This window comes from Hoplias malabaricus, chromosome X1 (assembly GCF_029633855.1).
Source record: "Hoplias malabaricus isolate fHopMal1 chromosome X1, fHopMal1.hap1, whole genome shotgun sequence".
NCBI lineage: Eukaryota > Metazoa > Chordata > Actinopteri > Characiformes > Erythrinidae > Hoplias > Hoplias malabaricus.
Window position 1 is genome coordinate 20098072 of NC_089818.1, and position 144179 is coordinate 20242250.

The 144179-nt window shown below is 42.7% G+C and overlaps 5 protein-coding genes across 8 annotated transcripts; 2 read left to right on the forward strand and 3 right to left on the reverse strand.

Moving 5' to 3' along the window:
- Positions 1 to 15951: 15951 nt before the first annotated feature.
- On the reverse strand, positions 15952 to 28543 carry LOC136675366 (C2 calcium-dependent domain-containing protein 4C-like). 4 transcript variants are annotated; one of them, XM_066651870.1, is made up of 2 exons: positions 28435 to 28543; positions 15952 to 21118 (listed from the first exon to the last, which is right to left on the reverse strand). In XM_066651870.1, the coding sequence occupies exon 2, from the start codon at positions 21075 to 21077 to the stop codon at positions 19806 to 19808; it is 1272 nt and encodes a 423-aa protein (XP_066507967.1). In that variant the 5' UTR covers positions 21078 to 21118; positions 28435 to 28543; the 3' UTR covers positions 15952 to 19805. The 4 variants fall into 4 exon arrangements, with proteins under 4 accessions (XP_066507967.1, XP_066507964.1, XP_066507966.1 ...); XM_066651867.1 differs by lacking the exon at positions 28435 to 28543 and adding an exon at positions 23527 to 23776; XM_066651869.1 differs by lacking the exon at positions 28435 to 28543 and adding an exon at positions 23500 to 23776.
- A 5752-nt stretch (positions 28544 to 34295) lies between these two features.
- Positions 34296 to 46736, reverse strand: LOC136676000 (ras-related protein Rab-31-like). Its single transcript, XM_066652846.1, has 7 exons — positions 46541 to 46736; positions 45486 to 45565; positions 40380 to 40461; positions 37242 to 37313; positions 36612 to 36718; positions 34827 to 34936; positions 34296 to 34647 (listed from the first exon to the last, which is right to left on the reverse strand). Exons 1-7 carry the CDS (start codon positions 46574 to 46576, stop codon positions 34550 to 34552), a joined length of 585 nt encoding a protein of 194 aa, XP_066508943.1. The 5' UTR covers positions 46577 to 46736; the 3' UTR covers positions 34296 to 34549.
- A 5480-nt stretch (positions 46737 to 52216) lies between these two features.
- Positions 52217 to 64641, reverse strand: LOC136675930 (ralA-binding protein 1-like). The gene is made up of 11 exons (XM_066652746.1): positions 64569 to 64641; positions 63985 to 64078; positions 61986 to 62317; positions 58885 to 59322; positions 56932 to 57281; positions 56109 to 56270; positions 55337 to 55468; positions 54518 to 54628; positions 54154 to 54275; positions 52925 to 53045; positions 52217 to 52636 (listed from the first exon to the last, which is right to left on the reverse strand). The coding sequence occupies exons 3-11, from the start codon at positions 62230 to 62232 to the stop codon at positions 52301 to 52303; spliced, it is 2019 nt and encodes a 672-aa protein (XP_066508843.1). The 5' UTR covers positions 62233 to 62317; positions 63985 to 64078; positions 64569 to 64641; the 3' UTR covers positions 52217 to 52300.
- A 7982-nt stretch (positions 64642 to 72623) lies between these two features.
- Positions 72624 to 104820, forward strand: LOC136676140 (cyclic AMP-responsive element-binding protein 3-like protein 3-A). The gene is made up of 10 exons (XM_066653010.1): positions 72624 to 72644; positions 80669 to 80800; positions 81839 to 82163; positions 84861 to 84997; positions 91013 to 91123; positions 93109 to 93215; positions 94012 to 94080; positions 95023 to 95107; positions 98523 to 98619; positions 104555 to 104820. Exons 1-10 carry the CDS (start codon positions 72624 to 72626, stop codon positions 104818 to 104820), a joined length of 1350 nt encoding a protein of 449 aa, XP_066509107.1.
- Positions 104821 to 129958: 25138 nt separating this feature from the next.
- LOC136675478 (relaxin-3 receptor 1-like) lies at positions 129959 to 131456 on the forward strand. Its single transcript, XM_066652027.1, has one exon. The coding sequence runs from the start codon at positions 129959 to 129961 to the stop codon at positions 131171 to 131173; it is 1215 nt and encodes a 404-aa protein (XP_066508124.1). The 3' UTR covers positions 131174 to 131456.
- The last annotated feature ends 12723 nt before the right edge of the window (positions 131457 to 144179 follow it).

Consider the following 144179-nt stretch of genomic DNA (forward strand, 5'->3'; position numbering starts at 1 on the left):
AAAAAGGATGAGTATATAAACAAAGATCAGGATATAAACAAACAGCAGTAAATAAACAATGATTAGTATATAAACAAAGATCAGTAAATAAACAAGCATTAGTATATAAACAAAGATCAGGATATAAACAAAGAGCAGTAAATAAACAAGCATTAGTATATAAACAAAGATCAGTAAATAAACAAGAATTAGTATATAAACAAAGATCAGTAAATAAACAAGAATTAGTATATAAACAAAGATCAGTAAATAAACAAGAATTAGTATATAAACAAAGATCAGGATATAAAAAAAGAGCAGTAAATAAACAAGCATTAGTATATAAACAAAGATCAGTAAATAAACAAGAATTAGTATATAAACAAAGATCAGTAAATAAACAAGAATTAGTATATAAACAAAGATCAGTAAATAAACAAGAATTAGTATATAAACAAAGATCAGTAAATAAACAAGGATTAGTATATAAACAAAGAACAGTATATGATCAAAATGTTGATTATCAATAAGAGGTTATCAGAACTGATGACTGAGAAAGTCAATTTCCACTTTTGTTTTACTAATTTATTTTTGTGGTGTTATAATAAACACATTATAATATTAATATTTAAAAGTGCTGGACCTACTATGACCCTTCTATGAAGATGTAGTTTGCCTCCTTTTCAGATTTACCACTCCACATTAAATGGCACATTAAAGTGACGAATGACAAAATAGTGTCTATGTACATTTTGGCATCTGCATAGACCCTGAATTTCTGAAATAACCTGTGTTCTTTTAGCTATTATTCAGCTACTAGCTCTCCTTCCAGTATCATACTCAAACCCTTGTAGCTGCTCAGAAGGTGGAGGGTGGTTTGCCATAATACACTATGTTTAATTTAAATGTTGCATGGGAAAATGGGATCCAAACATGATCTATATGCAGAAGCTGCATTTCAAAATGGTCAGATATGATCATGACTGGATAAAGACCCAACCACCACGATCCAATCACAGTGATCTGATGCTAATGACATATGAAAACAGCAGCCATGTTGTATGAGTGGTCAGACTGAAATCTGATCCCAGTGCACCCAGTGCAGTGTTTACACCTGAATTCATATGTATTAGTGAATTTGGAATGTGATCTGTTTTAATGGCATGTAAATTGGCCCTTTTTTTTTTGCTAGTATTAAATTCTTTAAATGCCTTTGTGATACATACATAAGTAAGAAAGACGTAGGAGTGAGCATCAATCTCGTAGCACCCAATTAAATTCTCAGGGACCTCTGCTGAGTCTTCAGCCCTGACCCCATCTCCCCACTGACCCACACTAGATAATCAGCTTTCCAAAGCGCTTGATTCCAGCCCTTGGAACAAAAAGATGCAGATTGCATTGGAAGCCAGAGTGTGTGATGTTTTCTCACTTTCTGAGTCTGGCTCTATTAGACATGATTCCCTGACTCTGAGTTGACCCCAACAACGAGAAGCGAAGGAGCTGGCAGAAGGAGAAACATTGACGTTCGCCAACTGCCCAGCACTGCCCTCCCACACAGCAGTGTACTGTGTGTAAATCGGTGAAAAAATAATGAACTTTTGTAGCTCCTTAAAGCTAAAGCGAGAGACTGCGATGAAAAAGGGGTATAAACAGCAAGTCACCTGCTTCCACACAGCGTTCCCCAGGAATTAGAGTTGTGTCTCTGAAATATTCATGATATCTAAAGACAATAAACTGCTTGAAAAAAACAGGTTATGGCACCGTAGCATGTGGCCTGTGTCTATTTTAATTGAGATTCCAACCAATAAATAAAAGCAGGTGTCAACCATATACGGTCCATTGTGTAAACCCATATGGTTCACCCACGTAGTATCCAAGCTTTCTTTTCGTTCGTGAAATCAATGACCTAAGGCACATCCATTATCCATACAGGTATTCAATGCCATACTTTTGCTCTGTAATTGCTCTGTAATAACAGCACAGGAGCCTAAGGTCACCGTGCCTAATACCAAGCGTTAGTCGGAAGGGAGTTAAGCCCACTGGCATTTTTCTTTTGAACAGCATTCAATAATTTGGTGATTCAGAACTAAGCACCTGTCCTCACTAATGTTCCTGTGGCTGAATGCGATGTGTTAGCTTCTTGTGTAAAGTCCTGTCAAATACAAGAATTGTGATTTCAAAAGAATGTTACTAAGTAAGCAGATATCTACAGATCTACAGTACTGTGCAAAAGTCTTAGGCACCAAGATTATTATTAATATTATCATCTCAGTAAGCGCAATGCTTGTATAAATGTATACATTATTTGCAGTGCAGTGTAAATGCACTCATTCATTGTCTGTAACTCTTATCCAGTTCAGGGTCGTGGTGGGACCAGAGCCTACCTGGAATCATTGGGCGCAAGGCGGAAACACCCCGGAGGCGGCGCTAGACGTTCGCAGGGCGTCACACACACACATTCACAAACACCTAGGAACACATTTCTTCCTTCCAATGTGTGTTTTTCGACTGTGGGAGGAAACCGGAGCACCCGGAGTAAACCCACACAGACACAGGGAGAACACACCACACTCCTCACAGATAGTCACCCGGAGGAAACCCACACAGACACAGGGAGAACACACCACACTCCTCACAGACAGTCACCCGGAGGAAACCCACACAGACACAGAGAGAACACACCAAACTCCTCACAGACAGTCACCTGGAGGAAACCCACACAGACACAGGGAGAACACACCAAACTCCTCACAGACAGTCACCCAGAGGAAACCCACACAGACACAGGGAGAACACACCACACTCCTCACAGATAGTCACCCGGAGGAAACCCACACAGACACAGGGAGAACACACCACACTCCTCACAGACAGTCACCCGGAGGAAACCCACACAGACACAGAGAGAACACACCAAACTCCTCACAGACAGTCACCTGGAGGAAACCCACACAGACACAGAGAGAACACACCAAACTCCTCACAGACAGTCACCTGGAGGAAACCCACACAGACACAGGGAGAACACACCACACTCCTCACAGACAGTCACCCGGAGGAAACCCACACAGACACAGGGAGAACACACCAAACTCCTCACAGTCACCCAGAGGAAACCCACGCAGACACAGAGAGAACACCCCACACTCCTCACAGACACCTGGAGCTCCAGGTCCCTGGAGCTGTGTGACAAAGACACTATAGTGCTTTAGTATAGTATAGTATGGTGCTATAGTACACTTTATACATTTATGGCCGAAAGTATTGACACTCTCTCCCTCTCTCTCTCTCTCTCTCTCTCTCTCTCTCTCTCTCTCTCTAGTGTCAGATAACTTTTTAAATAAGGAAAGGTATAAAAGACTCATATAATTCATCAGAGGAGATGGCTACAGACATTTGAACAAGTGGTCATTTTTTTCCGAATGTCAGAAGATTTTTGAAAACATTACCCTGTGTGAGATAGAAGATGAACACTTGGATGTTTCTCACTGTTTTATTTCACACAGAGAGGATCCTGTTGCTGTTCTGCAATGTCTTCAAAAGACACCAATTCAGGGAATTTGGCACACCCAAATTGGAAGTAAAACAGCCCAACTACTTTTGCATGTTGCTATGGCAGCAACACAAAAGCAAAAGAAAAAAAAAACTTTTGAGATTGCTTACCGATTGGGTGGTATATCAAGAACAAAAAAGCGACATTTGCACTCTCATTATATTCTTCCTACCCTTTCTCTCTGTCTCCCTTACACACACACACACCCACACACACACACACACACATACATTTTATGTTACATAAACTGTGGTCAACCAGAACTCACATAGCTGATAAACACCATACTGTACACATAAGCTTTGATTAAATGATATATCCACAGGCTCCCACAAGCCTTTAAAGTGCTATTATAAATATTATATATTTTGTGTTCTCAGTCACACCTTACACTGTTGCATCCAACAGATTTGTGTAGTAGGAAACACCAAAGCCTCCATTCATCAAAATGGGGTCTGATTCCCTGAGACCTCTATTAGCTTCAGGTAATAAATACAGATGTAAGCTGCCAAATGTAATAAATGTAAATCCTGATTATTATACGAATAAAACGTAAATTAACTTTACTAAGTTAGATTTTGGATATTAATAACAAATAAATATGAATGTGAATTAGCGGCACGGTGGAGCAGCAGGTTAGTGTCGCTGTCACACAGCTCCAGAGACCTGGAGGTTGTGGGTTCAATTCCCGCTCCGGGTGACTGTCTGTGAGGAGTGTGGTGTGTTCTCCCTGTGTCTGCGTGGGTTTCCTCCGGGTGACTGTCTATGAGGAGTGTGGTGTGTTCTCCGTGTCTGCGTGGGTTTCCTCCGGGTGACTGTCTGTGAGGAGTGTGGTGTGTTCTCCCTGTGTCTGCGTGGGTTTCCTCCGGGTGACTGTCTGTGAGGAGTGTGGTGTGTTCTCCCTGTGTCTGCGTGGGTTTCCTCCGGGTGACTGTCTGTGAGGAGTGTGGTGTGTTCTCCCTGTGTCTGCGTGGGTTTCCTCCGGGTGACTGTCTGTGAGGAGTGTGGTGTGTTCTCTCTGTGTCTGTGTGGGTTTCCTCCAGGTGACTGTCTGTGAGGAGTGTGGTGTGTTCTCCGTGTCTGCGTGGGTTTCCTCCGGGTGACTGTCTGTGAGGAGTGTGGTGTGTTCTCCCTGTGTCTGCGTGGGTTTCCTCCGGGTGACTGTCTGTGAGGAGTGTGGTGTGTTCTCCCTGTGTCTGCGTGGGTTTCCTCCGGGTGACTGTCTGTGAGGAGTGTGGTGTGTTCTCTCTGTGTCTGTGTGGGTTTCCTCCAGGTGACTGTCTTCATTTTAAACCAATCAGAATGACTTTGCTCGTTGATTGTAGCTTACTTCTCAAATACTGAATTATTCAGAAACTTCAACGAATCTGAGAAATACCAGATTAAGGAGGGTGTTACCCAACGCAAGACAAGCATCAAGATTTTTCTGTGTCCTGGCTCCTAGAAGATGGAGCAAACTCCGAAGAACAGAGTCCCTCACTGTTTTAACACAAACCCCGCTGATCCAACCACTTGTGCAGTATCTAAATGACCACTAATCCTGCGTTTATGGAAATGTCTTGAATTGTACTTCTGTCTACCTTCTCCTTCCAACTAGGTATGAGCCTTGAATCCTGTATGTAGCAGAGATATAGTTGACTGTAACCTATTTCTACTGAGTAGGATGTATTCTCTGAGTAGATACTGTAGCATGTTTGCTAAACGCAGTAAATGTAAAAACAAAAGACCTTTAAAGTGATGAGACAAGTGGGGAAGAGAGTTAACCTCCACTTTTAGTAACACTGCTGCAAATGTGTTGTGATGCATTCATGCCACTGTTCAGCACTGGTACAGGAATAATACACAGCGGCTTCTCATTCACGGCACCTTGTAATCAACAAGGTTCACTGAGCAAAGGCTTTCATCTGCATTCTCAAAGGCTTCTGGTAGGCGCACACAGGCCAATCAGACTGGACATCCAAGGCCCGCCAGTTGCTGAAAAAAGGCACGTCCTTTTCCCTTTGTTCACTCCCAACGGCGGCAAATTATTACCTTCTGTCCTTTTCATATATTTTTTTCATCCTCACGTGTTTGATTTAAATTTAGCAAACAAACAGCCACAGAGTTCAATGAGGCTCCGGTGCCGAGTGTAGGTTAGTGTTTATTCATTCCTCTCTTCTTCTTCCTGGAAAAGCCTTCGGGTCTTTTATCGAGTCATTTATGCTGACATCAAACACGTCTCCCTTATTCAAGGTGATAGTCGGCTCATTTACGTGAACAATGTGGAATATCTCCCGCCAGAGACTCTATGATTCTGTCATAATGCAGATCATGAGCCCTTCAGGTGGAACATACACCGTATCATACATCATCTTCAGCAGAGCTTTTCTCACAAAACAAAGAATCGAAAATTCATCTGTAACTCTGTCAAAGCATGTTTCAGCCAATAGAATACAACATTAATAGCCGTTTAGCAAGTCATAATAACGGGAATGCTCCACAGCCTTTCTCAGTTTTGCTTTGGCGCCTCTTAATCACATCTTGGAATCTCTCAACTACGACTTGGCATTTCTTAATTACGAATTTGAATCTCATAACTGTATCTCTCTGGAGAATTAAGGTCCAATTAGAGCCTTTTCTGTCGGTCCAAGCTGTGTTTTCCAAGCATTTCCAGTCCGCTTCAGTGGCGGCACATCGGAGATAAACATTTAAAGCAGGAAAAACGTTCTGGAAGTTGAATGCAAGAATGAAAGAAAGACAATAACAGTTGACGATGGTAATGATGGACTCCTGGCCTGAAGGCAGCCATATTGGAAAGCTTCTGGGATCTCGCATCATCAATACAGATAATTTGTCATTCGGGAAAATCAATTCTCAGCTCCCAGAGCCTCGTATAATCCGAAACAATGAGCCGACTTATCTCACACCACCTCTCATTTCTCCTTTTCATCATAAGACAGTGGTCCCTGGTTGCTATAGCAACGTTTGCCATTTGGTGTAGAGGAGTCAGAGCCTTCAGATCCCTGAAGTCTGTGTGATGGCAGCCGTGATCACTGAAGAGGCGTCACATCTTCTCTATATGGTCCAAAGTTTGTAGACACATGCCAAGGGTGTTAACAGGGAGTGCCCCCCCCCCCCATTGCAGTAATAGCTCTATACTTTACTAAGAAAAAGTTTTAGCCTCAAACATTGCTGGGAGGGTTTGGTTGCATTGAGTCATGGGCATTAGTGCACTCAGGAACTTGGATGATTTGTTCGGCATTTCACACTTCCACTGCTCCACAGCCCCGTGCTTCCTCTTAGTCTAGCCAGCGCTGAGAATTATTCATGATGACCTTAAAGTGTCCATATTGGCCCTGTTTTTCTATGGAGATTATACAGCCTGGCATTTCATGCCTTAAAATGCCTGCGTGATCAATGCGTGCATCTGGGTGGGTGCAGTTCGTGCCAATACAATCTTCTATCTTAAAAAAAGGGACTAAAGGTTGTTTATTAATATCCAGAGCTCTATTAATTTACATGGTCAAGAGGAGCTTTGCATGCTGAAGTGGTTCTTCGGATTCCAGTTCTGTAACACCACACAAAGGTTTCTTCTGTAGCAAGTTGGACATTGTAAAATAGAAGAAAGGTGCTATACCCATCTACAACACATTCTCCATCTCTCTGAAGTGTCGCAGTCACACACCTCCAGGGGCCTAGAGGTTGTGGGTTTGATTCCAGCTCCGGGTGACTGTCAGTTAGCAGTTGGTGTGTTCTCTCTGTGTCTGAGTGGGTTTCCTCCGGGTGACGGTCAGTGAGGAGTTGGTGTGTTCTCTCTGTGTCTGCGTGGGTTTCCTTCGGGTGACTGTCTGTGAGGAGTGTGGTGTGTTCTCCCTGTGTCCGTGTGGGTTTCCTCCGGGTGACTGTCTGTGAGGAGTGTGGTGTGTTCTCCCTGTGTCCGTGTGGGTTTCCTCCGGGTGACTGTCTGTGAGGAGTGTGGTGTGTTCTCCCTGTGTCCGTGTGGGTTTCCTCCGGGTGACTGTCTGTGAGGAGTGTGGTGTGTTCGCCCTGTGTCCGTGTGGGTTTCCTCCGGGTGACTGTCTGTGAGGAGTATGGTGTGTTCTCTCTGTATCCGCGTGGGTTTCCTCTGGGTGACTGTCTGTGAGGAGTGTGGTGTGTTCTCCCTGTGTCTGCATGGGTTTCCTCCGGGTGCTCCGGTTTCCTCCCACAGTCCAAAAACACACGTTGGTAGGTGGATTGGTGACTCAAAAGTATCCGTAGGTGTGAGTGAATGTGTGTGTGTCTGTGTTGCCCTGTGAAGGACTGGCGCCCCCTCCAGGGTGTATTCCCACCTTGCGCCCAATGATTCCAGGTAGGCTCTGGACCCACTGCGACCCTGAACTGGATAAGGGTTACAGATAATGAATGAATGAATGCCTTTAATAAAGAATTCTTGAAGAACCTTCATTATTAAGAGGGTAGAAGCAATCTTTAAAAAATATATCTTTAAAAACGTAGTAAAAAAACTGGCACCATTAAAACAATTGAACTTGAATGAGCAACTGAATTTAACAAGTTCTCAATTTCAGACAGAAACTGTCCAATTTTAAAGCTTCAGAATGAAAAACAAACCTTGCTGCAGTTAATACACACACAGGATGATGGCTGCCTGTGCTGCACTTTTCATATTTAACCAAGGTTTTATTTCCTTTCAGTGAAGCAGTGAGAACACAATTGTTATTGACCTCACAACTAAAAAGCTGAGATGAACAGTCAGTTTCCAACACTGGAGTTGAGGCGTTATTAAATGCCAAAGTGCTGCATTAAGAAGAAAAAGGACCAGTACACCGAGCACAGATGTCCAGGAAGCACATATCATTTAGATTTGACACATTTAGATGAATCTTTATCATCATTACATATGAAATTATGAACACCCATTTTTCTCATACCTACCACCATAAAATAAACCACTTCTCATACCTCTCTAACCAACACGTAGCACTGGGCACGGTGGCAGTGAGATTGTGGGGCACTGAGGTTGGCCTCACTAATTAGGGGGTCTCTTCTGAATCATCAGGCTAATTATTAAAGCCCATGTGAATTAAAACACGGGTAACACAAACCTTTGTAGAACACTGAGATCCTCAGGTTTGGGAATCCGAGCTGTGGAGTTATAATTCTTCACCAGACCCCTGGCTGGGCAGTGGGGCCGCTGATTGGAAGATATATTACTGCCTCTGTGGACAACTGAGGAAATGTGACAGCCTTTACCCTCCAGGACTAGAGTTCCTGTCGTGCAATGAAAGAGAGACAGACTTTCAAAGACATTAAAAAAGAAAGACTCAATAAAAAAAAGCACTGCGGAGCCCACACTGCAATGCAGATCTTTCCAACTGGAGTCCGAAGTGAACGCTAAATCTTAGCTTTTGTTCCCATGGAAACCCCAGGACCAAACCCTTGTCCATAACGTGATTTGTTGAAGTGTTATTTTATTAACGCTTACATTATATATCTGCACTGCACTGCAATACTGAAACCAAGTTCAAGTTCAAGTTCAAGAAGTTTATTGTCATTTCAGCAGTATATAGTGTTTACAGTACACAGTGAAACGAAATAGCGTTCCTCCAGGACCAAGGTGCTACATAAGACAATACACAACATTAAAGTGCGACTAGTGTAAAGCTAGTGCAACATGAAACAGTGCACACGCATTAAAGTGCAAAGGACATAGAACACAAAACAATACACAACATTAAAGTGCAACTAGTACAATCTAGTGCAACATAAACCAGTGCATACACATTAAAGTGCAGAAGATATGGCTAAGAAAAATACAAAACAATGTCCCTACAGTACAATACAATACAATGTAATACAAGACAAGGCAAAAACCATAAGTACGGAGGGGATGAGGGAGAGAGACACTGCAATTTAAAGTGTATTTGTGCTGTAAACGGTAACTGGATGTAAACATGATGTAAACCGGATATGTGAAAACATTTACAGTCCAACAGACCAGTGTTTGTGTGAAGTGTGTGTGTGTGTGTGTGTGTGCTTCTTTCAGTCCAGTCTCAGTCTCTAGGTGTTCAGGAGTCTGATAGCATGTGGGAAGAAGCTGTTACGGAGTCTGGATGTGAGGGCTCGAATGCTTCGATACCTTTTTCCAGACGGCAGTAGGTTGAAGAGTGTGTGTGAAGGGTGTGTGTGATCTCCCACAATGCTGAGTGCTTTGCGAGTGCAGCGAGTGGTGTAGATGTCTGTAATGGAGGGAAGAGACACACCGATAATCTTCTCAGCTGTCCTCACGATCCGCTGGAGGGACTTGCGATCTGCCACAGTGCAGTTCCCAAACCAGACAGAGATGCAGCTGGTCATGATGCTCTCGATGACTCCTCTGTAGAAAGTGGTGAGAATTGGAGGGGGGAGATGAGCCTTCTTCAGCCTTCGCAGGAAGTAGAGGCGTTGCTGGGCTTTCTTTTTGATGTTACTGGTGTTAGTGGACCAAGTGAGATCATCCGCTAGGTGAACACCAAGGAATTTGGTATTCCTGACCATCTCCACAGCAGAGTTGTCGATGTTCAGCGGCGAGTGCTCACCCCTTGTTTTTCTGAAGTCTACAACCATCTCTTTGGTTTTGTCCACGTTCAGAGACAGGTTGTTCACTTCACACCAGTCAGTTAGCCGCTGCACCTCCTCTCTGTATGCTGACTCGTCGTTCTTACTGATGAGACCCACCACAGTCGTGTCATCAGCGAACTTGATGATATGATTTGAGCTGTGCATCGCTGCACAGTCATGGGTCAGCAATGTGAACAGCAGTGGACTGAGCACGCAGCCCTGGGGGGCTCCAGTGTTCAGTGTGATGGTGCTGGAGGTGTTCCTACCGATCCGGACTGACTGAGGTCTCCCAGTCAGGAAGTCCAGGATCCAGTTGCAGAGAGAAGTGTTGAGGCCCAGTATATTCAGCTTCCCGATCAGATGCTGAGGAATGATGGTGTTGAATGCTGAGCTGAAGTCTATGAACAGCATTCGGGCATATGTGTCTTTCTTGTCCAAGTGGGTGAGTGCCAGGTGCAGCGTGGTGGATATGGCATCGTCCGTTGAACGGTTAGGACGATACGCGAACTGTAGAGGGTCCAGTGTGGGGGGAAGTAGGGTTTTGATGTGCCTCATGACGAGCCTCTCGAAGCACTTTGTGATGACCGGTGTGAGTGCAACGGGACGATAGTCATTGAGGCAGGACACAGAAGAATTCTTAGGCACCGGGATGATGGTGGTGTTCTTGAAGCATGTTGGAACAACGGCGCTGCTAAGAGAGATATTGAAGATATCAGTGAAGACATCAGCAAGCTGGGCTGCACATTCTCTGAGCACTCTGCCAGGAATGTTGTCTGGTCCAGCAGCTTTCCGCGGGTCAACTCTGCATAGAGTTTTCCTCACGTCGGCTACAGTAAAAGACAGCACCTGGTCGCTGGGAGAAGGGGTGGACTTTCTCGCCGTTACATTGTTCTGTGCCTCAAACCGTGCGTAGAAATGGTTCAGCACGTCTGGTAGGGAAGCATCTCTGTCACAAACAGGTGGTGTAGTCTTGTAGCTGGTGATGCTTTGGATGCCCTGCCACATGCGCCGAGTGTCTCTACTGCTCTGGAAGTGGCTGTGGATGATCTGGCCGTGTGCACGCTTTGCCTCTCTGATAGCTCTGGAGAGTTTGGCCCTCGCTGTTCTCAGGGCCGCCTTATCGCCTGATTTGAAAGCAACGTCTCTAGCCTTCAGCAGCACACGCACCTCTGCATTCATCCACGGCTTCTGGTTGGAGCGGATGGTGATGGTCTTGGAGATGGTCACATCATCGATGCACTTCTCTATGTAGCTGGTCACTGATGATGCGTACTCCTCCAGGTTGATTTTGTCGCTGTAAGTTGCAGCCTCTCTGAACATGTCCCAGTCAGTGCACTCGAAACAGTCCTGCAGAGTAGAGATTGCTTCTGATGGCCAGATTTTCACCTCTTTCAGGATAGGTTTCGATCGCCTGATGATGGGTCTGTATGCAGGAATTAGCATAACAGACATGTGATCTGAGTGTCCGAGGTGGGGGCGGGGCTCTGCTCTGTACGCGTCTGGAACGTTTGTGTAAACAAGATCCAGCGTTTTCGTTCCTCTCGTAGCAAAGTTCACATACTGGTGGAATTTAGGGAACACTTTCTTGAGATTTGCATGATTAAAATCTCCAGCAACAATAAACAGACCATCCGGGTGTGTGTTTTGGAAGTCGCTTATGGCTTCGTATAATTCCCACAGCGCTTGTTTTGTATTTGAATCGGGAGGGATATAGGTTGCGATTAAGTAAACAACGGAGAACCACTAGCATAATGTGTCAGGATCATGTTCAATTTCAATCATCGTCATTTTTATTAGCGAGCGTAGCATTCAAAGTGATTGTTTATCATTTGTAGCATTTTTTGGGGGGTTGTAAAGTGTACATCACATTTGACTGAAGAATCAAATTGTCTCTTAATGAACCTGAGTGTGCTCCTTAAAGAAGGTCCCCCTTAAAAGCAGTGTTCATCTTTTTTTTTTATCAAATTCAGAAGACGTTTCCTCAGATTTGCTGCTCTCCAACCTGTTTGCACCCCCCGTTTCAGTAAATGAGTAAAAAAACACAAAAATCGGTCACGGTTAATAATGCTAGGCTCTCTCTCTGCTCATGGTAAAGGCATCTGGAGTCTTGTTTAGACGTAAGAGAAACTCCAAAGGTTGAAAAGCACGAACCGACATGAGAATATTGCGCTATTACTGCTCCATAGGTGGGTAACACTGACTTACATTTCAAGCGGCAGAGTCATGTTACTAATACAGTGGAACCTCCACTAACGAACGCCTCTACTAACAAACTTTCCACGATACGAACCAGACATTTTAATATTTTTTGCCTCCACCAAGGAACCGTGACTCTAGAAACGAACCCGAGCCGGCGGCTGGAAATGGCCACTGACCCCAATAGGCGAGTCTCCCAGCGCCCAGACTTGAGTGAGCTTTTAAGATTAGCACATTGTAGCTTTAGCAATTTAGCATTAGTGTAAATAGCACACATCGAAATTCGTGCTAAGTTAAGCCGTATCTACGCTTCGTCTCCCCACATTCACCGGCTACTCTCCGTTATTCCCCCCACCTCCCGTCATACAGCCAGTGCCTGTGTTACTCCTCCAGCCAGTCGTCACGTCTTCAAGGTAGCGATGTGTAACCACTTAAAACTTTATTTCTTTTTTATTACTGTTACCACTGTATTTCTCTTTTATTTTTAGTAACGCTACATGTACTTTTTTACTAATTTGAGAGTGTTGTAAACATATATCAGTGCAAAAAGGGTGACTCTCGGGGTGGGGGCTGGAACACATTAATTGCTTTTCCATTATTTTAAATGGGGAAAATTGACTCGAGAAACGAACTTTTCCACTTACGAACCGGGTCACGGAACGGATCAAGTTCGTAGGTAGAGGTTCCACTGTACCTGTTTTTGTATGTTTTAGTTAATACTCATCTATTCTCAGTGGTGGTGTGAAGTATTTGCCATCCTCATGGGTCCAATCTCAAACATCCCCTTAATGTGTGGATCAGTAAACACTGGGTGGTGAGGTTTTATTAAAGGTATGCCAGTTCTAATAAAGAGCAGGTAACCAATTTAGTGCTAGATCTTTTGCGTTCTACCCCAACAATGCTAAAATACTTATTGCTAAAATACACATTTTCCAGTAGCATTAGCATTTGTTTGTTTGTCTTTTTGTGCGCTCCAGAACAGCAAGTACAGTATCTTGTAGTAAATGTACTGATTTATTTACAGAAATATGCGTGATTTTTGTTTTTAGCATACTAGTGAATTGACAGAGTTGCAGAGTTGTATTTTTCTCTGTAGTTTGGTGGTTCGATCTTTAAAAAGGCATGAGTTGATTATAATTTCAGTCTGTTGTTGAGACGATTGGAACAAATTTTGATTCTGAGCTGTTATTTTAATGCCTCGATACTTCTCGACATGTCGACCTACTGTTAGCAAATAGCCACCATCTGTTGTGGTCATTGGCAGAGAAGGCTATAAAACTAGTACTTACGTTTCATTAGTCCTAGAGCATAATTATTTAAATATTAAATCCTGAATCATGCTTCAACGGCTTTCTTTAGTAGCCATTTAGCATTTTACAAATACTCTTTGACTAAACACCCACATAATCACTCGTGTCTAGTTGATGTCCATTAATAGTGTCAACACATGGATTTTAGCTCTGCATTTTTCATACGAGGACTCGTAGCTTTGCTGTTTTGGTCTATGTCACTGGGTTCAGAACTCTAGTACCAACGTGTCAGACAGCAGACTATTGCTTCATTTGCTGTGACCCAGCAGCTGCTGAGATGAAATGGCACATTTATTTATAGAACTCACCATTCACATTTGAATCTTAGCGGAGTGCTACATGCTACTTAGCTTTAAAAGTTTCACTTAGTGCAGAAATGTGTGACAAATCTAAACCAGTGTTCACTGGCGTGGTTTTGTTGCTAGTCTCAGAGCCTAGCAGTATCAAGCACAGTGTGAAAGTAGGTCATTTACCTGAGGTAAATTACACTGGAAAGTACAAATCCAACAATATTTCACATACAATATTTGACTCGTAATCATATATTACTGTTGTTGGACATACCATTCCAAAACTATGGGCATTAATATGGAGTTGACATGACTTTGCAACTACAAGAGCCGCCAGTCTTTCGAGAATATGCTGCTAATAGAAATTTTGAGACTAACAGAACATTTTGGGACTCTGTACAGAGTGCTGCAGTAAGAAAAGTTATTTTTGTGATTCAGCACTCTGCAGCCTCTCTCTAGTCACACACATTAATAGCACTTACACTTGACTGGGGCAGCTCTAGCAGGATGGTACATTTCACAAACTGACTCGAGGCAAAGGTGGCATTCTTAAACAGTGCCAGGTTTGATGTTACAGACCAAAAATGGCACCTTTTGGTACAATATGGGTGTGGCCATGCACCTACGTACATGGAAATAGTTGCTAGCCATCTCTGGGTAAACCGGATTATTGTTCACAATTCAAGCAGCCTCTTGATAAAAGGTCATTTATGAAAAAGGAATGTACTTTTATGATGGCTATGTTAAGAGCATAATCACAGAGCAGACAACCATCAATTCATAATAAAGCCCCACTCATGGCAAATGTCAGATGCAGAAATTCTAGACCTAAGAACGCAGAGGTTCTTTAGAGCCCTCCTGAGAACAGTAAGGAAAATCACACCATATACACAACTTTTATTGAACCAGGCACCAAAAATAGACAAGTCAATAGCATGTTTCACTTTGGGTTTGGAGGATCAATGCAAAATCCTGGGCAAAAAGGAAGAGGGAGGGGGGGGGTGGGGAGAGTGAAAATGTCTCAGAGAGCGAAATCACTGCTGGAACGCTTGGAAACAATAAAAGGGCACGATGATGAACGCATCCAGTCAAAACATAATATCCACCTTCACAGTCAGAAAAATACAGACACCCACACAATATAACTCCGAGATACAATATCACCGTACTTCTATTTCCACTTGAAGGAAAGGAATCATGGATAATGCCTATGCACACATGCAGTAGGAAAGTAGAAGAGCAGCACACATAGGCCTACCTTGTGACGGACGAAAGGACAGGCATCAAGTTCAATGGATAGGCACTTCATATTTCATTAATTCCAAACACATGTGCAAGACGCTTTAATCTCTTCTACGGAAACATGGGTATTGAAATGAATATCAAACAGACGCCCCCGCTTTGAGCTTTCACTGCGTCCAGAATCCCTTTTCAACCTTTTCATTTGAGGGATTTCCGCCAATCACGAATCACAAAAAGTCATTCCACCTTCTGTGTAATTGCACTTCTCCTGTTCATCAGAGAACGGGAGCCTCTGCTCTTTTAACGGAGCTCATAGAAAATCTAATACCTGCAATTTAATACATACCTCTGCACATCTATGAACAAAGAATCGTTTCTGAGCGCTGGAGATGGATTTGAAATGGTCTCGCTCCTGCAGGTTGTCCAGGGTGTACTAAACTGAACTTAGGTCACTGTCTTCCTGAATCGATATGGTTTCCCCAGTTTCTCTTCTACACACAAAAAATCTTCAGCGGTTCTTAGTTCAGACATACAGGTCTAGAAAAGGCCTTAACAGGTGTAGGGTTAAGGTTTACAGACATGATTCTGTAGAGAAACTGTATGGACTGTGCTAGTATCACTGGCTAAGCATTTGTTAAAGAAGTCATATTCATTCATTATCTGTGATCCTTATCCAGTTCAGGGTCACGGTGGGTCCAGAGCCTACCTGGAATCACTGGGCGCAAGGTGGGAATACACCCTGAAGGGGGCGCCAGTCCTTCACAGGGCAACATATACTCACACACATTCACTCACACCTACGGACACTTTTGAGTCGCCAATTCACCTACCAACGTGTGTTTTTGGACTGTGGGAGGAAACCCACGCAAACACAGGGAGAACACACCACACTCCTCACAGACAGACACCCAGAGGAAACCCACGCAGTCACAGGGAGAACACACCACACTCCTCACGGTCACCCGGAGGAAACCCACACAGACACAGAGAGAACACACCACACTCCTCACAGACAGTCACCTGGAGGAAACCCACACGGACACAGAGAGAACACACCACACTCCTCACAGACAGTCACCCGGAGGAAACCCACACAGACACAGGGAAAACAAACCACACTCCTCACAGATAGTCACCCGGAGGAAACCCACACAGACACGGGGAGAACACAGCACACTCCTCACAGACAGTCACCCGGAGCGGGACTCGAACCCACAACCTCCAGGTCCCTGGAGCTGTGTGACTGCGACACTAACTTTCTGCAGCACGTAAAGAAACTATAAAAATATTTAAATGTTTATCAAGCTCCTGCACAGTTTGGACAGGATACAGTTTGGTTCCTGCTTATGTTCTGGTTACTTTCTGAGTGAAAATATGTCAATGCATAAGGGGAACAAACATGAATATGGCATTTTCTGCCCATATTATAACTCCAAGTTGTATTTATTAAATAAAAAATATATTTAAATGTAAAATAATAAATGGGCCATAGCTGATGCATAGGCCACATTTCATCTTGATCAGGGATTTTAGTGGGTCCAGAATCATCAGGTGCAAACAGGAACACACCCTGGACAGGGCTCCAGACCATCACAGAGTAACTGGATTAAAATGTTCTACGTAAATGGTTTGCGCTTATTTCCACACCAAAAAAATAAATATATAAAATCGACTGTATTAACTCTAAGTGTTTTTCAACAGTGAAACCTACAACAAATGGATCTCTGATTACGCCTCAGAAATCCCATTCTGATACACCTCCTGGAATATATTCCACATGAGCCAACAAAACAAACAAAGAGCAGCACTGACATGGCATGCACTACTGATGCACCATGGAATCAGATGATAGCGACGTTAGCTTTCCTACGTGCCACTGTGGAGACACTTGAGCGTTAATTTGATTAAAGAGCTCTCCAGGCTCTTACTGAAGACACTTTCAGAATCAATGAAAAACAAGTGGCTCTAGAAGGAGCCAAAGCCAGGTTCGTAACATTACACCACTGCATTTATGACGTGATGAAGATAAAACTGTCTACAGTGAAATCACTAATACATTGACACAGGTGTCTACTATAAAATATGCATTTGAAGGAACACTAGGTAGTATTTTTACCTTCAAATTACAACGTCAAAATCATTGTGATGCTTCTCTGACATGGAATTGGAAGAACAGAGCCTCTGTCTGTGCTAATCTGGGCTCAGTACTGCAGAAACGTCACTATGTAACTGTTAGAGAAGGGTAGGATATCCTCCTCCCTCTGTGATCGCTGTATAAGTGAATTGAACAACCGGAGGGGGAGCTGAGGAGCAAAAATACCAAACTTACCTAGTGTTCCTTTAATCAAATAATGTTTACTTACTACCAATGTGATCAACTTTGGTACAAAAATAAATAAATAAATAAATAAATAATGCAATTATCCGTGCAGATACGCCTACAAACAGAACTCAACAAACATGCCAAAAACATTGTGCAAATACTCAAGTATAGGTCCATCATACACATGTACACCACAGGTAGCGTAGTATTCACATCGACAGTTTAAAAGTCCTGCTGTTGTACAGTAAAACTGTCCATCAGTCGATATGTGCAGTTTGTCATTCATAAGGCTGGAGGGTGATATCATTCTGTAAAAATACTCGGCTGAAAAAGTCGGAATTGCAATAATCAACAAAGAACCGCAATCCCAAAATTCCCAAAATCCGGAAAAATATGACCACATAATCACTCACATGCTTCAGTGACGCCGTGCAAGATTTATCAGTTTCCCAAAGGGATCAATAAAGTAAGACTTCCAAATAAAAAAAGAGGGTAACCGGATTAATCTTGTAGTACAGTGATACAGAAAATTGATTTTTTTTTTTTTTAAACCACTCTCACAAGTTGTTGCACTCCAAACCGAGGATAAAGCATGCATCTAGATCGGTTGTGGTGACACTTCAAAGCTTCTTAGCGCATATGCAGGGCACAGAGCAGCTGTTTTAGCTGTACAGATGTGTCTGCGGATGTGAGTATACACAATGCTCTCCTCAAACAGAAACCCACAGGAGACCATAAACAGAGGGAAAACACACACTCACAAACACACACTTACAAAAGCACACTTACGGTTGCAAGTTCTATTTACAAAGGTGTTCAAACATTGACACATTGAACCCTTCCCGCGACCCACTGTTGTCCTCAAACTGGAAAGGTGACTTCTTGCAACAGGAAGGAACGAGAAAAAAAACATTACAGCAAACACATCTGTGCACCCAGGGTCATGTCCAAACTACTGGGAGACACCTTTATACAAAAGTTCCACACCTTCTTGTGGTTATAGTAGAATTCCGCTGGATGGCCACTTAAAGATTTGTGAGAGAGAACCTAGAGATAGGAAAAAGGAGTCTAGGAGATGGGTAGGTAATGCGAATCTTGTTTTAGAAGGAACAGATAGTGCCAACTGATTATAGAGTTTATCAAGTAGACCTTCCACATACACTGTCAGAAAATATATTTGTTGTTTACTAAAGCTACAGACAGTGGAAATGTCCCTTTAAAAAGGTACAGCAGTCCAGTTGTGAACCTTGAAGTTACATTGCATTCTCTTCTCCAGTGCTTTTTCATAATAGAACTGTTTTAGTAACAAAAACAATAATCTTCTGGAGCTGAAAGAAGATATATGAAAACAATTAATCTTTAAAATCTACAATTATAATCAAACATGGTACAAACAGAGTGAAACGTACAACCAGGGTCAGTTTTTCTGAGAGTGTATGTGTATTGATAAACAATAGCTATTAACGGTTACCCTTCTGTTGCTATGCACAATTTGCATGCCATATCAACCATCCAGCAGGGGGCGTTGCTACAGGGGCCTCCTTAGTTGGAAGCCAGTCCTCCATTTTTATGCTGTGTTCCATTTGCCTCGGATTTAAGTCGGATGTTGGAGCTGGGAATGCCATCACACCCGAGTTGACAGCGTTCCAGTTAAACATTAAGAAAACCCAATGCACTATGTTTTCATTGTTAGCTTGTTCCGGTTTAGCACTGTTAGTGATTTCTGTGATAGCAACAGCTACTTTTTCTTATATTTCTACGCATCCAAACACCCTGGGAACACATCCATGTTTAGTAGTTGGACATTACTGTGTGTATTACTGATTTAATGAGAAACAGATAGAAGTGCTAGTAAACTGGTTGATGTTACTGATTTGACATGCTGTTAGTGTGCGGGCAGCCATCTTGAATTCTGAAATCAGGATTGGTGAGGCTCCACAGACTTTTCAACAAATCCAACTTGTGTGGGCATTCCATTTGAAGTTCCCTACGTGGAACTCCAAGTTCAAATGGAACATAGCATTAGCTACCATTCGGGTTATAGGTCAAATCCAATGGTGACTATGTAATTGGTCATAGATGGGCTATAGTCAGTAACTGTAAACTAAAATAGTACATCAATATGGGAGGAGGTATGTTATAAAATGGCCTCTAGATACGGCTAGTAATCTGAGAATTCTATGTACACAGGAAGTTAAATTAAAATAAGCATGGTCTTCTCTACCGCGACCCTGAAATGGATTAAGAGGTGATGATGATGATGATGAAGATGTTCTTCTCTTAGACTTTTCTATTTTAGAACAAGTCCAATTGTTTGGAAACGCTGGTATGCACTAGAATCCTGTCAACAGCTCCTTCAGAGGTACTTCTCTCTCTCCAAGCAGCGTGTCCCTTTTCAAGCTAGTGCCTTTGTTCACCACTTTCATCTTGATGGCTAGATCTTTGACTTGAGAGGCAGGCAGGGAGTCAAAGAAGAAGTCCTCGTTGAAGACAGGGTTGCGGCTGTTCTTAATGATGTTGCTCCGCTGCTTCTGCAACTTGCCAGGATTCAGGTAGAGGGCTACGCAGCAATTGATGCTCTTCACGTCCATCTGTTTATCGTAGAGATCTTCAGCAGCCAGCACACGCACGCGCAGTCGTGCCGCCTCAGTGTCGTAGTCCGTACAGAGGCGCAGCGTCCCCCCCTTGTGCAGGACAACAGTATGTTGGGTAAGACGCTCCATGTTGCCACTCCCTGCTCTGCGGCCACCCATGGCTGGAGAAGGAGGACAGCGAAAGCGACGCTGGATATTTGGACTGGTCTCCACCGAGCTGCACTCATCCGTTGACAGTGATGAGTGGCGAGCAAATGTCCGCTTGGCTCGGGACACCTTGGCCTGCGTCTCGTGGGTAAACATCTTGAGCAAGGACGCAGAGCGGGACAGCAAGGGTGAGTTAAAAGGTGAAGATTCAGCTGATGAACAAGTGTCACTCTCGCCGCCGCTGAAGTAGCGGTACGGATTTGGGTGCGAGGCACTGCAATCGCCCGGATCTAGGCGGTTGCCCGATTGAGTCTTGCGCTGGGTATTGGGCGAAGTTAAGGGGCTGGTTGGGTCACTGTGGAAGAGGGATTCCTTGCGGCGAGTGTGGGGGCTTTCCATGAGTGTAGCAAACCCATATGATGTTTGAGCTTTGGGCACATAAGGCAGAGACATGGCGGTCTGGGACTGCGGGTCAGCGTTGGTGGTAAGGTCTCCCACTTCTCCCACAGCCAAGTCATCGGCACTCTCGATCTGGATGATGTGGCGGTTGGCAGCCTTCAGCAGGTTCTTGGTGTCCCCGGCAAGCTTGCAGATGAGCCGGGGGCTGCGTGAGCCACTCTGGGGCGTCTTGCGGCAGATGGTCTGCTCGGAGGTGGATGAGTGGAGCCCATTTTTGGGCTTCAACTCCGGTGTCTCGGCCTCTGGGGGGCAACATACCAACTTGGGCGGAATGAAGAAGTCGGGGATCTTGTCGGGAGTGAGCACATTGCTGTGGGTGGGAGCTCTGGACTGTTTGTCCGCAGAATCACCCCCTCGGAGCACGTTGCCCTCCACTGAGCCGCGGATCTTCTCCAGAAGCCACATTCCTCTCGGTTGAGGGGAGGGAGAGTGGAAGGAGCCAAATGCTGCACATGAAACAAGACCAAAATTTGATCACTTAACATCACAGTGGCATTAAGGGGTCTTATGCATCTTAGGCTTTTTGTTTCTATTAAATATATACATTTGTTATCTCTCATTAAAATGATTCCACAATATTTAGCTTCTTTCTATTGTTATTATTATAATTTTATTTATTTATTTTTGGTGGAGGGAGGGGGTGTCTTGGCTTGATCTGGTTTCAAAATGAAGTGGGTGTTTAAAGCTGAGGAGGAGAGGACAGGGCTATAGCAGGACCAGGGTTAAATCCTCTGTGCCATCAGTGGCAACACTTGCACTATAATATCAATGTAGTCAGTTTACGCATCGACCTGAGGTGGCTGTCCAACAGTACGAAGAACAGCTGATACAATACAGCAAGCACAACTGTTTCCAGCTAACACCTACGGCATTGTACTTCAGCAATGTCTATTGGCATTTACTGAAACCAGCTGTCTCCCTGTCGCCTACATCTCTGTGTTGTGTTGTCAAGGCTGGCACCTGGTCGAATTTAGATGGTTTCATTGTGAATATTGAGAACTACTCTGATGCAATTCACAGAAATTTCACAGGCTGCGTTTCAACTTCTTTGACAACAGCAATGGTATGTTACAGACAACAATACCTGCCAGGCTACAACTGAAGGCTGGTTTTCACTGTTGTTTAACCTAGCAGGACTAAAGGAGCGTGTGTCATTAGGTATCACTTTTTTAGAGGAAGCATTCGTGACAAAAAACAGTACAACATTATAATTACATAATTACTTTGATCTTGATTAAACGCAGTCAGTGTTGTATAATGGGGATGAAACAAAATCATTTTTGTTTAGTGTAAACTACGTTTGATATTTGGAGGAAAGCATTAACATCTGCTTTGACAACATACAGCAAGTCATCCAAATTACTTCCATCACTGTTCCGAGTGTTTGTCCCACGTATTTTATATAAATGTTATACCTTTTTTTTCAATTCCTGAAATATTACAAAATAAAACACATTATATTCGGTTACATACCTCTCTCTCTCTCTCTTTACAGATACTCAAACATCTCCACAGACATTCTCCTGCTCCACATTGTGGATTTAGACCTGCTGAAAATAACTTTTTTTTCTTTCCAATCACTTTCTACACACACCTCCAACAACCTTTCAGCACTCGCACTTTCTGTTTCTTTTTTTTTTAACGAGTTTGTGTTGTAATGTCTCGGAAAACAGTTAACTAAACAACATCTACATATTCCCCTCTGCAACCAATAGGAATCTACATCCAATCTGTATATAAAAACAGATATATCTAACCTTTGAGATGAATGTATACATATGACAACTAGAGGTAGCACACATCAACACAATCTGTTGATGTTATATTTTCCACATATCAAATACAAACAAACAAAAAAAACCCCAAAAAACTGGGCACTCAGAATAACAAACATCAAAGAAACATGTTCACGTTTTGCTAGTGCCTACAAATGGTTGTGTATAACGTACCCATCAATGCAGGAATGAATAAATAAAGTAACAAACAATGTTGTTGAAATCATTTTTGAAGTTTTCATTATTGTCTATCACATAAAACGTGCCAAATAAATAGCCTACTATATGTAAATCCACGTGCATGGATAGGTATGTTATAATCAACAAGCCTTGTACATTAAACGTCCATGAAAACGTTTCTTAGACGTTTACTTTTGTGCTTTTGTGTTTGAATAACATCATGTACATACATACATATATGTAAATACATACACACACATGTTATTCAAACACAAAAGTAAACGTCTAAGAAACGTTTTCATGTATGTTTAATGTACAAGGCTTGTTGATTATAACATACCTATCCATGCACAACAAATAAAACCATTCAAATGAAACACAAAACAAATATCACTAACTGCAAGCATCGTCCCTGTAACCGTGTTGTTTTGGTCCGTTGAGGATGTCTCTTACAGAAATGACACTCAGGGAACATAGAGCGAACGAACACGGGGTGGTTATTCGCCGTTAAAACAGACGTACATTTAATTAGGTCTGGGACACTACAACGTTTTTGCAACTTTAAAGAATGTTTTATACAGACGTCGTTAGTTGAATGAAGAAAAGCTGGGATAGGAAAGCTGTTACGATGTTGTCAGCTAAATAAAAAAATAATAATAAATAAATAATGATTGTTAAACCCCTACTAGAAAAAAGTGTTTTATTAGGCTAACGTATTAAACGGTTGCAGGACAAATAAAAAAAATGAAAAGAAAGCAAAGCCGTAAATATGTCTTTAACTTCCTGCTTCTTAAAGTTTGTATGCATTATATTCCATAAAGCGAAGCGTTAACCCACTCAAAGCTGCTGCAAAGGCAAACAGAGCCGGGCACCTGTTGAGCTCCGGCTGCGGGACTCACAGAGAAGTGAAGCCGAGTCCAGACCTTTCTCCGCGGGTAAGTCACAGTGCTCCAATCGATCTTCGGTCCACGCGATAAAACCCCGGAGTTTTAAATTCACTTCTCAGACTGTTTCTCCGAAGCAGTGCTCGGACTGAATGCCGGTGAAGGGAGCCTCTTCCCGGCTTTTTATCCCAGCCCTCCCCTCCCCCTTCCTTCTCCCTCAGACACAACCGTGTTTACTGAACTCAGCCAATAGCAGCGGCTCCGGGCCAGGCTTCCCCTGTCTGAGTTACCCGCCGGTAGAGTCGTTGCAAAAGTTTCAACGGCCCTTTTAGCATCACAGCTAACGATTTTCTGAGGGAAAGCAAGTTACTAAGTAAATAAGACATTTTTATACGTACGTTGGGGAACACCCTTTATTTATTCGACACTGACAAAAAACAAAAAGTAAAATATATGTTAAAGTATATTTTGTCAATGGAAAATTAATAGAAATTGTGTAGAATTAGTTGCAGAAAAACAGCCATATTTGCTTTACACCCCCCCCCCCCCCACGCATTCAATCATCCATTAAACCCCCCAAAATAGTGTGTTTATTAGAATGACATATTTAAAAGTTATTTACAAGAAAAGCTAAATAATCTAATCCCTTAATAGTGGCTTCATTAAATATACATCTACACTTTCAGCTTCATTCAATATACATCCCCCATCTTCACTTTCCTCTCTGCCATTCGCCTGAATTTTGAAAGCCCCACCTCACAAGGTTTATGACATAAGAAAGCCTGGCTGTAGGAATCCCCTCATGTTTTTTGCACATTAAGTATATTAAGTATACACAAGGATATTTTAACAAGGTAAAACCAGACTTCCACTGGATGGGGTTTTATTGTATTTTCACTTTGATAGTCGCCAAAACATAAACTCGCAGGAAAATTATTAAATAAAAACTGCCATATCATTCAGGTGCATTTCCCCTCAAATATGTTAAAAGGAATAATACGTAATATTTTTTCACCTTAAAATAACAGCTTCAAAATCATTTCAGTGCTTCACCGACCTCAGAACAGAGCCCCTGTCATTGCGACTTTAGTCTCAGCACTGCAGAAACTGCACTGTAGACTTAGTAGGAGGGTAGTATACCACCCCACCCAACAATTGAATTTACACTAGGGCGAGCCCCCAGAGCAAGAAACCCAAATCTTACCTAGAGTTCCTTCAAATTCTTTAAATTACTAGTAACTGTACTTAAAACCTGCAGAGGTCTGTTTTGTCATGGACAGGCATTTATTTTCCAAGTAGCAAAACTTTGAAAACCATTACAGTCCCTGCTGGGGTTCTACTGTCCTTAAGACTTTCTTTATGGGTTAATATCACAATGTAAATTATCCTAATGTTTGAAAAGGTGAGCTGGAACTGATTTCAGAAATATTTAATGGTTTTCTAATGGTGTTCTAAAGGAAACTAGTGGTCACTAATGATGTCAGTTCCCATTAGAAAGAAACACCATTAAGTTTTATTCTTAATGACTCTAACTAAATCTTTCAGCAGAGATGTTATGTTACCAATGGTATTTAAATTTCGCACATCTTCGCTGTCCAATCAAAAACTTGTATCAGCATTTTTGTCAATTTTGAGTTCACTACAACATTTAAACACAGCGGTTAGAATATGATTCAAATAGCCTAGAGAACAGCAAACCTCCATTGTTTGTTTGTTGTTCAGTATAAAAGCCCTACACAGTGATGTGCAGGATGTCAGAGTAAAGGCGCCAAGAGAGTTCTAGTGACTCCCTGCTAATTAGCATAATCATACACTTTAATTGCCATTGCTAGGCAATGCAGCGCATCCTCCCTTAATTGGCCTGCTATAAACTGGCTCCATGCAACAGCCAAGGCCTGTGGAAAGTTTGCTTAAAATAATAATAATAATAATAATTTAAAAAAATAATAATAATAATATAAAATGCTAAGCTGAGGATATGACTCTCTGCTCTGTTTCCCTGGAAACTTGGTCAGAGATAATTCAGTTACCATTGTTGTTAGCATTAGGTCTCAGAGTTGCATAATCCTTCAAAGTCTTTAGCCTAATAATAAATAAAACCCCAAGATCCTACATTATATATATTCTCCAGGACTGCCAGGCCTTGTAATGTTCACGCAACACCAGGGATCGATCCAGCGATGATATTTTAGCAATATTCAAACTGCTATAGTGGGCAGACTTGAGAATAACTCAATTTGGGGTCTACTTGGGAGAACATCCTAAAAACAGGATATTTATGTGACATCACAAAAACAAAGAATCCAAAAAAAGGGCAGTTATTATCATTTTTCATAGTAAGGACAGGTAGGTGAAATGAATGTCAAGTAATTTTAAAGCTGTTAACACAATATAACATTTGAAAAGCCTGAAGACACATTAAGTTTTTGTAATATGGGTCCTTTTGAATAACAAGCAAATAAATAATTATTAATTAATAACAGAAAACAGAAACTCTAAGCTGTGAAATTGATTTAATGCTCTGTTTCCCTGGAAACTGGCTAGAGCCACTGAAAAATTCAATTATCCTTGTCCTATTAGTATCAGCTCGGAGTGTTTAATATGTAGTTGAACTGTTTAGCCTAATAGCAATGAACAACTCAAAGGCTTTGGAAAATTAGGCACCTTGAGGATGACCATATTCAGAGGTAAGTCATTCAAGTCTGAAAAGAGACGAATTGAGGCAGTAGTGCTATGGTCTGTTGTGGACAAGTGTGCTAATGCTTAATATGCACACAAATAATCCCAAACAAGAGTAAAAGAATTCAGTTATGTTCTTTGGACAGAATGTCATCGGATCCTCACTGAAATTTTCCACCATCTACAACAGGGTCCTGCAAGGCTTCGAGGTCATTGTTCTGTTTAGTACCATGAGATCTTTCAAGAACTATTTGCACGGTGAAATGCTTGTTTGCATGATTAGCTCTTCAGACTGATGTGTTGTATATGGTTCTATATATCTCACCTTGTTGAAAATGGTTTTACACCGTCAAGTGTTCTACAATAGAAGATGCCTTTTGGTGCTGTATAGAATCATATACCACATGTTCTATTTCACCATGCAAGTGATTCAATGGAGAATCGTTGGTGTTATATATATATATATATATAAACATTAGTTTACCAAGTTTCAGATCTTCCAAGAGGATCAGAAGCTATTATTGCAGTAGAGAGGGACAAAATGTTATTACACACTGTTAGTAAGGTTTGGACCAAGGTGTACCTCTCCACTGTGAATAAACCTGCTAAAGGTACATATCTCAGAGATTGGGTTGTATATTTAAAATAATTCCTTATAAAAACACACGTATTAAAAACGTAATATGTTTGCAGGTTTCTCCCTCAAACATCTGTAAACGACAGTGTTTACAAATTATGACAATTCTGAAATTTTGAATAATTTGAGGAAAAAAAGTGAGAATTTCCCAATTAACACTTTGGATTCTGAGAAGTCTAAAAAGACAGGTTCCCTTATAAGTTGGCCTGTTCTTTCAAAATTTCTAATTCTCTTGGAGTGAGACTGGGAGGGGGGTTAATTTATGTGCGGCGAAGTTAATTTTCCCTCAGCGTGAAAGCCCTGCCGTGGAACCATATTGAATCATATGAGATTTGAAAAGATGGCGGAATTCCCTTTTAAATAACATAAAACAGCAGAAAAACAGAAGTGCGCTGATTGGTTTCTTGCATGGACACCTTCAAACAGTCGCTGGCTGTCTGAGGAGAGAACGGGGAGCGATAAACAGAAGAATATGGACAGAGCTACACACGGAGAGAAACAAACGCTGAACTGTGGAGTCCATTCGCCAGTGCGTTTCCGTGGAAACTTGGCGCGCGCGGCGCTAACGGTTCTCCCTGCACTTGTAGCAGTGACGAATGGCCGCCGGTGTAAAGCTAAGTGGAGAAAAAGGGGAAAAGGCTCAAATTAATAGACAGTCAGGTGCTCTTCGGCGAAAAAAAATAAAGGAAAGCAGATTGAGCTGGAGTCAGACACGAGTTGGAGGCTGAAGTGCTGAACCTTTCGGGGGGGAGGGAAAAGAAACAAGATACAAATCGCCCACATAAACAATTCGATCAGGGCAATAAACAAGGAACGAAAAAAAAACCTCACTGAAGCTCGAACATGAAGCAACTATTTTCGGGCCCACACACTTGAATTTGATCTGTCTCAGTACAAGGCACTGGATTTTATTAAACAATTACTCTATTTCTTGCTGCTCCCTCAGTTACCTGCTCTCTCTCTCTCTATTGTATATCTCCCAACTCCAATTATGTCTCGCTCTCTCAACCTCAATGTAGTATTATTTCTCTCTGTTATTCCATGTATTCTTCTTCTGTTAATATTCTAAATATTAATGACCTCCATGTGTAATATCCCTTTCTCTTCCTTTCTCCACATGCTCTCTCGCTCTCTCTCTCACACATTAATTGTAAGTCTCTCTGTTTTTCTGTTTGTTACCTGGTTGTATTCTTTGGCTCTCTCTCTCTCTCTGATCACATTAACCCAGCAAAGAAGCGGGTGCTCTCATCTGTTGCTATGGGCTTAGCATTAAAACGCAATTAACTAATTGCCTGGAGAGGAGTGTGGCATTACTGCGGTGGAGGTGCTGTGATGAGAGCATCTATTCTAATTTCCCCTGGCTTCCTCTCACGCTCACACAAACCCAGACTGAGCTCTTTCACCACGTCCAAATATATATCATTGTTGCATTACCATAATCTCTATATCTATATATAAAACCAAGGAGTGAAAGATAAACCTCTTGTGGCATTGCCATAGGGCCATTTTGGAGCTGGGAAGAAAGACCCCATAAAATAATGATTATTATTTTTTTTTCTAATTACTGATGGGTGATAGGACAAAAAATATGAGAGAAGATACTCAACCCCAGTAGTTAATTCATTCATTCATCCTCTGTAACCACTTCATCCTGTTCAAAGCAGCTGCAGGTCCACAGCCCACTTGGAATCACAGGACGCAAGGCAGGAACACACCCTGGATGTAGTGCAACTAATTTTTTTTTTGCAAAGTTAGTACACTTATCAGCATGAGGAAACTGGAGTACCAGGAGGAAACCTACACAGACACAGAGAGAACACAACAAACTCTTAAAAGACAGTGCCTAGAGGCGGGGTTTGAACCAACAACCCTGGGACACAAGAGCTGTGTGACAGCAACAATGTCCAGTTAAATACTATCAAAAACTAATGCATTTCTACTGCTCGGCACGGTTCGACACACTTTTTCCTGGTCGCTTTTCCACTAGCCCCACTAAATGTAACCGGTGATTTAGCAAAACCCAGTCAGTCACGAGAAGCATGGGCTTTGAAATCCACAACAATGGCAGCAGTAACGTTAAGTGCTGTTTACTCATCGTGTATTCGCTTGTCCCACAGGTTCTCACTGCAAAGTTTTGCAGCATTCAGCTCTCACTGGAGTTTATCGTCAGCCACCGATCCAAGGAGCCGTTGTGAGTCGGATATAAACAAATGTTGCCGCTGTGGATCTGACCTTCCAACAGTAATAATGTGCTGGTTTTGGTGGTGATCAGCATTTAAGCTTCCTTTGATCCTGACCGACATTGAAAACACAAAATACACCCTTTATGTCCTTGCAGGGATGGTGTGTAAAAATTTTAATCACAGAAATCTGGTGATAATCTATAAATAATCCAAACTGTAGACACGAGGCCAGACACCCATGCAGAGGTAATGAGAACTAGATTAGAACACGGCACAGTAATGTGATGGCTGGTGTAAATGGTTGTTTAATAGTCTCTGGTGGCTTCTCTCCACATTTAGCACTCAGGCGAACCACTGAAGCTTAGAGTCCACGAGCACAAGAAAGGCAAAAGAAAGGAAAACTCAGACTTGGAGGAAATCTGGCCATGGAAAAACAAGTCAGTCAAACACAATGGATGTGTGTAGAAATAGCTCCAAATGATTGCTGCCTGGTGTTTCTTTAGTAGCCTATGGTCATTTCCCTATTCATGCGTACGTCACGATTCATACAGCACACTTCAAGAGCTGCTATATCCATCCACTGCTACATTAGTACCTCTTAGAAATGCTGTTGAGATCTGCAAATCCCGTGTACTCATTTTTCTGAAGGAAAACGCCAGGGGACATGTTGCTCTTCTAAAATTCATGTTCTGCAAATGAAAACTTCGATTGCATTACCATTATTATAACCAGTTTTATGCATGCTTTGTCTGTGTTTGATTCAATTAATAATAATCAATGGTTCCAAACGAGAGGGAGTATTTTCTTGCATACAATCTTATAATTAAGGCATAATTAATTCATCCAAAAGGAAAATTTACAGGAAAGTTGTGGTGTAAACAATTTTCCATTCATTCATTCATCTTCAGTAGCTGCTTCATCCTGATCAAGGTCTTGGTGGATCACACTGACTACCTGGAATCAGTGGGCACAAGGCACAACACACTCTGGACAAGGCACGTAGTGACAGAAACCAGTGACAGGTTTTTGGGCTGTGGAGGGAGACCCAAACAATCCCTGACAGACCGAGGTAGAACACCAACTTCACCACCTGCCCAAAAACAGAGCTGATCAAAAATCACATTACTGGAGCTATTATGCTGTTATTATCAAGCAAGTTCAGTTTCCCAAACCTGAAGTCTCTCAATTCCCTTACACCCCACCCATTTTACTTGTCAGATGTTGTTCAGTGATGGCTCTGCGACAGACACCATACACTCAGGAGACGTTATGGTGATGGTGATTAGGAGAAATATCCAAAAAGGCGATACAAGACACTTGTATCTGCAAATCCGAGCCCAGTGTGAGACTTTACTGAGATCTCCACTAAACCTTCAAACCGACTTTGAGATTCCTGCGCTTTTTCTCAAGAGACATGTCTGAAGCTAAAGTCTGCTCTGTGATTACACTTGACATTGATTAGAACAAACTACAGACATTAAGGAGATATCTTTTCCTCTCCAACTCTTTAATCCTCCTTGGCTTTGTTGCCCCTTTATACTGGAGGACCAGGTCAGTGGTGGAAGGAATTGGAGACGCTCCGCTGTCTGTAATATTCCCCCACACCAACCTGTCACACACACCCACGCTTAACATTAACCCGAGCCACCTCAGGCAGGACGAACGGTGCTTGGGGTATTGAGGCACTAGACCCGAGACAAGAGAAAGGCCGGGAGGTCAGAAAGAGCATTAGCTCGTGCAGATTGGTAATCTACACCCGACAAAAAAAACGTATTACTCGAGGGACAAGTGCTCCGAGTCCACACTAGCCCTACACACACCATTTCCCCTAATGTTCTTCATTGACTCTGTCAAGACTACACAAAGCACTCCTCCAGACTCCCCACAAGCTGTCAGATAATTCCTCCACAGACCACCTTTAGAGACATCCAAGGACCTGTGTTTGAAAAGGTCCAGGCAGTGATATTAAACACCGGAGCACTGGGAAGCTTCTCGCATGATTGAACATTTGGGAACGGATGACATAAATAATAAACCACACAGCCTCGATCTGAAATGAAGGGTATTTAAAGGGAGTTGGTTCCTAGGCTACACCAAGAGCCTCTACCTTTCTGAGAAGACGTCACACCGAAGGTCGGAACGTAGCCGTGAGGATTAGATGGTATTCAGCTGCAAGTGAATATAGCGAGGTTAGATACTGATGACAGATAGTTCTAGATCCCAAATGCCCCTCAGAGTCTTTATAAAGGTACGGAATAATAATCACGTCTTCTGAGAATCAACTGGTGAGTTGCAAACGTTACAGAATAAAAGACCCGATCCATAGAAGAGTAAAATACAAATTTATTAACAAATGGCTTACTACAAAATGTTACTCTGGTTCACACAGGTCAACTCAGGTCAATAACTTACGCAAATACTGAGGACGTCCTGCAGCAGCTGGTAAAGGCAGTGTTAAATAAAGATTTTAATAAACAGAGCAAAGAGCAAAACTACCTCTATGCCTTGGCCTTTATATAATTAGAATAATTTTATTCTGTGTTATGAATGGAATGTATTTATCTCTAAGTGAGTAATTGCATGGTTGCAGTGGGACTATCACCCCAGGCCTCTGACAAACAATGCACTTGCTCATTCAATGCAAACCTAATTGGTCCTAATGACTTTGAGTCTTTGGAGGATTAATATGCTGAAATTATTTTGACTTAATATGACATACTTCATTATCAGTTCACTAAAAAGCTGTGCAGTAGCTTTTTTTCCATCCATTGCTTTTGTGCTGATGACATAAATAAAAGAGTGGGCAAAGCTCTGGGAAAGACTTAACTGACACAACGTGCTGTTCGTAGTAAAGCTCAAGCCTGCACTACCCCCTACTGGTTGAAAGGTTTTCTAGAACAGGCAAAGTGTTTTCTACTGGTTAAACAATCATTAAGCTCATTCATGGACGGTATTTTTTCTTCAGTGGAGGAATAACAATCAAAATATTAGGACTAGGCTTGGTTTTATCTTACGCCTCAAGGTTTGTAGACAATGGACCTGTGCCCAGAGTTTGTTCTGAGAGTAATGGTAATATTTATTTCCCCTGCTTTTATTTACACTACATGTTGGAACATTGCTGTGATGACTTCACTGCATAAACAATAGAGAGGTCAGGTACTGATATTAGCCTCACTGCCCTGTTTGTTTACATAAGAATTACCATTACCAGTATTTCAGCCATTTTAGCTTTGTTTTGTTATCTGGTTTTCTCTGGTCTGTTTGTTCGGGGGCCAACAAAACACCTTTGTTTGTAATCAGAGGTTTCATTTTATTATTTATTTATTTATATTTAAATATTTTAATATTCAATATCTGAATATTTTTAAATTTCTATGTTTTTGTTAAAAGTTCATTGCTCTTTAGTGGGGTGCAGTTGCATTGTTATGCTATTATATTATCTTTATATCAGTGGCATAATATGGTCTTATGATGACAGTAATATCATTTATTACAATTACTTCTGGGACAATATATCAACCTCAAAAAATTGAATCTTTCTTGAAATTGTGAAAAGCCTGTGTGGATCAGTGGATGGAGCTGCTCCTATAACTCAAAGGTAATAATAATAATACTCCTCTCAGACACGTAGCACTGAGCAGGGCCACTTTAAGCTCATGTGCGTCTACTCCAGTGTGTCCCATTGTATTGCTCAAAGCTTTTCTATGGAGATAATCCAAGTCATGAGCTAAGGTATCCACCATGTGGATCCACCAATATCACTCATTATAAAGGGCGTCTACAAACCTATGGACGTACAGTGTACAAATGAATACTGCTTAGTTTCCAATACTGTTAGATAATAACCCCATTGCTGCTGAATGCTAACACATCTACTAAGATTATAACATTTGCAAACACTTAACACATTACAAGGCACTTATCTATTAAGGCACACTCAAAGTAGAATGCATGCGCTACTAACACGCTACTCTAGGCATTAGCATCGTGTTACAGGGCCACATTTTTAAGGACACTTAAGTGGTTTAGCCATTTAAAGTGTTTTAGACAGACACATCCTGAACGAGTGGCGTTATTTAGAGGAGCCTATGGGAATAAAATAGTGCATGGCATTAAATGGTACAATAGCTATAGAACTGAAGCTTTTCAGTCATGCAAACTTTGACATAACACTCTGATAAAACTATATTACATATCATACATGTGTACTACAAACATAAGCTGTGGACATGTCCGAGTAAAGCCGTTGTATTCGCAGGAACAGGCACAAGCCTTTGCTAAATGTATTCTCTCTAATAGATTATTGGAACGACAATTGGATTTTTCATTGTGCAGATTTGTGTTAGTTTAAGACAGCGATTCTTGACGTACCGAGATTATTTTGTAAGGAAAGTAATGAGCGGTGGCATCGTTTGTTATTGAAAGAATTAATTCGTAATTTTTAGTAATTGTCCCAGAACTGTAAAGCACTTTCTAGTTGAAAGTTAAGAGACTCTAAAATGGAATGGAATATGTATTATATGCGTTAGATAACAATAAGATCAATCTATTTATTTCTTCTCATTCTGATGGTTCTTTTGTGTTAAAACGTGATAGAGAAAATCATTAGTGTTTGAAACAATTCTACAGATTAGGCACTGTGTTTACATCCTAATGTCGGAATGATACTTGTGAAGGAAACAGCTTTAGCTAAAACTGGTATAAGCTGACATTAACTATACATGACATGAGATTTCAACTAGTAAATGAAAAAAACAGATGTTGTGCATCTTGAACTTAGGCCTTAGGTCATTGTGCTGATCAGATATCAGAGCTGAAGCTAGTCTGTATTGATCTGGGAGGGTAAATATTGTAGTACAAGGGTGTTAAAGTCCAGGACCTGAAGGGCCACACCTGAGTTTACCATGCCATAAAACTACTTATAATAAACTAATAGCTTGGAAATCAGAACATGGGTCGTATGCACTAAAGCAAGCAAGCACTAAATTGTAGGGAGAGTACTGTGGGAATTTCGGGGAATCACAGCTGGAGGAATAATGAAAGTAGAGACGTTACCAAAGGAGGAGTCACTATTTGAAATATAAATGAGAATTACTCAATGCAAGGGGTATCTACGTTAAGAATAAATCTATATCTTTTATAGTTACATCAACAAATAAGCTATATAATTACTATTTTGGACATTTTTAAAAGATGGAAATGGGGCCCAAACAAGCTGAACGTCTTTGTTTCCAGGACCTGGAGTTTGACATCTTTGTTATAAACCCCACAGTTCTATTCCTATCTTTATCTTTACAAAGTTAGCCTGCTAACTCAGTTCCATTGTCCACCCCATTGTTTCAATTTCTTCATATAAAGTTGGTTTCAGTTCTTTACACTATACTGTATGTAGTACTAGAGTACTACTCTATGTAAACAGTTTCTTTGCATAAGCTCATCCCTTACCTACATTAATACTGAAGTTGAGTTATCGATTATAAGGCTTATGAAGTTAACTCAAATAACCATATATGGAGAAGAGCTAAGAGGTCCCACATCACTAACAGCAGCGTCTAGACGACGCAGGGGTCTGGCGTGTGATCTTGAAGGAGTCATTGCTGTCCACTTCTGTGTTCTCCAGTGGAGGGATCTGCCGACCTGTTGGACAAATGCATATCGCAATCGGACATCAACTTGTCAGTATGTATTCTGAGGAATGAGAATAAAGTAAAACACCAACATTTGTCTAGTAGAAAAAAGGTGGTAATTGGGGTTTATTACAGGCTATAAATCCCAACACTGCAGGGCATTTCTAATGAGATTTGAGTGATACTTACTTATTTTTTGAAATAGTTCCTCTACATTGACAGCATTTCTAGCGCTGGTTTCAATGAAAATTGCTGCAATCGACTCTGCAAACTCCTTAGCCTCTTTTGTGGGGACTTCTCTGTAAAGCACCAATACAGTTAAATAATACAGCATTTGACCCTAAAAGAAAAGCAAGCACGATTCTGAAACTTATGTGAATGCAGGTTTCCACTCTTCCATCGCCAACAACAATGAGGTTTATTTATAAATGATAATTCAGACTGTAGCTGGAAATACTTTGGGATTTCTTGAGCGCCCCTTGAATACTTACCATTCAACAGCTAAAATCATATAATGTAGTAGTCCACTTTAAAGGCTAAGCACCAGTGATATGAAAGTGTCAAACAAATAAACACAGTGGAATTTGAGTTCCTAACTTGTGTTTATTGAGAGTCAGAAAACATGTTATTTCTTACTAATTCAAGGAATAAGGTTTAAAAGGTTGGTCTCCCCCCCTCAACGGTGTTGGGAAACTCTAATAGGCGTCTTGCCTGTGACGTAGATGGTGGACAACAACTCTAGAAGCTGCACTTAATTTAATGCAAAATGACGAAAAGGTGTGTTGTTTTTGGCTGCAATCATTCAATGTACAGTGGGACATCTGTGAACAAATGGCCCAAAGATCCCAAAATATCCAGAAAATGGACTAAATTTGTCAACTTTAAACGGGCACTTTGGAAAGGACCCTCCGCTCACTCCGTTATCTGTAGCTCATTTCACTGGCGCTTTTCCAACAATATGGGCATGTAAGGACACCAACGAAAGGTGTTCAAGAGCCTCTGTAACATGGAGGTAAACAGGGTAAGGACACTCACTTCGCCTGTTTTAGCTGGTGTTAGTTAACGTTAGCTTGACTCGCTAAACTCGGTGCTCAGATTATACTCGGCTACGTAGCTGCATTACGGAGGTTTATAGTGTCGGATGAATTCGAGTTCGACTTCGATCACATTTACAAGAATAACGGTACCTCTAAATTTGAGTTTAGCTTATTGCTAGGCTATTGTCATGAATAATGTTGGTTATTTAGCTAGATACTGTCATAACAGTCAGTCATAACGGTGTTTTACCGCGGCGTTGTTCAGCTGTTGTCCACCAGTGACGTCACGGTTGCGTTCAAGAATTTTCGTAGCGAGCTCGGGTTTTTCTGTCAATTTAATAAAATTGTCAGTTTTAAAGCAAATTAAGCTGCTATTTTCATTTTAATTCATACTTATATCTGTCAGTAACTAAAATAATGTGAAATATTCATGGAGGTCCATTAAATGGTGCTTAGCCTTTAAATGAAATAATAATACATATTAATACAAATAGTAAATGTTACTAGTAGGTAAAATTTAAAGTGGACACTGTAGTATTTAATGAGGAATGGTAAATTAAATGATATTTCAGCAAATACCTGTGCTAAATTAAATGTATCTAAGATAGAGTACTAATCTACAGTCAGTCTCTGTTCTCCAACTGCCAATGGCATAACTCCGTTAACAATGTGGAGCTGATCTCAGACCAGTACAACACATTTTCTCCATGATTTGCTATGTTTTTAACATCCAAACAAATGAATATACATCAGTGCAGACCTAAATCTGTTAATGCAGAATGCAGTGTACATGTAATTAATCACAATGTAATACTATAACTACAGGGGCCTTGATTATATAAGTTATTATATAATAATGTTCAATAGTATAGGGGAATAAAACAATAATTCAAGCTCTCTCAGGGTTTGTTTGAAGATACAGAAGGGGGATGCTGACCGTATGTCACTCAGGTCATTTTTATTTCCTGCTATAGCCACCACAATATCCTCTGGACCATGTTCCTTCAGCTCCTTCACCCACTTTTTTAAGGTCTGGAAAGAGTCCTGTAGGGAGACACAAACACAGAACGATGTTAACCAGTTACAAAAGAGCTGTACACTATACTCGCATTGTTGCTTTAGTATGGGTTTTACAGTTTGGACTATGAAAATGTGTTTGAACTACAGAGAAAAGAAGAAATATCCAAGCAAACGGAACATCTGTTATTTCTATGGAGACAAATGGGTGTAACATTGTCCCATTTTATTATTTATATCATACCATAAAACCGTAAATTCAAAACAGCAAACCGCATTCTGTCCCCAAGAGAAATTTACAGCTTGAACAGTTTAAATAATTACATGACTTTTTAAGTCATTGCTGTTTCCACCCATTAGCTCCCCAATCACTACCAGCAAAGCTAGCATACACTTCCTATGACACACAGTGTTACTACATCTTTAACCAACTGCAGCTAACCCAGCATTACTGGACAACTCACGAACTTTGAAATACCAACATCAGCACTGCATTATGACATCATCATTACAATATTATAATCATTCAAATTTGTTGCGAACAACTTACCAGTTTGGTTATATCATAAACAATGACAGCAGCAGCCGAGCCTCTGTAGTACATGGGGGCCAGCGAGTGAAACTGGAGGGAAGGAACAATACTTTATTGAATATACTGTGCTTCATCCTTAAATGTATCTGATATACATGCATTAATCTGATCTGTCGTATATCCCCAGGACATTAGGCATAGAATAAGTGTTGTAGATGTAATAACTTTAATGACTATGTATTTACTGTACGGTTTTCAAAAGAAGATCAAGTGAAGATCAAGTGCTAATCCTGGTTAATATGTCTGTGCTGTGTAGTCTGTATACTAGAAGACATTCTATCATGAGTCAAATAATCAGTTGATGCCATGGATGAGAATTGGCAGTGTCCCTAAGACAGCCTCAACGAGGTGGTATCAGACAACCAGGGTTTATTACATCACAAACCTAAAGAACCGATTCCTATCAACTTGAGGCCTGGGAATTTTGGGTTGTAGATGCACAGCAAAAAGAGTGGAGATAGAGGTTGGCACTATTTGCATACCCAAAGGTCTATGAGAATTAATTAAAGGTGTAAAAAGCAGGGCTGAACAATTTGGGATAAATTTGGGAAAAACATCTAATTGTGGTTTAAACTGCAGTATTCATTCATTCATTATCTGTAACCCTTATCCAGTTCAGGGTCGCGCTGGGTCCAGAGCCTACCTGGAATCATTGGCCGCAAAGTGGGAATGCACCCTGGAGGGGGCGCCAGTCCTTCACAGGGCAACACACACACACACACACACATTCACTCACACACTCACACCTACGGACACTTTTGAGTTGCCAATCCACCTACCAACGTGTGTTTTTTTTGGACTGTGGGAGGAAACCGGAGCACCCAGAAGAAACCCATGCACACACGGGGAGAACACTAAACTGCAGTATGTTTTCTATAAATCAAGGTCCAGGCATGTTTTAATGAAAGGCCAAAAAGATCTGGTTTTAAATTTGCTTATTTATAGTTGTGGCGTTTGTGAAGTACACAATGCAATGTTGCCTCTATTGAACCCTGTTATAGAGAAGCTAAATATCTCTATTTAAAATATATTAAGACAACGTCCTTAATAATAAAGGCTAGACTTCAAATTGTAGCTCTTGCAGTTTGAAAACTGCGCTTTTTCAAATCACACTTACCATACAAAATGATTTTTATTTCAGCTTTAATGTAGAGCTACATCTAAGCCACGTTTAGGGTATTAGTAGATGTTTTATTCTTGGAAGCAGGAGGAACCCTGGAGGAAACCCATGCAGACACTGGGAGAACACACCAAACTCCTCACAGACAGTGACCCCAGGACCTTGGAGCTATGTGTCACTGTGATGCCCAAAAGAGGAAATACGGTCTAGGAATAAAGTCGCTGACAAAAAGAGTTGTTTATACCCTTAACCTTCAAAATCCAAGACACATTTTTTATAGCTCTGCGTGTTTCATCTCACAGTCACTCATTTAGTTCATGTGTTGCCAAAACAAGAAATCTATCACTAAGGGGAAGACAGTCACTGGCCAAATGCAGTACAGTGAGCAATGTTTTCCAATAAGGACAGAGGACAAGCAAGACATTAACACTTACAACATCAGGATAGACAACACGCTGTCTCAGCAATTTCCCTTCACACACACACAAGCAAACACACTTCCACTCAAGCCAGAGGATTAGTCAGACAGAGTGAACTCTGACCTCAGAACACTCTGTACACAATATGAAGATGACATGCTATTTTTGTAAAGACACTCATGAACAACAGAGCGGTGTGTACAATGCCTTTGCTAATATGGAGGTTTACTATGTTGACACTTTGTACCACATTGATGCAAAAAAAGATGCATTTTTCAGTCAGTGAGTGGTAGTTTCAGCAATGAGTATCTAATGTTTCTAATGAGATCTAATGTTTTAAAAAGAATAACAGACTCTTAGAAGCACTGCTATTTTTTCTCTTGATGCCTTTAGATTAGACTCTGTGCTCCCTTTAAAATAATCTTAAACGTACACTCTTTAAAATAAAGGTGCTAGAAAAGTTTATTTGAGTGATACCATAGAATAACCACAATTAGCTCCATAAATATGTAAAGAAGCATTATTTTAAAGAGTGTATTCAGAAATAACATCTAACCCCCTCCAGGGTGTATTCCTGCCTTGCGCTCAGTGATTCCGAGTAGGCTCCAGACCCACCGCGATCCTGAACTGGATAAGTGCTTACAAACAATGAATGAATGAACCAGCTCATGGTGTTGGTAGGGCCAAGAGGCATTGTCCCAGTGGTCTCTATTGATCCCAACGCCTGCTGTCTTTTGGATGACACATAGGTCCTGACTCTTTGACTCACCCCCTCCCCCTTTATTGTCCCCACCTTTAAAGAAATGGTCTCTGTCATTCACTGTCATCTCCTCTCTAACTAATAGATAATGTGTGAAGAGCGTACTGGCGCAGATCGACTGCCATCGTACCATCCAGGTGGATGCTGCATATCGGTAGTAGTTGAGGCAACTCCCTAACGTACCAAAGAATGTAAAGCACTCTGGGGTTCTAGTAAAAGCGCTACAGTCGTGTGATATTCATACCATTATTGTGTAAGAGAAGTAGTAGTCATGAATGCACACAAAGATTTTGACTAAGTCAGCATCTAAAAGAAAGTATATAGCACATTAAGAAATATCATAACGTTCAATCTAATTTATCTATCGGATTTATTTAAATTCACCCTGAGCTGTGGGAATATACCCAACAGGGTTTTGGTTTTTCCACTTGGTTTAAACAGAAGGTAATCAGACTAACCTGACTCGAGTATGCCAAATATGTTAGCCAGTCTCAGTGAGTCTGAATGACTGGTGTAATATCACCCACATTTCTCACCGGTCTTGCTCAGGTTTGAATGGCAGATTGCCACGGCATCAGGGCTAAGACTCTGAATGCAGCAGCTCAAACAGAGCTTGTAAAAAGACCCAGGCTCAGGATGTGACAGACAGTTGTTACAACACACACACACACACACACAGGCACACACACACACACACACACACACACACATACTTAACGTTCACTTCTGTACTCAGGAAATAAGTAATATATTCAGCAAAACATCAACTGTGGAAAGAATAGAAATGAGACACCCACCCGCTCCTGCCCTGCTGTGTCCCAGATCAGGAACTTGTGAAGCTCATTGCCACAGGGGACAGTCTTGGTTAAAAATGATGCACTGAAATACATAAACAGACCAGAAACACACAAAGGATTCAGTGCAAAGACAGTAGAAAGTAAAAGACCTGTTTTTTTTTTTAAATATCTACTTAAATATTTGTTAATTCTTCCAGTTGTTGATATAGAGGGGATGATATGGCAAAATAATCATGTAATTAATCTGTAATCGCTTAATTCTGATCAAGGTAAGAGTGCGTTTGAGGCCTATTTGAGCACAGGGGAACAATCCCTGGACTCACACCGACAGAGAGAGGACAAACTAAACTCCTCACAGACAGTGACCTACTCATTCATACACAGGGGTTGGACAATGAAAGTGAAACACCTGGTTTTAGACCACAGTAATTTATTAGTGTGGTGTAGGGCCTCCTTTTGCGGCCGATACAGCGTCAGTTCGTCTTGGGAATGACATACACACGTCCTGCACAGTGGTCAGAGGGATTTGAAGCCATTCTTCTTGCAGGATAGTGGCCAGGTCTCTACGTGATGCTGGTGGAGGAAAACGTTTCCTGACTCGCTCCTCCAAAACACCCCAAAGTGTCTCAATAATATTTACATCTGGTGACTGTGCAGGCCATGGGAGATGTTCAACTTCACTTTCATGTTCATCAAACCAATCTTTCACCAGTCTCGCTGTGTGTATTGGTGCATTGTCGTCCTGATACACGGCACCGCCTTCAGGACACAGTGTTTGAACCATTGGATGCACATGGTCTCACTGGTGCAATGTGGAGTTAATGAAGATTGTCCACCAGGCTGCTCCAATTTAGTCATGAAACCTCCCACACTACAATGACAGGTGTTTCAGTTTCATTGTCCAACCCCTGTACATGGCATGATATAGCAAAGTAGACACAGTGGAATAGACCCAGTATCAGTGTTGGAAAAAAACAACTGTGCTGTCTCTAGCTGTGGTCTGAGACATTACTCCCCAACACTATACTCTTCTACACTCTTGTTGTTTTGAATACAGCTTTTAATATATAGGGAGCTCCACACAGGTCCTTCTCATATTCTACAGCAGGAGTTGAGTTATCTATGCATTTTTGTGACGCTAAATATCTCACAGGCACAATAAATAAAGTCATTATTCTGCAGCTCTTATTCTGAGACTCAGTTGTGCTAATCCTGTTTGTGTCAGTGCAACTGTGACAAATGGTTTCTATTCAGAGTGTATTGTGTTTTCACATTTAATAACATTAACTAGAATCTCTTCTGAAGTGGCTCAACTACGTCAGCTGCGGGCTTCGTGAAGAGCCCTAATTAGTGCTGCATGATCGACAAGAAACTAAAGACTTTACATGGTATTTTCTTTATAATTTATTATATGAGCTGTCATCATAATTTGGAGTGTGTATTAATCAAGAATCAGCACAGTGGTGTAGCAGGTTAGTGTCGCAGTCACACAGCTCCAGGGACCCGAAGGTTATGGGTTCGTGTCCTGGTCTGGGTGACTGTCTGTGAGGAGTGTGGTGTGTTCTCCCTGTGTCTGCGTGGGTTTCCTCTGGGTGACTGTCTGTGAGGAGTGTGGTGTCTTCTCCCTGTGTCTGCGTGGGTTTCCTCTGGGTGACTGTCTGTGAGGAGTGTGGTGTGTTCTCCCTGTGTCTGCGTGGGTTTCCTCCGGGTGACTGTCTGTGAGGAGTGTGGTGTGTTCTCTCTGTGTCTGCGTGGGTTTCCTCCGGGTGCCTGTCTGTGAGGAGTGTGGAGTGTTCTCCCTGTGTCTGCATGGGTTTCCTCCGGGTGACTGTCTGTGAGGAGTGTGGTGTGTTCTCTCTGTGTCTGTGTGGGTTTCCTCCGGGTGACTGTCTGTGAGGAGTGTGGTGTGTTCTCCCTGTGTCTGCATGGGTTTCCTCTGGGTGACTGTCTGTGAGGAGTGTGGTGTGTTCTCCCTGTGTCTGCGTGGGTTTCCTCTGGGTGACTGTCTGTGAGGAGTGTGGTGTGTTCTCCCTGTGTCTGCGTGGGTTTCCTCCGGGTGACTGTCTGTGAGGAGTGTGGTGTGTTCTCTCTGTGTCTGCGTGGGTTTCCTCCGGGTGCCTGTCTGTGAGGAGTGTGGAGTGTTCTCCCTGTGTCTGCATGGGTTTCCTCCGGGTGACTGTCTGTGAGGAGTGTGGTGTGTTCTCTCTGTGTCTGTGTGGGTTTCCTCCGGGTGACTGTCTGTGAGGAGTGTGGTGTGTTCTCCCTGTGTCTGCATGGGTTTCCTCTGGGTGACTGTCTGTGAGGAGTGTGGTGTGTTCTCCCTGTGTCTGCGTGGGTTTCCTCCGGGTGCCCCGGTTTCCTCCCACAGTCCAAAAACACATGTTGGTAGGTGGGTTGACACCTCAAAAAAGCATCCGTAGGTGTGAGTGAACGTGAGAGCTTGTGTGTGTTGCCCTGTAAAGGACTGGCGCCCCCTCCAGTGTGTGTTCCCCTCTTGCTCCCAATGATTCCAGGTAGGCTCTGGACCCACCGTGACCCTGAACTGTATAAGCGCTTACAGACAATGTATGATTGAATGAATATTATCAAGTTAAAAACTCAACCAGCTAAGAGGCAATCTTTGTTGTTTGTTTCTTTCAGAAACATACTTTTTAATGTCAAAAGTTTGTATGGCGTTAAATAATCTACATCCAGATTTATAATTGTGTTTTTTGATATGTCGTGACACTGATATATTAAGTCAATTCAAGAAGTATTTTTTTCAGTGTATACAGAAAATCATTATGAAGTCCAAAGCAGGTGTGCTAGAGCAGGAAACCCCCCAAAAACTACCAAAATCCACAGTGGGTTCAGTTATCAGCCTCCTTTGGTGCCAGCCTAAACTGGTTTGATCCAACTATGAACAGATGCTTTACACATGGCACGGTTGGTGGGCTCTCGTTGGCTGTGGGCCTTATATCTGTAGATTAAGATCAAAACCAGAAAATGCAGAAACGTACCGCATCGCTAGCGATGCATAGGTTTCACTATGATGCTGAGATAAACATCAGGAACCTTGTGTGCTTTCACTCCGTTGTGATTCAGAATAGCAAACTAATTGGTGTTTTCCACTGAAGATGACAACTAATGGCTCGAACCCGATATTAAAAGCTCAACCATAAATGAAGCTGTCGAGACTGACACTGATGCTCAAATCACTCATCACCAGAACAATACCCAACTTCATTTGTGGTGAGACACAAGGTGAAAGCTTGTGGAATACACGCTTGTACAAATATGTACAAATATCCACTGCGAGAAGACAACTCAGCGCTTTGGGTTGGGAGGTGTAGCTGTCAAGAAGCTGTGGCTGAGAAAAAGGGGTAGAGACAAAAAGGGAAATTGGCAAATCAAAGCAAGAAGCTGCTGGCTTCTTTCAGAGCAGAGCATAGTACATAAAGTACATTAAAACTACACTTAAACAATCAAAGCCAAATGTAAGCAAACTGAAAGATAGAACACCTGTATCAGCTAAAATCTGGTGCTGAGTGACTACACAAAAGAATGGCTGCATTTAGCAAAAGCCATATTCACTTATTTTATGCCTGGTTTGGGAGCAGCTGTGAATTAAAAAAGTGCTTATCTCAACAAGTCAGGGAAGAAACAACAGAAATGTGCCTTGCTCAGCTGCAGAAGCTTGACTCATGAACACAACTGCAGCCATGCATTCCAGCACCAACAAAGACAGGATGAGGTCAGCTCTCCTCGTCCTAAATCAAGCTTATGTGACTGAAGGGGCTGCTAATTCTGCAACTCAAAGGAAGATCTGGACCCTGACGGCCCAAATAGGTGTACTGCAACTGACAGGGACACAAAGTTGATATCAGATGTTGGTTATACACATATCTTCCAGTGGTGATGATAATGCAGATACACATATGTTCATGGAAATCTGGAATAAACACCTTGATTAATATTACACAGAATTTGAATATTTGTTTCTAAGCATCACAAATTCGGTCTGGACGTCTCAGACTGGTCTGAATCTTTAGCCAAATCAATACATGTTGTTGATTACTTTAAAGGCTAAGCACCAATGATATGAAAGTGTCAAACAAATAAATTCAGTGGAATTTGAGTTCCTAACTTGTGTTTATTGAGAGTCAGAAAACATGTTATTTCTTACTAATTCAAGGAATAAGGTTTAAAAGACCGTTGGTTACCCCCCTCAACGGTTTTGGGAAACTCTAATAGGCGTCTTGCCTGTGACGTAGATGGTGGACAACAACTCTAGAAGTTGCACTTAATTTAATGCAAAATGACGAAAAGGTGTGTTGTTTTTGGCTGCAATCATTCAATGTACAGTGGGACATCTGTGAACAAATGGCCCAAAGATCCCAAAATATCCAGAAAATGGACTAAATTTGTCAACTTTAAACGGGCACTTTGGAAAGGACCCTCCGCTCACTCCGTTATCTGTAGCTCATTTCACTGGCGCTTTTCCAACAATATGGGCATGTAAGGACACCAACGAAAGGTGTTCAAGAGCCTCTGTAACATGGAGGTAAACAGGGTAAGGACACTCACTTCGCCTGTTTTAGTTGGTGTTAGTTAACGTTAGCTTGACTCGCTAAACTCGGTGGCTCAGATTATACTCGGCTACGTAGCTGCATTACGGAGGTTTATAGTGTCGGATGAATTCGAGTTCGACTTCGATCACATTTACAAGAATAACGGTACCTCTAAATTTGAGTTTAGCTTATTGCCAGGCTATTGTCATGAATAATGTTGGTTATTTAGCTAGATACTGTCATAACAGTCAGTCATAACGGTGTTTTACCGCGGCGTTGTTCAGCTGTTGTCCACCAGTGACGTCACGGTCGCGTTCAAGAATTTCCGTAACGAGCTCGGGTTTTTACGTCAATTTAATAAAATTGTCAGTTTTAAAGCAAATTAAGCTGCTATTTTCATTTTAATTCATACTTATATCTGTCAGTAACTAAAATAATGTGAAATATTCATGGAGGTCCATTAAGTGGTGCTTAGCTTTTAAGCAATACCTCACAACACTGATATGATTCCAATATCATCATGCATCCCAAGAATATCATAAAAACAGATCCTTACCCTATAGTTGGACTTATGTTGTGGTCAAAGTGGTCCTGGACAAATCTACAAACAATGCTCGACTTCCCAACTCCTGTGTCCTGTGGTTAAAAAGATCACAAAGCATCACGTTAAAATGTTATAACAGTTCACGTACAGACTGATGGGCTTTTTATATTGACATTTTTCCACTAGGTAGCATGGTATGGTTCTGTATGGTTTCCAAACCATGATCATTATTTGTTCTTTTTCCACTGCCAAAAGACCTATACCATACTGGGGGACCTCAGCTGAAGTAAATACAGGCTCTCCAACAGGGAGTGGAGAGTTCTGAGTTTGGATTAGTAACAGAACCATGCCATACTGCACTGTCCAGAGGAAAACAACTACTGCAATATTACACTGTTCAGGATTTAGGAGGTGTGACCTCTAGTGGCTAGGTACATGAACTACAACAACTGAAAGTCACTCAGATTAAACTACCTACAGCACCTTTAATGTATTTTTGCACATAATGCACAAGATGAACAGAATAAAGACATTTTAATTCCCAATAAACTAAGGTTAAACCACTGTTTGTGTGGGTGTTATTGTCGAGGTCTGGCGTTAAAACTGAATATATCTGGATTCGTGTAAAAAAAAATAGCTCAGTGGTGTTGTCTAGTCGAGGGTGATGACGTAATGGTTGGATACATTTTATTGGTTTTTGTGGAATTTTTTACTCAATAAACTTTGAGATATGAATATTCTCTGTCTGAAAGTACATCTATATTAAGGTTGAGATTTTCGAAATGGTTAAAAAGGGGTTATAAACACCTAAGACTGGTCAGACATTTGTTAAACACATTCCCCTTCCCTCACATCATTAGAAGGGGAACTTTTCCCCGTTGTTAGGCCACTGTTGCAGCTCTAACGGTTACACTTTTGAGGGAACAGCAACCCGGACAGAACAGTTAAACCCAACAGAACCGAGCATACATGTAAAAGAGCCCCGTTGCTTAATTCGTCAGAGATTTAAGCCCCTGACCGCAGACAGACAGAGGAATGCTGAGGGACTATTTATTTTTTCCACTTACCCCTAGGAGACACACTTTCAGCTCTCTGATGGCCATTTCAGCGCCTACAATAGCTGGAGCATTATTCCCGCTCGTTTTGTCTTTTCTTTATGACTTTCTCTCCTCCGACATTCTTACAGCGGCCTTTGCCTCAATAAAAACCCGACAAAACTGATCCCCTGGCCGCAGTGTCCAGCTTTTGCCGCAGACTCACTCACAGCGCCCCTCCGACTCACACACCACGTGACCTCGAGCATAGAACTACGTAAAGCAGCAGAGTCAGTTCACCGAACCGACTCTCCTATACGATTCATTCCAAATAATCAAACGTCCGAGGTAATTAGTAATTTGAACGGTTCTGAACATTAATAACACTTTCTTGTTTATTTTAAACATATATTTTGTTTTCTATTTCCACGTGTAATATTTTAATTGGCATTTTTATATCGATCATTCTCTATACATGTAGCAGCTAAGAGTCGGAAATTCTCCACAGGGGAAAAATATTACCTATTTTCAAATATATAACTTGTAACAATGTGTTTAAACTATAAACTATACAAATCTATAAAATATTGACAATAAATTGGTAATACCGATACATTTGGGGACTCGGCCGTCGTTTAAGAGGAGTATAAAACTAGGGTGACCAGATCTGAGAGGGTGAAGGGGGGGGGGGTGCACGACTACTGACGTGCTGACTGACCAATTAAATGTTTACAGAGAAGGTTACCGACCAATAACGGTAGCTCTACTGTCAAACCGTCCAATCCGAAGATTTTAGGCTACTTCACCACGCCCCTTCTCACTCAAGCGAACCAAACTGAGTAGGGGAGGGCGGGACTAGTTTGTGAACGAAACTTCTCGAAGTTCTATGTAAGCTCTAGAAAAACAAAATCCCGGACGTTTGTGAAATTCAGCCCGGACATTTTTATAAGTCTAAAAAAGAGGACATGTCCGGGTAAAAGAGGACGCCTGGTCACCCTAATAAAACGAGGCTAGCTGAATGCTATCCCTTTATGAACAAGGATCTTTTTTTGCGTTGTTTTTATTTTCAGAAAAAAAATAAATCGTTTCACGTAGAATATTTACGCAAATGTCTTAAGTTATTTAACGTTTACGCCTAACACTTCAATAATATCTTAACATAGCTATGTAACATTATAGAGAGATATTAAAATGATTAATTAATTCCAAAACTCTACTTAAATTATCAGGACTCATAACACATTTTGCTTGACTTACGATTGACAATATGTGGACTGACTTTTGTCAAATTTATCCTCCTTCATGAGTAAAATCAGCATTAAAAAAAAACATAAATCAGTATATATTTGGATTCAGACTTTTCAAATAGTAACTGAAAAGCTGTTAGTATTTGCTTATACACTGCCCGGCCAAAACTTAAATAATAAAAAATAAGAATATAAAATAATGCTTTTGATATTCATTGTCCATTTCATCAGCTTCACTGACATTATAGATGCACTTGGTAGTGATGTGTGTTGCACTGGAGTAGGTGTATCAGACACTGCCATACTGTGACATTTGTTGGCCAGGAAATGTATTTTTGGTTCCTGACAAAATAACGAGAATAAAAAGTGAGTGGGCTGTGTTCTAGCAGAAGTGCTGTTTCTGATCCACTCGTACCAGCGTAACACATAATGAAAACCGTATTCATTGCAACATTCAGTCAACTGTTAACAGAACGGTGCTTTTACAATATCCAATATTTGATGATGATAATATACTGTAAGCCAACTCAAAACATTATCAACTCATACTTCATTTTCAGACACTTTATTTCTTTGTACAGCATCATTCTGCTAGCAATGACAAAGCTATAAAAGCTTTATGTATGACATGAAAAATAATTTCAAAAGGAGCAGATTTGTCTTTGCAATAAGTCATATTAGAACAGATTTTTAAAAAGAGATTTCCTACACAACAGAGTTGACAATCAACAGTATTCATGAGAGGACGTATACAGTAGAACTCAACTGACAGCAATGAGAATAAGAACAAGAACAAAGAAATGAGGGGTGCAGGCCAACACAAAGAACGCAGTCAGAGAGAAAGAAATTCTCAATGTTCAATTAGTTGAAGATCATTTTGGACTTTTATGTTTTTTCAACAATCACAGAAGTCATTATTTATTAAAAAGGTACTAATTAAACAACACAATGCAACAGGGCTGAACTCCTGTAAATGAATCTGATAATGTCATGACCTTGGTAAATGCAGTAATGGTAACAGTTTGGAGGTGTCTGCCATGTCGTTACCTTAGAAACCACAACAATGCCATGCGCACTATGTTTCAACACTTTACAAACATAGCACTTGAACGTCATGAAAACATAAATCGGTCTGTTGTCCCTCAAAAATACTCTTTGTGCTTCAAATTGTAGTTAGGACAGTTGTTATAGTTGAAAGTAACCACAGATACACTCCAAAACATTCCCAATTCTACAACTTGATCAACTCTTTATTAACTGAACAGGAACAACATGAAATGCTTGTGCATTAGCACTCTTCAAGTGCAGAGAGAACACGAATATATACAGCACTGTATAAAACTCAGAGACCACCTTTTATGTAAGTTACAGTGAGAAAGACGTTTCATTTGTCTCCATTCGTAAAAACCCTGGAATCATGTATGTGGGTTCGATTCCCGGTGGAGTGTGGTGTGTTCTCCCTGTGTCTGCGTGGGTTTCCTCGGGGTGACTGTTTGTGAGGAGTGTGTTGCGTTCTCCCTGTGTCTGCGTGGGTTTCCTCCGGGTGACTGTCTGTGAGGTGTGGTGCGTTCTCCCTGTGTCTGCGTGGGTTTCCTCCGGATGACTGTATGTGAGGAGTGTGGTGCGTTCTCCCTGTGTCTGCGTGGGTTTCCTCCGGGTGACTGTCTGTGAGGAGTGTGGTGTGTTCTCCCTGTGTCTGCGTGGGTTTCCTCCGGGTGACTGTCTGTGAGGAGTGTGGTGCGTTCTCCCTGTGTCTGCGTGGGTTTCCTCCGGATGACTGTATGTGAGGAGTGTGGTGTGTTCTCCCTGTGTCTGCCTGGGTTTCTTCCGGGTGACTGTCTGTGAGGAGTGTGGTGTGTTCTCCCTGTGTCTGTGTGGGTTTCCTCCGGGTGACTGTCTGTGTGGTGTGTTCTCCCTAGACTAGCATTTTCTGCATCTCAGACTTCAATGAATCCCAAACACTTTCAATGACATAGAGGTCTGGGCTCCAGTGTCAGTCCATGCTCCAGGCTTCTTTGTTTGATTTGGAAATGGCCTCTTTTTTTTTTTGCCCATTTCCTTTTCTCAAAAACATCATACTGAAAACTCCACAACCTTTCAAACCCACAATACTGCACTGTCATTTCACACTAGACGTTTGAACAGAAATATTTGTAGATTCTTCAAATCTGAAACAAGCCTGGACCTTGATAAATGTTTTAAATCGCTCAAAGATGGAAGCTCTGAGTGCTGCTTGTCTTATGATGATTTGATGGTCTAACCAGGTCCTGCATGGTTGGCAGGAGTCCCATTTTATATCATTATTTGTTCAATCCTGCATAGTCACTTGTGGGACACCGTTAATGCCCCACTTTTATTAATGACCGTTTTGGTTGGGGGTTTTAAAAAAAAAAAAAAAAAAGATTAAAAAGGTGGTCTCTGACTCCACACAGACGTGTATATGACCACACAAAGGGTATAATTAATACAAACAATCTATAGTAATTTATTTGACTAAATATATAATAAAGGTATATCTTAACGTCTTTGTCTCAACAGATTCTTCAATGAAAAACTTCAGTACAGATGCATTCACTCACATATGGCACAGTGGTTTCATCTTTCTTCCTCTCGCTTACACACACTCACCCACACAAAAATGCTTACATACCCCTTCAGGTCAGTGAAAAGAGAACGGAGGACATAATGAATCCTACAAGAGAAAACAGACCCTCCAGGGAGAAATTAACAGACCACATGTATATGTTCATATCATCCCCTTCAAAATCATATCTGAGAAATATCTTTCTATTATCATTACATTCACAATTATTTGGAGAATGATGGAAGTTAGCATTTCCTTGATTGTCTTAAAGGAGAATCCCACCACAGTTTCAAAAAACAACGTATATTTAAAAGAAATGCCTGCAATTGTGGGGAAACACTGTTCTCTGATTCGTTTCCGTTCAGAAGCTCTGCGTCTTTTAAGGTGGAACAGTGAGTGTGAAGGAAAAACAACTGCTGTTTGTATGTGTCTGATGTTTAAACTGTCTGTAAGACTTTATTCATTCATTCATTCATTCATTCATTCATTATCTGTAACCCTTATCCAGTTCAGCGTCGCGGTGGGTACAGAGCCTACCTGGAATCACGGGGCGCAAGGCGGGAATACACCCTGGAGGGGGCGCCAGTCCTTCACAGGGCAACACACACACTCACAGACACACTCACACCTACGGACACTTTTGAGTCGCCAATCCACCTACCAACATGTGTTTTTGGACTGTGGGAGGAAACCGGAGCACCCGGAGGAAACCCACACAGACACAGGGAGAACACACCAACTCCTCACAGACAGTCACCCGGAGGAAACCCATGCAGACACAGGGAGAACACACCAACTCCTCACAGATAGTCACCCGGAGCGGGAATTGAACCCACAACCTCCAGGTCCCTGGAGCTGTGTGACTGCGACACTAGCTGCTGCACCACCGTGCCGCCCAGACTTTATTCAATCTGTAGCAAAAATAAATCTATATTAACCAGCTATGGAGCAGGAATAAAACAATATCCTCATCTTGGTTCATGCTTTTCAACTGTCAACCGGTCTTTGTAAAGACATTAAACAAGTTTCAATCACGAAAACAGACCGGAGAGCAGCAAACGGTGTGGAAACAGGCTCAGAATTTATCGCGAACGTTGTCTTTAAATGGTTAATTTTGAAACCAGAGTCATTCAGAATGGTTTGTTGAAAAATGCCGTGTCCTAGTGCAGCTATTGGAACTGTTCACTGTGGTGGTGATAGGAACCAGACGTCTGAAGCCTTTAATGCCTTTAAATGCTACTTTACAATAAAAAGTTATTAAATGATGTTGCTACAAATATGTTGTCTGAGTGACCTACGCCTGACAAACTGTGGTAGGATTGTTTTGAAGCAGGATTGTGGTCTTAAAAAACAAAAAAATCATTCAGATTTACCTTTGATAGTAAACAAAATGGCTACAACTGTTGTACACGTTGCAACCACAAGGTCCTCACCACTGTCAAAAAGCCTGGGTCCTAAGTTTCTCCAAAGGTAATCATTTTACAACAAACTCCTAAAGAATTGCTTATACTTCAGCTAATAAACAGTGCAGAGATTTAGAAAAAAATCGGTGGAATTCTCCTTTAAGAAGTGAAAAAGAGCAAGTTTTAGAGCACGGGCAAAAACAAATCATTTCTACTGGTAAAGCAACTTTCTTTTTGGCTAAACTTCTTAGGATTAAGTTAAAAATATAGAATGTTAAGACTATTTAGGGCATTTATGACCCCACTCCCAAAAACAAAACCAAACAACCACACCGAAAGGCACCCTACTCACCTGCTGTTGATCAAACCCTTACCTTCTAATCATCTGCCTTTTAAACCCTCTCTCCTACCCCGGCGTGGCCCCAATGTGGAAACAACATTCAGTCCTGCATTAGAGAACCTCATCTGAGGTGTGGGAGTGAGGCTAGTGTCTGAAACCCACCTGTAACATTACACTAACGTGTAAAAAAAAAATTCTGGATCCGCTGGGAGGCCTGATTTAGAGAGATGGATTTTGACTGACTGCATATGTTTTACTGGGTGAAGGTTTCAAAGTGTCTTTTCCAGGTTTCCCATTGGCTGGAGCTGCAGGAGCCGTGGTTGTGGCATCTCCTGGGGTTGCTATGGCGATGGACGCGTTGCGTTTGATTGGCTCTTCCGCTGCTCTGGATCGCTCCTCTGGACTGGGCTGCACAGGTGGGGCCTGATCTGCTGTGGGAGGGGCTGTGAGCTCCTGCTGCAGCTTCTGGCTCTGAAGGAGGCGGAGCTGGACGCGGAGCTCCAGGATGGCTTCCTGCTCCTCGTGGATGGCCTGGTTCAGGTGGGTGTTCTTGTTCTGTAGAGAAAAGTTGCAAAAACAGTTGCTTTAAAAACTGCATAGTTTGTACGGCAGCTGGCCTTAAAGGAGCGATATGTCATTTTTGATGGCCATAAAACAGCAAACGGTATTTATGAAAGATATTATTTTCACACCAGGGATTTCTTGGTAGTCCATGAAAAAAACAGTGTATGCTGCAAAAGCTGGGTCTACCACATGAGGGCAGCCAAGTTCAAAGTAGATTTACAACGTGAAGATCAGTCACTGGAGGAAATACTTCCCCCTCCTTAGTTCCTTCCCTCTCACCTCCAGCTCTTCATTCTGTTTCTGCAGATCCTCCAGGATCATCTGCAGTTCCTCCTCATCCTCACTCTCGCTCTCGCTGTCGGAGGAGTACTCCTCCGTCTCACTGCGACCCTGCTGTCGGCTGTGAGAGAGAGAGAGAGAGAGAATTGCCTGGTTAGGTGTGTGACAAAACTATTGTGGAGATATTATCACATTTCCACAGGAAATACCTTGGTTGGGAACATGCTGTTCACAGCAACATTCTGCCTGAGTAATGTGTAATGTTAACACCTGGCTGCTTATATTTCAACCACAAAAATCAAAAAATATGTGGCCACAGCTTTCAGCCTTGAGTGTGTGGTGCACACAAAGGACTGTTTTTTTGACTTGGACTTAGTCTTGGAAATTCTAAAATACCCCTATCAAAGTGTTTAAATATCACATCAGGACTATTCTGTGTGCTTTTTTCCATACAACCTTCCGAGGCACTTTTTGTGCCCCTGAGCAAGGCACTGAACCCCCAAACGCTCCCCGGGTGCCAGTTCAGTTCAATTCATTCATTATCTGTAACCCTTATCCAGTTCAGGGTCGCGGGGGTCCAGAGCCTACCTGGAATCATTGGGCGCAAGGCGGGAATACACCCTGGAGGGGGCGCCAGTCCTTCACAGGGTAACACAGACACACACATTCACTCACACACTCACACCTACGGACACATTTGAGTCGCCAATCCACCTACCAACGTGTGTTTTTGGACTGTGGGAGGAAACCGGAGCACCCAGAGGAAACCCACGCAGACACAGAGAGAACACACCACACTCCTCACAGACAGTCACTCGGAGGAAACCCACGCAGACACAGGGAGAACACACCACACTCCTCACAGACAGTCACCCGGAGTGGGAATCGAACCCACAACCTCCAGGCCCCTTGAGCTGTGTGACTGCGACACTAACCTGCTGCGCCACCGTGCCGCCCTCAAACCTCACCTTTACATTGTCTTAAATGTACAAAAATACATTTTGAACTAAGTATTCTAAGTATTTGAATTGTTGTGGAAAATTAACACACGCAGACATCACAAATGGACATCAGAGGAAAAAATAAAATAAGGGGAAATGTAGGGTATGGGCCTTTTAAATGGACCATTTTCAGGGGGCCCTTAAGAGGATAAATATAATCAAGAAGGTTAAATCATAATGACTGCAGGTTCTCTTGGCCATGGAAACAAAAATGAGGTGTCCTCTGACCTCTGTATGTCTGCGATCTCAGCGCGCAGACGTTCAATCTCCTCCTTCTCTGTGGCAATTTGTCTGCGCAGTACCTGCTCCAGTGAGATCAGCTCCTCCTGCTCTGTCAAGATCTCATTCTCCTGAAGGGGGCACCAAAGAGAGACATTTTTTTATTCAGCACTTTTTCATATTGAATTTTTCACAACTACAGCACTTTAATGAAGACATACCACACCAGCTGATATTGGGGATTGGTGATGGCAATAAATTATATATATATATATATATATATTTATGTGAATGGTTATCCCTTTATATATGTTCACAAACTGTTCATATAAACAGAAAACAAAACCTCCAGAATGCGGCACATCAGTCTCACCTGAGCCAGGAGGATGTTAAGCACCTCCTCTTCATTCTCAGACATCTCCTCTTTTGACACATCCTCTTTAGACAGACTGGCGATCTCTTGTGCAATCTTACTCTCACACTCCTGCAGGTCAGACCACAAAGAGACAGACACATTCAAAAACACGGAACAGGAGAAATAGTGTCTCAGATTGAAGCAATACCATTTGGAGGTTCGAGTTCCTCTCCGGGTGACTGTCTGTGAGGAGTTTTGTGTGTTCTCCCTGTGTCTGCGTGGGTTTCCTCCGGGTGACTGTCTGTGAGGAGTGTGGTGTGTTCTCCCTGTGTTTGTGTGGGTTTCCTCCGGGTGACTGTCTGTGAGGAGTGTGGTGTGTTCTCCCTGTGTCTGTGTGGGTTTCCTCCGGGTGACTGTCTGTGAGGAGTGTGGTGTGTTCTCCCTGTGTCTGTGTGGGTTTCTTCTGGGTGCTCCGGTTTCCTCCCACAGTCCAAAAACACACGTTGGTAGGTGGATTGGCGTCTAAAAAGCGTCCCTAGATGTGAGTGTGTGAGCGAATGTGTGAGTGTCTGTCACACTGTGAAGGACTGGCGCCCTCTCCAGGGTGTGTTCCCACCTTGCACCCAGTGATTCAGAGTAGGCTCCGGACCCCGCGACCTTGAACTAATTAAGGTTAGGCTACATTTCCACGGCAGCAAAAAATGACTTGAATCTTATTACTCATATGTGACACAGATTTCTTTTGTCTGGCACTGTGTCCGTCGCTAATAGAAACGTATGGAGTCAGACTGCAGCAAGGGCATTCCTATGGAGTGGAAAGTGAGTAGAAACTCTTACCTGTCTCTTGGCCTCGCGGAGTTTTCGTTTTAGAGCGGTGAGAATGCGCTGCACCTCCCACAGACGCTCCTCTTTAGACAGGTCCTTGATACCAGCCTGCAGGTCTCTGTGGAGGCAGTTCAGCAGGAATTCCTACACAGACAGACATGCATATATACACACACACACTTTTACAATGAATTAAATATTGTGCAACACTTTTTACACTGTATCCCTTTAATTAATAATTCAGCTGCTTTAAGTGCACCCTAACGCTAAGGTTAACAGGCCCAATGTCAGGAGTTGACTAGAGGAGTGTAAATCCCTACTAGAAGAGTGGAGGGACAAATGTCCCATTGATACCCTTGCTTTAAAAAGAAGAGAGTTGGGTAACAAATGTGTACAGTACTTTCCTAGCACTTCCTCAATGTGGGCTAAGGGGCTTAATGACATTGAACTGTGCTGTAGAGTCACTCTGAATGGTTTCTGTTATCCCTCTACTCACTGTACACCTGATAAACAATCAACACACTGCCTTATTTGAATATCTTACTTTTCATCAGATAATTTGTATTTTTCTCTAACCAAAGCCCCAGGACTTCCTTATCCTGACATGCAAATGAGGTGATTTAAAAATAAACTACACTTCTCTTTCCTGGTGTGGCCAATGTTTTCACACTAAACACTCCAGTGAGTTCCATGTGTACGGTGTAAATGCTAAGTTTCTTATTTCTTACAGCATTGAAAGAAGCCTCTAGAAAGGTTACACGTAGTTACATGTAAGTTACAGCACCTGTCGCCGGATCTCTTCTTTAATGCTCTCCTGGGTCTCAGGAAGGGCCGGCATGGTGGCCATGTTGGACCAGCGCAGGGGACGCACCACTGGCTTCAGGATCACATCACCAAACAGCTCCCGAACATGAGTGAAGAACACGTAAAGTACCCGGTTCCCTATCTGCACACAGAAGGGAATAATAATAATAATAATAATATTAATAATAATAATAACAACAACAACCTTTTCACTGCATTGGCACAACACACAAACTTTGTGATTTTGCTCTGCTCCTGTTGCCAAGGGTGGAGACAAGAAGTTCCTGCTTTCTTAGCCTAGAGTACTGAGCCTAAGCTGCAAAAACAAGAATGAAAAAAGAGAACTGAGCTAAAATGACTAAAAACCAGAGTTTCTGCCCGTGTTTGTGTGAACAATGGCTCATTAACATTTAAAGGAATAATGGTCGTTCTGAACGTTTTGTGTGAAAACGCTGCTGTGTTGGTTGATCGTTGTGTTGTTTTGACCATAGCATGTCATGGACATTTCATTAAGACCCTAGAACTGTGTTCACTTGTGGAAAAGGAGTAGAATATGTCCCTTTAAAGGGAACATCTGCTACAATTGTGGGGGAATTCAGCTCTAAGCTCCACAGGAATAGAGCAATATCCTCATTTTGGTTCATGCTTTTCAATGTTTGGAATTCTCTCCACTGTCTAAAAATACTCCAGATGCTTCTGCCATGAGCAGAGAGAAAAAAAGCCTAGCATACCGGACTGAGACACTTTGTTTTTTCATTCTATTACGAACTACGACATTAGTCTAGTATGAGATGGTGTCCTACCTGCACGGTGGGGTTAAGGACGATGGAGATGTTCTGGATGTTCATCTTGGTGTCAGCCTCACGGGCGATCACATGGTCCATATGGGTGATGAGCCAGGCCAAGAGCAGCCTGCTGCCGGACGGTACCTCACTGAGCAGCCGCTGAAATTCCTGAAGCTTCTCAGCCTCGCTGGGCCGGCTGCACGCCTCCTCAAAGCGTGGAGACAGCTCGCGACCGAGCAGGTTATCAGGCAGCTCCCGCAGGTACTGCTTCAGCAAACTGGCCACTGTGTGAGGGTCATACTCCTCCAGACAAGGACACTCCTCGCGATCGTACGCCGCCTTCAGCTCGTCCACCTTAGACTTCATTCCTGCGGAGAGAGAAAGGAGGGGAGTCGAGAAGTTACCTGGTTACCTCTAGACAAATGACATTCTGTTCATTTAGTGGTAAATCAGTCATCTATATTCATTCATACAAAGGTAAAATGACTAATTTTGCAGGAGATATTTCTAAGAAGGTTACATAGAAGTTAGTTTACGTACATAAGGAATATTCCAAAAAATGTTTTATTTTCACTCAAATAAAAGCTTAACACAGAATAAACAAAACAAGCCTCATAAGTTGGGAAACCACAAAAATTGACAGAGCTTAAAGTTTTTGTCTGACAGAAAAGAGAAATTCAATCTCTACTCTTTGTTAAGATCTGTACTCCCAGAGCCCAGTCATCAACATCATCGAATGTGTTTGGGAATGCTTGGATTGTAAAAAAAGAAAACGTAACTTTCATTCATTATCTGTAACCCTTATTCAATTCAGGGTCACGGGGGGTCCAGAGCCTACCTGGAATCATTGGGCGCAAGGCGGGAATACACCCTGGAGGGGGCACCAGTCCTTCACTTGTGTTTTTGGACTGTCTTTGCACCACACTCCTCACAGACAGTCACCCGGAGGAAACCCACGCAGACACAGGGAGAACACACCAACTCCTCACAGACAGTCACCCTGAGGAAACCCACGCGGACACAGGGAGAACACACCAACTCCTCACAGACAGTCACCCGGAGGAAACCCACGCGGACACGGGGAGAACACACCACACTCCTCACAGACAGTCACCCGGAGGAAACCCACGCAGACACAGGGAGAACACACCAACTCCTCACAGACAGTCACCCTGAGGAAACCCACGCGGACACGGGGAGAACACACCACACTCCTCACAGACAGTCACCCGGAGGAAACCCACGCGGACACGGGGAGAACACACCACACTCCTCACAGACAGTCACCCGGAGGAAACCCACGCAGACACGGGGAGAACACACCACACTCCTCACAGACAGTCACCAGGAGGAAACCCACGCGGACACGGGGAGAACACACCACACTCCTCACAGACAGTCACCCGGAGGAAACCCAAGCGGCCACAGGGAGAACACACCACACTCCTCACAGACAGTCATCCGGGGGAAACCCAAGCGGCCACAGGGAGAACACACCACACTCCTCACAGACAGTCACAGTAACTTATTTATTTATTTCTAAAAACCTTTTTTTTTTTAGACGGTAGCCCCCTAGTACAAAGTCTGGGTAATAACCAAGGGAGCCCAAGTGTGAATAGAGCAGGCTATTGTCCGGACAGTTCACAGTGAATTCATGCTGTGAATATGATGCTACACAGGTGCCACCCCATGCCTAAACCAAGCGGAACATTTCCTTTGACGGAATTTGACGGACACAGAATATTTCTGGCTGTATGCTCCAAGTGATTCTTTGGACGTACTTTTGCAGTTCATACGGGAAAATGGCTGAAGACTGAACTTGGAAGGCATGGAAAAACAGCCCTGAAAATTACCTTATTATTCCCATGCCCTTGTTTCCACATTCTCTGCAGTAGTTGTTATATCTCATCTCATCTTGTGAAACCAAATTTCATACTGTTAAAAAAAAAAGAGGTATTAACAGAGTCCTACCTGAGACACGGTAGATTCCTTCACACTTCATCCCATAGCTCTCAATGTAGTCCACACATTCACGGAAAACAGCCGGCAGTGGGATTCCATCGTACAGCGATGTCCTCCTGACTGCTTCACCCAATGGTGCTCCAAATATCGGCCTGATGGTGGCTGGCGCCTCCACAGGGACAGGCTCCGGCTCCGTTGTGCTGGGCTTCTTCTTCTTCTTTTTCTCCTTCCACTGCTTGACCACATCTGCTGCGGTCAGGTCCTTGGACTTCTTGTCCTTCGCCTTCTCCTCTTTGGGCACTTTCTCCTTCACTTTGAAGTCCTTCTCCTTCTTCTTGGAGAAGCTGGGCTTCTTGAAGACGTGGATGCCTTTGGAGCGCTTCATCTTGGACGGGCTCTCCGCCTCGTCGGCCGAACTGTCCTCCTGGAAGGCAGCGTAGCCCTCAGCTATGGACAAAAACAAGAGAAGATAGAAGATAAGAAGGGTTAGAACTCACCTCTGCCTCCTCAGAGCTAAAACTAAAGGAAAAGCATTCAAGAGGAGCAGATAACTGCATCCCACCCGCTCTCTTCTAGCCAATCTACCTCAAGGTTAGGCAAGACTAAAAAAAACAGGAGATAAAGCACGGTCTGAACATAACTCAAAAGAGGTCAGCTTACAATTTAGCACTATTCCCTGAGCAGCTATTGTACCAGCTCCTTTTTTAGCTCTCCATCTTTAGTGACGTGACACCTACTTTGCGGACTGTGCTCTCACTAACTGAGCTCATAACAGCAATCAGCAGCTCAAAATCAGCCAGTGATCATAAGCACAGCTTCCAATGGGAGCTCTGTGGAAAACCCTAAAGCAGAGATGTTGTTTTGCCACTATGGCACACCTACAGAGGACGAGACGGGCAGGGTGTGTCCTCAAACTGTCCATCACTTCCTGCTTGCCCGCCATAGGTCAGCTAAATATAGCAGTTGGGTGGAATATGGGCTCTCTCTCTCACAGCTAAAATCTGACACAGTTGGCCAGGACGCAGAGTATGATACTAAACTAATGTCCTTATTTGGTTAACCTTATTTCTCTATCTTAGCTCATAGAAACAAACTTCTAATCAATAACAGGACTGCATTTGCAAGCAGAAGAGATATTTTAGAATGTGCATTTAATGAAGAGATGCTGTTGTGCCTACTGTGACAGTCTTTAAATACACAGTTTAAAAATATGGATGAAGCTCATTTAGTGTCAGATTTGATTAAGACGTAAATACAGTTGGAGTTATAAAGGTTTTAGGAGTTGACAACAGCAGCAACTTGCTGAGCCTTAAAACAACGAATATGGAATAATAAGCATGTTTCTTGTTTGTTCTGTGGCTTTTATGTTGTTTATATCGATATCGGAATTATATCATAATCGACTGAAATTCGGACATATATCGTGATAGACATTTTCACAAACACCAACAATGACAATGCCATCTTTAAATCGTCTGTAACCAAAACTCAGACATACAGGGGTTGGACAATGAAAGTGAAACACCTGGTTTTAGACCACAGTAATTTATTAGTACGGTGTAGGGCCTCATTTTGCGGCCGATACAGCGTCAGTTCGTCTTGGGAATGACATATACAAGTCCTGCACAGTGGTCAGAGGGATTTGAAGCCATTCTTCTTGCAGGATAGTGGCCAGGTCTCTACGTGATGCTGGTGGAGGAAAACGTTTCCTGACTCGCTCCTCCAAAACACCCCAAAGTGGCTCAATAATATTTAGATCTGGTGACTGTGCAGGCCATGGGAGATGTTCAACTTCACTTTCATGTTCATCAAACCAATCTTTCACCAGTCCTGCTGTGTGTATTGGTGCATTGTCGTCCTGATACACGACACCGCCTTCAGGACACAATGTTTGAACCATTCGATACACATGGTCCTCCAGAATGTTTCGGTAGTCCTTGGCAGTGACGTGTCCATCTAGCACAAGTATTGGGCCAAGGGAATGCCATGATACGGCAGCCCAAACCATCACTGATCCACCCCCATGCTTCACTCTGGGCATGCAACAGTCTGGTGGTACGCTCGTCTGGGGCTTCTCCACACCGTAACTCTCCCGGATGTGGGGAAAACAGTAAAGGTGGACTCATCAGAGAACAATACATGTTTCACATTGTCCACAGCCCAAGATTTGCGTTCATTGCACCATTGAAACCGACGTTTGGCATTGGCATGAGTGACCAAAGGTTTGGCTACAGCAGCCCGGCCGTGTGTATTGACCCCTTGGAGCTCCGGACGGTTAGCACCCGAACATCCCTTTCAGACAGCTTCCTTTTGCGTCCACAGTTAATCCTGTTGGATGTATTTCCTCCTTCTTGGTGGTCTGCTAACAGTACCCTGGATACCGTGGCTCTTGATACATCACAAAGACTCGCTGTCTTGGTCACAGATGCGCCAGCAAGACGTGCACCAACAATTTGTCCGTTTTTGAACTCTGGTATGTCACCCATAATGTTGTGTGCATTACAATATTTTGAGAAAACTGTGCTCTTACCCTCTGCTAATTAACCCTTCACACTCTGCTCTTACTGGTGCAATGTGCAGTTAATGAAGATTGGCCACCAGGCTGCTCCAATTCAGCCCTGAATCCTCCCACACTACAATGACAGGTGTTTCAGTTTCATTGTCTAACCCCTTTATATGTACACTTATAGCAGCATTAGTTGCTCTGCCAGAGGCTGTTTCATAATGGCAAGAATATGAAGAACAGACTTGAGTGCAAACAAAAAGTGGGTGTAGCTTAAACCAGAAATTTTTAATCTATAATTTTATGAGTTTATGATTTGTAAGAGATATGACTGAAATTTACTGTATATTTATTGACTGCAAAAACTAACAACAACATTGTGTTTACAGAATGTAATTCAGCCAATCAGCTGTCAAGATTTAAGGTATCTCCTCCCGTACCTACAAACATAATCACAATACTGATTAAAAGATTAGAATCTGCCATTTGAACCTAACAAGAAAAAGACAAACTCAAATACCCCATACTTTTGTTGCTGCTGATGATAACTGTCTAAGGTTTAACATCAAAGAAGTGAAGAAACGGCGTGTGAATGTGTGGAGCTTACTGCGTTTCTCTTTCTTTTTGAACTTGTTCTTCTTCTTGCTGTGCTCCTTATCATCGTCGGAGGCAGCGTCAGGGGGCTCATGGTGGTGTCCATCGTGTGGGGGTGAGGGTTCTCCAGTGCGGTAAAGGCCAGGGAACTTGGTGGGGCTGATCTCCTCTGAGCTTGGAGTCCGGGGAACGCCTCCAGAGTGCTCAGTTCGCCTCTGCTCCACAGGGCTGCTACTGGGAGGCAGGAAACACTCCGTCATCTCGCTGCTGTGCTCCTATGGTTTGACGCAGACAGCTGCCCAGTTAGTGGTCACACTGTGATGACACGTCACCTCACCATACCACCTAAAGAGATGAATATGAACCACAGGATCATTAAGGTTATAAGATTGTGGTTATAAAATCTGGAATTCATTCATTCATTCATTCTTTATCTGTAACCCTTATCCAGTTCAGGGTCGCGGTGGGTCCAGAGCCTACCTGGAATCATTGGGTGCAAGGCACAGACAAAGGGAGAACACACCACACTCCTCACAGACAGTCACCCGGAGGAAACCCACGCAGACACAGGGAGAACACACCACACTCCTCACAAACAGTCACCCAGAGGAAACCCACACAAACACAGTGAGAACACACCACACTCCTCACAGACAGTCACCCAGAGGAAACCCACGTAGACACAGGGAGAACACACCACACTCCTCACAGACAATCACCCAGAGGAAACCCACACAGACACAGGGAGAACACACCACACTCCTCACAGACAGTCACCCAGAGGAAACCCACATAGACACAGGGAGAACACACCACACTCCTCACAGACAATCACCCAGAGGAAACCCACACAGACACAGGGAGAACACACCACACTCCTCACAGACAGTCACCCAGAGGAAACCCACACAAACACAGTGAGAACACACCACACTCCTCACAGACAGTCACCCGGAGGAAACCCACGCAGACACAGGGAGAACACACCACACTCCTCACAGACAATCACCCGGAGGAAACCCACGCAGACACAGAGAGAACACACCACACTCCTCACAGACAATCACCCAGAGGAAACCCACGCAGACACAGGGAGAACACACCACACTCCTCACAGACAATCACCCGGAGGAAACCCACGCAGACACAGAGAGAACACACCACACTCCTCACAGACAATCACCCAGAGGAAACCCACACAGACACAGGGAGAACACACCACACTCCTCACAGACAGTCACCCAGAGGAAACCCACACAAACACAGTGAGAACACACCACACTCCTCACAGACAATCACCCAGAGGAAACCCACGCAGACACAGGGAGAACACACCACACTCCTCACAGACAATCACCCGGAGGAAACCCACGCAGACACAGAGAGAACACACCACACTCCTCACAGACAATCACCCAGAGGAAACCCACACAGACACAGGGAGAACACACCACACTCCTCACAGACAGTCACCCAGAGGAAACCCACACAAACACAGTGAGAACACACCACACTCCTCACAGACAGTCACCCGGAGGAAACCCACACACACACAGGGAGAACACACCACACTCCTCACAGACAGTCACCCAGAGGAAACCCACACAGACACAGGGAGAAAACACCAACTCCTCACAGTCACCCGGAGCGGGAATCGAACCCACAACCTCCAGGCCTTTATTAATGCCATCAAATTCTTAAAGCAACGTTCCATTATCTAGCCTTGCCGGAGGAGCAGAGGAACAAAAACATGGAACAGACTACTTATTAAAATAATACTCTGTAGAATTTGCTATTTTTGCTTCTGGGCTCCCCTCACTCCCTCCTGATATACCCTCACTGTAGTCATCAATGTGATTAGTTTGTTGAAAACCTTCATGTTGTATGCCAAAGCTGAACGTGTTTCTTGTAGCGTTTAAACACTCCAGGAGCACTGCTGTGTCTGATCCACCTTAACACACCCCACCACCAACCACCACGTCAGTGTCACTACATTGCAACCCCAAAAATACCTGTTATGAGGTGGTCCTGTGGGTTTTTTTCTTTAAATCACTGAGGAAAGAAGTGAAAGAGGCTCCAAAATGCACCTATATTATGGGTAACGAGCTAATAAAACAGAGAATGAAAGCAGATATGTTAATGTTATGTACAAATATGTGCAGTTCCAACAAAATTAATATATTTACTCAATTAGATCAACAATAAAGTCGGTTAGTCTGCTAAATATACGCTGTAATTAATAGCTTAACATGAAGTGTGGATAATACAATTACACCACAATTATTATTAATAACACTTGTATAAACCGGAACGTTATTCCATACACGTCTAAGGTCGTCTGAATGTAATGTCATGTAACTGCTGCAGTATTTAAGGTGGAACGGAGAATTAAAAAAAAAAAAGAAGTAGCCCATTTCAGCTTGCTAACAGTTAGCTAGCTCTGTACGCGTAATTCCGGGGATTACTTCAGCAGGGAAAAGACTACTACTCATCCCCGACCTGGACAGATTGGTGGTTTATTTAAGGGTAATGAAATACCTCATGACAATAGTCCACATTATCATCACACACAGAGTAAAGGACGATATAAACCTACCCGCTCGGCTCTGCTCTCTCCGCTAGTTCCGAGTCTTGTTTACGTGCTCGGCGCCAACGTCACTCTGCGTTAGTTGCGCTGCTGAGGCTTCTGGGAAATGTAGGCAGCGGCGGATATTTAGCCTTGAACACCGGTCTTCTCTCGTTTTCCATTTTACCAGGCGCTCATTGTAGTTCTAAAATTACAGACTGTAGTCCATTGGTTGCTCTGCAGACATTGGTAGCCCCACAGAGCTGGTATTATATGGGGGATCGTTCTCAGCGATCTGACACTAAGGTGGTGGTGTGTTGTGCTGGTACAAATGGATCAGACACAGCAGTGCTGCTGGAGTTATTAAACACCTACATGTTACTGTTTCACTTAGAATATAGTCAGTTGATAAATTACAAGTAGGAGAAACAAATGTAATGTTTTACAAAGAATGTTGTTTTAATGTTATGGCTGGTCTATTAGGATGACCAGAACTGAGATGGTGAAAAAGAGGACACGCCCCTCGCTGTATTCTTAGCTAAACCTATGTGTGCTTTTAAGTCCTTTACACCTTTATTTGCTACACAAAACATGGGAATTTCTTTTTTAATTCATCCGAGAACTTACATTTACGTTTCGGCATAGCTGCTCGAGATGAGGGTGGGTACATGAGCTTTGCCTGACGTAAACAAGGACTACTGACGTGCAGACTGACCAATTAAATGTTTACAGAGAAGGTTATCGACCAATAACGGTAGCGCTACAGTCAGACCGTCCAATCAGAAGATGTTAGGCTACTTCACCACGCCCCCTTTTCACTCAAGCGAACCAATCGGAGTAGGGGAGGGCGGGACTAGTTTGTGAACGAAACTTCTCGAAGTTCTATGTAAGCTCTAGAAAAACAAAATGCCGGACGTTTGTGAAATTCCGCCCGGACATTTTTTAAGTCTAAAAAAGAGGACATGTCCGGGTAAAAGAGGACATCTGGTCACCCTACTATTAGAGTATTTCTATAATAATACTATATACACATCCAGACCTCTAATAATGTAGAGTATTATTTCGATGTTTTAGATATGTGGCTCCTGTTCATCACTGTTAATTACATGGCCAAAAAAAAAGAGCTCAGTCCCATCCCAGTAAACAATTAGCCGTTGATTCAACGTTGAAATAACGTAATGACTGCCGTCTAATCAACGTTCTCTTAAGGTTGAAAATGAAAGTTGAAAAGACGTCCAAACACAGACATTGAAAAGACGACTATTAGACGTATTTTGGACGCCCATTGACGTTATAAATAGGTCCCGAAATAAATTACTTGTATAAAACGCGTTTTGGACGTCCACTGACGTTATCAATTGGTCACCACTTAACTAACTTATTAAAATGGATTTTGGACGTCCATTGACGTTTAAAATATGTCCTTGACGGACAGACTACTTTTAGACCTATTTTGAACGTCCAGGGACGTTCCTTGTTTACTGGGAAATGGCTTACTTGCTTCCTATATATGCACAATGTAGAAATTAGAGTGCTAATTACTTCTTCAAACACACATTAAACCTTGACACCTTGACCCTGGATCATAATATAACATTTACATTTCAATGTCTTTTGATAAATAAAAAAAACACCCTGTGTTTATGCTTTATTAAATTTACAGTCCTGAGGATTATCTTGGAGTAACAGAGCAGTTTTTACCCATCTATATTATTGGTGTATGTTTAGTATTAGTGAGTAAGCTTAGTAATGACACATTGATTCTCCTCCCAGCAGATGGAAGCAACGAGCCACCGTCGAGTCTGAAACTGCTGAATAAATCCCAACACAAAGACTCACTAAGAGCTTGTACTGATAAGAATCCATAATACTGATGATCAAAGATCTGATTTTGAATTAAATCAGTACTTATACTAATTTCCTGACCCATAGTCATGTATTTATCTTCCTTAACTCAGGCAGGAAAGCCACACAGACACAGAGAGAACACACAAACTCCTCACAGACAGTGACCAAATATAAAGATCAAACCCAGGACCTCAGGAAGCTGGGTGGCGATGGCACTATGTAGCACTACCATGCCAATGTAAATATAGTTTATAATATAATTTAGTTCTGGGATAAACATTAAATGAAGACTTATAATCTATGTCCAAATGTTTGTAGACACCTCTTATAGCTACTGCATTTCAGACATTCAGTTGTGCACACACAGCTTCTGTATTCTCCACAGGAAAGCGTGAAAAGTAATGGCATGCACTGGAGCACTGTACAAGACTAAATTTACTGACGCCCATTGGGAAATGTCAGCAATAGACTGTGTTTGTGGAGTAACTGAGCTCCATATTGTGACTTGTTGGAACGTCATTTGTGATCCAGAGCTTTTCATCCAATACTTTATGACTGTTCTTGTGGCCGAATGCCATCAAATCCACACAAAAAAGTTTCAAAATCTAGTCTAAGGCCTTCCCAGACTTTACTGTAGCAAAGAGGAACAAACTCCCCATTAATACCATTCATTTCAGATGAAGTGTTGGTAAAGCAGGTGTCCAAAAACATTTGGCCACGTAGTGCAGTTCTGCTAAATCACGGCGATGACTCAGCTGTGGGCTAATCTCACAGCTTTTAATGAGGCTTCTTAAGATAAGATATGACTATGTAAGAACAGTGTTATTAAGGGTCATCAGAAAATAATCAGGAAAATGCTCTTTCACTTCAGTTTAACACGAGTCTGAGGCCCATATCTGATAAATGGCCCTTTTATATCTCTTATGGCTACAGATGTGTGTTCTCTTTGAAAAGGCCTTAAATGAAGTGCATGAATAGCATAAAGTATTTTTCTTTCCATATTATAGCAATTTTGCTTCATTTTCAGGGACTGTAGTGATTCATGGGAATGGGAATCTCATGTTGACAATTTTGTTACACACATTTTTTTAATTTGTAAAAAAATGCCCTTTAAAGTGACACTATGCACAATTTTCATTCATTCATTGTATGTAAGTGCTTATCAGGTCCAGGGTCTCTGTGGGTCCAGAGCCTACCCCGGCATCACTGGGTACAAGGCAGGAACACACCCTGGAGGGGGCGCCAGTCATTCACATGGCAACACACACTCGCACATTCACTCACACCTATGGACACTTATGAGTCTCCAATTCACCTACCAAAATGTGTTTTTGGACTCTGGGAGGAAACCGGAGCACCCGGAGGAAACCCACATGGACACAGGGAGAACACTCTTCACAGACAGTCACCCGGAGGAAACCCATGCAGACACAGGGAGAACACACCACACTCCTCACAGACAGTCACCAGGAGGAAGCCCACGCAGACACAGGAAAAACACTCTTCACAGACAGTCACCTGGAGGAAACCCACGCGGACACAGGGAGAACACACCACACTCCTCACAGACAGTCACCCGGAGGAAACCCACACAGACACAGGGAGAACACACCACACTCCTCACAGACAGTCACCAGGAGGAAACCCAGGCAGACACAGGGAGAACACTCCTCACAGACAGTCACCAGGAGGAAACCCAGGCAGACACAGGGAGAACACTCCTCACAGACAGTCACCAGGAGGAAACCCACGCAGACACAGGGAGAAAACACCACACTCTTCACAGACAGTTACCCGGAGGAAACCCACGCAGACACAGGGAGAACACACCACACTCCTCACAGACAGTCACCCGGAGGAAACCTACGCAGACACAGGGAGAACACACCACACTCGGGACTAGAACCCACAACCTCCTGGTCCTTGGAGCTATGACTGAGATACTAACCTGCTGCACCACCGTGCCACCCTATACAAGATTTTTATTTTTTGCTTCTGGGGCTCCCCCCCAGTGTAAATACATTTTTACAGCACTGTACTGAATAAATGGGGAGAGGTGAGGGAGGGGCATGGTTTCCTATCTTCTTTCAAAAGTTACATAGCGCAGTTTCCACATTGCAGCCTAGAGTAGCAATAACAGAAACTGTATTCTTCCTATTACAGGCCAGAGGAGCATTACAGTGAGTTTGAAGCTTCATTTATATTGCAAAAAGTTTATTTAGTGTTCCTTTAACGCTTTCAATAATCATGCCAGTTCACTTCGCAGCATCCACAGTTAAAGTAAATCCTGTTAGTCCTTTATTTTAAAAGACATTTTAAAGGTAGGTGTTTTTCCATGACCTCTTTCTGCAAATCCACTCCATGAGAAAGTAATCTACTGGCAAAATCTTACTCCAACTCTTATTCCACTTTAAATCTGTTGATAGATGAAACGAGCTCACACTGTGCAGAGTGTAACTAATTAAAGTAAAATCGGAGCTTACTGTGTGCTAGCAGTGTCACCTATCACTGTATCAGAGATTCACGGGGCTTGCTTTGTTGTTGGATGCGCTGTGTTGTTTTCACTGTTAGTGTGAGTGTTTATTCAGAATGTAATCTGGAGCACACACTCAGACCTGTGAACAATTTCACACAGGCAATCTGCTTACTAGCATGTGTTGTTGGACTTTATGAGGAACCCAGAGCACCTGGAGGAAACCCCCACAGACACAGGGAGAACACACCCCACAGACAGTGGCCAGAGGCCAGATCTGAATCCAGAAACACAGGACCGTGATTGTGAGGTTCAGGTGCGGCATCCAAAACTTTGACAAATGGGTGCATGTATTTTCATAAGAATGTTCTCTTTTACTGAGAATGTGAACTCTGAGGAGTGTGTACAGTTTGGTGATAACACTGGGGACACATGGAGGATAAGATATTTGTAGACAAGGATAAAAGCTTGACTTACTGGACACACCCAAGAGTCATGTACAGGTCGTGCAGTACCATGTGATAACCTTCATACCACTGCTGTCCAAAGAAAAACATAATAATAATAATCTCCATTACAGTAATTTTATAGCAGAAGGAAAAAAAATGTTTTAACTTTCTATGGAAATCAATTTAAAAAGATTTTATTTCACATAATTTTGTAGCATTTCTATTGGTCCATTCATTATGAAATTGTCACACAGTGTGAAGGACAGCTGCTGTGTTCAAATGATGTAGTAAACTAAACATCCACAAAGATGGAGACATGTTTTTAGTTGGATGGTGTAGATAAGCATTTTTGTTTAGAAATCTCAGCTACTGCAGCAAAGGCTCAGTCCCTGCAGCAAAAAAAGGTCATGGCTGAACTGTTTGTGTGAAACATCATGAGAGAATTGTCAAACACTTCTAAAAGAACATTTCAAAAACATTTAAGGTTTTCAACATTCATTCATTCATTGTCTGTGACTCTTATCCAGTTCAGGGTCTCGGTGGGTCCGGAGCCTACCTGGAATCATTGAGCGCAAGGCGGGAATACACCCTGGAGGGGGCGCCAGTCCTACACAGTGTGACACACATTCTCCCATTTATTCACACCTACGGACACTTTTGAGTCGCCAATCCAACTACCAACGTGTTTTTGGAGCGTGGGAGGAAACCAGAGCACCTTGAGGAAACCCACGCAGACACAGGGAGAACACACCACACTCCTCAAAGACAGTCACCCGGAGGAAACCCACGCAGACACAGAGAGAACACACCACACTCCTCACAGACATTCACCCGGAGGAAACCCAGGCAGACACAGGGAGAACACACCACACTCCTCACAGACAGCCACCCGGAGGAAACCCACGTGGACAGAGAGAGAACACACCACACTCCTCACAGACAGTCACCCGGAGGAAACCCACGCAGACACAGGGAGAACACACCACACTCCTCACGGACAGTCACCCGGAGGAAACCCACGCAGACACAGAGAGAACACACCACACTCCTCACAGACATTCACCCGGAGGAAACCCAGGCAGACACAGGGAGAACACACCACACTCCTTACAGACAGTCACCCGGAGGAAACCCACGCAGACACAGGGAGAACACACCACACTCCTCACGGACAGTCACCCGGAGGAAACCCACGCAGACACAGAGAGAACACACCACACTCCTCACAGACAGCCACCCGGAGGAAACCTACACGGACACAGGGAGAACACACCACACTCCTCACAGAGAGTCACATTTCTGCCAACGGGGACTAACTGTGATCATCATAAAGATTTGGTCAGAGCATGATGTTAAGGTCTTGTGGCATGTTCCCAGTGAGCAGTGTTTAGTAGTGTTTTTGATAGAATAGTGCCCTTGTTCACTTGCACACCAATGAGCCTTGGGCACCTGATTTTATGCCAGTTTGAATCCAGGCTTCTGGTGTGTTCCAGGGAAGACAATAAAGACATAAATTTAGATGTCCTTCCCTGATGTTCAATAATGCATTCTGGTTGACAGCCATTTTGATATCAGTGTTTGTCTGCTGTAATGTTTCAAAACAGAATGCAATAATTGTTTGCTGCCATTAAGAATAGATTATGACTCTTCTGCTAATCACTTACTCACTGATTGCTACATAGATGAATCACATGCAAGAATTTCCACTGGCAAAGTTGTTTAAATACAAAATATGCCAGTAAATGTAAAATAACTAAAACAATAAAGCAGAAGTATAAAAGTAGCAGGGGAGGCATGGTGGCGCAGCAGGTAGTGTCACAGTCACACAGCTCCAGGGACCTGGAGGTTGTGGGTTCAAGTCCCAGTCCGGTTACTGTCTGTGAGGAGTGTGGTGTGTTCTCCCTGTGTCTGCGTGGGTTTCCTCCGGGTGACTGTCTGTGAGGAGTGTGGTGTGTTCTCTCTGTGTCTGCGTGGGTTTCCTCCGGGTGACTGTCTGTGAGGAGTGTGGTGTGTTCTCCCTGTGTCTGCGTGGGTTTCCTCCGGGTGACTGTCTGTGAGGAGTGTGGTGTGTTCTCCCTGTGTTTGCGTGGGTTTCCTCCGGGTGACTGTCTGTGAGGAGTGTGGTGTGTTCTCCCTGTGTCTGCGTGTGTTTCCTCTGGCTGACTGTCTGTGAGGAGTGTGGTGTGTTCTCCCTGTGTTTGCGTGGGTTTCCTCTGGGTGACTGTCTGTGAGGAGTGTGGTGTGTTCTCCCTGTGTCTGCGTGGGTTTCCTCCGGGTGACTGTCTGTGAGGAGTGTGGTGTGTTCTCCCTGTTTCTGCGTGGGTTTCCTCTGGGTGCTCCGGTTCCCTCCCACAGTCCAAAAACACACTTTGGTAGGTGGATTGATGATTCAAGAAGTGTCCGTGAGTGAATGTTTATGGACTGGTGCCCCCCTACAGGATGTTTTCCTGCCTTGCACCCACTGATTCTGGGAAGACTCCGGACCCACCATGACCCTGAACTGGATAAGTGCTTATGTTAAATGCAGCAAAGTTTTGTGTATCTCTAATTACTGAGGAGAATCAGCAGTGAAAACGTCTTATTGCTCCTTTAACCACAAGAAAGAAATGAATAAACAGTAACAGCTAAAATGCAGCTAATTTCAATTTTCTATTAATCTAGAAGTACATTTCAAGAATCAATAATTTTTTCAGTGATTCTTCTTCACATTATAAAACCCCATTGTACTGGATGACATAGAGACTTCCTGAATACATTTCACACATGACTGCCCTCTTGAGCATAAACGGGTTCACCAGGTAAAGCAAGGTAATTGGATATGAGCTGAACTTATAAAAATATAAGTAAAACTAATAATTAATCAGTTTCAATAACATACTTTGCTAAGTTTTGGTGAAAAAAAGACTTTTATATTCTTTAAAACCCCTCTAAGTTAATTTGGTTTGGTAAATGTCGCTAGTTACTGCCCACTTCAGATTCCTAATAAACAGCAACATCCAGGGAAAGGCAGTGATCTATCTCACTCTTCATTGCTTGTGTCTGGGTTACTGCGGGATTGAAAAGGCAATCACCATCCAATGGCAAAAAAATTCCCTGGAGCCTGAGAAGCACGAGAGACCTGTCAGTCACAGCCCTCTGACCAATGGCCAGGGACTCACCCAGTCAATCACACACTGATAATCTGCTGCTCCAGACTTTGCCCTAGAGCAGGAATCAACAAGTCAAAAACAAAAATAAGGAAAACAGTAAGCCCTAGAAACCTGGATAAATTCCCAGACCTCAGCTCCGTGGACGTGAGAAGGTGCTTGTTTTAAAATGGCACTTCTTTCTGAGAAGGTATTGTAGTTTACATATTTCTTGTAAGCTTTCTCAGCTATTTGTTGGCTGTTCTTTGGTTTGAGCGTACGTTTGTCAGTTTGAGGTAATGGTAAATTTCAAGTGTGCAGTTTTTGTTTTAGAATTTTTTTTCTCAAATCTGCTCAGAGGCATAGCACCAGTCCTTAACTAATTCAACACAAGCGCATTTTATTTACTCTCCTAAACCACAAGGGAAGCAACAAATCAGGCACATCTTCGCTATTAAAAAGGAAAAACAAAACAAAACAAAAAAACCTCCAGAACCATTTCTGAGAGGGAAGAATATTTTTTTCTTTTAAAAAACCTAACTTATTTCAACTAAATTCAAGGTCATTTTAGAGCATATTTATAATAGAAACATTAAAAAAAGAAAATGATTAGATTTGTCATCAAAAATTCACTGTTGGGAAAGACTATATATATATATGTTTATATGGGGGGCGGCACGGCATGGCTCAGCAGGTTAGTGTCGCAGTCACACAGCTCCAGGGACCTAGAGGTTGTGGGTTCGATTTCCCGCTCCAGGTGACTGTCTGTGAAGAGTGTGGTGTGTTCTCCCTGTGTCTGCGTGGGTTTCCTCTGGGTGACTGTCTTTGAGGAGTGTGGTGTGTTCTCCCTGTGTCTGCGTGGGTTTCCTCGGGGTGACTGTCTGTGAGGAGTGTGGTGTGTTCTCCCTGTGTTTGCGTGGGTTTCCTCCGGGTGACTGTCTTTGAGGAGTGTGGTGTGTTCTCCCTGTGTCTGTGTGGGTTTCCTCTGGGTGACTGTCTTTGAGGAGTGTGATGTGTTCTCCCTGTGTCTGCGTGGGTTTCCTCTGGGTGACTGTCTGTGAGGAGTGTGGTGTGTTCTCCCTGTGTCTGCGTGGGTTTCCTCCGGGTGACTGTCTTTGAGGAGTGTGGTGTGTTCTCCCTGTGTCTGCGTGGGTTTCCTCCGGGTGACTGTCTGTGTGGTGTGTTCTCTCTGTGTCTGCGTGGGTTTCCTACGGGTGACTGTCTGTGAGGAGTGTGGTGTGTTCTCTCTGTGTCTGTGTGGGTTTCCTCCGGGTGACTGTCTGTGTGGTGTGTTCTCTCTGTGTCTGCGTGGGTTTCCTCCGGGTGACTGTCTGTGAGGAGTGTGGTGTGTTCTCCCTGTGTCTGCGTGGATTTCCTCCAGGTGACTGTCTGTGAGGACTGTGGTGTGTTCTCCCTGTGTCGGCGTGGGTATCCTCCGGGTGCTCCGGTTTCCTCCCACAGTCCAAAAACACACGTTGGTAGGTGGATTGGCGACTCAAAATGTGTCCGTGAGTGTGTGAGTTAATGTGTGTGTGTGTCTGTGTTGCCCTGTGAAGGACTGGCGCCCCCTTCAGGGTGTGTTCCCACCTTGCGCCCAATGATTCCAGGTAGGCTCTGGACCCACTGTGACCATAAACTGGATAAGGGTTACAGATAATGAATGAATCAATGTTTATATGGGGACTATACATTGTTGGTTTTTAACTGTTATAACCCTTGGTCTATTGGATACATTTACAGAATGTTGTTACATTTGTTATTCATAAATATCACTCCATTAGAAAATGCTGACAGATTGATCATATCTTTACCCTCACTCTGCTGGATTATGAATCTGTGTGATGATAAAGATGAGTGTGATTCTGGGTGATGTTTGGAGCTGGGTGGTTACTCACTGGTCGGACAGACAGGTTTCTGCTGCTGGTTCTGAAGCGTGGATCATGTTTGTAAACAAAGTCTTTCCTTAGTTTCAAAGTCTAGTGTGTAATGATATTTTAATGGTTTCAAGAGTTGAATTACTCAGTGATGCTTTATCAGTGTTTAATAATCATGGTGTAATTGATTAGATGGGGTTTGGCAGGTTGTTGTTATGGTATGTGGCTGATAACTGTAAATTGAAGCATTAAAGAGTTAAGATGTCAAACCCCACCCTTTGGAACTTTTATTGCCACCTAGCTGCATTCCTCAATTATAAATGTAACGCCACAACCAACTGGTGCGAGTGGATCAGACACAGCAGTGCGGCTGGAGTTTTTAAACACTGTGTCCACTCACTGTCCACTCTTCCCTTGTTGGTCCACCTTGTAGATGTAGAGTCAGAGACAGTAGCTCATCTGTCGCTGCACAGCGTTTGGTCGGTGGACTATTCTCAGTCCAGCAGTGACACCCAGGGCTGTAATAACTCTAGCAGCACTGCTGTGTCTGATCCTCTCGCACCAGCACAGCAAAGGGGACTCACAAAGTTTGCAGAGCAATAGGCGGACTAACATCTGCATTTGTATAACTACAAAGTTCCCATATGTTCAGTGTAGCAACTGTAAAAATAAAGTGAATATTTTGGCTAATTGATTAATTATACGGCGGCGCAGCAGGTAGTGTCGCAGTCACACAGCTCCAGGGGCCTGGAGGTTGTGGGTTCGATTCCCGCTCCGGGTGACTGTCTGTGAGGAGTGTGGTGTGTTCTCCCTGTGTCTGCGTGGGTTTCCTCCGGGTGCTCCGGTTTCCTCCCACAGTCCAAAAACACACGTTGCAGGTGGATTGGCGACTCGAAAGTGTCCGTAGGTGTGAGTGTGTGAGTGAATGTGTGTGTGTGTCTGTGTTGCCCTGTGAAGGACTGGCGCCCCCTCCAGGGTGTATTCCCGCCTTGCGCCCGATGATTCCAGGTAGGCTCTGGACCCACCGCGACCCTGAACTGGATAAGGGTTACAGATAATGGATGGATGGATGGATGGATGATGAATTATACCATTTTTAAAAACGATCAAATCTTTATTTTCATTCTGTAGCCAGTAGGGAGCCTGCAGCAAGAGACTCTGAGCGGAATTAAGGGAGAAGAAAGAATGAGAGCTAGTTCGTAGCTGAGGCGCTATTGTCTGAAACTGCTGATGAATACAAAGTGCTGCTCTTGGCCCCCTCTGAGGAGGGAATCAGATTCTGGGGGTACTCCAAAAGTATCCAACAGCTCAAAAAGACCTTGAGAGAGAACTTTTCCCACATAGGTTTAGGCACATTATCTGTCAAAGTAAAAGGCTCAGAAGCTCAGATCTTGCAGACTGCAGGCCTAAGGAAAAACCATGGTTTAGGACTAAAGAGCAATTAGCTAAGTCTTATCACCAGAAAGGACACAGTGTTATCACTGGGCAGTATTCACCACCTGCAGTAAATAACTCAAGCTATGCTTAAAAAATAAAAAAAGGCAGGTCAATGAGCATTCGCGGTTGAAAAGCTATGGTGACTATTCGATAAATGGAGGATGGATTACTGCAGGAGATTAGACTCTGGACCTTGTTTGGTATGACGTTATTCTGCTTGTCAGAGTGGTTTCTTCAGGGTTGACACGGGGAATGGTTTAACCTTGGGGTTGTGGCTGTACCCAGATGAATGGCCCGCATCGAATGATGGTGTTCACTCAGGGTGAGTCCGGCTGCCTGTGATTTGGGCCAAATAACTGAGCCGTACGTGCCAAAAGTAAAACAGATTTGGTCGAATTATATCTGCTATCTGTTTAGAAACACAGGGACTACACAGAGGAGTGACTTCCATATATTCCAAATGTTTCCTTACTTCTGAGAGTGTAGCATACTTACGTCACCAGAACCTTGTTGAGGAATCCCTATCAGCCTTTCTACTGTATCACATCATCAAACCTAGGAAAGCTGTAGCCCTACGTAATGTGTAATGAGCTTAGCATTTGCGAAATGTCTTGTAAACAAGCAGGCAATTAAGGGGAAATTAACTGGGCAGGAGCCCATTTTGTTTTTCACACTAGAAAGAAAAATCCAACCCTTGGGTGGCGCAGTGGCCTTATTGATGGGAGGAGTTCAAGCGCAGGTGTTGCCATCCGAGTCTATACCCAAGGCTGGCCCTTCCTCTTCCCTTGTGACTCATAGACATCTGTTAGCTAACATAACAACACTGGCAGTTAGAGTTCTCCTCCAAGCGTGTCCAGGTGTCCAAAAATATACTACCACTTCTCAGTGGATGCAGTCACTGTCACAGCGTGGGAGCTTTGCTTGAATGCCTACACTGTAAAAAAATTATTGTAAATTTTACAGTAAAATACTGGCAGCAGAGTTCCCAGCCATTTACTGTATTTTTACAGGATCACTACTGTATTTCAAATTTACAGCATATTACTGTAATTGAATAATACAATAATTTACAGTAAAATAGTGGCAGCAGAGTTCCCAGCCCTTTACCGTATTTTTACAGGAATACTACTGTATTTCAAATTTACAGCATATTACTGTAATTGAATAATACAATAATTTACTGTAAATACTGTGATTTACAGTAAAATACTGGCAGCAGAGTAGTAACGCCACTATGGCCAAGTTAATGTGCCATCTACAGGCCATTGTCAGTATTACTGGTGCTTTGGTGCCCCTCAGGAATTGCTCTTCAGGAATTTTACCCCCATTGGGGGGTCCTGACCTTTGAAGAACAGAGTGAAAGGGGTGGTGACAATGAATGAAGAGCAACTGATGAACTACTAGGTCTTTTCAGAAAGCCTTTTAAAACAGTTCTGCCCTAAAATTGACCCTAACCCTGCTCCCAGTATTAAACAGCTGCAGCAGCTGTCTGTATCTTGAAGTCTGGATATAGTCACATACTTGATTGGTATATATCAGTACTTTTTGACACGGATGGCGCCACAGACATGGTGACATTTGTGACAGTTGCTGTGTGGAGCCCTTTGTTGGCTGTAGGCCCCCTGCCTGTGACAGCAATGATCCAGCAGACGTCCCACACTGTCAAATAAATACTTAATACAACTGCCCTAAAAAAAGAGCTCCGATTTATAGCAACAACCCCAAAAACCTGCCAGAAGAGCAGCACGTTTCTTCTCCTGTCACAGCCCCATAACCCAGCTCTGTGCCCTGATTGAGGCTCTCTTTCAGCTCTTCTTTGCACTGCAGTAAATAGGAGGTTTCTATTAAAGGCTGAAAGGGCTCAGGAACTCCCTCGAGGGGAAAGCCTGTGATTCTCAGCTCTCTGAGGGTTTACTCCACAATCACCACTCTCCCAGAGTCGCATCACTTTTCCATATTAAGATAAGAGAACTTCACAGGTGAATGGGAGAATGCAGTCTCACCCACTCTATAACTCTCTGGCTCTCATTTCCTCTCGCGCTATTATTCTGTTTCTCAGAATATACTTTCTCGTTCACTTACTCTCTTTCTCTTTCTATCACTCTCTTGCTCTCATTTTTCAGTCCTCTTTGATTCTGCTACTCATTCTCCCTCGTAGTTATATATTGTGTTCTCTTTTTAAGTTTCTCGCGCTCTATTCCTCACCTCTACTTTTTTCTCAGGTTCTGTTTTCCCTCTTCTTTTCTGTTCATCTTTCATTCTATTTCTCACTTGCACATCTTCGGGTTCCCTCTCTTGCTTTCTCTATTCTTTGTTCTGCTTTCAACTGTCAATCGGTCTCTCTCTCTCTCTCTCTCTCTCTCTCTCTCCCTCTCTTCTCTCTGAACACTCAGGGTAATGGCTAAATCTGCACTGATAACATAATAGACTTTAATGAGCCCAGCTATTTTTTTCCTCAATAGCTTAAAAGTGCTTAATTGTACTGAACTTGATTTTCTGTAAATGACTGAATAATATCTGAATTGATTGACAGCCTTAAGTTATATAGCTTCTCTTTTTATCTCTATTGTTATTGGATTGGAATGTCTCAACTTGTTTAACTCATTTTCAATGACTGTCGTCTTCCTCATTCATTCATCGTTTGTAAGTGCTTCATCCTGATCAAGGTCGCAGTGGGTCCAGAGCTCACCCAGAATCATGTAACCTCAGGCTTGTTCAAATTCTTTAGTGTACAATACATCTTCAAATTACAGAAATATTCCACAAATCTCAGACATAAAAAGCATAGACTTTCAAATGATTTCACACCCGGTTATGTAGCTCCACATTGGAGGTGTACAGCACAATGTAAGCATTTCTGATGAAGTGGCCAGGGAATGGTACATGGCAGGTGTTTCTAATAAAGTGGCCAATAATTGGATATATGTGGCAGGCATTTCTCATAAAGTTCTCAGTGCATGGAAAAACAAGATCAATTTATAATAAAGTGGCCAGTGTGTGGGTCTAGACAGTAGGTGTTTCTAATAAAGTGACCAGTGAGTGGGTCTAGACAGTAGATGTTTCTAATAAAGTGGCCAGTGTGTGGGTCTAGACAGTAGATGTTTCTAATAAATTGGCCAGTGTGTGGATCTAGACAGTACGTGTTTCTAATAAAGTGACCAGTGAGTGGGTCTAGACAGTTGATGTTTCTAATAAAGTGGCCAGTGTGTGGGTCTAGACAGTAGATGTTTCTAATAAATTGGCCAGTGTGTGGATCTAGACAGTACGTGTTTCTAATAAAGTGACCAGTGAGTGGGTCTAGACAGTAGATGTTTCTAATAAAGTGGCCAGTGAGTGGGTCTAGACAGTAGATGTTTCTAATAAATTGGCCAGTGTGTGGATCTAGACAGTACGTGTTTCTAATAAAGTGACCAGTGAGTGGGTCTAGACAGTTGATGTTTCTAATAAAGTGGCCAGTGTGTGGGTCTAGACAGTAGATGTTTCTAATAAAGTGGCCAGTGTGTGGGTCTAGACAGTAGATGTTTCTAATAAAGTGGCCAGTGTGTGGGTCTAGACAGTAGATGTTTCTAATAAAGTGGCCAGTGAGTGGGTCTAGACAGTAGATGTTTCTAATAAAGTGGCCAGTGTGTGGGTCTAGACAGTAGATGTTTCTAATAAAGTGGCCAGTGTGTGGGTCTAGACAGTAGATGTTTCTAATAAAGTGGCCAGTGAGTGGGTCTAGACAGTAGATGTTTCTAATAAAGTGACCAGTGTGTGGGTCTAGACAGTAGATGTTTCTAATAAAGTGGCCAGTGTGTGGGTCTAGACAGTAGATGTTTCTAATAAAGTGGCCAGTGAGTGGGTCTAGACAGTTGATGTTTCTAATAAAGTGGCCAGTGTGTGGGTCTAGACAGTTGATGTTTCTAATAAAGTGGCCAGTGTGTGGGTCTAGACAGTTGATGTTTCTAATAAAGTGGCCAGTGTGTGGGTCTAGACAGTAGATGTTTCTAATAAAGTGGCCAGTGTGTGGGTCTAGACAGTAGATGTTTCTAATAAAGTGGCCAGTGAGTGGGTCTAGACAGTTGATGTTTCTAATAAAGTGGCCAGTGTGTGGGTCTAGACAGTAGATGTTTCTAATAAAGTGGCCAGTGTGTGGGTCTAGACAGTAGATGTTTCTAATAAAGTGGCCAGTGTGTGGGTCTAGACAGTAGATGTTTCTAATAAAGTGGCCAGTGTGTGGGTCTAGACAGTTGATGTTTCTAATAAAGTGGCCAGTGTGTGGGTCTAGACAGTAGATGTTTCTAATAAAGTGGCCAGTGAGTGGGTCTAGACAGTTGATGTTTCTAATAAAGTGGCCAGTGTGTGGGTCTAGACAGTTGATGTTTCTAATAAAGTGACCAGTGAGTGGGTCTAGACAGTTGATGTTTCTAATAAAGTGGCCAGTGTGTGGGTCTAGACAGTTGATGTTTCTAATAAAGTGGCCAGTGAGTGGGTCTAGACAGTTGATGTTTCTAATAAAGTGGCCAGTGTGTGGGTCTAGACAGTTGATGTTTCTAATAAAGTGGCCAGTGTGTGGGTCTAGACAGTAGATGTTTCTAATAAAGTGACCAGTGTGTGGGTCTAGACAGTTGATGTTTCTAATAAAGTGGCCAGTGTGTGGGTCTAGACAGTTGATGTTTCTAATAAAGTGGCCAGTGTGTGGGTCTAGACAGTTGATGTTTCTAATAAAGTGGCCAGTGTGTGGGTCTAGACAGTTGATGTTTCTAATAAAGTGGCCAATGACTGCCCACAAAAAGGTGCTTCTAATAAAGCGATCAGTGCTTTTAATAATGAAGTATTTTTTACAGTGCAATGATATGAGGAACGTTTACAGTAAAGTGGCCAGTGATGTGAAATCTCTCTCTCTCTCTCTCTCTCTCTCTCTCTCTCTCTCTCTCTCTCTCAGGGCTTCAGTGGGACGGAACTCTTAGATCTCCTCCTGGAGCAGGCTGATGATGATGGTGCCGGTGGGAGTGCTCACCCTGAGGGGCCGGGTGCTGGCCTTGCTTCCCCAGCCTGGCCAATCACAGATCAAAATGTGAGTGGCACAGCGCATGACGTGTCTGACCTAGAATCATACTGACTTGTTTTCATCAGAAGTGTACAGATTTGGGTCTGGTTTTTGATCCTCCGGTTCCATCTCATTCAAACAAGTCACTCGAGCTTTCTATCGTCCCTCAAGCAAAACCACTTCTTTAGCTGGCAGCTCCTCAGAGTTCACAGAGTGGGCGGAGAAGTGTGTTCCTTAGCCCCTCCAACACACTCGCAGTGAGAGCGCTCTGAAGAAGGCAACAGTCCTTGGTTGAGTGACAGCTTATTAAATTTGTCTGACCTATATCTATGTGTCTGGGACTGATGTTATATGCTAGTAGCCATGTTTCAACAAGATTGCAATTTGACGGCAATGCGAAGCCCTTAAGGTCAAGCATAAAATCTGCCACTTTAACTTGAGTGGACCCAAACAGTGTCAGTGTGCCTCACTCGCATCAGAATTCAAGTGAAAGGCAACAGTTTGTTAAAAGGATTTCACATGGGACTGAAAATAAAGAGAAACAAAAAGGGGCCTATAACATAGCCTTGAGGAACACCATAGATCAAGTTAAGATCTATACCAGGCAAGAAAAGTCTGTCTGACCCCAGTGTATATTAAATAAAAATCATGGTCAGTTGTACTGAAAGTTGTTCTTGCATCCAGCAGCAAAATAACAAAGAGTGGCCCTAAATAATTGACCACCCTAGCCCCTGCTAGCTGGTGTCTCCAAAAGCAAGACTTCAAAATAATCACGCTTGTTATGCTGTGCATACTTTTGTGGTGACTGGGCAGCGTAGATTCTGATGTGGACAACATCAGAGGGTTCAAGGTGAGGTTCCTTCAGCCATTAGGTATTAGTGATTCCTATTATTCATTCATTCATTCATCTTCAAAATTCATCCTGATTGTCCTGCGATTGTACTGTGGGAGGAAACCAAGACAGACACAATGAGAACACTCCAAACTCCTCACAGAAGCACAGAACTGTGTCATAGTTTATGTAATAAATATATATATTTATGTGTGTTGTGTGTTTACTTGCAGTACCTAAGCGATGCTGAAGAAGCAGCTGATGCTTTCCTGGACTCCCTCCTGTGTGTATCTGAGTGTGGGTCAGACCCCAGCTCCCCACTTTGGCCCCCATCGCCCTGTGACAGCGGCATTAGTGAGGACCCCTCATCGGACCATCCGGACACCCCGCCGCCCCCCTGCAGTCCTCTCTTCCACTCCTTCATCCAGCCTCTGCCTCCCCTTCCTCAGGTCCAGGTCCAGACCCAGGTCCAGACCCAGCAGCTGCAGCTGCAATACCAACGCCAACCAGCCGGATCCGCCTTCGGCTCTGCGCTACCAGACGTGGCCATTGATGTCGGTAAGAAACTTTTGGTCAAAGCGTCTTTCAAAGGTTTGAACAAATGCAACTGAAGATCAAAGCAGTTATGGTAATGCAGCCAGTGCCTACGGAGTGGGGCGGCAGGGGGAACGCTAATTAGATGCTTTCATTTCAGACTCAAAGTAAGCGCAGGAGCCGAAAAGAGACTCTTCCATCTAAAATAATATCCTCTTACGTGTGTGAAGTCATTTCCACTAATGTTCTCAGAGACAAAGCCAAGAGAACTGTGAAAGACCCTCTGAATCATCACTTTTAGGTTCATAAAAACCTGAAGTGAAAACACAGCAAACTCCTCACAGACAGTGACCAGCTGGGAGTTTGAACCCACAACAGAGGTGTATTGTTGACACCACCCGCAGGGCTGTGTCGTCCTTAAATTAACGCTGTGTTCCATTTGAATTTGAATGAGAGAGTTTCTGAGTTCCAAGTTGGAAATTTCAACTGGAACGCCCCCACAAGTTGGATTTCCGGAGGGAAGTCGGAAAATCAGGGGAGGTTTACCAAACCTGAGCTCAGAATTCAAAATGGCCGCCTGCATATCCACAGTGTATAAGCAGCAGTAGCATACAGTTCATTAGCTCTTCTATTTGTTTCACGTTAAACCAGTCAAGCACATTACTGTCCAACTGCTATACGTGGACGTGTTTCCATGGAGTTTGGATGAATAAATAATCACAAAGTGTGCTGTAAACAACTGGTTTTGCTAACGGTGCTAAATCGAAACAAGCTAACAGTTAAACCACACGGCGCAACACTGCATTCCTGCTGAACTCAGATGTCAGATTTTCCAAGTTCGAAGTAGGATATTTAAACTAGAATGCTCACAGAAGTCGGATTTACTCAGAAAGCCAGAGGAGCTTCACCAGTCCTGAGTTCAGAATCCAAGATGGCTGCCCACATATCAACAGTGATACAGTGTGTTGTCACATCGGTCAGCTCAGATGTGACGTCATCCCCAGCTCCGACATCCACCGTCTGAGGTAAATACATAGGAATTTCAGGAGAAATGTTGGATGATCAGGTGCTGACAAGCTTTAACCCTAACACTGTATGTATTAACGTAAGTGCACATGTAATTTGTGCAAGTTCATAAACCCAACAGTGTGATCTGACAAAACCGTTTCCCACAAGAAAGAACAACAGATGATTAAACAGCCCCAAAACCCCCACTGTTCCTACAGATAGCCTAATTTTCCGCATGGCTGGATGTTCAAAGCTTCTTTCTGGGACGCCAGGAAAATCAGAGTGATTATGGTGTTGCAGCCCTGCTAGTGCCTACTCTGATTTGCCAGGCTTTTCCTTTGTAGGACATCGCTGTGTTTTTCAAAAATCTGTTTCTAGGTAATGACTGGAATGTGTGCTGCACGTTACTGTTGGGGAAAGATTCGAAAACCAATCTGCACACAGCACATACCAACAAGGCTTGTGCAAGTGAGGGGAGGTTGCATATATAGTCCTGCAGCAGGGTTGCCGGGTCTTTTTTGCAGAGATTAACTCCAGCTATTCTGCCCTGAAGGGGTTCCATTCCGGTCCCGACAGCCTGCGTGGTCGTGTTCCAATCCCGGCGCTTTGCAGGGGTTTGTGCCAGACGTACAACAGCACAATCATTGCTGAAATTAATCACGTCGTTTCTCGTCTTCTCAAGCCATTTTTTCTCCAGCCACTGGGCAAGCGGCATTGTTTCATTGCTTTCCAGCTGGACTCTTGTGAGCTCGAATTCTGAACAGAGTTTGAAAAAATAAGCCTTTAGGGATGTGTCTTTGATGTCTTGCCATTAGCATCTATTTGAGCATCGTCAAGAAGCTCATTGTCATTGTTCTGTTCAATGCGCTATCTATCTATCTATCTATCTATCTATCTATCTATCTATCTATCTATATCTGTCTATCTATCTGTCTGTCTTTATCTGTCTATCTATCTGTCTGTCTGTCTGTCTATCTATCTGTCTGTCTTTATCTGTCTATCTATCTGTCTGTCTGTCTGTCTATCTATCTGTCTGTCTTTATCTGTCTATCTATCTGTCTGTATCTATCTATCTATCTGTCTATCTATCTATCTATATCTATCTATCTATCTATCTATCTATCTATGTATCTATCTATCTATCTATCTTTATCTATCTGTCTATCTGTCTGTCTATCTATCTATCTATCTGTCTGTCTGTCTGTCTGTCTGTATCTATCTATCTATCTATCTTTATCTGTCTATCTATATCTATCTATCTATCTATCTATCTGTCTGTCTGTCTGTCTGTCTATCTATCTATCTATCTATCTATCTATCTATCTATCTATCTGTCTGTCTGTCTGTCTGTCTGTCTGTCTATATCTATCTATCTATCTATCTATCTATCTATCTATCTATCTATCTATGTCTGTCTATATCTGTCTATCTGTCTGTCTGTCTATATCTGTCTATCTGTCTGTCTATCTGTCTGTCTGTTTATCTGCCTATCTATCTATCTATCTATCTATCTATCTATCTATCTATCTATCTATCTATCTATCTGTCTGTCTGTCTATCTATCTATATCTGTCTATCTATCTATATCTGTCTATCTATCTCTCTGTCTGTCTGTCTGTCTGTCAGTCAGTCACTTTAAAGGATTATATATCACAGTGTTTAAGTATGTGTGTGTGTGTGTGTGTGTGTGTGCCTTTGTGTACATCCATGCAGCTTCCTGGGAGTCCTGCATGTTCCCCTACAGTCCTGGGCCTCCTCAGTGTGTTCCATCACCAGAAGCGAGTCCAAAAGCCCCTTCAGTTTATCAGCTCAGTGTGAAGGACCTGCTGCTGTCTGGCCTGGGTGAAGCTGTGAGTACAGGCTGCTGATTTAATGCTGTTTGACTGTTTGTAAAGCTGTAATGCGATGGAAGTTGCTTGAAAACACTGCTTTTCCAGCACTGGAGAAACTTCTGAGAAGCGTTAACTCAGAGAGAGGGTAATGTGTGTATATTTGCATGAAAGGGTGCTGCAGAAGGTGTGTGTGTGTGTGTGTGAATGTAGGGTTGGCGAGGGAGAGACGTGAGAAGCGATGGAAGCAAGGTGTCGTTTCTTCGTGGAAATCTCTAAAGAGCCCTGTACAAATGCAATGGGAAGAGAACAGAAAGAGGGAGAGGGAGGGTGGTTGGGAGGGTTGGGGGTAGATAGATGAATCTGATGGGGCTTCAGCACTGAGGAATGACAGCTCGGGGAAAAAGGGGGCTAGAGGCAGAGGAGGGAACTTTTTACCGAGCGCAGAGAGAGCAAACACATTGGAGAGTTGGCGATGGAAATGCGCACCTATTTGGATTCGCGGTGCAGCATAAATGCAGCTATTCTGGTCTTGTGCTAATTAGGTGCAGTGTAGAGGAAGAGCCGTGTGGGGAGGGGTTATGTAAATAAACACACAGACAGACTCTGGGGTTTACACATCTGTTAGAACAGGGCTGATTTTAAAGATGGGGGTAGTTTGCTTGCAGGACAGAGTTCATAAAAAAGGTACCATACATTTACTTTATCTTGGTTTGATGCTCAAGTGACCAGTCAGGAGCACAACTGTAGCCTGTCTGTGGCTCTGCATACTTTGTTCCCCCCTTTCAGCCTGTTCTTCAGTAATCAGTACTCCCACAGGTCCACCACAGAGCAGGCATTATTTGGCTAGTGGATCATCCTCAGTGGCACTGACGCGGTGGTGTTTGTTAAGTCCTATTCAGACTGGAGTTGTTTATCAGGGAGAAGCCTGTAATAAAAATTTTACATGTCTCCTCTCTTATAAAACTAGGGCATCAGGAATGGCAATGAAAAACTAGAAGGAGTGCGAGTATCTAATCCCCAAAGTGTATCGCATTGTCACATGATGACGAGTGAGGTTCTACTTCTCGAATTCTATTAAATATAAAAGTAATATATAATATATAATGCTCTTTTAACCAGCCAGCATGATCTCCCCCTTCTCACTGATTTCTGATAACGCTCTCCCAGATGAAGTCTGGAGAACTTTCAATACCTACACCAACTCACTGCTTCAGTAACTCACATATTTTTGTATTGTTTTGCTGCTCGGAAAACATTTTCTGGGAGTATGTGCGCCGAGGCTAAATACGGTACACAGCAGTGCCTGTAATTCAGCCTGTAATTTTCTCACAGACAGGATTGATTCAAAAGGAAGTAAAATTACAAAGCATCCCCCGTAAAAGAGAGAATTACCCCAGGACCCCATGGAATTTTAATCCTGCTGGTATGAGTGGATCAGGCACAGCAGCGCAGCTAGAGTTTAAAAACCTCTCAGTGTCACTGCTGGACTGTGATTGAACCACCGACCAAAAACATCCAGGCGACAGCGTCCTGTGTCACTGATGAAGGACTAGAGGCCGACCGACACACACTGTGCAGCGACAGATGAGCTACTGTTTCTGACTTTACATCTACAAGGTGGACCAACGAGGGAGGAGTGTCTCACAGAGTGGACAGAGAGGGGACTCTTACAATAAAATATGGAACAGGGGTGGCACGGTGGCGCAGCAGGTAGTGTAGCAGTCACACAGCTCCAGGTGCCTGGAGGTTGTGGGTTCTCCCTGTGTCTGCGTGGGTTTCCTCCGGGTGACTGTCTGTGAGGAGTGTGGTGTGTTCTCCCTGTGTCTGCTTGGGTTTCCTCCGGGTGACTGTCTATGAGGAGTTGGTGTGTTCTCTCTGTGTCTGCGTGGGTTTCCTCCGTGTGCTCCGGTTACCTCCCACAGTGAATGTGAATGTGTGTGTGTGTGCCTGTGTTGCCCTGTGAAGGACTGGCGCCCCCCTCCAGGGTGTGTTCCCGCCTTGCACCCAATGATTCCAGGTAGGCTCTGGACCCACAGCGACCCTGAACTAGATAAGCGGTTACAGATAATGAATGAATGAATAATTTCAACAATCGTCCTTGTACGTAGCAAAAACAAGTTAACACAATACACATCTCCCTTATACAAGCCTATAGGCACATGTTGAAACATCGTCCCATTGATTTCAGTTATAAGGGGACTGTACTGTATACAACATAGTGTTTATGGAACGCTATATGAGTTTATCCACTTTGCTGCAGTTTCTGGTCCCCCAGCAAGGTGCTCATCTGACGGCATTCAGCCAGGAGACCATGAGCCTGGTGTGGTGCTGATGTTGGATGATTAGTTCTGGATCACAAACACCACTCAAACTAACCTCAAGGGACTGGCTGGCTCTCCATAATTCCAGAGAGCGCAGCTGCACTACTCCACAGACCCATGCCCTGGGGGCTTTATACTCTGCTAGTCTTCACTTGGCATTTAACCAGGCTCCTCCAGGGGGCCCCATTTCACTTCTTGATTAAACAAGCTGTGTGGGTACAAGCGAGCATCTGGGTCCACAATGGGTGCATCTTAAAGCAGCTGCGCACATGAGTATCTTTATACTTTTGGATAATTAATTGACGTAAAATGGCCTCTGTTCTGATTGGCTGCACTGTATGTGTCTTGTGTAAAATGCCATTGAGTCTGGAACACATGACTTCATCAAACATAGGTGGATATGTATTGAGTTTTGTGACATCACAAAAACAACATCTGTCCAACAGACTGTGGTGGTATATGGAAATGAGGCTAGGATAAAATCAGTGAATTCAGGGTTGTTGTGATGTCATAACTGGCTTGTAACTAACTCACTAACTAACTAACTCACTAACTAACTCACTCACTCACTCACAAGCCCAAATGCATACTCACTCACTCACTCACTCACTCACTCAAATACATACTTGCTCATTCATACATACCTATTCATGCACTCATATTCTGATTCACATAGGTGCAGCAGACAGTGTCTCAGTCACACAGCTCCAGGGACCAGGAGGTTGTGGGTTCGAGTCCCGCTCCGGTTACTGTCTGTGAGGAGTGTGGTGTGTTCTCCCTGTGTCTGTGTGGGTTTCCTCCGGGTGACTGTCTGTGAGGAGTGTGGTGTGTTCTCCCTGTGTCTGTGTGGGTTTCCTCCGGGTGACTGTCTGTGAGGAGTGTGGTGTGTTCTCCCTGTGTCTGCGTGGGTTTCCTCCGGGTGACTGTCTGTGAGGAGTGTGGTGTGTTCTCCCTGTGTCTGTGTGGGTTTCCTCCGGGTGACTGTCTGTGAGGAGTGTGGTGTGTTCTCCCTGTGTCTGTGTGGGTTTCCTCCGGGTGACTGTCTGTGAGGAGTGTGGTGTGTTCTCCCTGTGTCTGCGTGGGTTTCCTCCGGGTGACTGTCTGTGAGGAGTGTGGTGTGTTCTCCCTGTGTCTGCGTGGGTTTCCTCCGGGTGACTGTCTGTGAGGAGTGTGGTGTGTTCTCCCTGTGTTTGCGTGGGTTTCCTCCGGGTGCTCCGGTTTCCTCCCACGCTCCAAAAACACACATTGCTAGGTGGATTGGCGACTCAAAAGTATCCATAAGTGTGTGAGTGAATGTGTGTGTGTCTGTGTTGCCCTGTGAAGGACTGGCGCCCCCTCCAGGTTGTATTCCCGCCTTGCACCCAATGATTCCAGGTAGGCTCTGGACCCACTGCGACCCTGAACTGGATAAGGGTTACAGATAATGAATAAATGAATGATTCACATACTTTTTTTGTCACTTACTCACCTGCTCACTCATTCATCCTCTTATTCAGCCCCATGCAAACCCACATGCATTCCTGACTCATTCAGTCATGCAAAAACTCACTCACATGCACAGCCATGCTCTCATTCATTCACTTGCTTGCTCACTCACTTCCTCACATACACAGTGACAACAATGATGTTTTTAATTCTAGGGTTAAAGAGAGGTCAGATAAAATAAATTATTCACAGCAAATTTAAAAACTCTACTGTCCGTTAAAACCACAACATCCACCCAGTCCAAGAATCAGAGAGGCACATAGGTCTAATATATGCGCCCAACTGAGAGATCACAGAGGCACTATGAGTGATGCCTGCTTTAGAATTCTATACAGTACTCTCAGAACAAATGCAAGTCGTAGGAAAAACTGACCTAGTTCTTACGAAAGCCACTTTTTCAGACGCCCAAGTCTCATTTTCTCATTGCTGTTTGTGAGAGCAGAGCGAAGAGGCTTCCTCATTTAAATCAGTGAGGCTGGCTTTCCCCCAGTGAGCCTTGCTCTTGCTTCCCGGCCCAGAGTAGCTGAGGTTTTGCAGCCAAACGCTCGATGTGTTTCACAGAGGAAATGAGCCATGTGCGGCACAGCATGAGGCCTTTCTAAAACATGTCGATGTTCAAAACGCCGCTTATGTGGATGCTCACGATCTGTGTGTAAGACAGCAGGGGTCCCTTCCCTGTCAGTGTGTCTGGAGTCTGAGTAACTAATAGATATTAATGTGTCACAGCGGGAGAGACGGGGCTGAGCTGTTTCGTACGCTCGGGTGCAAAAGGTTTGGCCCTCGTCACTTTGGAAGGTTTGTTGATGAGAATAAATAACAACTCATCTGCATCTCGCATCTGCTAATGGTTTCAACTGTAACATGTGGCCTGTGCAAGGTCTGTGTTTGTTTTGTTTTTGTTATTTTTTTCAACATGCAAAACTCCAAGAGAAAATCTAACTAACTGATTGCTCACCCACTCACTCACTTACACATTCACTCTGATTACTCACTCACTCACTCACCAACTCACACATTCACTCTATTTACTCACTCACTCATCCACTCTAACTGATTTCCCACTCACTCACTCACTCACTCACAAATTCACTCTAATAACCCACTCACTCACACATTCACTCTGATCACTCACTCACTCACTCACCGACTCACACATTCACTCTGTTTACTCACTCACTCATCCACTCTAACTGATTTCCCACTCACTCACTCACTCACTCACTCACAAAGTCACTCTAATTACCCACTCACTCACACATTCACTCTGATCACTCACTCACTCACTCACTCACCGACTCACACATTCACTCTGTTTACTCACTCACTCATCCACTCTAACTGATTTCCCACTCACTCACTCACAAATTCACTCTAATTACCCACTCACTCACACATTCACTCTGTTTACTCACTCACTCACTCACTCACTCTGATTACCCACTCACTCACTCTAACTGTTTACTCACTCACTCACCGACTCACACATTCACTGTTTACTCACTCACTCACTCATCCACTCTAACTGATTTCCCACTCACTCACTCACTCACTCACAAATTCACTCTAATTACCCACTCACTCACACATTCACTCTGATCACTCACTCACTCACTCATCGACTCACACATTCACTCTGTTTACTCACTCACTCTAATTACCCACTCACTCACACATTCACTGTTTACTCACTCACTCACTCACTTTGATTACCCACTCACTCACTCTAACTGTTTACTCACTCACTCACTCACTCACTCACTCTAACTGTTTACTCACTCACTCACTCACTCACTCACTCACTCTAACTGTTTACTCACTCACTCACTCACTCACTCACTCTGATTACCCACTCACTCACTCTAACTGTTTACTCACTCACTCACTCACTCACTCACTCACTCACTCACTCACTCTAACTGTTTACTCACTCACTCACTCACGAACACAAGGCGATGCAATTTTGCTCTTATTTTTCTGGATTGTTTTTACATATTATTGTTATTAGTAGTAGTAGTAGTAGTATTGTTATTAGTATTATTACATTAATATTATTCCTAGTTCAGTGCTGTCCTCATTATTTCCTGACATTTCATTCCACTTTTTTTTAACGACTTTTCTTTGTAGAGGACTTTGAGCTGTCTTAACACATCAAAGGTAATTCTAGCCTTCTCTCTCTCTTTCTGTGTGTGTGTGTGTGTGTGTGTGTGTGTGTGTGTGTGTGTGATAGCCCAAGCAGTCTTCTCAGAGCTTGCTGCAAGACCTTGTTCTTAATGATGATGAAAAGAAACTTCTGGCAAAGGAAGGATTGTGTCTGCCTAGTCAGCTTCCTCTCACAAAGGTGAGACACACTCTCTCTCTCTCTCTCTCTCTCTCTCTCTCTCTCTCTCTCTCTACCTCATAGCTACACTCATTGTATGTGGGGTTCAGTTCCCAGCTCAGGTAGAAACATAATTATACCAGTATGAACCCTTGGGCAAGACTCCTAAACCTGCATTAGCATTTAGCATGATTAAACTGTAACTCTGATAAATGCCATCATTGTGAGTCTACAACTGCACAGTTTATCCTAGGACCTCCAGAGGACTACAGTAGGACCATCCTCAGTTTAGCAGTGTGTGAAAACTCCCCGAACACTTTATCAGACCCTGTCCTTGCCTGTTCATCTTTTAGCTACAGATGCCTTTGACTAACACTCTAATCGTTCCCTAAGTCAACGCTGTCACGTGTATCTTCACACACACAATCACAGAGCTGTGTTCATGCCACACGCAGTCACACGCAGCATCACACGCAGGCACACTCTCTCCTCTCTTTGATTTGCTTTGTGTGTTTTGTAAAGAGAATACGGAGTAACTCGCAGCCACCTACATACGCATCTGTGCTTGGAAAGATGGGAAAGGTTAATGATAACAGGTTTAGCAGAAAGGCCAGTGATGAAAGGCAAGTATATCATCATGTTCTCAAAAACACAGCGCTGATTATAGCATAGAATCAACAGACGAGGAAGGGGTCAGCGTAGAATAACTAAAGAGTGCTGAAGAAGAGGATGTTTTGACCCAGGGGGCAGGGCTAAGGGTTTTATAGCGTAATGAGTAGTTGGCTTTATTAGTAAAGGACTCCTATGAGATATCTGGAGCCAGCCACTGTGCCAGGTGTAAGGGGGAGAATGAGGGCCATCCTAACCTCCCAGAAATCTGTTATACTTTCTTGCCTCCACTGATCTAGGTGTGCTGTGGCATAACTGGGGATCAGACATGCACTCACACTACATAGGGCCATTTTAGACATTTAGAGTCACACACATTATACCTTATTGTACTTTTACTCACTAGTACTCTCCACTTCAAACAGGTGTCTCTAGTGTAGTCTCTTGACAGTTTCAGGCCATTACGGCCAAAAAGAACTGGAATCTAAGACAAACAAAAATATCGTAGACAAGTGTAAACAGGTGACACCATTCTGGAGCAGTGTAAACAGGCATATTTTATAAAAGTGTAAACAGGTGTGAGCGTTCTAGAGATGTTTAAAGGGTGAGAACATTTTTAAATGACGTAAACAGGTGAGAACATTTTAGAATCGTATAAACACATGAGAACAATCTAGAAGTTTTTAAACAGGTGAGAACACTTTTAGAAAAGCAGAAACTGGTGAGACCATTTTAGAACAGGTACGAATATTCTAGAACTGAATTTTTCAGCAGGAGGACTGAAGAGAGCTGTGGAATTATTTATGTCTCCTCTGTGATTATGTTAAGAGTGTGTTAGCATTTTGTCATCAGTGTGTTTGTAGATTGCTAGCAGTGTGTAGTTTGTTTGCAGTGTGTAAATTAGCAGTGTGTTAGCAGTTTGTTAACAGGGTGTAGTTCAATGTGCTAGCAGTATGTTAACAGGGTGTCAACAGTTTGTTAGTAGTGTGTTAACAGTGTATTAGCAGTGTGTTAACATGGTGTTAGCAGTTTGTTAGTAGTGTGTTAACAGTGTATTAGCAGTGTGTTAACATGGTGTTAGCAGTTTGTTAGTAGTGTGTTAACAGTGTACTAACAGTGTGTTAATGGTGTGCTAGAAGTTATTAGCAGTGTGTTAGCAGTTTGTTAGCAGTGTGTTAACAGGTTGTTAGCAGTTTGTTAGCAGTGTGTAAACAAAGTTTAGTTCAATGTGCTAGCAGTATGTTAACAGGGTTTCAGCAGTTTGTTAGTAGTGTGTTAACAGTGTACTAACAGTGTGTTAACTGTGTGCTAGACGTTTGTTAGCAGTTTGTTAGCAGTATGTAAACAGGCTGTTAGCAGTGTGTTGCAGGGATTTCACCCCACTTTCTTTTCATTAGAATGAGGAGAAGATCTTGAAAAAGATTCGCAGAAAGATCCGGAACAAGCAGTCAGCTCAGGAGAGCAGAAAGAAGAAGAAAGAATATGTTGACGGCCTGGAAGGGAGGTAAGATCTCACTCATTCTCTCCCTTCCTCTTTTGCTTCTTTTTTCCTTTCCTGTTCCCTCACTCTATACCCACTTCTTCCACTCCATCTTAAACTCTTTCTACCTCTTCCATCATTTCCCTCCTTTTTTTTTAACTCCCAGTATATCCCCTATTTTCCCCCATGTCCCATACTTTTTCTCTGATGCCCTTGATCCCTCTTCTTCCACTTTCAATCTCCCTTTCCCTCCATCACTATCTGTATCTCTTCTTTAATTTCTCTTTTTTACACTCCCGTGTTATCCATTTGTTCATGTCACATTTATTCTGTCTTTTTCTTTCTGTTCCACCACTCTCTCTCTCCCTCTCTCTCCCTCTATAAAAACACCTGTGAAAACCTCAAATAATGACAAATGATGCCTTTAACCAGAGTGTTTTCTGAAAAGACAGTGAAAAGCTTTTTGACCGAGGCAGTTTCTAAAGACGTACTTGAGCCTTTTCTGTTCCTAATGGATCAGTGCTTTACGGATATGAGAGAGGATTATCCGGACGACATCAATTTATAATTAACTATCACTATCTGCTGCAGTCTTTCTGCCATTCAAACCTTTACATGACACTCATTAACAGTATAATCATCTTCTCACTATCATCCAGTGTGTGGTGAGGGGGTGGGGGGGGGAGGGCTTGAACACTCAGACAGTGACTGAAATAAAGAGAGTACATGTCTCAATATAAATCTTGTTTCATGTACTGGATATGATTTATGTGCTCTCTATAATGTGATTTATTAATAACCAACATCATTTCTTATTCAGAATGGCTGCCTGCAGTGCACAGAATCTGGAGTTGCAGAAGAAAGTGATTCAGCTGGAGAAAACCAACACGTAAGAGTCCTGACCTCAAATTATCCACAGTTTACTAATCTGCTCATTACCCACAATCCCCTAACACCGCCGTCCACGTCATTTTACACTATGACTCATATTTGTGCTCAAGAGGATTCCCGCTCTTGTCCCCGTGCATTACCCTTAAAAGTCCATGGCATCAGAGGCTAAAAAGATTTTGAAAACCAAAAACCATGCACTGCACATTGGGTACAAGGAATGAACACACTCCAGATTGGGATTCAGTCCGTTATAGGGCATCGCACACTCACCCAATCACTCACACCTGTCAACAATGTCACACAAGTAAATCCACTTACCAGCATGTGTTATTGGATTATCTGAGGAAACCGGAAGAAACCCACACAGACACAGGGAGAACACACTCCACAGACAGTGACCCGAGGCAAGCATCCAATCCAGGACCACTATAAACAGTGACACCATGTCACACCAAGAAATCCACATTTGTAAACAGAAGCCCTATCATGTCTCCCACGAACGTAAAAATGCAAACAGAGAACCTCGGTATTGTAAAAGGGTGAGAGCCCCCTGCTTTGAACGCTATTCACATGCCATCTCAGATAAAGCCATGCTGAGGTACACCACCAGCTGCTTTATTGATATCAAGAAATCAATGGTTTTTGGGAATGAACCAAAAGTATTCTAGGACATCATGAGTGGGGAGAACCTTCTACTAGAACCGTGCGCACTGGTGGGAATAATCTAGACCAGCATGAAGAGGTGAGAACCTTCTAGAACAGTGTAAACAGGTGACAACATTGTAGCACAGTGTGAATGGATATGTTTTCTGTAACAGGGAGAACATTCTAAAACAGCCGAACGAAGAATAATCTACAACCGTGAGAATTCTAGACGAGAGAACGTGAGGAGAACATTCCAGAACAGTATAAACAGTATCTCTCTCTCTCTCTCTCTCAGTTCTCTGATGGAGCAGTTGAGGAGGCTGCAGGCTGTGGTTATGAGCGGCTGCTGTAAACCTGCTCAGACTGGCACCTGTGTCCTGGTGAGTGGGCCTTGGCAGGAAGACAGGCTCTTTGTGTTTTACTCCTGTGATAAGGGCGTATCTTACAGTGATAACAAATGTCACTGATGATACACACAATGGACTTAAATGTTATGAAGTCAGCACAGGAAGCACGTTAGCTTCAATTTGACATATTTGAGAATACTGACTTGTGAATGACTTTATTGGTTGCATACTCAACCAATAGCACTACGGCTCTGGCTACAGTGACCTAATGGGCAGGGCTTTGTGCAGCAGTGTACATCCAAAATATAAACATTCATTCATTATCTGTAACCCTTATCCAGTTCAGGGTCGCGGTGGGTCCAGAGTCTAGGCGCAAGGCGGGAATACACCCTGGAGGGGGCGCCAGTCCTTCACAAGGCAACACAGACACACACACACATTCACTCACACACTCACACATACGGACACTTTTGATTCGCCAATCCACCTACCAACGTGTGTTTTTGTACTGTGGGAGGAAACCGGAGCACCCGGAGGAAACCCACGCGGACACAGGGAGAACACACCACACTCCTCACAGACAGTCACCCGGAGGAAACCCACGCAGACACAGAGAGAACACACCACACTCCTCACAGACAGTCACCCGGAGGAAACCCACGCAGACACAGAGAGAACACACCACACTCCTCACAGACAGTCACCCGGAGGAAACCCACGCGGACACAGGGAGAACACACCACACTCCTCACAGACAGTCACCCGGAGGAAACCCACGCAGACACAGGGAGAACACACCACACTCCTCACAGACAGTCACCCGGAGGAAACCCACACAGACACAGAGAGAACACACCACACTCCTCACAGACAGTCACCCGGAGCGGGAATCGAACCCATAACCTCCAGGCCCCTGGAGCTGTGCGACTGTGACACTACCTGCTGCGCCACCGTGCCGCCCTAAATATAAACATTTCTTTAATAGTTTTATTTCACTCATACTGCCTATGATTCCAGTGTGTGTTTTACCTTTAACATGCAGTTTCCAGTATGTGAACTGACTGCTGTAGGCTTCCATTGCTTCCATTCATTTTTGATGCTAACTTCGAACACCGAACACGTCTTGGCTGATAAAGGTTTAGGAGAACCTCGTGCATCCATTCAGGCTCCATAGAGGCATCCTGCCCTAGATGGAGATGCAAAATATATTATTGAGTGCAGGAGTGAAGCTCTCATTATCCCCCTGTATACGCGATGCTTGTTTTGATCAATGAATAATTTATAAGAGGCTTGGAATGAATGATTGTTAAACATATGAATGTATGTGCCGTTCTGCTGATTGTACACGTGGACAAAAACAGACAAAATGGCTGCTACTGTTAAGCTGCATGTCCATTTTTATAGCATTTTATAACAGCGTTTCATGCAGTGTCCCAAACCATTTCACAAGTCCATTGAAGATGATTTCTCTCACTCTATTCTCTCTGACCTACAAAGGCCAGAGCCTTGACCCACAAACCTGAACAGCATTAAAGTGAGGGAGAGGCTAAAGAGGCCATTCCATGCTCATTTTTGTGGCATTTACATTCATCTGTTCACTATTTTATTTTCATTGTTGAGTTTGAAGTTGAGCTTATTTCATGAATCTCATTTCAAACCATCAATGGACTTGAACCGACTGCACAACTGTGTCTGTGATCCCTCAGTTAATGAAAGCTTCAATACTTGCAGGTAGCACTGGTCTAACAAGCATCCATTGTTAACTACACCATATTTTCTTTGTATTTACACCCAAGTGTCTTCTAAAATCAAGGGAGCTGGTCCCTGGAGTGTACAGCAATAACAGCCTCTACTCTTCTGGGAAGGCTTTACATGCACATAGATAGATATATGGTGCGAAACAGAACTGTGCAAATGTGCATGAGGTATATCAGTGATTACAGACTGTCACTGTCTAATGAAAACACACATCTCCAAAATTATAACAGCAGAACAAAAACCTTCTTAAATTTCAATGGAAGTCAAGGTAAAACAATTTAATTAAACATCATTTTGGAGCATTCCTATTGGTCCATTCATCGTGAAATGTGAAGGAAAGCTGCTCTGTTTACATGATGTAATGAACTAAAAATGGAAATACATGTCCTTCATTGGACAGCAGTGATATATGTGTTATACATATAAGTATGATATAATATAACTTGATGTTGTTGAGGATTTGATGGCATTCAGCCATGAGGACATTAGCCAGGTCATAATTTTTAGGTGATTAGCTTTGCATCACAATTATCTCAAATGACGTTTCACCTCTCCACAGCCCAAGGGAGGGCTTTATGGCCCACAAACTGACACTTGTTAAAGAGTAGGCTCATGTCCACAGTGACCCATTTAATTAATATTGCTTTTCTATGACGATTACACAGGCTCTGTGTGTGCTTTTAAACAAATGTCTCAGCAATAGTTACACCTTAAATGAGCTTCTTATTCGCTAATTATTCATTCATTCATTATCTGTAAGCGCTTATCCAGTTCAGGGTCACGGTGGGTCCAAGGCGGGAATACACCCTGGTGGGGGCGCCAGTCCTTCACAGGGCAACACAGACACACACACTCACACCTACGGACACTTTTGAGTCGCCAACCCACCTACCAACATGTGGTTTTTTTTTTTTTTTTGGACTGTGGGAGGAAACCCACGCGGACATGGGGAGAACACACCAACTCCTCACAGACAGTCACCCGGAGGAAACCCACGCAGACACAGGGAGAACACACCACACTCCTCACAGACAGTCACCCAGAGGAAACCCATGCAGACACAGGGAGAACACACCACACTCCTCACAGACAGTCACCCGGAGGAAACCCACGCAGACACAGGGAGAACACACCACACTCCTCACAGACAGTCACCCGGAGGAAACCCACGCAGACACAGGGAGAACACACCACACTCCTCACAGACAGTCACCCAGAGGAAACCCATGCAGACACAGGGAGAACACACCACACTCCTCACAGACAGTCACCCGGAGGAAACCCACACAGACACAGAGAGAACACACCACACTCCTCACAGACAGTCACCCAGAGCGGGAATCGAACCCACAACCTCCAGGCCCCTGTAGCAGTGTGACTGCGACACTACCTGGTGCGCCACTGTGCCACCCTATTCACTAATTAATGTATCCAAATATATTTGGACATAGTTCTGATTAGCTTTGGTATTTTGACCTAGGTGCAAAAGTAAACAAGCAGGACTTTACACACTGGGAATGGCTGACTGAACACACTAAGTCTAAGAAAAGTAAGAGGACGAAAGGTCCAGTCAAGTTCCACTGTGTTACATGTTTGTGTTTCAGCTGCATAAGCGTAAGATTAGCATGAACAAGCTTGAAGATTGATTATTATTTTACCACCGGCTGAAAAGACTCTTCCTCTCTTGTAGGTGTTGCTCTTGTCCTTCTCCCTCATCCTGTTCCCCAGTCTCCAGCCAGTGTCCCTCAGCGGAGCCGGTCAGCCGGGGGACTTTGCGGCATCTAGAGGTCAGTGATTCAGTCAGGTGGCGAAGTAGGATCTCAAATGACACTTTACCTAATCCCAAAGTGTTGGATAGAGCTATAAAACACTGGAGAACACAGTTCCACTGCTCCACTGCCCAGCGCTAGGAGGTTAACCCCTGTAACCTCTGGCTTTTAATGGAGAATTTGTCTGAACTGCTCATACGGTCAAGACCAATGGCTGTTTTATAGAAATAGAGTGGCCCCCTAACCTGGTTCTGATGTTTTGGCAGTGAGCCAAGGCAAGCTTAGACTCATGTGTAGCTGCTTCAGATGCTCCAAATCTATTTACTTTGCTTCACTGAAAGAGACTCTACTACTGACCTCCTGGACATAGGCCCGATACTAACACTTTCAGCTCTATATATTAGCAATTAGTGGTTCAGTTTGGTCCCAAACCCTATGGGGTTAAAAATGTCATTTTGGAAATGTGAGCATATTTATGACCTAAAACATACAGAGCTATTGACCCCTCCTACTTGAGGCATTTAAAGGCAATGTTCACAATTCTAATTTAAAAACACTTTTTATAAAATTCTGAGGATTTTTCCTCATCATTTGCTCACTCTCTGAACTGGAACCCGGTCTAATGTGTTTACGAAACCCCAGTGTCAGTTAATGAGTGAAAAAAATAAAAGGTTATGCTAGGATTTCCCAGTAAACAAGGAACGTCCCTGGACGTTCAAAATAGGTCTAAAAATAGTCTGTCCGTCAAGGACATATTTTAAACGTCAATGGACGTCTAAATTCCATCTTAATAAGTTAGTTAAGTGGTGACCAATCGATAACGTCAGTGGACGTCCAAAACGCGTTTTATACAAGTATTTATTTCGGGACCAATTAATAACGTCAATGGACGTCCAAAATACGTCTAATAGTCGTCTTTTCAATGTCTGTGTTTGGACGTCTTTTCAACTTTCATTTTCAACCTTAAGAGAACGTTGATTAGACGGCAATCATTACGTTATTTCAACGTTGAATCAACGGCTAATTGTTTACTGGGTTCCCTTTCATGGCAGTTATACTACATCTGGAGGTGTTTAGACAGTAGAGAGACCTCCAAATGTGGAAAAGCATGAATCAAGATATGGATATCGCTCTATTCCTGCTCCATGGGTGGGTAATATTGACCTATTTTTGCTGTGTTTGATTACTTAAGGTGGAACGGACCCCAAATTCAGGAGAGTGCTTTAAGTAAATTCTAGTAAACACAGACTGAACGTGCTACAAAACTAAACAACCCAAGTTACAAATGAGTTTCTGTGGTAATTCAAACAGTAAACAAAAACCCACAGACAACAGTTCCACCTTAAAAGACAGAGCTTCTGAACATAAACAAACCAGAAAGAGCAGCAATTCCCCAGAATCATAGATGTTAGTGTGCAGGTTCTCTTTGAAGTGATTCGGAAGCAGTATCACCACAGTGGATCTGATTGTACAGTGTGGACCGATGGCTGTTTAATAGGCCCCTGCCCCAGCCAACCCCCGGCTCCTGAATCTTTCCCTTTGGTTTCGTTTAATCACTGCTCACATTAGTGAGGGCAGGGATGCACTTAGCTGTCAGAATCCCAATCACCTCCATCCACAGGCACTGTACACGCGCAGGCACTTTACACTAGGGGAGACGGCTATTATGCGTAGGGCTGTCGATATTAATGACATCAGTATTCCAGCGCTGCACTGCTATACTGATTACTCAGTAATCAGAGAGGACTTTTGGGAAACACCAGTCATCACCTCCTCCTGCTGCACACAAACTGTTTCAAAGTCACTGCTCTGTCTCACTTGTCTCTTGAGACACTCTTTGACTCTCACTTCTCACTTTAGACGAGTTGTCTCATGATATTAATCAGTTCTTAAACGCTGGTGACCGCTGATGTAAACACGAGTGAGGTCGTTTAGATGTCACACAGTGTTTGCCCCTTGTCCGTCATGCTCTGTGATGATGGTGCAGCAAAATGTCGAGTGAATCAAACCCCAGTCATCAGCTCTTATTGAACTATGCTTTACTGGAGCAGGGACTCGAACCCCAGTCATCAGCTCTTACGTATCTGTGCTTTAACCGAGCAGGGACTCGAACCCTAGTCATCAGCTCTTACGAATCTGTGCTTTACCCGAGCAGGGACTCGAACCCTAGTCATCAGCTCTTACGAATCTGTGCTTTACCCGAGCAGGGACTCGAACCCCAGTCATCAGCTCTTACGTATCTGTGCTTTACCCGAGCAGGGACTCGAACCCCAGTCATCAGCTCTTACGCATCTGTGCTTTACCCGAGCAGGGACTCGAACCTCAGTCTTCAGCTCTTACGTATCTGTGCTTTACCCGAGCAGGGACTCGAACCCCAGTCATCAGCTCTTACGTATCTGTGCTTTACCCGAGCAGGGACTCGAACCCCAGTCATCAGCTCTTACGTATCTGTGCTTTACCCGAGCAGGGACTCGAACCCCAGTCATCAGCTCTTACGTATCTGTGCTTTACCCGAGCAGGGACTCGAACCCCATTCATCAGCTCTTACGTATCTGTGCTTTACCCGAGCAGGGACTCGAACCCCAGTCATCAGCTCTTACGTATCTGTGCTTTACCCGAGCAGGGACTCGAACCCCAGTCATCAGCTCTTACGTATCTGTGCTTTACCCGAGCAGGGACTCGAACCCCAGTCATCAGCTCTTACGTATCTGTGCTTTACCCGAGCAGGGCCTCGAACCCCAGTCATCAGCTCTAACGTATCTGTGCTTTACCTGAGCAGGAACTCGAACCCTAGTCATCAGCTCTAACGTATCTGTGCTTTACCCGAGCAGGGACTCGAACCCCAGTCATCAGCTCTTACGAATCTGTGCTTTACCCGAGCAGGGACTCGAACCCTAGTCATCAGCTCTTACGTATCTGTGCTTTACCCGAGCAGGGACTCGAACCCTAGTCATCAGCTCTAACGTATCTGTGCTTTACCCGAGCAGGGACTCGAACCCCAGTCATCAGCTCTTACGAATCTGTGCTTTACCCGAGCAGGGACTCGAACCCTAGTCATCAGCTCTTACGTATCTGTGCTTTACCCGAGCAGGAACTCGAACCCTAGTCATCAGCTCTAACGTATCTGTGCTTTACCCGAGCAGGGACTCGAACCCCAGTCATCAGCTCTTACGAATCTGTGCTTTACCCGAGCAGGGACTCGAACCCTAGTCATCAGCTCTTACGTATCTGTGCTTTACCCGAGCAGGGACTCGAACCCCAGTCATCAGCTCTTACGAATCTGTGCTTTACCCGAGCAGGGACTCGAACCCTAGTCATCAGCTCTTACGTATCTGTGCTTTACCCGAGCAGGGACTCGAACCCCATTCATCAGCTCTTACGTATCTGTGCTTTACCCGAGCAGGGACTCGAACCCCAGTCATCAGCTCTTACGTATCTGTGCTTTACCCGAGCAGGGACTCGAACCCCAGTCATCAGCTCTAACGTATCTGTGCTTTACCTGAGCAGGAACTCGAACCCTAGTCATCAGCTCTAACGTATCTGTGCTTTACCCGAGCAGGGACTCGAACCCCATTCATTAGCTCTTACGAATCTGTGCTTTACCCGAGCAGGGACTCGAACCCTAGTCATCAGCTCTTACGTATCTGTGCTTTACCCGAGCAGGGACTCGAACCCTAGTCATCAGCTCTAACGTATCTGTGCTTTACCCGAGCAGGGACTCGAACCCCAGTCTTCAGCTCTTACGAATCTGTGCTTTACCCGAGCAGGGACTCGAACCCTAGTCATCAGCTCTTACGTATCTGTGCTTTACCCGAGCAGGGACTCGAACCCTAGTCATCAGCTCTAACGTATCTGTGCTTTACCCGAGCAGGAACTCGAACCCTAGTCATCAGCTCTAACGTATCTGTGCTTTACCCGAGCAGGGACTCGAACCCCAGTCATCAGCTCTTACGAATCTGTGCTTTACCCGAGCAGGGACTCGAACCCTAGTCATCAGCTCTTACGTATCTGTGCTTTACCCGAGCAGGGACTCGAACCCCAGTCATCAGCTCTTACGAATCTGTGCTTTACCCGAGCAGGGACTCGAACCCTAGTCATCAGCTCTTACGTATCTGTGCTTTACCCGAGCAGGGACTCGAACCCTAGTCATCAGCTCTTACGTATCTGTGCTTTACCCGAGCAGGGACTCGAACCCCAGTCATCAGCTCTTACGAATCTGTGCTTTACCCGAGCAGGGACTCGAACCCTAGTCATCAGCTCTTACGTATCTGTGCTTTACCCGAGCAGGGACTCGAACCCCATTCATCAGCTCTTACGTATCTGTGCTTTACCCGAGCAGGGACTCGAACCCCAGTCATCAGCTCTTACGTATCTGTGCTTTATTCGAGCAGGGATTCGAACCCTGGTTATCATTTCTACCCGATGTAGATAAATACAACTTGTTATCATCATATCACTATATTTTCAACCACTAATTTCCCATCTGTAAAGTGCTATGGAATTTTCCAGAAACAGAGTCCCAGACTCTTCTGGCAGTGTTTTTGCTGATGTTACTCTAGATCACAGTCTGCTCTTTCTCCATTCCTCAGTGTTGGGGGAACTAGGCCCATAGTGGGTTGAAGACTCGACGGCGAGCATATTAAGTCATCATGGTATTGATCGGTTTACATCCTCGTGTTCCTCTGAGGCTTAGGAAATCATGGCAGCTACCAATTCAGCCTGTTATCCACTTTGCTGCAGTAGCACCCCCCCCCCCTCCTTTCCCTGACCAAGCATTCCTCTGGGAGATAGAAGGCTTCTAGTCTACTGCTCCACAGTCATGTCTATAAACACCTGGGGGATAGAAACCTGGCCATGCACTGAGCTTGGTTTTGGTTTTGCTTTAATTCTGTAGTTTAACCCTTTATTTGCATTCATATACGGTGCTGTACAATGTCCACCCAATGTCCACAAATGTAAAGTGCATTACAAATAAATGTATTATTATTATTCTCTGATGTTACATAGTGCGGTTTCTGCAGTGCTGAGCCAGAGACAGACCCTATATTCTCCCAATTACAGGTCAATGGAGCATCCTAATAATTTTGAAGATGTGATTTTAACGTAAAAAATACTACCTAGTTTTGCTTTAAAACATCTGATCTTGTCAGAAATAGGATTTCCTTTGTTTGAGGGATGTATGACCTCACATGACCCGATGATGAGTAACGAGGAAAGAACTCGTAGATAAAAACACAGCATAAATGTTATTTTATGCTGTTTATGTAACAATAGAACAACGATGAAGCTGCCATAAGCAACACAAACGGCCTAGCAAAGATATAACCAGAAAATGACAAATGACCGACAGCCCACAGACAAATACACAGAGCGTATATAAAAATAGACAATAGGCAGCACCTGTGAGCGCTGACACGTGACAGGGCGTGGTAAGAGGAGACGCCAGAGACCTGAAGAAGCAAATCAAACAAAGCACATGACAGATTAAGGATGAGACGCACTAGAACATGACGAAGAACAGCACAAAGACAGCGAGTACTGGATAAAAATAGCATTATATTGCTTTCCTGTGCACGACTGACGAGGTTGATATTGAAGATATTAATGAATCCCGATTTATGGCATGAGCGAGTGGCTCTCTCCTCGGCTTCCAGATTCCCTCCAGCCACTTCTCCAATTTGACCACTTTCAGCTCCGTTACACTCATCTCATACCAAGCAATCATCCAGCTTTTGATTAATTCATTCACGAGGTGATATGGACTTAATATGAAATGGCAAAGATTTTCCGGCTGCTTAATGGAGTCTCTGGGCCCAGTGTGGATCAGACTGGACACTGATGCTGAGCTGATTACACTGGTCTGTATTATCTCTGGGGTATTCAAGGTAATGTCTCCTTTTGTTTGTTTTTAAACTAGTGCTAACCACATTTTTGTGCTTGTGTCCTCCTCTAGTCCACTCACGGTCCCTACGCTCTGTGGTGGAGATCCATAGCCTGTCCTCTCCTGTCTTCTCCATGGACAGAGGGGTGGAGACGACCACCGTGATTACCAAGATGCACATCCGGCCAGGATACGCAGACATGGAGCCTCTAACCCACAATCGTAGCTATGGAGACCGGGAGCATCACCATGGCGACCCCATCACTGGGCACAAGGCAACGTTGAGTTGGCTCTCACGCCCCGATTCGGGACCGTATCACCAGGAGCACAGAAAATGATGTCATTAGCCATTTGAATGGATACGTGCTTCTGTTCCCAGCGGCGCGGAACAAACACAACAACCGAGAATTGCTTTAACTTGATGATAGGCGTCAGCTTTGGGGCAGAGAAATGAACGCAGTGTTTGATGCTGACAATTGCCTTTGCTTTCACTGCTGCAGACGGCTGGGACATTATCCTGAGCCTCTGAAAGAGTTTAACAGCGGGACAGCTTTGACAATCCACACCGAGACCCTTCACTCTCTCACACGGCTGCTCTGTATCGACGTGTGAACGAACACACTGACCACTGACAATCACACCACTGACAATCACACCACTGACAATCACGCAAATGACAATAACACCACTGACAATCACACCACTGACAATTAAACCACTGACAATAACACCACTGACAATTAAACCACTGACAATAACACCACTGACAATCACACCACTGACAATAACACAAATGACAATTAAAGCACTGACAGTTAAACCACTGACAATAACACCACTGATAATAACACCACTGACAATCACACCACTGACAATTAAACCACTGACAATAACACCACTGACAATCACACCACTGAAAATAACACAAATGACAATTAAAGCACTGACAATAACACCACTGATAATAAAACCACTGACAATCACACAGATAACAATCACACCAATGACAATCACACCACTGACAATAACACAAATGACAATTAAAGCACTGACAATAACACCACTGACAATAACACCACTGACAATCACACCACTGACAATAACACAAATGACAATAACGCAAATGACAATTAAAGCACTGACAATAACACCACTGACAATCACACCACTGACAATAACGCAAATGACAATTAAAGCACTGACAATAACACCACTGACAATCACACCACTGACAATAACACAAATGACAATAACACCACTGACAATCACACCACTGACAAAAACACCACTGACAAACACACCACTGATGATAAAACCACTGACAATCAAACCACTGACAATAACACCACTGACAATCACACCACTGACAATTAAAGCACTGACAATAACACCACTGATAATAACACCACTGACAATCACACCACTGACAATAACATCACTGACAATCACACCACTGACAATAACACCACTGACAATAACACAAATGACAATAACACCACTGACAATCACACCACTCACAATAACACCACTGACAATAACACAAATGAAAATAACACCACTGACAATCACACCACTGACAATTAAACCACTGACAATAACACCACTGACAATCACACCACTGACAATAACACAAATGACAATTAAAGTACTGACAATAACACCACTGATAATAACACCACTGACAATCACACCAATGACAATCACACCAATGACAATTAAACCACTGACAATCGCACCACTGACAATTAAACCAATGAAAATCACACCACTGACAATCACACAAATGACAATTAAAGCACTGACAATAACACCACTGATAATAACACCACTGACAATCACACCAATGACAATCAAACCACTGACAATTAAACCACTGAAAATCACACCACTGACAATAACACAAATGACAATTAAAGCACTGACAATAACACCACTGATAATAACACCACTGACAATCACACCAATGACAATCAAACCACTGACAATTAAACCACTGACAATTGCACCACTGACAATCACACCACTGACAATAACACCAATGACAATCACACCACTGACAATCAAACCACTGACAATCACACCACTGACAATAACACCACTGGCAATCACACCACTGACAATAACACAAATGACAATTAAAGCACTTAAAATAACACCACGGATAATAACACCACTGACAATCACACCACTGACAATAATACCACTGACAATAACACAAATTACAATAACACCACTGACAATCACATCACTCACAATAACACCACTGACAATCACACCACTCATAAAAAAACCACTGACAATCACACCACTGACAATCACGCAAATGACAATAACACCACTGACAATCACACCACTGACAAGAACACCACTGACAATCACACCACTGAAGATAACACCACTGACAATCAAACCACTGACAATAACACCACTGACAATCACACCACTGACAATTAAAGCACTGACAATAACACCACTGATAATAACACCACTGACAATCACACCAATGACAATCAAACCACTGACAATTAAACCACTGAAAATCACACCACTGACAATAACACAAATGACAATTAAAGCACTGACAATAACACCACTGATAATAACACCACTGACAATCACACCAATGACAATCAAACCACTGACAATTAAACCACTGACAATTGCACCACTGACAATCACACCACTGACAATAACACCAATGACAATCACACCACTGACAATCACACCACTGACAATCAAACCACTGACAATCACACCACTGACAATAACACCACTGACAATCACACCACTGACAATAACACAAATGACAATTAAAGCACTGACAATAACACCACGGATAATAACATCACTGACAATAACACAAATTACAATAACACCACTGACAATCACATCACTCACAATAACACCACTGACAATCACACCACTCATAATAAAACCACTGACAATCACACCACTGACAATCACGCAAATGACAATAACACCACTGACAATCACACCACTGACAATTAAACCACTGACAATAACACCACTGACAATCACACCACTGACAATAGCACAAATGACAATTAAAGCACTGACAGTTAAACCACTGACAATAACACCACTGACAATAATACCACTGACAATAACACAAATTACAATAACACCACTGACAATCACATCACTCACAATAACACCACTGACAATCACACCACTCATAATAAAACCACTGACAATCACACCACTGACAATCACGCAAATGACAATAACACCACTGACAATCACACCACTGACAATTAAACCACTGACAATAACACCACTGACAATCACACCACTGACAATAGCACAAATGACAATTAAAGCACTGACAGTTAAACCACTGACAATAACACCACTGACAATACACCACTGACAATCACACCACTGACAATTAAACCACTGACAATAACACCACTGACAATTACACCACTGAAAATAACACAAATGACAATTAAAGCACTGACAATAACACCACTGATAATAAAACCACTGACAATCACACAGATAACAATCACACTAATGACAATCACACCACTGACAATAACACAAATTACAATTAAAGCACTGACAATAACACCACTGACAATAACACCACTGACAATCACACCACTGACAATAACACAAATGACAATTAAAGCACTGACAATAACACCACTGACAATCACACCGCTGACAATAACACAAATGACAATAAAACCACTGACAATCACACCACTGACAATAACACCACTGACAATCACACCACTGACAATTAAAGCACTGACAATAACACCACTGACAATAACATCTCTGACAATCACACCACTGACAATCACACCACTCACAATAACACCACTGACAATAACACAAATGACAATAACACCACTGACAATCACACCACTGACAATTAAACCACTGACAATCACACCACTGACAATAACACAAATGACAATTAAAGTACTGACAATAACACCACTGATAATAACACCACTGACAATCATACCAATGACAATTAAACCACTGAAAATCACACCACTGACAGTCACACAAATGACAATTAAAGCACTGACAATAACACCACTGACAATCACACCAATGACAATAACACCACTGACAATTAAACCACTGACAATCGCACCACTGACAATTAAACCACTGAAAATCACACCACTGACAATAACACAAATGACAATTAAAGCACTGACAATAACACCACTGATAATAACACCACTGACAATTACAATCAAACCACTGACAATTAAACCACTGAAAATTACACCACTGACAATAACACAAATGACAATTAAAGCACTGACAATAACACCACTGAAAATAACACCACTGACAATCACTCCAATGACAATCAAACCACTGACAATTAAACCACTGACAATTGCACCACTGACAATCACACCACTGACAATAACACCAATGACAATCACACCACTGACAATCACACCACTGACAATCAAACCACTGACAATCAAACCACTGACAATCACACCACTGACAATAACACCACTGACAATCACACCACTGACAATAACACAAATGACAATTAAAGCACTGACAATAAAACCACGGATAATAACACCATTGACAACCACACCACTGACAATAATACCACTGACAATAACACAAATTACAATAACACCACTGACAATCACATCACTCACAATAACACCACTGACAATCACACCATTCATAATAAAACCACTGACAATCACACCACGGACAATCACACCACTGACAATCACGCAAATGACAATAACACCACTGAAAATAACACCACTGACAATCACACCAATGACAATCAAACCACTGACAATTAAACCACTGACAATTGCACCACTGACAATCACACCACTGACAATAACACCAATGACAATCACACCACTGACAATCACACCACTGACAATCAAACCACTGACAATCACACCACTGACAATAACACCACTGGCAATCACACCACTGACAATAACACAAATGACAATTAAAGCACTTAAAATAACACCACGGATAATAACACCACTGACAATCACACCACTGACAATAATACCACTGACAATAACACAAATTACAATAACACCACTGACAAACACATCACTCACAATAACACCACTGACAATCACACCACTCATAAAAAAACCACTGACAATCACACCACTGACAATCACGCAAATGACAATAACACCACTGACAAGAACACCACTGACAATTAAAGCACTGACAATAACACCACTGATAATAACACCACTGACAATAACACCACTGACAATAACATCACTGACAATAACATCACTGACAATCACACCACTGACAATGACACCACTGACAATCACACCACTCACAATAACACCACTGACAATCACACAAATGACAATTAAAGCACTGACAATAACACCACTGACAATCACACCAATGACAATAACACCACTGACAATTAAACCACTGACAATCGCACCACTGACAATTAAACCACTGAAAATCACACCACTGACAATCACACAAATGACAATTAAAGCACTGACAATAACACCACTGATAATAACACCACTGACAATCACACCAATGACAATCAAACCACTGACAATTAAACCACTGAAAATCACACCACTGACAATAACACAAACGACAATTAAAGCACTGACAATAACACCACTGATAATAACACCACTGACAATCACACCAATGACAATCAAACCACTGACAATTAAACCACTGACAATTGCACCACTGACAATCACACCACTGACAATAACACCAATGACAATCACACCACTGACAATCACACCACTGACAATCAAACCACTGACAATCACACCACTGACAATAACACCACTGACAATCACACCACTGACAATAACACAAATGACAATTAAAGCACTGACAATAACACCACGGATAATAACACCACTGACAATCACACCACTGACAATAATACCACTGACAATAACAAAAATTACAATAACACCACTGACAATAACACAAATTACAATAACACCACTGACAATCACATCACTCACAATAACACCACTGACAATCACACCACTCATAAAAAAACCACTGACAATCACACCACTGACAATCACGCAAATGACAATAACACCACTGACAATCACACCACTGACAATTAAACCACTGACAATAACACCACTGACAATTAAACCACTGACAATAACACCACTGACAATCACACCACTGACAATAACACAAATGACAATTAAAGCACTGACATTTAAACCACTGACAATAACACCACTGATAATGACACCACTGACAATCACACCACTGACAATTAAACCACTGACAATAACACCACTGACAATCACACCACTGAAAATAACACAAATGACAATTAAAGCACTGACAATAACACCACTGATAGTAAAACCACTGACAATCACACAGATAACAATCACACCAATGACAATCACACCACTGACAATAACACAAATGACAATTAAAGCACTGACAATAACACCACTGACAATAACACCACTGACAATCACACCACTGACAATAACACAAATGACAATTAAAGCACTGACAATAACACCACTGACAATAACACAAATGACAATAAAACGACTGACAATCACACCACTGACAATAACACCACTGACAATCACACCACTGATGATAAAACCACTGACAATCAAACCACTGACAATAACACCACTGACAATCACACCACTGACAATTAAAGCACTGACAATAACACCACTGATAATAACACCACTGACAATAACACCACTGACAAGAACATCACTGACAATAACATCACTGACAATCACACCACTGACAATCACACCACTCACAATAACACCACTGACAATCACACCACTGACAATTAAACCACTGACAATAACACCACTGACAATCACACCACTGACAATAACACAAATGACAATTAAAGTACTGACAATAACACCACTGATAATAACACCACTGACAATCACACCAATGACAATCACACAAATGACAATTAAACCACTGAAAATCACACCACTGACAATCACACAAATGACAATTAAAGCACTGACAATAACACCACTGACAATCACACCAATGACAATAACACCACTGACTATTAAACCACTGACAATCGCACCACTGACAATTAAACCACTGAAAATCACACCACTGACAATCACACAAATGACAATTAAAGCACTGACAATAACACCACTGATAATAACACCACTGACAATCACACCAATGACAATCAAACCACTGACAATTAAACCACTGAAAATCACACCACTGACAATAAACCAAATGACAATTAAAGCACTGACAATAACACCACTGATAATAACACCACTGACAATCACACCACTGACAATCACACCACTCATAATAAAACCACTGACAATCACACCACTGACAATCACGCAAATGACAATAACACCACTGACAATCACACCACTGACAATTAAACCACTGACAATAACACCACTGACAATCACACCACTGACAATAGCACAAATGACAATTAAAGCACTGACAGTTAAACCACTGACAATAACACCACTGACAATAATACCACTGACAATAACACAAATTACAATAACACCACTGACAATCACATCACTCACAATAACACCACTGACAATCACACCACTCATAATAAAACCACTGACAATCACACCACTGACAATCACGCAAATGACAATAACACCACTGACAATCACACCACTGACAATTAAACCACTGACAATAACACCACTGACAATCACACCACTGACAATAGCACAAATGACAATTAAAGCACTGACAGTTAAACCACTGACAATAACACCACTGACAATACACCACTGACAATCACACCACTGACAATTAAACCACTGACAATAACACCACTGACAATCACACCACTGAAAATAACACAAATGACAATTAAAGCACTGACAATAACACCACTGATAATAAAACCACTGACAATCACACAGATAACAATCACACTAATGACAATCACACCACTGACAATAACACAAATGACAATTAAAGCACTGACAATAACACCACTGACAATAACACCACTGACAATCACACCACTGACAATAACACAAATGACAATTAAAGCACTGACAATAACACCACTGACAATCACACCGCTGACAATAACACAAATGACAATAAAACCACTGACAATCACACCACTGACAATCACACCACTGATGATAAAACCACTGACAATCAAACCACTGACAATAACACCACTGACAATTAAAGCACTGACAATAACACCACTGACAATAACATCACTGACAATCACACCACTGACAATCACACCACTCACAATAACACCACTGACAATAACACAAATGACAATAACACCACTGACAATTAAACCACTGACAATCACACCACTGACAATCACACCACTGACAATCACACCACTGACAATAACACAAATGACAATTAAAGTACTGACAATAACACCACTGATAATAACACCACTGACAATCATACCAATGACAATTAAACCACTGAAAATCACACCACTGACAGTCACACAAATGACAATTAAAGCACTGACAATAACACCACTGACAATCACACCAATGACAATAACACCACTGACAATTAAACCACTGACAATCGCACCACTGACAATTAAACCACTGAAAATCACACCACTGACAATAACACAAATGACAATTAAAGCACTGACAATAACACCACTGATAATAACACCACTGACAATTACAATCAAACCACTGACAATTAAACCACTGAAAATTACACCACTGACAATAACACAAATGACAATTAAAGCACTGACAATAACACCACTGAAAATAACACCACTGACAATCACTCCAATGACAATCAAACCACTGACAATTAAACCACTGACAATTGCACCACTGACAATCACACCACTGACAATAACACCAATGACAATCACACCACTGACAATCACACCACTGACAATCAAACCACTGACAATCAAACCACTGACAATCACACCACTGACAATAACACCACTGACAATCACACCACTGACAATAACACAAATGACAATTAAAGCACTGACAATAAAACCACGGATAATAACACCATTGACAACCACACCACTGACAATAATACCACTGACAATAACACAAATTACAATAACACCACTGACAATCACATCACTCACAATAACACCACTGACAATCACACCACTGACAATTAAACCACTGACAATAACACCACTGACAATCACACCACTGAAAATAACACAAATGACAATTAAAGCACTGACAATAACACCACTGATAATAAAACCACTGACAATCACACAGATAACAATCACACTAATGACAATCACACCACTGACAATAACACAAATGACAATTAAAGCACTGACAATAACACCACTGACAATAACACCACTGACAATCACACCACTGACAATAACACAAATGACAATTAAAGCACTGACAATAACACCACTGACAATCACACCGCTGACAATAACACAAATGACAATAAAAACACTGACAATCACACCACTGACAATCACACCACTGATGATAAAACCACTGACAATCAAACCACTGACAATAACACCACTGACAATTAAAGCACTGACAATAACACCACTGACAATAACATCACTGACAATCACACCACTGACAATCACACCACTCACAATAACACAAATGACAATAACACCACTGACAATTAAACCACTGACAATCACACCACTGACAATCACACCACTGACAATCACACCACTGACAATAACACAAATGACAATTAAAGTACTGACAATAACACCACTGATAATAACACCACTGACAATCATACCAATGACAATTAAACCACTGAAAATCACACCACTGACAGTCACACAAATGACAATTAAAGCACTGACAATAACACCACTGACAATCACACCAATGACAATAACACCACTGACAATTAAACCACTGACAATCGCACCACTGACAATTAAACCACTGAAAATCACACCACTGACAATAACACAAATGACAATTAAAGCACTGACAATAACACCACTGATAATAACACCACTGACAATTACAATCAAACCACTGACAATTAAACCACTGAAAATTACACCACTGACAATAACACAAATGACAATTAAAGCACTGACAATAACACCACTGAAAATAACACCACTGACAATCACTCCAATGACAATCAAACCACTGACAATTAAACCACTGACAATTGCACCACTGACAATCACACCACTGACAATAACACCAATGACAATCACACCACTGACAATCACACCACTGACAATCAAACCACTGACAATCAAACCACTGACAATCACACCACTGACAATAACACCACTGACAATCACACCACTGACAATAACACAAATGACAATTAAAGCACTGACAATAAAACCACGGATAATAACACCATTGACAACCACACCACTGACAATAATACCACTGACAATAACACAAATTACAATAACACCACTGACAATCACATCACTCACAATAACACCACTGACAATCACACCATTCATAATAAAACCACTGACAATCACACCACGGACAATCACACCACTGACAATCACGCAAATGACAATAACACCACTGACAATCACACCACTGACAATTAAACCACTGACAATAACACCACTGACAATAACACAAATGACAATTAAAGCACTGACAGTTAAACCACTGACAATAACACCACTGATAATAACACCACTGACAATCACACCACTGACAATTAAACCTCTGACAATAACACCACTGACAATCACACCACTGAAAATAATACAAATGACAATTAAAGCACTGACAATAACACCACTGATAATAAAACCACTGACAATCACACAGATAACAATCACACCAATGACAATCACACCACTGACAATCACACCACTGACAATCACACCACTGACAATAACACAAATTACAATAACACCACTCACAATCACATCACTCACAATAACACCACTGACAATCACACCACTGACAAATAAAACCACTGACAATCACACCACTGACAATCACACCACTGACCATCACACAAATGACAATAACACCACTGACAATCACACCACTGACAATTAAACCACTGACAATAACACCACTGACAATCACACCACTGACAATAACACAAATTACAATAACACCACTCACAATCACATCACTCACAATAACACCACTGACAATCACACCACTGACAATCACACCACTGACAATAACACCACTGACAATAACACCACTGACAATAACACAAATGACAATTAAAGCACTGACAATAACACCACTGATAATAAAACCACTGACAATCACACAGATGACAATCACATCAATGACAATCGCACCACTGACAATTGAACCACTGACAATCACACCACTGACAATAACACAAATTACAATAACACCACTCACAATCACATCACTCACAATAACACCACTGACAATCACACCACTGACAAATAAAACCACTGACAATCACACCACTGACAATCACACCACTGACCATCACACAAATGACAATAACACCACTGACAATCACACCACTGACAATTAAACCACTGACAATAACACCACTGACAATCACACCACTGACAATAACACAAATTACAATAACACCACTCACAATCACATCACTCACAATAACACCACTGACAATCACACCACTGACAATCACACCACTGACAATAACACCACTGACAATAACACCACTGACAATAACACAAATGACAATTAAAGCACTGACAATAACACCACTGATAATAAAACCACTGACAATCACACAGATGACAATCACATCAATGACAATCGCACCACTGACAATTGAACCACTGACAATCACACCACTGACAATAACACCACTGACAATTAAACCACTGACAATCGCACCACTGACAATAACACCACTGACAATTACACCACTGACAATCACACCACTGACAATTACACCACTGACAATCACACCACTGACAATTAAACCACTGAAAATCACACCACTGACAATCACACAAATGACAATTAAAGCACTGACAATAACACCACTGATATTAACACCACTGACAATCACACCAATGACAATCAAACCACTGACAATTAAACCACTGAAAATCACACCACTGACAATAACACAAATGACAATTAAAGCACTGACAATAACACCACTGATAATAACACCACTGACAATCACACCAATGACAATCAAACCACTGACAATTAAACCACTGACAATTGCACCACTGACAATCACACCACTGACAATAACACCAATGACAATCACACCACTGACAATCACACCACTGACAATCAAACCACTGACAATCGCACCACTGACAATAACACAAATGACAATTAAAGCACTTACAATAACACCACGGATAATAACACCACTGACAACCACACCACTGACAATAATACCACTGACAATAACACAAATTACAATAACACCACTGACAATCACATCACTCACAATAACACCACTGACAATCACACCACTCATAAAAAAACCACTGACAATCACACCACTGACAATCATGCAAATGACAATAACACCACTGACAATCACACCACTGACAATTAAACCACTGACAATAACACCACTGACAATCACACCACTGACAATAACACAAATGACAATTAAAGCACTGACAGTTAAACCACTGACAATAACATCACTGACAATACACCACTGACAATCACACCACTGACAATTAAACCACTGACAATAACACCACTGACAATCACACCACTGAAAATAACACAAATGACAATTAAAGCACTGACAATAACACCACTGATAATAAAACCACTGACAATCACACAGATAACAATCACACTAATGACAATCACACCACTGACAATAACACAAATGACAATTAAAGCACTGACAATAACACCACTGACAATAACACCACTGACAATCACACCACTGACAATAACACAAATGACAATTAAAGCACTGACAATAACACCACTGACAATCACACCGCTGACAATAACACAAATGACAATAAAACCACTGACAATCACACCACTGACAATCACACCACTGATGATAAAACCACTGACAATCAAACCACTGACAATAACACCACTGACAATCACACCACTGACAATTAAAGCACTGACAATAACACCACTGACAATAACACAAATGACAATAACACCACTGACAATCACACCACTGACAATTAAACCACTGACAATCACACCACTGACAATCACACCACTGACAATAACACAAATGACAATTAAAGTACTGACAATAACACCACTGATAATAACACCACTGACAATCATACCAATGACAATTAAACCACTGAAAATCACACCACTGACAGTCACACAAATGACAATTAAAGCACTGACAATAACACCACTGACAATCACACCAATGACAATAACACCACTGACAATTAAACCACTGACAATCGCACCACTGACAATTAAACCACTGACAATAACACCAATGACAATCACACCACTGACAATCAAACCACTGACAATCACACCACTGACAATAACACCACTGGCAATCACACCACTGACAATAACACAAATGACAATTAAAGCACTTAAAATAACACCACGGATAATAACACCACTGACAATCACACCACTGACAATAATACCACTGACAATAACACAAATGACAATTAAAGCACTGACAATAACACCACTGATAATAAAACCACTGACAATCACACAGATGACAATCACATCAATGAAAATCGCACCACTGACAATTGAACCACTGACAATCACACCACTGACAATAACACCACTGACAATTAAACCACTGACAATCGCACCACTGACAATAACACCACTGACAATTACACCACTGACAATCACACCACTGACAAATACACCACTGACAATCACACCACTGACAATTAAACCACTGAAAATCACACCACTGACAATCACACAAATGACAATTAAAGCACTGACAATAACACCACTGATATTAACACCACTGACAATCACACCAATGACAATCAAACCACTGACAATTAAACCACTGAAAATCATACCACTGACAATAACACAAATGACAATTAAAGCACTGACAATAACACCACTGATAATAACACCACTGACAATCACACCAATGACAATCAAACCACTGAAAATTAAACCACTGACAATTGCACCACTGACAATCACACCACTGACAATAACACCAATGACAATCACACCACTGACAATCACACCACTGACAATCAAACCACTGACAATCGCACCACTGACAATAACACAAATGACAATTAAAGCACTTACAATAACACCACGGATAATAACACCACTGACAACCACACCACTGACAATAATACCACTGACAATAACACAAATTACAATAACACCACTGACAATCACATCACTCACAATAACACCACTGACAATCACACCACTCATAAAAAAACCACTGACAATCACACCACTGACAATCACACCACTGACAATCATGCAAATGACAATAACATCACTGACAATCACACCACTGACAATTAAACCACTGACAATAACACCACTGACAATCACACCACTGACAATAACACAAATGACAATTAAAGCACTGACAGTTAAACCACTGACAATAACATCACTGACAATACACCACTGACAATCACACCACTGACAATTAAACCACTGACAATAACACCACTGACAATCACACCACTGAAAATAACACAAATGACAATTAAAGCACTGACAATAACACCACTGATAATAAAACCACTGACAATCACACAGATAACAATCACACTAATGACAATCACACCACTGACAATAACACAAATGACAATTAAAGCACTGACAATAACACCACTGACAATAACACCACTGACAATCACACCACTGACAATAACACAAATGACAATTAAAGCACTGACAATAACACCACTGACAATCACACCGCTGACAATAACACAAATGACAATAAAACCACTGACAATCACACCACTGACAATCACACCACTGATGATAAAACCACTGACAATCAAACCACTGACAATAACACCACTGACAATCACACCACTGACAATTAAAGCACTGACAATAACACCACTGACAATAACACAAATGACAATAACACCACTGACAATCACACCACTGACAATTAAACCACTGACAATCACACCACTGACAATCACACCACTGACAATCACACCACTGACAATAACACAAATGACAATTAAAGTACTGACAATCAAACCACTGACAATAACACCACTGACAATCACACCACTGACAATTAAAGCACTGACAATAACACCACTGACAATAACACAAATGACAATAACACCACTGACAATCACACCACTGACAATTAAACCACTGACAATCACACCACTGACAATCACACCACTGACAATAACACAAATGACAATTAAAGTACTGACAATAACACCACTGATAATAACACCACTGACAATCATACCAATGACAATTAAACCACTGAAAATCACACCACTGACAGTCACACAAATGACAATTAAAGCACTGACAATAACACCACTGACAATCACACCAATGACAATAACACCACTGACAATTAAACCACTGACAATCGCACCACTGACAATTAAACCACTGACAATAACACCAATGACAATCACACCACTGACAATCAAACCACTGACAATCACACCACTGACAATTACACCACTGACAATAACACAAATGACAATTAAAGCACTGACAATAACACCACTGAAAATAACACCACTGACAATCACTCCAATGACAATCAAACCACTGACAATTAAACCACTGACAATTGCACCACTGACAATCACACCACTGACAATAACACCAATGACAATCACACCACTGACAATCAAACCACTGACAATCAAACCACTGACAATCACACCACTGACAATAACACCACTGACAATCACACCACTGACAATAACACAAATGACAATTAAAGCACTGACAATAAAACCACGGATAATAACACCATTGACAACCACACCACTGACAATAATACCACTGACAATAACACAAATTACAATAACACCACTGACAATCACATCACTCACAATAACACCACTGACAATCACACCATTCATAATAAAACCACTGACAATCACACCACGGACAATCACACCACTGACAATCACGCAAATGACAATAACACCACTGACAATCACACCACTGACAATTAAACCACTGACAATAACACCACTGACAATAACACAAATGACAATTAAAGCACTGACAGTTAAACCACTGACAATAACACCACTGATAATAACACCACTGACAATCACACCACTGACAATTAAACCACTGACAATAACACCACTGACAATCACACCACTGAAAATAACACAAATGACAATTAAAGCACTGACAATAACACCACTGATAATAAAACCACTGACAATCACACAGATAACAATCACACCAATGACAATCACACCACTGACAATCACACCACTGACAATAACACAAATTACAATAACACAACTCACAATCACATCACTCACAATAACACCACTGACAATCACACCACTGACAAATAAAACCACTGACAATCACACCACTGACAATCACACCACTGACAATCATGCAAATGACAATAACACCACTGACAATCACACCACTGACAATTAAACCACTGACAATAACACCACTGACAATCAGACCACTGACAATAACACAAATGACAATTAAAGCACTGACAATAACACCACTGATAATAAAACCACTTACAATCACACAGATGACAATCACATCAATGAAAATCGCACCACTGACAATTGAACCACTGACAATCACACCACTGACAATAACACCACTGACAATTAAACCACTGACAATCGCACCACTGACAATAACACCACTGACAATTACACCACTGACAATCACACCACTGACAATTACACCACTGACAATCACACCACTGACAATTAAACCACTGAAAATCACACCACTGACAATCACACAAATGACAATTAAAGCACTGACAATAACACCACTGATATTAACACCACTGACAATCACACCAATGACAATCAAACCACTGACAATTAAACCACTGAAAATCATACCACTGACAATAACACAAATGACAATTAAAGCACTGACAATAACACCACTGATAATAACACCACTGACAATCACACCAATGACAATCAAACCACTGAAAATTAAACCACTGACAATTGCACCACTGACAATAACACCAATGACAATCACACCACTGACAATCACACCACTGACAATCAAACCACTGACAATCGCACCACTGACAATAACACAAATGACAATTAAAGCACTTACAATAACACCACGGATAATAACACCACTGACAACCACACCACTGACAATAATACCACTGACAATAACACAAATTACAATAACACCACTGACAATCACATCACTCACAATAACACCACTGACAATCACACCACTCATAAAAAAACCACTGACAATCACACCACTGACAATCACACCACTGACAATCATGCAAATGACAATAACATCACTGACAATCACACCACTGACAATTAAACCACTGACAATAACACCACTGACAATCACACCACTGACAATAACACAAATGACAATTAAAGCACTGACAGTTAAACCACTGACAATAACATCACTGACAATACACCACTGACAATCACACCACTGACAATTAAACCACTGACAATAACACCACTGACAATCACACCACTGAAAATAACACAAATGACAATTAAAGCACTGACAATAACACCACTGATAATAAAACCACTGACAATCACACAGATAACAATCACACTAATGACAATCACACCACTGACAATAACACAAATGACAATTAAAGCACTGACAATCACACCACTGACAATAACACAAATGACAATTAAAGCACTGACAATAACACCACTGACAATCACACCGCTGACAATAACACAAATGACAATAAAACCACTGACAATCACACCACTGACAATCACACCACTGATGATAAAACCACTGACAATCAAACCACTGACAATAACACCACTGACAATCACACCACTGACAATTAAAGCACTGACAATAACACCACTGACAATAACACAAATGACAATAACACCACTGACAATCACACCACTGACAATTAAACCACTGACAATCACACCACTGACAATCACACCACTGACAATCACACCACTGACAATAACACAAATGACAATTAAAGTACTGACAATCAAACCACTGACAATAACACCACTGACAATCACACCACTGACAATTAAAGCACTGACAATAACACCACTGACAATAACACAAATGACAATAACACCACTGACAATCACACCACTGACAATTAAACCACTGACAATCACACCACTGACAATCACACCACTGACAATAACACAAATGACAATTAAAGTACTGACAATAACACCACTGATAATAACACCACTGACAATCATACCAATGACAATAACACCACTGACAATCACACCACTGACAATAACACAAATGACAATAACACCACTGACAATCACACCACTGACAATTAAACCACTGACAATCACACCACTGACAATCACACCACTGACAATCACACCACTGACAATAACACAAATGACAATTAAAGTACTGACAATAACACCACTGATAATAACACCACTGACAATCATACCAATGACAATTAAACCACTGAAAATCACACCACTGACAGTCACACAAATGACAATTAAAGCACTGACAATAACACCACTGACAATCACACCAATGACAATAACACCACTGACAATTAAACCACTGACAATCGCACCACTGACAATTAAACCACTGACAATAACACCAATGACAATCACACCACTGACAATCAAACCACTGACAATCACACCACTGACAATTACACCACTGACAATAACACAAATGACAATTAAAGCACTGACAATAACACCACTGAAAATAACACCACTGACAATCACTCCAATGACAATCAAACCACTGACAATTAAACCACTGACAATTGCACCACTGACAATCACACCACTGACAATAACACCAATGACAATCACACCACTGACAATCAAACCACTGACAATCAAACCACTGACAATCACACCACTGACAATAACACCACTGACAATCACACCACTGACAATAACACAAATGACAATTAAAGCACTGACAATAAAACCACGGATAATAACACCATTGACAACCACACCACTGACAATAATACCACTGACAATAACACAAATTACAATAACACCACTGACAATCACATCACTCACAATAACACCACTGACAATCACACCATTCATAATAAAACCACTGACAATCACACCACGGACAATCACACCACTGACAATCACGCAAATGACAATAACACCACTGACAATCACACCACTGACAATTAAACCACTGACAATAACACCACTGACAATAACACAAATGACAATTAAAGCACTGACAGTTAAACCACTGACAATAACACCACTGATAATAACACCACTGACAATCACACCACTGACAATTAAACCACTGACAATAACACCACTGACAATCACACCACTGAAAATAACACAAATGACAATTAAAGCACTGACAATAACACCACTGATAATAAAACCACTGACAATCACACAGATAACAATCACACCAATGACAATCACACCACTGACAATCACACCACTGACAATAACACAAATTACAATAACACAACTCACAATCACATCACTCACAATAACACCACTGACAATCACACCACTGACAAATAAAACCACTGACAATCACACCACTGACAATCACACCACTGACAATCATGCAAATGACAATAACACCACTGACAATCACACCACTGACAATTAAACCACTGACAATAACACCACTGACAATCAGACCACTGACAATAACACAAATGACAATTAAAGCACTGACAGTTAAACCACTGACAATAACACCACTGATAATAACACCACTGACAATCACACCACTGACAATAACACCACTGACAATCACACCACTGACAATAACACAAATGACAATTAAAGCACTGACAATAACACCACTGATAATAAAACCACTGACAATCACACAGATGACAATCACATCAATGACAATCGCACCACTGACAATTGAACCACTGACAATCACACCACTGACAATAACACCACTGACAATTAAACCACTGACAATCGCACCACTGACAATAACACCACTGACAATTACACCACTGACAATCACACCACTGGCAATTACACCACTGACAATCACACCACTGACAATTAAACCACTGAAAATCACACCACTGACAATCACACAAATGACAATTAAAGCACTGACAATAACACCACTGATATTAACACCACTGACAATCACACCAATGACAATCAAACCACTGACAATTAAACCACTGAAAATCACACCACTGACAATAACACAAATGACAATTAAAGCACTGACAATAACACCACTGATAATAACACCACTGACAATCACACCAATGACAATCAAACCACTGACAATTAAACCACTGACAATTGCACCACTGACAATCACACCACTGACAATAACACCAATGACAATCACACCACTGACAATCACACCACTGACAATCAAACCACTGACAATCGCACCACTGACAATAACACAAATGACAATTAAAGCACTTACAATAACACCACGGATAATAACACCACTGACAATCACACCACTGACAATAATACCACTGACAATAACACAAATTACAATAACACCACTGACAATCACATCACTCACAATAACACCACTGACAATCACACCACTCATAAAAAAACCACTGACAATCACACCACTGACAATCACACCACTGACAATCATGCAAATGACAATAACACCACTGACAATCACACCACTGACAATTAAACCACTGACAATAACACCACTGACAATCACACCACTGACAATAACACAAATGACAATTAAAGCACTGACAGTTAAACCACTGACAATAACACCACTGATAATAACACCACTGACAATCACACCACTGAAAATAACACAAATGACAATTAAAGCACTGACAATAACACCACTGATAATAAAACCACTGACAATCACACAGATAACAATCACACCAATGACAATCACACCACTGACAATAACACAAATGACAATTAAAACACTGACAATAACACCACTGACAATCACACCACTGACAATAACACAAATGACAATTAAAGCACTAACAATAACACCACTGACAATCACACCACTGACAAAAACACAAATGACAATAAAACCACTGACAATCACACCACTGACAATAACACCACTGACAATCACACCACTGAAGATAACACCACTGACAATCAAACCACTGACAATAACACCACTGACAATCACACCACTGACAATTAAAGCACTGATAATAACACCACTGACAATAACACCACTGACAATAACATCACTGACAATCACACCACTGACAATGACACCACTGACAATCACACCACTCACAATAACACCACTGACAATCACACCACTGACAATTAAACCACTGACAATAACACCACTGACAATCACACCATTGACAATCACACCACTGACAATAACACAAATGACAATTAAAGTACTGACAATAACACCACTGATAATAACACCACTGACAATCACACCACTGACAATTGCACCACTGACAATCACACCACTGACAATAACACCAATGACAATCACACCACTGACAATCACACCACTGACAATCACACAAATGACAATAACACCACTGACAATCACACCACTGACAATTAAACCACTGACAATCACATCACTCACAATAACACCACTGACAATCACACCACTCATAATAAAACCACTGACAATCACACCACTGACAATCACGCAAATGACAATAACACCACTGACAATCACACCACTGACAATTAAACCACTGACAATAACACCACTGACAATAACACAAATGACAATTAAAGCACTGACAGTTAAACCACTGACAATAACACCACTGATAATAACACCACTGACAATCACACCACTGACAATTAAACCACTGACAATAACACCACTGACAATCACACCACTGAAAATAACACAAATGACAATTAAAGCACTGACAATAACACCACTGATAATAACACCAATGACAATCACACCACTGACAGTTAAACCACTGACAATCAAACCAATGACAATCACACCACTGACAATTAAAACCACTGACAATCACACCACTGACAATCACACAGATAACAATCACACCAATGACAATCACACCACTGAAAATAACACCAATGACAATCACACCACTGACAGTTAAACCACTGACAATCAAACCACTGACAATCACACCACTGACAATCACACAGATAACAATCACACCAATGACAATCACACCACTGACAATAACACCAATGACAATCACACCACTGACAGTTAAACCACTGACAATCAAACCACTGACAATCACACCACTGACAATCACACCACTGACAATAACACAAATTACAATAACACCACTGACAATCACATCACTCACAATAACACCACTGACAATCACACCACTGACAATTAAAACCACTGACAATCACACCACTGACCATCACACAAATGACAATAACACCACTGACAATCACACCACTGACAATTAAACCACTGACAATAACACCACTGACAATCACACCACTGACAATAACACAAATGACAATTAAAGCACTGACAGTTAAACCACTGACAATAACACCACTGATAATAACACCACTGACAATCACACCACTGACAATCACACCACTGACAATAACACAAATGACAATTAAAGCACTGACAATAACACCACTGATAATAAAACCACTGACAATCACACAGATGACAATCACACCAATGACAATCGCACCACTGACAATTAAACCACTGACAATCACACCACTGACAATAACACCACTGACAATTAAACCACTGACAATTGCACCACTGACAATAACACCACTGACAATTACACCACTGACAATCACACCACTGACAATTACACCACTGACAATTAAACCACTGACAATCACACCACTGACAATCACACCACTGACAATCACACCACTGACAATTAAACCACTGACAATAACACCAATGACAATCAAACCACTGACAATTGCCCCACTGACAATCACACCAATGACAATTAAACCACTGACAATCACACGACTGACAATTAAACCATCCGACAATTACTTACAGTAACAGAACTGACATTAAGACAACTAAAAGTAACAGCACTGCCACTGGGTGAACCTGTGGGTGTTAGGTAATCCAGCATTTGAGATTTAACTCTGGAGATAGTGAGCAATGATTCATACTCTGTGTGTTTGTGGTGAACTGAAGGTGTGTTTTTACAATGAGGTGAGGGGGAGTACAGACAGAGCTGAGGACATGCACTATGAGCAGAAGAAGAAAACCACAAGGCAGCTGCCTTCAGTCTAGGCACAGAATGCTAAACAGTCTCTCTCTCTCTCTCTCTCTCTCTCTCTCTCTCTCTCTCTCTCTCTCAGCTTGGTTTGCATGCCAATGAAGCTTGTGACCAAATAAGACGCCTGATATTATTGACCCATTTTCAAAAAGAAATTGAAGTACATTTGGTCACTAAACACTTCCAAACTGAAGTACTCTTTCACCCTGGGTGTGTTGGCACTCAGCACTCCCACATAAATTCTGACCACCCACACCTTTTATATATACACACATATATATATATGTAAGCGCTTATCCAATTCAGGGTCGCGGTGGGTCCAGAGCCTACCTGGAATCACTGGGCGCAAGGTAGGAATACACCCTGGAAGGGGCTATATATATATATATATACACACACACATTATAAATGAGTGATAAGTGATTGGACAGACTCAGACATTAGAGAGGACTAAATATTAAACACCTTGTCCAGTGTTTGTTTAAATACAGGTCTTGGTGGAGTTCCATTTCACTGTAAACTGTTCCAACATTGTTTTTTAAGTTTGTACTTTTATTGTAAATTTTATCAGATAATATTGTAGGTAAAACTTAACTTACAATATTGGAAATCTTAGCTAACTGTAAATAAATAGAAGTACTTTACTCACTCAAATCAACATTTTTCAGGAGTCAAATGTGTGTAGATTAATGTCCAAGACTTGCTTGACTTTGAAAGAAAACATGTTTTTAGATAAAAACGCTTTTGTTTAAGTAGGTGCTAATACTGCTAAGATTACTAACGCCCCCTAACTTCGGCCACCTCCCCTGCTTGTGACAGTCAAACGAGACAGTTGCTGCCACATTCATTGGTTTTGAGAGGTTTACAATGAGATTACGTTTGTCCTGTGTTGGTATCCGTACTCTACATATCAGGATTAAAATGGCGGTAGATTTTCCCCTCAGAGAAAAGGAAGCTAACCGCTAAGCTAACTTTTACACTGAGGTAAATATCTGTCGCGAAATGGAAATGTGTTGTGTTCCACATGCAGTTTTGCGCACAAAGAATTACAACACTGTTAGAGATACTTAAATATTGTTTAGATGTGTGATTTCTTGCGAGACTGATGTTTCAATACCCTACTAAGGCTTGAACTTACTATTTATTATTTTACCCACTGCCATTGGCAAAGAGAAAGAGCGGAATTGCACCATATACGGCAGTGGCCGGAGTTAGGGCACGGCTGGAAATAGGAGGAATACTGATAAATACATGAAATCAAATGTATGTGTGTGGGAGGGGACCTACCCGCTTCTAAAAGTTACATAGTGCAATTTCTGCTGTGCTGAGCACAGAGAAGCTATGACAGCGGCTCTATTCTCCCTGTTACAGGTCAGGGGAGCATCACAGAGATTTTGAAGCTGTAACTTTAAGGTAAAAATACTACCTACTGTTGTTTTAAGTCATTTGGCAGACGCTGTTCTCCATAGTGACTTTAAAAAGTGCTGCATTTTGGAGTCCTATAGATACCTCAAGCTGCCAGATACACAGTGCTTACACACTCCACTTTGGCTGACTATCAGTTTTCCTTTGATGTCTTTGCAGTGTTATGTTCTCAGGTAAACAACGTGTGGTTATTTGGGATAAAGAAAAAATAAATCATGAGCTTAACGTATTAATCCCCATAAGAACAGTATTAACTCCTCCCAGGGCTTGTGTGTGGGCAGCGCGGCATACAGTTATTTAAAAGATGTTGTGGAAATGTTTCTCCTCAGTATGTTTGAGGTGTGAGGTTTTGAGATGACCGGATGTTGACTTTAATAAAGACGTTAGAGCTACGTCGCCGGAACGCGCGCGCTCTCGTGTTTGTGGCTATAAACCGCGCAAGAGCGCCGCGCGAGCTCAGTCCAGCGCTGGTGGAGGGAAGCAGAGGCTGCGCGCGCTTCAATTCATTCGTTTCTGTGAGCTACGGGGATCAGCGCTTCCCCACGCGCTCGTGTCAGGACAGTACAGCGGATGACCAGCGAACGGACACTTGAGGAATGGACGAGCAGGACCCCTCCGTCACCGAGGATTAAATAAAGACCCTCGCCTCCGCTTTCCCGCGCGCTCCAAGCGATGCAGGCGAACGGCAGCGCGTGCTCCGTGGGCGCGGACGACGGCTTGGACGCTCGGAACCGGAGTGAGGTGCCTCTGCGCTGCTGGCTGCAGCTACTGTCCGAGGACGAGGCGGTGGTGGAGGCGGCGCGCTGGGAGGGCGCGGAAGCGTTCGCGAGCGCGGCACTGCGCGCGGCCATCGCCGCCGTGTACGCGGCGGTGTGCGCTCTGGGTCTGGTGGGCAACGCGCTGGCGCTGTGCGTGCTGAGGCGCGCGGCGAGGCACGGTGGCGCGCGCCGCTCCTCTGTCAACTGCTTCGTGATGGGCCTCGCGGCCACGGACCTGCAGTTCGTGCTCACGCTGCCGTTCTGGGCCGCGGACACGGCCCTGGACTTCCGCTGGCCTTTCGGCAAACTGATGTGCAAGCTCGTGAGCTCGGTGACCACCATGAACATGTACGCGAGCGTCTTCTTCCTCACGGCCATGAGCGTCACGCGCTACTGCGCGCTGGCTTCGCCGTTGCCGTTGCGCGCGGTGGACGCCTGCGGGGGCGGCGGCGGTGGAGGCGCGGCCGGTGGCGCGAGGCGCGCCTGCGTGGCCATATGGCTCGTGTCGCTCACGGCCACGTTGCCGCACGCCGTGTACTCCACGACGGTGCGCGTGATGGACGATGACGAACTCTGTCTCGTGCGCTTCCCGGACACGGGCGGCTGGAACCCGCAGCAGCTGCTCGGCCTCTACCAGACGCAGAAGGTGCTCGTGGGCTTCCTCGTGCCTCTCATCGTCATCTGCGCGTGCTACGTGCTGCTGCTGCGCGTCGTGCTCCGGAGGCGCGTGAGCAGCGGCTCGGAGGAGCGCGTGAGCAGCCGGCGCCGGCGCCGCTCACGCGTCACGAGGTCCGTCACGGTGGTCGTGCTCTCCTTCTTCGTCTGCTGGCTGCCCAACCAGGCGCTCACGCTCTGGGGAGTGCTCATCAAGTTCGACCTCGTGCCCTTCACCAAGGCCTTCTACAACGCGCAGGTGTACGCCTTCCCGCTCACCGTGTGCCTCGCGCACGCCAACAGCTGCCTCAACCCCGTGCTCTACTGCCTCGTGCGCCGCGAGTACCGCGCGGGGCTCAAGCAGCTGCTGCTCGGGACCTTCGCCAGGCTCGCGCGCCGGGGCAAGAAGGTGGCCGAGGCGCCGAAAAGCAGCACGCAGGGACTGGCTGTGGTGCGCGTGGAGGGAGGACTGTGAACGGACAGTGCGAGGAGACTCTCGCGGGGACCGGACTAAATGCAGGGGCGAGGACTGACCACTTAGGGTCGCGTCTGAATGTCTGGACACCTCCTGGTTGTGATGGAAAAATGCAAACTAACACTGATCCATGTACACAGCACACAGTAGATGATATGTAGTGATTATGGTACAGTTCAGAACGTGCTGTGCTTGGTTAGATTTAGCGAAGCTTAATCACAATGTCGAATATACATCAGAGGGCAACACAAGGAGAAGTAGCAGAATCATAGAGAATGTCTAGGACTTGGGGAAGTGATCAGTGATGACGAGACAAGTGTACGTGACAAAAGCTCTATATAAACTGTGCTTGTCCAACTAAACTAGAGATGTAATGCTTGACTCTGTGTCTTTATTCCTCTGGTTTTCCTTTCTGGTGACTAGACTAATTGCCATAACACTGGTCACATGACACGTCTTGTCGAACCTTTTAATACACAGTTCCATACACCCCCAGTTTATCAGCTCCACTGACCACACAGGAGCACTCTGTAGCTCTGTACTTACAAATTGTTGTCCATCTGACCTTTCACCTTGGTCAGGACCCCCACAAGGTCAACACAGGGCAGGTATAGCACTGGTGTGTGTTGGAGTGGATCAGAAACAGCAGTGCTGTTGGAGTTTTAAACTGCAACAGTGTCACTGCTGGCCTGAGAATAGTTCACCGACCAAAAACATCCAGGCAACAGCACCCTGTGTCCACTGATGAAGGACTAGAGGACGACCGACACACACTGTGCAGCAGCAGATGAGCTACGGTCTCAGACTTTACATCTACAGACAGTGAGTGTTTAAAAACTCCAGCAGCACTGCTGTGTCTGATCCACTCCACCAGTTCAACACACCACCACCACATCAGTGTCACTGCAGCCAAATAATACCTGCCCTGTGGTGGTCCCACGGGAGTCCTGAACATTGAAGAACAGGGTGAAAGGGGGCAAATAAAGTATGCAGAGCAACACGTGAACTACTGTCTTTAATAGTAGACCTACAAAGCGGTCCTGTCTGGTCAGTGGAGCTTCTGGTTCAAGGTTCTAGTGTGACTTTATGTTGCCGAAAGGAAAAAAGGGCACGCACACTTTGAAGAGAAGCTCAAGTGATGTTAAGAGGCTTAACCAACGTAATCCCCGTAGACCACTGGGGTTCAGAACCTTTACAAGTCCTCCAACTCCTCTGATCCCGCAGGACACGGGGGGCGTCATCGCGTTAAGTCAATAATCCCATGTTTGATATAAACATTTTTGAAGATGGTAACTGATCTCAGCCGGGGTTCTCACTCTAGCCTCATTAGATTCCTCACTACTCTCCCACTGCGGTGGGCTACTGCCGAGTCCTGTTCAATTACTGTGAACATCTTTGGCTTTAACACTGTTCCAACATTGTTGTCCTAGTAGAGGTGGTGTTGAGCCCCATCCCCTTGCTCACAACTGCAGCCTAGCACCGCTGCGCCCTTCGTTTGTGTGTGTGCTCATCGAAGTGTGCAAGGTTGCTTTGACCTTCCAGATTTATTCTGTTTCTGTCTTTAGACCCAGAAAGGGGTTGGGGGTGTGTCCGTGTGTACACTCTGGTAAAGGCCATTGCTCAGAATCCACAGCAGCCCAGTGACATTTCACACATAATTACTTTAGAAAATAGCCTGGAAATCACAGCTTTTTATCTTTAACTTTGTTGTCATTTGTAATATTCCATCCATTCATTATCTGTAACCCTTATCCAATTCAGGGTCGTGGTGGGTCCACAGTCTACCTGGAATCATTGGGCGCAAGGCAGGAACACACCCTGGAGGGGGCGCCAGTCCTTCACAGGGTAACACACACACATTCACTCACACACACCTACGGACACTTTTGAGTCGCCAATCCACCTACCAACGTGTGTTTTTGGACAGTGGGAGGAAACCAGAGCACCCGGAGGAAACCCACGCAGACACAGGGAGAACACACCACACTCCTCACAGACAATCACCCGGAGGAAACCCACAAAGACACAGGGAGAACACACCACACTCCTCACAGACAGTTACCCGGAGGAAACACACGCAGACACAAAGAGAACACACCACACTCCTCACAGACAGTCACCCGGAGGAAACCCACACAGACACAGGGAGAACACACCATACTCCTCACAGACACTCACCCGGAGGAAACCCACGCAGACACAGGGAGAACACACCACACTCCTCACAGACAATCACCCAGAGGTTCAAAATGGTTCCAAGTCAACATAATTTACGTATACTTTGCGTCTACATTCTACACAGAAAAAAGCATGCAAATAAATGGGGGCATATTGGAAAGCTTAAGCTGTCGGCTAGAAGGCTGTAAATCTCAAACCCAGTTTGGACCAGTGACCTGTAAAACCGCTCTCTGAAGGAATGGAGCACTGTCTAAAACATGTAAAATAAGTCGGATTGGTGAACTGTTGAACTGTGGTTAGTGTTGACTTCTTTAAAGCTCTCAAAAGGCTGGTCTCTCGCCACACAGTTTACACATAAACAGACACACAAACACACTCTTCTAACTGTGAACTGTGCGGACATTATATAGACATCCTGTCATTTAGTGCAGACTTACCATTAACTTTTCTATACGTAATACTCGCTTAACCTTCCCTTAAAATATCTTAATATAATCATTTACACTGTGGCGACCATCTGCTGATCTCCACAAGGAAGACCCGTGCCCACAATGTGAGGCTGTAAACAGGTTTCGGTCTGTAAATAACTTGATAAATAATTAGATTGTCGATTGTCATTAGCCCTGTTTCACACAGGAGCATTCAGCGTCCACACACAGGGTCCAGGCTTTGGTCGAAATTTCCTCAAAGAAAACGTTGCACTGACTTACCAGATTAAAACTGAAGTCAATTAACTGGCAGCAACAGCTCAAAGCCCACCTCCCTCTTCAGCCCCTCTTCACGTGAAGAGGTTCTCGGTCTGAATATGGATCGAGGCCTTTACGGCTCCAGCCTCCTGCCTGAGTTCTAATGGAGTCATTATCACGAATTAGACTGTAATCCCTGCAGGCAGACATGAGACAGGCAATGAACCCACAACCCCAGGACCCTGGAGCTGTGGGGCAGCGACTATTATTCTCTAAAGCACATACACATTTCTATCAACTGGAAAACAAGAGACTGAGTGAGTGTGAGTGTGTGATGGTGCCCTGTGATGGACCGACACCATCTCTAGGTCTGGACGGCAGCGTTAATGCTTGTTCTATCAGATCAAATACACCAATTTACTGGAACCAAATCGGCCAAGTGAGAACACGCTTCTGAGTCCGTCTGGAAGTGTTGGGATTCAGGAACACAGGCCCCGTACACAGCTGGTCACTAAGTGAGATGAACGATCGTGCCAACTGCTGATCACTTATTCTATAAACCTTCTGTGAGGTTTAAACGACTTCCAGATGTTCTGCTAAACAGAGGGCTTTATCTCTAAAAGACTGAGTGCTGCTGGTGTTCCCCGGTCCATTTACTGCTGTCTTTTGAATTGAGGAGAGTGGAACATGCTCAGGGGTGCAGAACGTACATCAGAAATGTCAGTGTGCCATTCCTGCGTGTGGCCTTTCAGTGCTGTGTTACACACAAACTGCTCCCTGCATGGAAATGCATCTCCTCTGACTTCACAATCTTGTGGTGTACTCCACAAAAGATGGAGGGGCAACATGGTAGTGACAACGACAAAAAACTCAAGGGTCCTGGGTTCAATCCTCAGTTAATGCCGTAGGGAGGATCTTGGTGTGAGAGGATAGGTTTGGGGTGTGAACCTATGCCATATGCAACCTTCTAAACAACGTCTTTTTCAGAAATATGCTGCCCATGCTAATTTGAACATATCAAACAGCAAACCACATCTAACAGCATGAGTACACCAGAAAATACACAGTGTTAGTCTAACAACTAACATATCTAGTGTCCAGATATGTCTCCAATAAAACGTTTGTGGCATTTGGTGAAGCACAATACAAAACCAAATGCATAAGACAGGTCACAAATGATGCTTTTCCACTGCAAGGTACCTACCCGACTTGGCTCGGCTCTACTTTTTTTGTTTCCTTTTTTCGTTAGGTAAATTTGGGACCTCATATCTTGAAGCAAATACTAATTTAGTCCCTGCTCACTTGTGGTTTAAAGCAAACCAAGTAGGATCTAACATGACGTGTAAACATTGCAGAAAGCTGATTGGCCAGAGAGATTTGTTAATCACGACAGAATACAGACCTCCAGCACAAACTAGGCATTTGTAAAATATCCACACTACACATTACACATCAAATTTGTTTTTCTCCGAAACACACGGTGCCATAGTGTTCTGAAGGGAGAGCTTCCTGATTGACAGAAACACCCTCATGAGTTTGTGTTTCATGCTCAGTGTGAGCACACACTGTACATAATGCCATTCACGCTGATTACTTTCATGCAGTGTTGAGCAGAAGAGCCAGGTACACAGTGGACAAATCGAAAAGCAGTTTTAGTCATCCATGCAAAACATTTTTTAACTCTGTTTGCCAGGCCTGAGAGAAAGATGACAAGACATGACGCTTTCTTAACTGGGTCAGTCTGTGTCTGGAGGCCCCAGATGATTGGTGAATGAAGATAAAAAGAACAGTGATGTAGCACTGTTTTAATCATGCGTCTCCTTACTTTTTCTGCAGTGTTTAGCTGATTTCAGATTTGGACTGAGCTCAGAGCGTCACTGAGGTAAAGCACTGAACAGCACTTTTTGTTGCAAACAGGCCTCAAATTCATCAAAGGTGAATTTGTAACATTTTCCCCAGGTATTTTTGGATTTCTAGCTCTCATGGAAAACCAGGCTTGAAACTTCCCTTTAACCATAAACTCTAATCCAACCCATAACCCCAAATCTAACCATAACAGTATATTTAACCTTAACCCTAAACCTAACCATAAACCTAAGCTCCAATCGCTTAGAAATGGCAGCATTATATTTGTGTGAGGCTCACCCCAGTAGTTCCATGTGAAATAGACTAGGTGTGGCCATTCATTCATTGTCTGTAAGCGCTTATCCAGTTCAGGGTCGCGGTAGGTCCAGAGCCCACCCGGAATCATTGGGTGCAAGGCAAACCTGTTGTATTCCCATGAAATTTGCAGGAAAAAAAGCAAAGGAGAGGCAAAGACTGCTGTCATCATAACACTGTTTGAATTACCACAGAAACTCATTTGTAACTCGCGTTGTTTAGTTTTGTAGCACTTTCGCTAGTTCAGTTAGCCGTCGCTGGAGTTTGGAGGTAGTTCCACCTTAAGTGATTCAAAACAGCAAAAATAAGTCAATATTAAACACCTATGGAGCAGGAATAGAGCAATCCACATTTCAGTTTGTGCTTTTCAAAGAGAGAGAGAGAGAAAGCCTAGCATACCAGACTGAGACACTTTGTTTTTTTTTTTACTTATTTAGAGACACTAGTAAACATTAGACTGTTTGAAGCGTGCTAACAGCCTGGAGAGCAGTACTATTTATAATTAAATACAGGTCAGTTAATGGTACTGATCAGTGCTTTCAAAACATTAGCGATGAAAATACTACCTTGTAGTTTTGTAAATGGAAACAGTCTCAGTGTGGGGTAACTCCCTTGGATTGCATGGAATCATGCCCCTATGGCGGGTAATTACACATGGAGCCCTAACCCTCATGAGAGGTACTTTTATTTGCTCTGCAGACTGATTACTGCAACTGGTTTCAAGGTGTGTTCATCATCCACTTTGCCTGCTGGGAGTTCGGTATCCTAAATCATGTGATGCAAGCGACGGAGTGTGTTTTGATTTGTGCTGATGAAAGTGCATATCTGAGCGCTGTGTAGAACTCATCAAAAAGCAGCTGTGCCTTCATCACGTATGCAATCAGCTTGCAGGCTGTAAAATACGCCTGGAAACTTCAAACCTACCACCACGCGGGGTTTCAAATGTTTCTGCTAAGCATTGGTGCTCGGTGGTGTAGCTGTGTTTCTCTGGCCCTGTTCCACTGAGATAAATGAGAGTGTTTCAAAAGACTGTAGTAATTACCTGCTGCAGTCTATCAGACAGGTTGGGCTCTGACCTTTCGGGGGAGGCCTGTGGTTGATAACGATCAGGACCAGTCAGAAAGTGAGCGAGTTTAAATATCAGTCTGAGATGGATCAGGGTCATCTCTGGCACCGCTGTGTGATAGTGTCACTCAGTGCCACAGCTGGGTCTCTGGAAGCTCCAGGAAAAGGGCAGATGAGACACTGGGTTTTTTGCAGATGGTGTACTTTTCCAACTTACATCGAATCACAAGGATTTACTTTCGCATCACATCTACTCAACAGCCAATAGGATTCCAGTAGGCAGTCCCCAACAGCTTCAGCTCTTCAGGCAAGGGTTTAGTAACAAGAACATTAGTAATGTCAGGCTGGATGATTAACATTTAACAATGGCAGCTCATCCCCAAGGTGTTCAGTGGAGCTTAATCACCCCAACTCATCCCAAGGGTTTCAAAAGGGAACGTAGATGACTCTGGACAACTGCTGTAATACGTCTCGGACAGCAGTAATAAGTCAATATTACCCACCTATGGAGCAGGAATAGAGCAACATCCTCAATGTTTTTCATGCTTTTCAAAGTTCAGGGGTCTCTCCGCCATCCAAACGCCTCACTGACTTTCTTTCCATTTACCCAGGCACTGCTGTGTAAAACTTTTATCAAAATTGCATTGGATTACAATCACGAGCTTTGCCTTTAAGTACCCCAACTCAACTCAAAGCAGTGTTGCCAACTTAGCGATTTTGTCGCTAGATTTAGCGACTTTTCAGACCCCTTTAGCAAGTTATTTTTTTAGAAAGCGACTAGCGACATATCTAGCGACTTTTCGTATAAACCCTAACTACTTCCCATCCAAGAGAGTCGCTAAATCTGCCAGTGAGAGAAACTCGGTTCTCGCTGTGTCCTTCTTTTACTGTATCACTTTAAATTGTTTTAATCATTTTACTCTTTTTAATATATTTCCTTTTACTGCAATATTTTAATTGTTTTATTGGACTTTTATGATTTTTATTCTTGCTTTTAATTTAACGGTTTCTTCTGTAAAGCTTTTGTATGAAAGGTGCTCTGTAAATAAACTTGCCTTGCATCACCTCTCTGTTCCAGTGTGCACTGCAGCTCACACAGATGAGGATGAGCTGTGTATGTGCAGACAGTGTTACCAATGACCAATCACTGATCTGCTGTTTGCTCCTCCTCCTTTTTTCACATTGGTTTCCGCCAATGGTCTCAGACAAACAATTGATCATGTGATCTCCTGCTGGGTGGACATGATGATGTAACATATATGCAAAATAGAGCATAATAATACAACTCATCCCAAACGTATTCAGTGCAGCCTAACTAATACAAATCATCCCAAACGTATTCAGTGCAGTCAAACTAATACAAATCATCCCAAACGTATTCAGTGCAGTCAAACTAATACAAATCATCCCAAACGTATTCAGTGCAGCCAAACTAATACAACTCATCCCAAACGTATTCAGTGCAGCCTAACTAATACAACTAATCCCAAACGAATTCAGTGCAGTCAAACTAATACAACTAATCCCAAACTTATTCAGTGCAGCCAAACTAATACAAATCATCCCAAACGTATTCAATGCAGCCTAACTAATACAGCTCATCCCAAACATATTCAGTGCAGTCTAACTAATACAACTCATCCCAAACGTATTCAGTGCAGCCAAACTAATACAACTCATCCCAAACGTATTCAGTGCAGTCAAACTAATACAACTAATCCCGAACTTTTTCAGTGCAGCCAAACTAATACAACTAATCCCAAACGTATTCAGTGCAGTCTAACTAATACAACTCATCCCAAACGTATTCAGTGCAGCCAAACTAATACAACTCATCCCAAACTTATTCAGTGCAGCCTAACTAATACAACTCATCCCAAACGTATTCAGTGCAGTCAAACTAATACAACTAATCCCAAGCTTATTCAGTGCAGCCAAACTAATACAACTAATCCCAAACATATTCAGTGCAGCCAAACTAATACAAATCATCCCAAACGTATTCAATGCAGCCTAACTAATACAGCTCATCCCAAACATATTCAGTGCAGTCTAACTAATACAACTCATCCCAAACGTATTCAGTGCAGCCAAACTAATACAACTCATCCCAAACGTATTCAGTGCAGCCAAACTAATACAACTCATCCCAAACTTATTCAGTGCAGCCTAACTAATACAACTCATCCCAAACGTATTCAGTGCAGTCTAACTAATACAACTCATCCCAAACGTATTCAGTGCAGCCTAACTAATACAGCTCATCCCAAACATATTCAGTGCAGCCAAACTAATACAACTCATCCCAAACGTATTCAGTGCAGCCAAACTAATACAACTCATCCCAAACGTATTCAGTGCAGCCTAACTAATACAAGTCATCCCAAACGTATTCAGTGCAGCCAAACTAATACAACTCATCCCAAACATATTCAGTGCAGCCAAACTAATACAACTCATCCCAAACATATTCAGTGCAGCCAAACTAATACAACTCATCCCAAACGTATTCAGTGCAGCCAAACTAATACAACTCATCCCAAACGTATTCAGTGCAGCCAAACTAATACAACTCATCCCAAACGTATTCAGTGCAGCCTAACTAATACAACTACCCAACAGACAAATTAAACTAAACCCCTCCTAGTTATGTCAGGGGTGATAAATGATAAATAAAATGACTTTATAACTACAAATTATCTCAAAAGTCTTCAATAAAGCTTAGCTACTCTGACTCGTGAAAATAGAGAGTGGAGCTTTAAGTTTTAGTTTGAAAAACTGTCATGTACAAATAAAACCAAATGAACGCCATAAATGGTCTGATATTAAGCAGATTCCTGAATACCATACATCATATCTGCTATATATTCTTTCAAAACAACTCACAATCGCCTGCATCTTCCATTCAGTTTCAGAAGAAAAGGAGTTAACAGTGGAGCCAAGTACAAAGCCCAGAGGAGAGGGGCTTTTGTTTTTTCCTTAAAACAGTTTTCTCACATGATGTTGCTTAAATGTATGTCATTAATACCATTGATTTTCTGTTGAGCACTTTGGCACATGCAACTGTTTCTGTTATAATCAGTGTGTGACATGCGTGACGTTCACCTACTTAACAAGTATTTCACGTTAATGCCTTAGCAATAGTATTACAATTGATTGCGAGGTTGTTATCAGCCAGAACATAAGTCACCATAGGACCAGGTCTAGCAATTTGGAGCCGTAAGTGGGATTTCTCAAGGGCCCTCCCCCATCAATCGATGCTTACCAAGCTGGAAAGGTGAAGACTTACTTAAGCTAACATAACACAAAGTGCTGTTGTCCTTGGAGCAGGACAATCCCCTTATATCAATTCCAATGGCTTTCAACCTTAGGCCAACATTCAGAGATTCATTCATCCATTCATCTTCTGTAACTCCTGTGGAGTCATTGAGTGTAATGGAGGAACAAATTCAAAGATTCTACGTGAATATGAACAACCTTTTTTATTTGCATCTGCAGATGAAAAGTTCCACGGCACCGGAGCTGAAAGCCAGTGTGATCTAATCCAATCTAATCAGCGGAACACAGTACAGTGTCGTGATAAAAGAGCTGAGTTCCATTGGTCACAGTTGACAGTGAGAAGGCTGGAAGCTTTCCAGCGAAAAATAAGTTTCTTTGCCATATATCTGCTGCAGCTCAGAGACCGAGAGAGAGATTAGCGTGATTTTCACACTCTTATCATTCAGTAATAACTGAGTCACTGATGCTGAGGAGAGCATCAGCGAAAATGGGAAGAAATTTTCAGATGCATCTTTTTCAGAACAAGACACTTCAAAGAAGTCATTCCCATGTGTTCAACCCCAGGTTCAAAGAAGTGGTGAGTGCCAGTAAAATACTAACACAGTGATAAATAAATACTGTTCATGAATACTATTCATCAGTATAAATAAATACTATTCTTCATGAATATTTGGTTTTTAAAAGCATGGTTTGAAATTTCTTCAATTTCTTCAATCAATATTGAATTATTATCATAATCAGGTAGTGTCACTAACACAGGGCCAGTCTGTGAGCTGAGTGTGTCTTACTTACTGCGTCTGCATAGGTTTCATTTCACAGTCTAAAAATATGAAGCTACCCTGTGATGCCATGTTGATGATTCCATGATGGAAACTCTGGACCCAACCCTAACCAGGATGAAACAGTTATAGAAAATTTAAAATTCTCACATTTTTGTCATTTTATGGTTGCTTTTCAAAATATTAGAAATAACAATGGTCATGTTATTAAAGGGGCGGCACGGTGGCACAGCAGGTTAGTGTCGCAGTCACACAGCGGCCTGGAGGTTGTGGGTTCAATTCCCACTCCGGGTGACTGTCTGTGAGGAGTGTGGTGTGTTCTCCCTGTGTCTGTGTGGGTTTCCTCCGGGTGACTGTCTGTGAGGAGTGTGGTGTGTTCTCCCTGTGTCTGCGTGGGTTTCCTCCGGGTGACTGTCTGTGAGGAGTGTGGTGTGTTCTCCCTGTGTCTACGTGGGTTTCCTCCGGGTGACTGTCTGTGAGGAGTGTGGTGTGTTCTCCCTGTGTCTGTGTGGGTTTCCTCCGGGTGACTGTCTGTGAGGAGTGTGGTGTGTTCTCCCTGTGTCTGCGTGGGTTTCCTCCGGGTGACTGTCTGTGAGGAGTGTGGTGTGTTCTCCCTGTGTCTGTGTGGGTTTTCTCCGGGTGACTGTCTGTGAGGAGTGTGGTGTGTTCTCCCTGTGTCTGCGTGGGTTTCCTCCGGGTGACTGTCTGTGAGGAGTGTGGTGTGTTCTCCCTGTGTCTGCGTGGGTTTCCTCCCACAGTCGAAAAACAGACGTTGGTAGGTGGATTGGCTACTGAAAATTGTCCGTAGGTGTGAGTGTGTGAGTGAATGTGTGTGTGTGTGTGTGTTGCCCTGTGAAGGCCTGCCCCGCCCCCCCTCCTCCCCCCCTCTAGGGTGCATTCATGCCTTGGGCCCAATGATTCCAGGTAGGCTCTGGACCCACCGCGACCCTGAACTGGATAAGGGTTACAGATAATGAATGAATGAATAAATGAATGAATGAATGTTTGTTTAGTCAATCGTGATTCCATTACTGCTATAAGATGTATTTGAAGTATTTTACTCTAAACTGCAGCTTCTACACAGCTCCAGGGTCCTGGGGTCCTTGGTGTCTTGTTTATATGAATGTTTATATGAGTAAATTACACTCAAAGCAGCATGTTCTCAGCATTGTATTACAGCTCAAATGGCCCAAATAGCTTCAATATAACACTCATTCATTTTGCTCGATGAATAAGTAAGAGGTAGAGAGGGTGCTGTTACTAGATGCGGCAGGTGCCCCTTCTTCCGATCATTCACAGCCTCATTATTCATGCGCACTTTTGCCGGGGATTACCATATAATTGATTAAAGTGCAATTTCCTGGATGTGGTAAATAAACAAACACAGTTGATGCCCGCACTTTATCTCTCTCACATTTTGAGCCACTGAATGTGGGTACGGTGAAGTCAACAGGAGCCATCGCCATGACGACACCACCGCTAAGCTAATGGCTCAATATAAAGTCAGTGCAGGTAGAGAGACAAACAGGCAAAGAGAAATAGATGGAGAAGGGGTGGGGAGGGAATTACATTTATAGAACAGCTCCAATTCCAGCTGCTGAAACATCAGCCCTTACAGTGAGTGGTCGGTTTATTAGAAACACATGGTTTGTATGTACGCCTATACTCGTTGACCACACAGGGTTGTATCATTTATTTGTGTTGGCTACTTCTCACTGTAGTGAACAATACAACATGCCACATGGCCAGGTCCGAACTTCTGCATATGACCACACTATGTTTCCAAATATGTGTAGAATGTAGGTCCACTAATCTAAGGTTTACTGGTGTCCAGTGATACCGGGTAGACTTTGGACCCACTGTAACCCTGAACAGGATAAAGTAGTTACAGAAGACCAATGTATGGATGGATGTCCACTATTTCAACTGCACACAGATACTTTGGACCATCTCCATAGAAAAACACTTTGGCTTTCCTCCGGGTGACTGTCTGTGAGGAGTGTGGTGTGTTCTCCCTGTGTCTGCGTGGGTTTCCTCCGGGGGCTCCGGTTTCCTCCCACAGTCCAAAAAACACACGTTGGCAGATGGATTGGCGGCTCAGAAAGTGACCGTAGGTGTGAGTGTGTGAGTGAATGTGTGAGTGTGTGTGTTGCCCTGTGACGGACTGGCGCCCCCTCCAGGGTGTATTCCTGCCTTGCACCCAATGATTCCAGGTAGGCTCTGGACCCACCGTGACCCTGAACTGGATAAGGGTTACAGATAATGAATGAATGAATGAATGAATGAAACCTATGGGTAGAGCAGAGGTTTGTTAATCTCAGTATAGCTGGCTAGTGTTATTGGGCACGTGGAGGTGCATAGCTCTGTAAATCTGCAGCTCACATTGTCCTTGATTGGCTATTCTTTCAAATCCATTTCAGCACTCATCTGAAATCCACAGAGCCTGCAGTGTTAGTATTGTTGCTGCATGTGCAGTAGTGCGCGAGCATAAACCGAGGATCAATAAGCCATCATCTCCAGAGCTGAGACTCAACACAGTGACAGGCATGTTGAACATGAAGCCCAGCTTCATTCTGTTTTGCCGTGTGTGTTTTTCCAGACATGGAAGTGTTATTTAAGACCTGACACCTGCAGAAGTTCACACGGGCCTCATTCTTTTGACGCATACTTTTAAGCGCTGATGGAATTTTGAGGGATTTTGTGAATAATTTCGGACGCAGGCCTGTCGCCCGTCCTCGTTCGGCTGGAGTTATGAAGCTGACAGTTTCACGTGGGAAGGACCAGAGTCAGCAGAGCTAAGACGCTTAACAAAAAGAAGTGGGAGTTTTCTACTTTAGGAGAGCCATGCCTAAGCCCATT

Bases quoted from the DNA above. Each gene is read 5' to 3' on its own strand.
- LOC136675366 (XM_066651870.1), bottom strand. From the start codon at position 21,077: ATGTGGCTTCTGGAGAAGATCCGCGGCTCAGTGGAGGGCAACGTGCTC.
- LOC136676000 (XM_066652846.1), bottom strand. From the start codon at position 46,576: ATGGCCATCAGAGAGCTGAAAGTGTGTCTCCTAGGG. The intron at 36,719-37,241 runs GTAAGTTGTTCG...GTCTCCCTACAG, and splicing joins TTTATGATATAACCAAACTG to GACTCTTTCCAGACCTTAAA. The intron at 34,937-36,611 runs GTCAGCATCCCC...GGTGCTTTACAG, and splicing joins AATGACCTGAGTGACATACG to AGAAGTCCCCACAAAAGAGG.
- LOC136675930 (XM_066652746.1), bottom strand. From the start codon at position 62,232: ATGACGGAGTGTTTCCTGCCTCCCAGTAGCAGCCCTGTGGAGCAGAGG. The intron at 57,282-58,884 runs GTAGGACTCTGT...CTCTCTCCGCAG, and splicing joins AGGAATCTACCGTGTCTCAG to GAATGAAGTCTAAGGTGGAC. The intron at 54,276-54,517 runs GTGAGACTGATG...TGCCCCCTTCAG, and splicing joins TTAACATCCTCCTGGCTCAG to GAGAATGAGATCTTGACAGA.
- LOC136676140 (XM_066653010.1), top strand. From the start codon at position 72,624: ATGGCACTTCTTTCTGAGAAG. The intron at 84,998-91,012 runs GTGAGTACAGGC...TGTGTGTGATAG, and splicing joins TGTCTGGCCTGGGTGAAGCT to CCCAAGCAGTCTTCTCAGAG. The intron at 98,620-104,554 runs GTCAGTGATTCA...GTCCTCCTCTAG, and splicing joins GGACTTTGCGGCATCTAGAG to TCCACTCACGGTCCCTACGC.
- LOC136675478 (XM_066652027.1), top strand. From the start codon at position 129,959: ATGCAGGCGAACGGCAGCGCGTGCTCCGTGGGCGCGGACGACGGCTTG.